The 144,179-nt window shown below is 38.0% G+C and overlaps 3 protein-coding genes across 4 annotated transcripts; all 3 read right to left on the bottom strand.

The window, feature by feature from the left end:
- Window positions 1-24,252: 24,252 nt before the first annotated feature.
- iars1 (isoleucyl-tRNA synthetase 1) lies at window positions 24,253-90,950 on the bottom strand. Of its 2 annotated transcripts, none has more exons than XM_059329158.1 (34): window positions 90,903-90,950; window positions 89,544-89,667; window positions 87,439-87,595; window positions 86,849-86,968; window positions 86,500-86,582; window positions 85,986-86,103; window positions 85,735-85,882; window positions 79,023-79,110; window positions 78,185-78,245; window positions 77,871-77,966; window positions 74,171-74,293; window positions 68,612-68,703; window positions 67,253-67,351; window positions 61,963-62,089; window positions 59,437-59,510; window positions 56,873-57,067; window positions 56,212-56,298; window positions 55,168-55,251; window positions 51,761-51,905; window positions 50,589-50,709; window positions 49,372-49,463; window positions 48,853-48,930; window positions 48,109-48,230; window positions 45,066-45,168; window positions 43,578-43,661; window positions 39,718-39,892; window positions 36,303-36,415; window positions 32,183-32,278; window positions 28,793-28,969; window positions 28,335-28,455; window positions 27,995-28,120; window positions 27,159-27,305; window positions 26,559-26,711; window positions 24,253-25,394 (listed from the first exon to the last, which is right to left on the bottom strand). In XM_059329158.1, the coding sequence occupies exons 2-34, from the start codon at window positions 89,660-89,662 to the stop codon at window positions 25,312-25,314; spliced, it is 3,807 nt and encodes a 1,268-aa protein (XP_059185141.1). In that variant the 5' UTR covers window positions 89,663-89,667; window positions 90,903-90,950; the 3' UTR covers window positions 24,253-25,311. The 2 variants fall into 2 exon arrangements, with proteins under 2 accessions (XP_059185141.1, XP_059185143.1); XM_059329160.1 differs by lacking the exon at window positions 90,903-90,950 and adding an exon at window positions 90,670-90,844.
- Window positions 72,150-73,286, bottom strand: LOC131968335 (desmin-like). Its single transcript, XM_059329165.1, has one exon. The coding sequence runs from the start codon at window positions 73,284-73,286 to the stop codon at window positions 72,150-72,152; it is 1,137 nt and encodes a 378-aa protein (XP_059185148.1).
- A 2,115-nt stretch (window positions 90,951-93,065) lies between the features above and the next one.
- On the bottom strand, window positions 93,066-95,346 carry rpl29 (ribosomal protein L29). Its single transcript, XM_059329169.1, has 4 exons — window positions 95,257-95,346; window positions 94,790-94,842; window positions 94,512-94,576; window positions 93,066-93,242 (listed from the first exon to the last, which is right to left on the bottom strand). The coding sequence occupies exons 2-4, from the start codon at window positions 94,824-94,826 to the stop codon at window positions 93,114-93,116; spliced, it is 231 nt and encodes a 76-aa protein (XP_059185152.1). The 5' UTR covers window positions 94,827-94,842; window positions 95,257-95,346; the 3' UTR covers window positions 93,066-93,113.
- Between the last annotated feature and the right edge of the window lie 48,833 nt (window positions 95,347-144,179).

Raw genomic sequence — 144,179 nt, 5'->3', positions numbered from 1 at the left:
TCATAATCATTAAATCCACTAATTTCTCTCTCCTTAAAAAATAGAGCCCCCTCCACTGTGGTGTCCTAGCAATATGATACTAGAAGAGAACAGCCTGCCAGAAAAACATCTCACAGGAGGAAGCTCATGTCCTGATGTCGGACAGCACGAAAGAGTATACACTGTAAAAAAAATCTATTTAATTTACGGTAAAATTCCGGCAGCTGTGGTTGCCAGAACTTCACTGTAAAAATTACAGTGAGCGTATGTAAATGTAAGTATCAGCAAAAGCTGTAATTTATACTGGATAATCCCATTACTTTTTGGATAATTGTTTCATCATGGTATTTCTCCATTAATTTGACATGAAAATGTTATATTTTTACAGCAAAACTGTGTGTTTTTACAGTTTATGACAGTAGAATTTAAAGTTTTATGCTATTCTTTGATTTACAGTAATTAAAACTATCTACTACGGTGATGTACAATGTTTAATTTTACGACCTATTTCTAATGCAATTTGACAGTGTTTTACTGTCATTTCTACAAACATTTTTTACAGTGTACAGTACCACAAATAAGCTGCCAAGGGCCAATGATGTGGAACTGACCTGGGAGGCCCAGCACATTAAGTAAATGTGTGTTACTTTGCAGGGCCGGGTTGGTCTTGTGCATGTTAACAAATCCTTCCTATATTTAGTTATAATTGAATTAATAGGTGTAGAAAATTAATAAAGCAAATACATCAAGAAAAAGGTAAACTAATTTATTTGACATTATTGACTTATTTTAAATGTCATCTCAGAATTTATTTTTGTGAAGCATAATTTTCCTCAGGGGTATGGCCTAATTCATTCACACTCAATATTCAAATTAAGTTAGGTCCCAATTAATTGCAGGGTGCATTTGGGAATATGGACCTGCAGTATCTCTGAAAGGCCTGTTCCTACCTCCAAACAGACTGTGCCACTTGGCTGCTACCACTGACATAAGTGTATTATAATGTCTTCTCTCCTGCCACACTGAAACTTTTGCATTTTAACAAAGAAATTTAATGAAACAATAACACTAAAAAAAACTTGACAGAAAAGCCTGTTCCTTCGGGTAAAGTTTCCTTATTCAGAAAAAGTAAGGCAGAGAAAGAGCAACATTGCATTTTATTTCTTTCAAAATGTCATGTTGTGAATTATTTGTAATCACTATTTACATCTCTTTACAATTAATTACTGCCACAAAAAACAACCCATCCAGTGGTTTACCCCGAGAGCTAAACTTGGAGGATTGTGCCAAAACTGGCAAGATTTACAGATTGGTAAACAAGAGAAATTAATGTGTTCTCAAGGTTTACATGCAGGTTTTGGGTAATTCGACAAAATGTAAAAGTTCCTCCTTATATAGTAAATCAGACTTAACTTTTACCACTTCCAAACAACAAACATCAAAGACAGATTACAGATTAAATCATATCAAAAAGTGAATGCAATTGTCATTATTTGATTAGATGTCTTAATTCCAAAATATAAGTACGAACAGAACTTTTGTTTTTTACTTAGTTATGAGTAACATTTTGTATAGTAGTATAGTTTACCACAGTAACTTTCCACTCCCAGAAACAGTAGTCAGATTATGTAACACAATTAGAACTAGATATTAGCCACATATTAAACTGGAGAAACTGGTTAACAAGAGCTAACAACCTCATTGTTAAAAAGGTTAGAGGCAATAGGAGATGCAATATAATGACTTATTTGAGTAACTTAGTCCCTACAGCGACTAGTTGAACTTCAGGCTGTTATTAAAGGGTAGAGCCGTATAGTAAAATGAACTGAAAGAAACAGGAATAGAAAGCCTTTTTTGTCATTGTATAACAATTTACAATGAAATTTGGAGGGCTGCTCCTCATTTGGTATCTTTAAGACACAAGACTAGTGCAATAAATACTTAAAGACAATAATATACTAAATGCAATATAACACAATAAAAAGGTAATTATTTAAAAATTAAAATATGTAAAGTATATAAAAATAACAACAATCTTGCTTTTTGTGTCTACATTGCCAACAAAACACGACTGTGCTGCTTGTCTTGAGTGTTATGGACGGCTATGTTCCTATTAACACTGAACATAAGATGTTAATGTTAGCCTTTGTTGTAAGCTAACACTAGTCCGCTAGGTATAAACACAGACCGCCTGGTCTCAATCACATCACAGTTAAACAAATCAAATCAAATTAATGACAAGTTTTAGTTGGTCTTGTTGGTAGTTTGTGGTTTCGAGGCTCTCAGAATTTCAAAGAAATGGTTGAAGGTAAAGCACTGGCTTCAAACTCAGCCTCAAACTGCCTTGGTCAAAAAGGGGTAAGTGTACACTGTTTTAACTCTCTAATTTGGTGCAGTTATAGAGGATATAATGACCAAACAGACACAGGCATTCACAGTTAAAAAGTTTAAAACATTCTGTAATTTTATGTAATCCAAATGTACTAAATGGCGTAATTAAGCACTTGGGTCAGATAAAAAGAGCCACTGCTGGGGGCAAATGGACAACGAATGCACAAATACAATGGAGGGACTTCTATGGTGGCCACTACTGAAGCTGGTATGTGAAAGTACACAAAGACACACTACATAATCATTAGTTTTGGTCCATTGAAGTACATGACATCCACCCAAACAAAAGAAAAAATCTGTTTTAAAAATCAAAAGGTGAAGGATAATCCTTTACTAAAAGAAGAGTAACAACATATTGTAAATGTTGACATGAAATTCCCTGCTTGTGCACATGAACATTTCAGAAATGTTTCTATTCCTCCTCTATTCTTCCCTAATGTAGTCCTTTTCTCCACCATCATACCATTCTTCCATTCTTTCTACATATCTCCTCTTTATCCTTCTAGTTGTAATCATTACAAGAGTCTAATTAACTAACCCAATGACTGAACTGAGTAACCCCACAAGCAGACTGGAGCAGCTGGCTATTTTAGGAAAAGTTTGCTGTTGAGGCAGTGTAGAGATACTATGCATAGAATGGACACAATCCCTTGGACAGCTTGCAGGGAGGACTATCTGTGCCCCTGTATTTCTGTAAAGTAGGAACTCTTTGTGAGCATGGGGCATGCAGGTAGCTCCTCACTATGCTCCGTCCAGCGATGTTCTTTGGTGAACTGAGTGCATGGGTTCATTGATTGTATCTCTCTCTTGGCACTATAATGGCCGTGGTACACTCGTCTCTGGACCCAGCATTAGCATGGTCAAGTTATTTCCTCTCAGGGGCTATTTCCACTGACCGAACAGGATTTTTCCGTTCACTCCTTCAAACTTGTGTAAGAAAACGGCAAGCTGTGTTTTTCCATTATTTCCTATACACTGCCTGGTGATACAGGGAGCACAGTATTTATGAATATAAAAAAACAAAAAACACTTAAGGCCATGAAGTGATGCTGCAAGCTCTGGAAAAATGCAGTAAGCGAGGATTGAGCTCAGAATGGTTTTGTCTAACTACTAATTCAAAGGTTATTAATGAACCTTAAAGCTCAGCTGTATCAGTATTACTGTATTTTCATATTATATCATATAAAGTCAATGACCATTCTAACTAGGCAACACTAACCCCTTATTTTTTTCTTGCCGAAATGTAGATAAATAAAAGTCTGAAAAGTGTGAAGTGGACCACGGGACAGGGGTGTCTATAAAACATCATCATTCATTTTACAAGATGACTGAATCACCCACACATGGAGAGAATAATAAAAATAAAATACTTGAAGCTGAGAAGAAGGTGGTACTGAGTGTAAGTGAGCAAGGAGAAAGAGAAAGAAAAGGATGGAGAAGAAAAAAATGCAGGTGGGAGTCAAGCAGCTTTTCCCCTGCAGTAAAGAATGATTTGCTGGGGGTGATTCTACACACACATCCATACACAAACACACACAAACACACCATCAACTGCAGGTAATTGATGTCATGAAAACTTGCCTGTCAGTCCACCAGAAAGTAGAACACCCCAACCCCACAGCTCACCCCATCATCGTCCTGCCCTCCACCCCCATCCCTTGGGTGTATTTGGTGCTGCACTTTTTTGAGCTTCCACAGTCTTAATACTACACAACTCTGCTGTGTCTCTTTATGACACTCAATAGGAAATTATAAGAATCTCACGAAAAGAAACCTGCTTTCCTACTGGTAGGGAATTAAAAGTATATAAAATGACATTCTACTGAATTAAAAACTGCATGTTAATGCTTAATAGTTCCCAGCCAGAATCCAAGAAAAATACAACACATACATAGCAGATGCAATTAATTACATTTTGATTAAAGGTAACTCCTGTTGCCGTTCAGGATCCCCCCTGCAGTATACCACTGGATTACAGTATAAAAACTGCAGTATGCCATTGGATAACAAAGCCTTTAAAAAGAACATATAGCCACATGATGTCTCTTTAAAGGCCACAGTAGAGCGCAGCAGGTGAGCTGTGTTGAACATTGTGCAGGCGCAAGCAATGAATTAAGTCACATATTGCCAATCACAATTGCAACAGCCTATATGAGGCTTGTGCCAAATATAACACCTTGGATACTGGGGAAGCATAAATAAAAAGGCATCTCTTCAGCCAAAATAAAGTCAGATTCAGCTCATCAGCATAAGCCAATGTATTCATACTTTCATCCAACGTAGACATGTATGCACATGTGTGTGTCTCTGTGGTGAGTGTGTGTTCAAGCCTCTCTCAGGAGACTTTCCAGTCCCTTCATGTTGTCACAGGGTTTGGCACTGGTCTTGTTTCTCCAGATGTTCCCACCATCCTGTCTCTCTCTCTCTTTTTCTCTCTTTCTATTTTTTTTAAAGTTCTCTCTCTGACTTTCCATTTTCAGGGATGAGAAACTCACTTCTAAACTTTCCATGTCTTGCTGTCTGCTTCCTCTGTCAAATGCAAGCACAGCCATGGCCCAAATCCCACCCCCTCTCTTCCCCTTGTAATTGATGAGTAAGAGAAATGTATTCCCTGCAGACAAATATGTGCCTAACTGTATCATTTCCTTATTTAAACACATGGCAAGCATGATGTGTTCATAGAAAGGAGAAAAAATGTCAAGAATAAGCATTAAAAAGACAGCAGCAATAAAATTAAAAAATCCATATTGCATATTTTTACACCAGTCTCAGAAATGCTTATTGCCAATACGCATTTGTGTTTTAAACAAAAGCTACTGAGGGTAAACTTGGTCCTTGTACAGGCACAAGACTTAGTACTCCATATATCAACCATGTCATACCATTCCAAATATTATTGCTCTGTACTCCATAAAGTAACTTACAAGTCATTTGCTTCTCATTGCTTTTGGACAACAAATAAAGAACTCAAACACTATTGAACCTCATGTTTCTTTCCACACCACAGCATAGAGCAGGGCTGATTATTGAGCCCATTGAGCCCTCAAAGGCAGTCTGATACATTGAGGCATACAGAAAAATCTACTGTTACCACAGTAGTTAACAGGAAATATCAAGTGGAACCACATTAAAGGATTACAAAAACTGAAGTACCTCACATGTCAAGTGTAGTGTAAACGCTTCCAACTAATCCCCTTTGTGCCTTTTCCATAGTGACAAAACCAGACTCTCAGATTCAACAGAAATGCCATTGTTTTAAAAGGATTTACTTACAGTGAAACAGCAGAGAGAGGAAAATGTGGTGCCGGTGCAAGGTACAGTTTCCCCAGATATCCCTTTTGGTGCTGATGATAGTTGTAGTAGCAGAGTGGCCTGTCCAAGACTAAATATAACCTAGAGGGCTTGTAGCAGGAGCACACAGCAGGCCGGATTGGGCTTTTTCTCGCCGCATGGACACTGTATGTGCCATAAGCCAACTCATTCTGAACGGCTGGAAAGCTGCACAGCACGGGAAAGTACAAGAACAAGAAGCTTCACACTAGGGCTCTGTCCCTAGAACAAATGAAGGGAGGTAGGGAGGGTGGAAGGGAGGGCGGGAGGGAGGGAGAGAGAGATGAAGGAAGAGAGAGGCAGAGGGAGGCAGGGAGGGACAGAGTTGGTGGCATGTATATATAGGACCTGCTAGCATGACCTCTGGTAATGGGAGCATAAACTGACACACACATAGCCAGAGCAGTCAGTCAATCTTGAAAAATAAATTATTAAAAAAAATTGGCAGTCATTAACTTTGCACTCAAATGGATTCTTCTTCTTCTGGAGGAGGTAAGTATATGCTTAGTTTGCATTATCTGTGGATTATTTAGTGTTTGTTATTGTTGTTTGTTTGCTTTTTATTTCTGACAAAAGTAAAATAAAATGCAAATATAAATCAGTCTGAATTGCACTTAGTCTCTAAATGCACAACTTCTTTTCTCATAGATTACAGTTAGCATTAAGCTCATTGCTTTGAAATGATCTTATTACCTATCATCCTTCTTTTTCCTGTTATGTAATGTTGACAAAGCAAACAAAGCATAGCTGCTACGGTATTACCAGCTCTTAACCTTCATCTGATGTAATTCTTTCTATTAACAGCATGGTGACATAACACGAAGTTGAGATAAAGAATCATAGAGAAGAAAAATATGAATGAAATGTGTGTCATTTCACCCCCAGGTTTTTGAGTGCTTAAAGGTATCATGCCTGAATATAATTTACTTTCCTTTCAAGATCCAAATTTTGGCAAAGGTGTGGTGCTGGCAAGTGAACAGTCCCACAGCCAAAGGCACACTTAGGTACAAATATCTCGTCAACCCACCCTACAATTCTTTATTATATATATAAATTAAGTTAAATGTGTAGAAAACAATCACAATATATTTGCAATCATATTAGAGATTTGAAAAAATAGAGCAATAGTGAGCAAAAGAGAGAGACAGCATACATATGAGAGGGTGGACAAGTGGAAAAGTAAAGTAGATTCCAATGCAGCTTCTCTCTAATTGAATTTTAAGCATTTTCCTTAAGGACAGTACTAGTTACAGACGATGCTGCACTCTTGGAGATAGCAGGGTGCCAACCTTCTCACAGCAGGGTGATGACTGTCCCTGCCAAAATGCGTTTCTTGCAATTTACATTTGGGAATGTGATGGGAATCAGTCCCATCTGTTAATTAGCACCCACTCTGACACCCTCTTCAGGCTGACACAGTAATGCTGGTCAAACTCGCATCAGCAGCCTATCTGAGTGTATCAACGTGCATCATGTGAAACAATGTCATATGCATGAAAAGGATAATAGAGGACCTTGCATCTATTATTTCTATATGCAATAGTACAATTTGTTAAACTATGTCAAATAATGATGAGAAGAAAAATAATTGACAGCAGTTAATTCTATTAATAATTGGTTCATCATTTAAGAGATTTGTATCATAAAACTATCACACAGGATCTCAAATTGAAGGATTTGCTTGTTTTTTTAATGATTTATTACAACTTAAACACAACTGATTACTACACAACTATGGTACACTTGCAGTACAGCAAGTCAATTAGAAATGAATGGCTTACTACCTCCTACAGTAGATTAAGCTGTTGTTGTAAGTGGCTGTACACGGAAGTGCATATTGATTACCTGCACACGGCTCTCAACTCGACGGCAACTGAACATGCAGCTGGCAGCTAACTGTCCTAAAGCCACTTTGGACAGTCCTAAAAAACAGCAACATTGTGGACAGAGCTCACAGTGTACCCTGAGGGGCTGTTATACTTCCACGATGATGCCATGGGTCAGGAAGGTGTTATCAGCAATAACCGCTGTATGGGAGCAATGCAGAGCAGCGGCGAATGGGATATGTGGCCAGACGACAACAATTTGTTTTTGTCAACAAAGAACAGAGAAGCTTGGATTAAAACATATAGAAGGAGGGTGAATTCATTCTCGGGTCAGAAGACCATTACTCCACCATTTTTCTACAAAGAAAATAGTTGTTTACTGCTACAGCTGTATACCAATGTTCTGAATGTCCTTTAAAATTTAAAGACATGCCTCAAGTTGTTATGCTTCAGTGTTTGGAGAAAGATGGTTGTGAATGGAGTATTTCAGGTTATACAAGGGTAAGGTAAATCACTGTGAGCTATATACCTGGAACATTACAGTCGTTTAGGCTCCCTTGAGCATCGCAGGTAAACCACAACGGTTCCCATGAGGAAGCCTAGTGGCCAGCAGTAGAAGAATGTTGTTGTGCTGTAGCTGAAGATGTATAGACACTCAAAAGGCTGGAAGCAGATCCTCAGGTGAAACTACATTTTATACGGCCTGGAGCGGGTCCCAGGCATTTGAAGGCCCAGAGAAAAGGAAGATGTGCACTGTAAAAAACCTTTGTAGAAATGACAGTAAAACACTGTCAAATTGCATCAGAAATAGGTTGTCAAATTAAACATTGTACATCACGGTAGTGAATACTTTTAATTACTGTAAATCAAAGAATATCATAAAACTTTAAATTCAACTGCCATAAACTGCAGAAAACACACAGTTTTAGTGTAAAAATATAAAATTTTGATGTAAAATTAATGGAGAAATACCATGATGACACAATTATCCTAAAAGTAATGGGATTATTCAGTATAAATTACAGTTTTTGCTGATATTTACATTTACATACGCTCACTGTATTTTTTACAGTGAAGTTCTGGCAACCAAAGCTGCCGGTATTTTATTGTAAATTAAACAGATTTTTTTTACAGTGTGGGCAGAGAACTATTTTGAGAGTGATTACTTTCATAATCAATTACAAATGACACCAAATGTTGATTTTTCATCTAATAAATCTCAACCCAGTTTTTCAGTTACAGTTGAGTGTGAGTCATGTTTGGCCCTTGGACGTAGTAGTCTGAGTCGTTAACTTCATCTCATCATACAACATACTAAGTCATCTCCATGAACACTGAGCAAACTACAACAAACATCCTTTGATGAAAACCATGAGATGTGGTTGAAAGCTTTGTAAAAAGTCAGTGTGGGGGCAATGTGTTAATAATTTATTAACTTGGAAAAAACCCAACACAGATTTATTCCGTAAAGTTATCTGTGTACTGAAACATTCTTCAATTCAAAGCAAAATAAAGTAAAATAAAAGTTTGTTTCTCTATTTGTTTTCTTTTTCTCTCCCTCTCTCTCTCTCTCTCTCCCTCCCTCTCAGAAAGTAATGAATCACTATCAACGAAAGAGAAAGTATTCGGCCTTGTAAACAACCAGCTGTGGGGGGAGCCACAAGGATAATCTTGTTAGACAATTCCCCCTGAACAATTGTGTGTGTGCATGAGCAAGAGTGTCATATTCTTTTACTTATGCACTGAGACTATTTTCAGCAACCTTGACACAATACACACTTGTCTCTGTGCGTGCACCCACAAATACACAACTACACACACACAAACAGTGCTTTAAATTCTAGCAGAAAAGAATGACACATGAGGCAGAGTGGAGGTCTTCCCATGCCCCTCCCTGCCCTTTCTGTTGGACTTGGACATCTCCCACAGGCTGAGCTGTAAATAGACAGTACCCCCAAAACCACCACACACACACACACACACACACACACACACACACACAGATACATTAACAAACACATATGCACGCACACACACAGAACTATACTTAGATGCCTAGTCTGGCTGCCTCTCCCTACAGTGAGATGGGGCACATCAGCTTGACTCCTTAAACAGAGGCGAAGCTACATCTTCCTTCTCCCTACAGGAAGATGACATTTGGAATAAACTTGAAATAGTACAAGTTAAGAAAGTTCTGAACACACTATACCAGGCTGCTTAGGTTTGATAAAGTACAGTAGCACAGAACATTTCACCACATGCAGGGCAGCTTCCAGCCTCGTTGGCAAGCTCATGGAACATCTGTAACCGTTAATGTCCAAACAGATCACAGTAATAGTTTATGATATGTCAGGAGGGGTCTAATAGCAAAACCACAGAACAGAAACAAGGTTTTATTGAACTATTTGTCAGACACTTCAAAGACCGCACAGTAAATCTACTGTGTTTAAACACTGCGATGCCAGCCTACAGTAAGGTACAGTAAATTAATGTAGTGTGGGATATTGCTCTTCAAGCGGGTGTAATTGTTAGCAGTGGCTGTAGACGAGGTATGGTGGAAAGATATGTACACACATACAAACACACTCACTCACACACACAGACACTGAGATGTATCGACATATGATGAGGTCCCTGCAGCCAAAAAGCACTCCAAAGTGTGTAATGCATTAGTTTGTCAGGGCATAACATCAGTGAAACTGAGACAGAAGTAAAGGAACATGTTCCCCACAGGAGATCAAGAGGCAGTGAAGAAAATAATTCATCTTTTCCAAGTTGGGGCATGAATGTTAAAGTAAACTGCTTAAAGTGCTACCCATCACCATGCATCTATTTACTGATAGTCCTGCAGCAGCCACTGCAGCCAATTACTTTTCAAGTGAACTTTAGTAGAAGTGAGGGAGAAGCTTGCAAAGACTGATTGACATCATTTGGTATTTGAGAAGACTGTGGGGCTTTAAAAACATTAAATCTTTAACAAGGGCACTGCAGACCAGTGTTTGCTGGTGCACTGTGACCTTGCAGGAAACGTTGGCTCTCAATGATGTAAACATCTAAATCTATTTATTTTTTATTGTATGTGTTTAAAAATTAACACAAGTATATTCAATAGAGTAAATAACAGCTCTGCATCAACTGGATACAGTGATCAAACAATAATGAACCACTGTAACTAAACCATTCTGTATTTGACTGAATTTTTGTGTAGTGATTGACGAAAAAATGTTTAGAGAGCTCTTCCTTAACTTTATAATAAAAGTAGCTCTTACTGTGTGTTACTAAATCTGAAAAACAGGTGTTAACTGTCACATGCAATGGCAACATTTTGAACATCCTCTCTCTGAAAGGTTACATACTGCCCAGTGCTGTCAGAGAATATTGGAATGGTAAAAGGTTTTGCAGTATTTTCTCTTTACTTAAGTGCATTTTTAAAAAAAGAAAAAATGACTAAGGATAAAGTATTGAGTTAAAATCCTCATCAGAATAACAATCAAGGAAATGTTGTCCTTTAACTACATATCCTCCCAGTTTCAGGGCACAGAAACTAACATGTTCAAAGAAACTTATAGTCATAATATTTAATATTTGGTTACAAATCTGCTTGAAGCCTACTTACAGACATCAGGCAACACTTGGCATCTTCCCTTGTGATGCTGTGCCAAACTTCACTTCACTTTTGGCAAATAAAACATTACCAGTTGGGTTAAGGTCAAGTGACTGAGTTGGCTGGTCAAAAATATTCTACCACAAAGGAATATATTCCTAAAATGGGGGTAAAGTGTAAAAAAAAAACAATAAACTAACAACATGAAAGTAATAATACAGTAATAATACAAAATAAATGAAAAAAACATGACATTATGAAAGCATGTGCACTAGAAGTTGATGCTAGCAGCATTTTGTTTTGACTGCCCTCACAAGAAAAGACAGCAGAATGTCCAAATCACAGAGATGAAAATACCTATTTTTGCAAATGTTATTTTTTATAAATGCTGAATTTCTTAAACTTTTTTGTTCTAAATGTTATCCGAAGAGACAATGCACAGGCTTGTATCTTACATGGATTTGTAGGTGCATTATTAATAAGAACTAGAATGATGGCTAATTGATGAAGAGTGGTGGAAACACAGACAAAGATAACAAGAGAAAGAGAACAAAGATACAAGTGAAACATGATCGCCATGGAGCACTGTGAGCACAGATGGATTTCCGAATCCCTTTCACTCTGCAGGAATCCTGTTGCACAGCTTTAGTGGTATTTAGAGAGTCTGTGTCACTTAGTAAGTATTGGCACATCAGCTGGGCTTAATGTGATTGACTGAAGAACCTATATGAGCATACCAGTGCTACATTAGCCTCTGCAAGCAGGATTTATTGTGCATTAATGCCAGATCATTATTAAAGTAGCAATGCATCAATATTTTAAAAGTGGTACTATCATGATGACTCCAATGCGCAAGAACAGCTTGTTCTGGAGGAATATGGGAAGAACGAGTCCAACACAAGGACAGCTTCAATGCCACAACAATTCCACACAATGACAAATGATTGTGACTCATTGTGACCTTACTGTTATACAGTATATTACTGTCAACATCAACACATACCCCCAGAGTAACATGTTGTTTCATTCTGGACAGCTGATTTTTTTTTTCAAGGTTATTCACACCTCCAGTTCAACTAAACAGCCTTTAATATGTTAACCCCATGACCTGCAGCATAACACTGACCAAAACCATTTCATACAGGTCTTTATTACCAACGTCAATGTCAACGCCGTATAAAATCCCATATAGCCATCTCAGTTCATGTTGCAGCTATGAATGACCTCTGTGTTCAGCTTCCAATAACAGCGTGAAGAGCTGTCCTGAACACAAGAACATGAAGCGAGGAGGAATTACCTCCATCTATAACAAACTGGATAGCAGACAGTTAATCCTCAAACCTTGCTGTCCAAATACCTTTAAGATTAAAAAATACCACGATGCCTGTGCAAAAGTGCGGAAAGATCCAGATGTTGGCATGGCAAACCAGTTCTTGGCCAACCATGCCAATGCTAAATCCACCGGATAAATGCACCGTCTTTGTATTTTACATTTTGATGACTCACCCTCCACCCCGTTGGCATGACATCCTGCATCCTATTTCTTACTGTCCACAGCTTGCAGACGTCCCACAGCAGGGGCTTTCCTTTTTTTCAGTGTGCTATACACACACATAAGGTTTACCCACATTAAAGAAGACAACTTTCAAAAACACATTGATACAAGACAGTTCATTAATGGGATCAAGATTCCAATCTGAACTCCTTATTTACTTAGCATCCCTGCAATTAAATGTAATTGCTGCCAGAATATTATAGCTGTTTATTTGTTAAAATTTTCAAGGCACCACTTGTTTCCAACTGTTAACTGTCCTCATCAGAAACTATTCATTCATGAATAAATAAACACTTATATCTTAGAGCCATACACCAAGGAGTGGTCAGCCCACATGGAATTACACAACAATTCCTCCAAAGTAAACAACAAAATAGGATTTGTAATTGCCCTCAGGAACAGGAAGAGCTTTATGTGATCTGGCACCCCTGTGGGTAAGGTTTGAATAGGTTCGGGCACCTAAAACTACTTGGGTAGAGGTTACATGTTTCAGGTTAGAGTATACTTGAATTGGTCCTTCGTAGAAATAGTTAAAATAATAACTTCCTGATTAGGTTTGGTCTCAGCAATGGTGGAGATAGTTAAAAGAAAGCCAACATTTGCTGCTTCTAGAAAACAGGAAACAAACAGTGATCTGCCAACATTTTGTTGACCCATCCTACCACATCGACTTCCTCTCTCTCTGTACTTTGTGGCTCTATAAGAACAATAGACGATTTCCTCTCTTGCTCCCTATGGACACAAGTCATAATTTGTACAGCTGATAGAGAGCATTTTTCTGAAACGACAAGTGTGGCTTACAAGATGCTACTTACTTTATATCAAATACAACCTTAACAAAATTAACATAAAATATTTTTTGTCAATTTGCTCATCTGCCTACCAGGCCAAATGTCCCATAATAACAATACATAATAGAATTATAATAGAATTTGAGCATTGGCATTATGATGGATTTACACCAAACATAAGGAACCATATTATTCTAAAAGAGAAAAAAAGACACTAAGAAGGATATACAGAATGGGTAAAAAATGTTTTTAAAAAGGGTAAGGGTTGAGTTCAAGTAGCAAGAAAAATTATGTCGGTTCCACATCTTGTCAGAGTACAATCAGTAGCAAATAAAGTAGATACATCGTCCAACATCATCTAAGAGGAACATATTTTATTCCTCTTTTCTGGGCCACATTTCTCTATCATATTCCAAAATAACAAAAAGCAGTTTGGATTGAGAATACTCTATTTTGAGTGATTAAATTCAATCCTGCCACTGACCATCTAGGAATTAGCTATCCCTTTCGCAAAAATGGCGTTCCAACATGCTTAAAAATCTCCCACTCTTTTTTAATGCCATACAGATATGCACAGTTAAATCAGGGGGAGTGCAACACAGAACAGCAAGTCAGCAGGAAGGAACTTAGGTGACCACTCAGGAGGTACCTGCTGCGCCTCATACATGGCAGGAATTTTAAGCTGAGGATGTAGAGTATGAAAAATCCTTTTTTTAAAAAACATATACAGAAACATATGTTACTAAGAGCATTTGAAGGTAACATATTGACCCATTTCTATTCTATTACACGTTTTCTACAAGTTTGTCACTTACATTGTTTCAATGCGCAATCCCTCAAAAAAGAAATCCTGCAAGTTCCTTTAGTCTCACTGACGGCTTTGTTGAGCAAAAGGTTTGACCTGAATGCACCTAATACAAACAGCCCACAGTAAGCTCTCTAATGTGCGGTTTACCCCAGAGTCTAGATTATTTAACTGCAAGTGCTGAAAGTCCACTTTTGCCAAGACTCAGAAATCAGCAAAGTTCACCCAGCATGGCCAACAATAACCTAATTAGACATTCCTTACATAATAAGGTAAACAGCAGCATAAAGCTGAAGTGGGTGATAAAAAATAATTTTAAAATATGTGGCTGTTCATTTAAGCGTATAGTACAATCTAGCTACAACTGGAACAATTAAACACACTGCACCTAACTGTTTGAAGGGCACTGTTGGCAAGCAGCGCCATCTTTCTCTTTCTAGATGGCTATTATCATAACAGCAGTTGTTTTACAGGTTGAACAGCCAAATATTTTAGAGGCAGTACTGTTAACATCAAAATGGTGAAACAAACACATAACAGTTGCTCGGCTTAGGTGTGTTGTTAATTAAAAAAATGTGTCCTTCACAGGAGAATGGCTGCATTCATCCAGTGAACACTGTGCCTCACTGTAAGTGAGAAAAATCCTGGCAACATTATTGACACAAATTCACCTAGTTAATATCAAATTTTACAAACACAGAGTAAGAGACGTCTTACCTTTTTAGTGCTATAAAGATTATTTTCTATAATATAAAGAGTAAGCTGATGTGTCCATGCACTATTATTATAAAAACCGAACACTAAAAAGACTTGGAAACAGATATGGAACAGCTGAGATCTCAAGTTTTTAATTGGCACATCTGGATAGCCAAAGCAATGATGCTTTTTATTACTGTGAGATTACACCATGAAAAACATGCATTCAATCAAGCCACTGAGTGAGATGGAGAGAGGAGGAGCACAGAGGAGAGAGAGAAAAGAGAGAAAACACATAAGAAACATAATCAGAGACTGGTTTTTCTTCCATCTGTCCAGAGATTCTGTGAGCACCATAATTCCTGCAATGGTGATTTTGATTGTTGCAGTGTGAATTGGTCATGGGTAAATCATCTGTAACACTGTGCTGTGATATGCATATGACAGGCAGATGGAACACTGAATCTGCAGCAGTAACTAATCGTCCTAAATAGCTGATTAGAATTCACGACTTGTATGCATTTAGTGTTTAATGTGTGGATGCTTGTGTAAACATTAAATTTATATATAACCATTTGTTCCCCCCAGATTTACCTTGATGCTGAATTGACTGCTTACTTTGGACATTTCTAAAGCAACTTCTAAATGCTATACTACCTCTATAAGACACCAATAATTGTCACACACAATAAGATGTCACCTCTTGCTATGTTGTAAATACAAACAGGGTAATTATGTGCACATTACTAATTGACAGTGTCAGAAAAGCAGTAGTAATGGAGCTACTGCTTGTGAAGCAGAGTAGTCTAATGAGGATGGTGGACTGCCTTTCTCACTCATACTTTGATATGTATTCCCTTTAACTAAAGGAAGACTGATTTTTTTTTTTTTTTTTTTACACACCAGGTCTTGTTTTCATTGTTTTGGTCAATACTCCTGCTGAGTATTAGAGGATTTTACTCAATAGTTCCACTGCTGGAATCTGGGAACATGGCAACACTGGTAGCCACAGCTTCACAATGGAGCCAAAAGTGATTTAAAGACATTTTTGGTGAGTGCAGGAACTGCAGTACTACACTGTGTCAGGTAACTATGCAGAACCTAGTTCACCTTTATTCTCAGTTGTTGTTGTTTTTTTTAAATGGTGTAAATCTCGTCATGTGGTTAAACAGGCTGCTTGTTTAAAAGCATCCAACAGTGGACACAGAGTTTCTGAGTCTTAAAATAGGAAACTAAAAAAGGTGGCAACATACCATCCTACCATAACTACCAGTACACTGTTAAAGTTAAACAGATTGGTGGTTGTCTATTATGACTTAAGACAGAGTGACTATGACAGGAATCAGAGCCATTTGCTAAGATGAGAAACAAAACAAATACCAGACACCCTAAAGTTGTATTTATATGTTGTATATGGGGCCTTAAGTGAAAAACTGCAATATGCTAAATCTCAACAAAACGTACAATCTACTGCAACTAGAAGAGGAGACCGTTTCCCTTCGAAACCATTTAAATCATATTTTGAGATTAATATATTATTTGTTAGCTGGCTCCTTTTACAGCAGGTACCTATAATGTGGAGTGCATCATTTTGATTTGCATTGGTTCACCTTGGACACTGAATGCCGCCAAGTGGAACAATTAACCTTGCACACGGCAAAAAAGACAAACACTGCCACAACTGGGGATGACAGTTACACCGATGTATAATAATCATAACGCCAGGGGCGCTTTAGATCCCAGTGGTGTGAAGTCGTAAACATAAGAACAGATTAATGTTTACTAAATGTATAACTTATCACTTCTGATTTAGAGTAAATAGAGTAACTGTCAGCAAAAAAGGCAGGTAAACATCCATTGTATCCCTGATTACATCTGCTGGTGTGGTTTACACCAGCTGTGCATCTCTATTACATTTGAGGCACGCAATTATGCATGCAATTTTCTGACAAAGAAATACCTGCGTCTTTTAAAAAAGCCAAAATGGTTGTTTCACAATGCACCTGTCAGTTGCCAAAAATAAATATTTCTAACTAGAACTTCAAGAAGGGACTGTATAAACCTGATACATGTAGCTGGAAATGAAACTATGTCCTTACTTAAAGAAACCTGCATATATATCATTATAATTTAACATTTTTATTTGTGCTTCACATTGGACAAATTTAGTGAAAACCTTTTGATATATCTAACCATCTTTTTTCAACTCTATGGTAAAATAGTGTTTTGTATTTATATTATGCTTCAGATTAAATATTCTTTTGAGTTGTGAGGATCCCACAAAAACCTTCAAAACAGCACTAACTGATGCTTAGCTCTGGGATTCAAATGCAATGATAACACATAATAGGCACAGACTGGGGCTACTTTGAGTCCTGCTGCTCTCAGTGGAAAGTATAAAGAACTGAAAATAGGTCGCCCTATTATATCATCGACCAATCATTATGTCTTCAAACCGCAAAATATGAAGAGAGAAGATGCACCATGTTGCATGTGCAGCATGCATCCACAAAAAAAACAGAAGTGGAAAATCAGAAAGTAATTGGCTGCATCCCCTGTTCCGCTGCATACCTGCGGCAGAAAGCACGTCTCTGTGGCAACTACAGCAGACTGAATGGGTAGCAACAGTGTGTCATTCCTGCATCTCACTACGGATGCCAGGGCATCTCCCATTATCATCCTACGACCATGACATGGACAAACTAAAAAAAAACACCTAGAATGTGAAGGATTACCTCCCACCTGCAACCCCCACTTACTTACTGAATATGTGGGTGATATTTTCCCAAATCGGAAGCGTGTCCTACCTGTTTCTGCTGTTCCAGGAGGAAGAGGAGGAGGAGGAGGAGGAGGAGGAGCAGGCACATCAGGATGAAGATAGATGCCGCATTTAGAAGATCAGGAGATAAGGGAGAGCGAGTTGTAGCGGGGACGCGCTGGTGCGCTCTCGTTCAGTCACGACGCACGTCCAGACACTTTGCGCTGACTTAGTTTTGGCGCAAAGCTTCTCCTATATGCGGGAGAGGAGCACTATTGCTGCGCTGTATCACCTGAATTGAATCCTCTTTTTTACCAGAGATGCAATTAAAGCAGGGTTAACCATGAAGTCGGTTATTATGGTGGCAAACAATAGCTCAAGTAAAAGCGTCCTGCACATTATCGTGAAGTCAGTTTAACCCTATAAAGCCAATTGTATCATATTTGATACACAAGTTTTTGAGACCCATACATCATCAGTGTGATATTTTTTTCCTGAAAAACCTGATGTATACATGTGTTGAAGAAAAAAAAACTGAGCAATAAATTGCACAAAAATACAAGATATAGCAAAATGTATATGCAGGTTCCACTGGTGGATCAGTCATTGCTGCGTGAAAACTTCATATCAGCAGATGTATGATGTTGTGTTATATGGAAAAAAATATTTTGCATGTTTGAGGAAAATGTTAAAAGAAAGTAAAGCCTTAAAAGGTTAAAAATGTTGGGTTTTATATGTTTTTGTTAGTTCAAGAAAAACAAACTGTGAGCAACAAATTGCACAAAAAGAACTGATGTATCAAATATGATACAAATTAAAATCATATATCCCTATTGTTTTTGGATTTTTTTTAAATTATCTGTCAGCAGGTTCAATAAACACTCCAGTTTAAAAAAAAAGAAGAATTTTCTGGCAATTATTTAATGGTTCAGGCTTTATAGGGTTAATAAACAAACTAACTAAAAACGTTGGTGTAACGTTATTGAATTCATATGGGTAGCTTTATTATGTATTAGCCCCCTATGTAACGCTTTAAAATATCGTTATTATATTCTTAATAATTCCCCTTTAAGACACAACAAACTGCTCACAAAAACATGCATTAGCGTTACCTTAAAGTTAGTGTTTATATTAATTCCACCTGTTTAAATTATCCTTTCACACGCCATTTAATAGGCTAACCGCCATAATAATGTTTTTTAAAGTAAAATAAACATGGTTGACCCAGTTTGTGTGTCATGTAAGCAAAATATAGTTTTAACATGGAAAACAACACTTGCCATTGTTTTAAAAAACATTTCAAAATACCTCATGAAGTGTCCTTTACCAGTGGACTGAATAATAGCCCAATGAAGATGACAACTTTCCAAAAATTGCGACTAGTCTTTCTTAAATATTAAAAATGACCACCGGAAAAGACATAATGAAATTGTCAACTGCCATAAAACATCAGAAGAAGAAACATGGGTTCCCTATATTTGAGCAAAATAGGCCATCTACATACAATACTATATTGTTAAAACAAAAGATAAAACATAGTGTTTAAAGCTCCGTTTCAGTATTTATATTTTTATGTTTTTTTTAATCTCAACATATTTGATTTTAATAAGTTTTAAGACTTATTACAAACATCATTAAATAAATAAACGTTCCTGTAGGCTATTTACCCACAAACATTATATTCGGAGACTGTGGAGAGGCCTTGAAGCAGCATTTAAGACCTTTATGTTAGGAAAAGAAATTACAGAAAACATAACATTAAACTGAAAAAAAAAATTATAATAAACCATGAAAACATTTTCAAGACTTACTGTATGCAGTACATTGGGTGAATTTGGACAAAAAAAAAGTCCTGACGTAATTGCTGGGAATATTGTTGGTTTTTTTTTAACATAAACATTTTTTTATAAGGATTCCTTTGGTTTTTTTTTTTTTTTTTAAACAATAGTGTACATAGTGTTTACATTTTAAAATTGAATAATAAACTATAGAGGAGTAGCACTTCTGTAACCTAGTGAAATGTATTCCTCTAACACTGGAATGCACAATTTACCACCAAGTCTCGAATGTGTATTATAAGAAAAGCTACAAGATATGTCATTTTTGGCATTAAGTCAGTTGCATCCAGTAATGGCAGGATTTCAGTTATGAAATCGTGTTTACATATGTGGCACAGGGGTCACGTTATGTGGGTCCCCGCTCATACAGACATTCTGGGCAAAATTAACATAATGGCCAAACAAGCTGTTAAAAGAGAAAACACACTGGGGATGTCAATATTGAACTTTTAAACCAGATGGATAGGGTACAGTGTAGCTTGTAGGGAAACAAAGCAAGAATTCAGAACGTATTTATTTTAATTTTAGTCAAGTTAATATAATAACAAGCAGGGGAAGAAAAAGGAGCTAATACTGACCTGCTAAAGACTTCCTTTTAACTTAACTTTGGAAATGTAGATGTATAGGTTTTCAAGACTTAAAGAAATCAAACAAAGTGGTAAACTGAGCTTGGTGTAATTTTACCTCCACGTCATTCTTTCTTTGAGTTTAAATATGAATATAAGATTCTTGCATGACATTGTGTATGTGGTCAATTCCTGTCAGTTCACAGCCCCCCTACAGCCCAAAATAACAAATATGCCCCTTTTTCACTCTCTCACCTATTGTGCTTGCCTGTTTGAGTTTGTATTTGCTGCTGTCATTCTGCAGTAGGCAACATGCAGGGTGCTGAAAATTGATTTACTGGCAGAGATTTAGATTTTTCCATTACGCAGCACACACACGTGTTGCCAGGGTGGCTTGGTTAGAAACAGCCCTTATTGTTGGCCTGTGTATTCCCTCAAAACACACCTGGGTATCGCTTTATATTAAGGTCCTTGTAATAAGCATTAATTAACAAGTAATAAGGCCCTTGTAAGTCCTTACAAGATGCTTATTAACATTATTGTGTGTTTATAAGCTTATATAAGTGTTAATAATGGCATTACAAACACCCATGACCCACCCATTATGTCTTTGCCATGCCTTTATTAATCTTATTTTGTTTGCTTATTGATATTAAAATATGCTTTATTGTTTATTGTTAAAAAGATCCCCATTAGCTGTCACCAGAAGTGGGACAAGCTAGTCTTCCTGGGGTCCACAAGACAAAACAAAAATCACTTAACAATTAAACATTGTAGACATTATTATATACGTCATCAGAAATCATTCAGAATAAGTTATTACATTCATATCTATTACATTAATTCTCACTTTCATACAGTAAATATGTTAATTCACTACTCACAAATTTAAATAGTGTATTCTCAAGTAATAATTAAAAGATACTTTACTATTCAGTTCACGTATATTCAGTGGGCAATTATTCCAATAACTGATAGCACGATAAATAACTGTTCTCTTTAAGGCATTTGATTTTGGACATGGTGACATCATCTGACCACCATTAGCTGACCTTGTCACATAAGAATGAACCTGATCACATCTGACAATTTGGTTATATAAGAAAACAGGTTGAAAAGAATAGACAGTGTTTCTAAAAAAAATTGTTGTATTGCACGCCAACCTGTACTCTACCATACTATTATAAGTTAACTATAAGTTAACTATGCTTTTTGCAACTACCGGATCTAAAGTGAGAACAATGCCTTATTACTTGTTAATGAATGGTTATTAAGGACCTTATTATAAAGCGTTACCCACACCTGTCTTTCTCCCTCTGCGGCAAAACTTTTGTTCTTTGCTGACAGTCACTGCAGCACACTGTAATGAGTTTTGTTGTCCATTATTAGAGTTAGATGACAGGGGTCATGTTCACTTCACCCATGCTGCATACTGTATTTCTGTGATGTCTACCAGCAGATGGGTCGCTGACCTGCTCCCGTACCCGGGCCGGGGTGTGCAGAGGCACAAATGGAGCAGCAGGAGCAGATGGGAGCGAGATGGATGAGAGGAGGATGAGACAAGAGCTGTGTGCTTAATATTTAACCAGTGAAGCAGCATGCTGCGCCGCCCAGAAGGGGGGCGGATAAAATCATCACACTGAAGTGACACTGATGTTAGAGATGTTGGAATTCACAGGTGGAAATTAAAAGTATACAACTCACTTTTTGACTCGGCACTTTTTCTTAAGTGTTATGGAGACTTTATAATCATACTCTATACTGTAGAAAAATGTCCAGATTACTGAAGACAAAGTATAATACGAGAGAAAAACTACAATTTGGCCATTTTGATGAGATATAAGATGACAAAAATGTGTGTACTGTTAGATATTTTGCCATTAATTTTATCGCTATTCCTTTAAAATGATGGGATTTATGAGGTAATTGTGGACAATGCTGCAAATCATTGAGCAAGACGGTATAATGGAAATATATATATTTGCATAAATGTGCTGTTCTTTTATTTAAGTTATTGGAATCACTGGATCAACCAAAACAGACTTCCTGTCTGGCTATTCCATACATGAACGCTGTAATAAATATATAAAAAAAGTAACTTTACCGTATTTTAATACCACAAAATAAACCATCCACCAAAAACTGATAGGATTTTGTAGTAACCATACTCTTAATACCAGAAAACGTTTTACTGCCAATGCATTTTTACCTCAATCTAAATCATTTTTTTTACTTATAAGTTTTAATACTTCCAGTTTTGGAGTATTTAAAGTATTGGTAACTATAATGAAGTATTTGAGTACTTCCTTTTATCTATATGTAATCTAAGTAATGTGTGTAAATATCACAGTGAAAGTGCTGTTACATTACACACAGACAAGCTGGTGCTTATGTGATGTATTCATGCTTAATTGGGTTTTTTTTAAGAGGAGAAGCAGTTTAATATGCTGTGCTGGTGCTGCCTGCAGTGAGCAAATGCTTATGATTATTATTTGGATAGTAGACGATTGATAGTGTATTTATGCGTTTAATTTGAATGCAAATTAGGAGTAAATTTATAGTATGGTGCTGTAAAGACCCAAGGAGAAGAGAGGTTCTGCAGCAGCGCCCCCAATTGAGAGTTATCTGAACTGCCAAGCAGTTCTCCCTCCGAGCCTCTTCATTAATCAACACACAGGTCTTTCACACACGCACACTACCACACTTACCACTATATTGGCTGCAGACAGTGGGAACCTGGTTTCAGACACAGATTAACACCATGCCTGTGGACGTCAGCACCCTATAAACATCCCCTGGGAAGCAAAGTCGGCCTAACACGACGTTTAATCCTCAACAGTCAAACCTCAAGGTCACCCATGTTAGCAGAGAAAATTGTAATATCAATAAAAAGATTGAGTCTAGTAACATTATTAACTGTCTTTTTTTAAAGGTATACTATGCAGGAAAATGATGTATAGACTCCCCATCTCGGGGAGATGGGGAATCTATACACCAAGAATTTTATTTTCTGTTATCTTTTTGCTGTGTTTGGGATGTTTTGGGCATGAACCTTTGGGCACGAAGCTATGAAAATAGCGGACACAGAGTCAAGAACTGCAAAGGGGGGAGGCAAACACCAAGTGGACAAAGCTTATTTGAAAACACTGTTGAGTCAGGAAGGAGGGGCCAAGTATGAATGTTATGTTTACAAACAGTAAACAGCAATGAACACATACTGTGTCTTTAAAGCTTTCAAAGGAAATACCACATCTCTAAATGTTTGTCTAAAGTCAAGTTTTTTTTAATACATTTTCATAGTTAAAAGCGACTCAATTCAAATAATGTTTGCAGTGAATTCTGTATTCAGACTAGAATTAAAAACTAGGACTTCATTAGACGTCCTTACAATAACAAATGGAGCTCGCAGAATGACCCAGTGGAAGATTAATTCCTTTTTCCTGTGGCCAGCTAGTTACTGGGTCAGCTACAGCTAGAACATATGTGATAGTAGCTTTTCATCACTTGAACCAGAAACTATGAAGAGTGCATGAAGTTACCAAAGTAGTGGAGACAGCACACCAGAAATGCAAATATAGTGAGGTGAAACACCAAGAGGACAAACCTGTTGTTAAGACGAGGAAGAGGGGCCAAGTTTGAATGTTGTGTGTATGTTTACAAACTGTGACAATTCCTGCATAGCATGCCTTTAAAGGGATAGTAAGACATTTTGGGGAATAGGTTTATATACTTGCTTAGAGTGAGATGAGAAAATTTAAATTTATCATCTCTGAAAACTGGGAAACAGTCACCCTGGCTTTGTACAGTCTTTATGCTAAGCTAAGTCTCTGCTAGCTATGCTAGCTCCATCATTGGAATTAATGGACAGATGTGATAGTGGTATCAACCAGCTCATCTAACTCTCTGCAAGAAAGCCAATAATAACCCAATTATTCCTTTAAATTCAGTTAGAGCTGCTAAAGGCATTTATTATTAATTCCTTAAACAAAGTACCATGAGTCGGTCAAAATGTCTCTCGCAACCAGATGAACAATGGCAAACATTTATCTGTAGTCAGTAACATACATGATGTGTCCCTTTTCTTGGCATAAAGAGGTTAACAGGGGAAAAATGTTTTAGTCACCTTTGATTTATTCCATTTGTCACTTAAAATAGTACATTATCCACGTGTTGCTCTTTTTATTAGAGAACCCTTTTGTCCTTAAGATACAGCAGCCCTAAAATCCATTTCACCTTTTAAATGCCTTTACAATTGTCAAAGGATTCACTGAACAGAGCAGGTTTATCTGTTAAATTCAAAATTGTGTGTAAGCACAATAGGCCAAATTGGTTCCCCGATTATGAGCCACAGCAGTAATTGCTCTGGACTAAGCTCACCTGAAATAAGCCTGGAAGAGAAGTGTCTTGCATAATTTTTTATCATTAGCATAATAAAGACGAAAACATTGAATGGTAATATTGACAGCTAGACAGGTTAGACAATTCCCTGGAATCTTTCTATTAAGAGACAATGAGACATGACTGAAAAATACTGAGGTAAACGTTCCTTTGGCATTTCTTTCTGGCTAGTTTGATGTAAGGCTTTCCTTCCATCAGACAATTCCCAGTTTCCATGACCAAACATCTAACCGGCGGGTCTATTCAGCTGTTCTGTACGAACAATCATTCTGTTCTTGAAGTGCATCCACTTTAGTGAAGAAATTATGCAAATCTCCTCTCTTGTCCAGTTTAAATATAGCTGAGCTACACACTGTGCTTTCTTAGAAAACTGCCACTTATAATTGGTGACAAATCAAAGACAGTAAGAGGGAAAGAAACTGCGTCAGGGAGAGCAGTTCTACAAGTCTTGGCTAAATATGATGATTAATTAGAGCTATTGTTACATCTTTGGATGCATTTAAACACACCAAAAGTGCCCTTAAACCATTGTGTCTGAAGTTGTCTGAATATATTTCATATATGACATAAGTGATTCTGACTCCATGGACAGTTGGGAACTTGACAGACGAGCCTGCTTTGCATCAGGATTTCCTAAGAAAGCATCTAAACAAATAACATAAATCCACTGTGCATCAAAGGGGCTATTGCTGGGATTTCACTGGTAAAAAAACTTCATTCGGGGAACCTGTGAGGCATCTGAGACAAATGTTCCTAAAGATGGCTTCTCTGGATTTATGCTTCGGCAGTTGTTGGAAGAACTCTCACAAACAGAGTTTTGGTGTCCAGAGATTTTACTGATGAATCAGCTGGCAGCTCTGAAAAACACACACAGAGACAATAAACAATGACAAAGTGTGTTTGTTTATATTTATTGCTAAAATTAGATGTGGAAAAGCATTTTTGCAACAACAAAAGATCACAGTTTTCAAAATACTTCCAAAGATCTTAAGCTGCTCAGATTGGGAGGATAGTTTATTCAAATGAGATAATTAAAAAAAAAAGATTTAAAAGATTGGAAGAGCGGAAAAGTTACTAATTATTGTCGGGCTTATAGTTGTTACTTGTAAAATTTGATTACATTGCACTGATGACATGTAACAAAAAAGTTATAATGTTGTATTTATATTATAAAGATCGCCAACATTTTTAATTTAAGCCAAAATATCTTTGAAAAGTGTCCTATATTTATGAAAACATAAAAGTAATTAATGGGGGCAGAAATATTGTTGCTTTACAGGATTAATTGTACAATATACTCACTATGTACTATATTGTCACTAGCATGTTTTGCATGTGGGTGGGTTTGTTTTTGTAAGTTGAAAACAAAGAAATGTTAGTCACAGACATTTTTCTTAGACAGGGATTAAAACATAAACCTGACCTGAAAATGTATTTTTGGTAACGCTTTATATTAAGGTCCTTGTAATAACCATTAATTAACAAGTAAAAAGGCCCTTGTAAGTCCTTACAAGATGCTTATTAACATTATTGTGTGTTTATAAGCCTATATAAGTGTTAATAATGGCATTATAATACAGCTAATAGCAGGCTATAAGAGATGTATAATAAGATAATAAAAGCCTCATGAGTATCTTATAATTCTTCATAATAGCATTACAAACACCCATAACCCACCCATTATGTCTTTGCCATGCCTTTATTAATCTTTTGTTTGCTTATTGATATTAAAATATACTTTATTGCTCATCTATTATAAGTTAACTATGCACTTGTTAACAGTTCATTATGCTTTTTGCAGCTAAAGGGATCTAAAGCGAGAACAATGCCTTATTACTTGTTAATTAATGGTTATTACAAGGACCTTAATATAAAGCGTTACCGTATTTTCTTATCTGTGACATATTAGAAGGCGTCTTTCAATCAGGTGCATCAACCAGAATTATTAGCCTTACATCAGTTTAAAAGTCTTCTGTGTGGACGCTAATGTTAGTATGATATCCACCATCTTTAGGTCTTACCTTGGGTGAGGTCCTGGTCCAGGTAGAGTTTGAGCCGTCTGCTGCGGAGGCCGAACACCTTGCCAGCCTCAGACAGCAGGCCTGAGTAGTCCAGCCCATTCTTACCCACTGGGTTGACCAGCAGGAGGGTGCCCACCTCTCCTGTCTGGCACTCTGGAGGAGACAGGAAGAGTGTTGGAGAAAAAATGAACCAGACAGTCTTCACTACCTTTACACATTAAGAGATGATTGGCTTGTTTGTTAAGCTTGTTCACAAGTCCTCTAAAGATAACAAGCCTAAAGCCTAAGCCATGGGAAAAGGGAAGAGATGTAGCGCAGGAATGATAGATCAAAAAGAGAGGAGAGGAGAGAGAGAGAGAGAAGTAGGTTGATCAATTGGTTGATGTAGGTTCAGAGGGTCAAGGTGAAAGGGTTTGAGAGTGAATGTCTTAAAGGATAAAGATGGATTAAGGTCCATTTCCTTCACTATAATTAGTAGTATAACACAAAATGAATGTAGTGTTGGAAAATAAGTAAGCACATCGTTCATGTAATATAATAAGAATATTTTCACATTTAGGGAAAAATGTGTGCATGTGTGTGTGTGTGAGAATTTCTCACCAGCTGGTTGTGCGTTGCAGAGCAGCAGGTTCACATAAGGACACAGGAGGGTGTCAGTGGTCGGGGTGGGGGCAGCGGAGGAAGAACCCGAAGTCACTGACAAAGTTTTACTGCTCAAAGCCTGAAGGTCCATTTTGCCTGTCAACTCTAACAAACAGACAAAAAAAGCAGAAAGAGCAGGTTCAGGATTTCATCTGAGCTACTGTGGAGCCCCTAGAGTCAAAGAATGTGCTGGTAAAAGATATATAAAAAGTAAAAATACATGTTTATTTGATTTTGTCAACTGATAAAGGAAAAGTATGAAGTGTCAAATTTTTTCACACTATTTAATTATTTAACAAAGTATTGTTACCTCATGTTTTCATCACAGTTTGTCTGTTTGTTAGGATAACAGAAAAACTACAGGCCTGATTTTCATGAAACTTGGTAGAAAAGTTTAACATGGGCCAAGGAAGAACATGTTACATTTTTGACCAGATCTGGGGTGAATAGACATTATTTTTTTACTTTTGTTAGAATTGTGAGGTACAGCATTTCTGCTGCATTCATGTGGTGCCAACTAGCACAAGAACAACATACAGAACAACAACTCAGAAAGTGGACCAAACTTTTGGTACGCATTTGGGACACAACTTGGGAAATGGGACCATCCAAGGAGCATGTTAATGCACCATTGGCCTTGGTGAAGTTTATTTATAATGTGTATACCTACTCACCGGTCACTTTATTAGGTACACCTATTCAACTGCTTGTTAAATCAAATATCTAATTAGCCAATCACCAGGCAGCAACTCAATGCATTTAGACATGTAAACCGTTTTCATCACAGTTCTCACCAGTCTCTCCGTTGAAGAATCTGAGCGGGTTGTTATTGGTTCCAAAGATGCTGCTGCACACTTTCTTCAGCTGGTCCAGGTCTAGTTTGTTATCCCCTTTGGGGTTTTCCAACAGCACCACCCCATCTGAACAAAGCCAGTCAGACAGGATTAGTAATGTAGCCAAACAGTTCAAAAAGTGAATACTGGTGCGGTATATATATATCCTATTATCAAGTTTAATCTCCCTCAAAATGTAAATAACCTAAGAGCGACTTCTACTGACAGTTTAACAGTTATACACATTGTTGTTTTCTGTCTGGAGAAACTGTCTTTCTTTTTCGGCCCTCCCGTGTGTTACCTTGTTCTTTGTTGTTGACCTTCACCCTGACATTCACATAGGTGCATGCTGGTCCATTTAGAGGAGCCCGAGGGGCTGAAGACCCCTTAACTATGGTTAACTCCAAGTCTGAGCCCTTCAGCTGCAACAGAGAAAAAAAAAGAAAGATTATGATGGAGCCAAAGATGGAAAGATGACTTTTTATGTTCTTCAAACTAAAAATAAAAGTGTGACTTTTATCTCAAACACATTCAGAGAGTGATAACATGGAAGTCATTAAGAGGAAACACTTCAGACATTAAAAGAACATTTTGGGCATAAAATCAGCCAACAAAGTATCACTCACATGTATGATTACACACATTGTCCGTTATCAGCATGTTTCATTAATATTAAAAGGCTGTGTTGCAAAAGACGCTTGTATCATCTAGTCTAATACAACAGTCTAGTAAATAATAATCCTGTCTGTTCTTTCATACCTGAGTCTTTTCCTCTATGATGACGCTGGCAGTCTTGGGGACAGGGAAGGGCACCAGTGGAGCCTTGGTGGTAGCCAGGATAAAGTCATTGTGAGCCTGGATGACAGAGCCCAAGTACTCCCCCTCTGGCTGGCAGCGGTAGTACACAGTTATCTCATCTGAAGGCACCAGGTGACCCTGCAAGACAGGCACTAAGTTTTAATATTCAAATGAAGAGCAAGAACAGCATTTTTAATTTAAATATAAGCCCATTTTTGCCAGTAGAAAAATAAAGAAATAAATAAAACTTTTTTTCGAAAGATACTAACAATATCATGACTTTTTCTCACCACATTGGCATAAATGGGCTTCCATAGCTGAAGACACCAGGTACAATAACTGAGTAAATATGCTAAAAACACAGCTTCAATAGCTCTTCAAACAATGATGCCCAATAATAGAAAAACCTTGTATCTGTTAAAAATAAATGACTGGAAAGAAGGACACAGAGAAGCGACAATTTTGCGACAAGTTATTCTCTTCAAAGCTTTTTCTCTATAAGAAAATGAAATCTGGAAGAAACAATTACCTAAAAAAAGGACGTAAGGGGGGATGGGATAAGGTAAATGGAAGGGCAGCCAAAAGAAGAGAGGGTGGGGATTAAAAAAAGAAAAAAACAGACAGTGTAGGAACAAATAAAGGCAGAAGGGAACAAGGGGAGATTTTTTATTGGATGAAAGCCCGTCTATTTTGGCATTGTGTGCCGACAGCTTCCTCTAACCTTGACACATTCAAACACATTGATCTCATCCTAATCTGCAGTGTGTAGCTGTGCACACGTGCACACAGCCATACACACACATATATATTGACTGTATAGTGCACACACACGCACACACTCCAATTGCAGTATGTGGCTCAAGGGCAGAGGAATAACGTTAGCTAGATACAGAAGAGCAGTCAATCAATGGAGGAAGGTTTATAGGCTTTTCCTGCCAAGTCAAGGTACTACTGACCCTAGCCTGAAGTAGCTAGCACAGTGTGTGTGTGTGTGTGTGTGTGTGTGTGTCATGTCAGAGATCTTGTGCTTGTGATCGGTCCAATAACAGAAAGGAAACACTGACCTCTGTTTCTCAATCCTGCATATGCAAACACACAAACACCCACGCAAACACTGATAAAGACCCACAGAAACTACTACCAAACATGTCAAAGAATTGTTAAAAATTAATTCCCATCCCCGGGGTGGAAAATTCCTAACAGATCTCAGTTTGAAATAACTGGAGGAATTTAGCCTGGCTGGGAGCCAGTGCACACCACTGCTATAGGGGGACGGAAAAAACTGTTTGTTGCTTGTGAAAACAAGGGGCTGTTGGCTAATCCGTCTTTACTCCCCAGACCACTTCAAAGCTCCAACATTAGAATCTGAAAGGGGCCAGACTGTAATTAAGCTTCCATTAAGCCTGCCTTATGATGGAGAAACTTCTAACTGTGACGCTGCAGTGGAAAGATTTCAAAACTGCCCTGACAAAATGAGCATGGGACATAAAGAGGAAGGGGGGAGCACGGGGTGATCAAAGGGAGGGAAATGTAACAAAATAACACAGCTAAATTTTCTGTGCTCGGTCTACATTGTACAGCTGCAACAAACTATTGTTTTCATTCCATTCAATTGAACAATTGATAGTTTGGTCTATAAAATGTCAAGCAAGAGTGTTAAAATGCCCATTACAGTTTCCTAGAGCACACCATGATGTCATAAAAATACTTTTTTGTACTACAAGATCCAGTATGGAGTCCCGAAACTTACAAATTGTAGTAAATTAACTTAAATCTTTAACTTATATTGATCAACACATGTGGGGAGGAAGTCAAAATTCAGTGTCTTTTTTTGGGTTTTTTTAAAGATTATTTTTTGGCATTTTTGCTTTATTGACAGTGATATATAGAAAGGGGGAGAAAGAGGGGAGGACATGCGGCAGAGGGACCTCAGGCCGGATTCGAACCCGGGTCCACAGCAGAAAGGACTCAGCCTTAATGGTAAGTGATCTACCAGTGTGAGCCACCGGGACGCCCCATTCAGTGTCATTTTTCAGATTTTTCTGTTTTTATGCAAGTGTTTCTGGTTGAAAATCTTGAAAATTCTTTCCTGGTTACTGTGGCTTGTTTTTTTTTTTCAAGCATCCCCCTGGCTGGTGTTCTTAGTGGAAAAACAATGTCAAACAGCTAGTAGCCAAAAAACAGATAATAAAAAGCACAGCGGTGATGCTGGTCTATCATACATTGCCAGTTACAGTGGTGATATGTTGTCAAGATATTGTTGCCACCGAGAAAAAAAAAACCCACGCACGTCATGAAAAAAAAAAAACAGCCGGGAGCGATTTTGATCATAAAGTGCAGGGATGAGGCGCTCCCCCGTGCCCTGCCACAACTTCTGCAGGAGAAAGACGCTATATGGACCTGAGGCTAGAGATCATGGACAACAACAGATACAAACAAGGGTAGTTAGAAGAAGTAGCTTTGACTGGAGATACTGTATTTTGTTGTGATTTTAGAGAGCATGCAGTGTCAAAGAACTCGTCCAGAAGAGGATCTGCAGGTTGATGTTGATGGGCTTATTATATTTTTTGGGGGGGTTTATTTAATTTTTTTTCGTTTATTTTGGTTGAAAGGACGCTACTCTTTATAGAAGTGATGTTTGCCTGGATTCATGATGTCCAGGATTACAATCAATGATACTGGTTAAAGCTCTATTGTTTTTTTTTTTTTTTTTTGTATTTTATTTGTTTTCTGATCAAATGCATTTGACCAATTATTCCTAAACATTTAATCCAAATGGCTATAATTCAATGGTTTGATTCTACAAACTGTCTTTTAAATTTGTGCTGCATTTTGTAATGAACTTTTGTGCTGCACTTTTCTAATGTATTTTGGAATGTATTTTTACTGTTAACGTTGTTGTAGGACTGTTGAGTATTACTTGTTGGAATGTGGACCCCAGGAAGACTAGCGAACTGCCACGGCACAAGCTAATGGGGATCCTTTAATAAAAACATAAAACATGTCATAATTATAAAAACACAGAATTTTGGGACCATTTCTCAGTCCTAACGTGCCACGTTCCTAAATGCCTTTTGTACCCAGTCAATTCCCTTCCTCCTGTTAAACTGTCATACATTACTCACCGTGCAACTGCCTTGAACTGTATTTTGTTCGTCACTACGGCTCCTTAAACTGCCTCAGCGGCATGTTTTGCTCACCCTGGAACAGCCCTGATTACATGCGTTGGTGAACTGTTTCTAATATGTCGTATTGTATTCATTAGACACTGGATTGTAAAATTCACTAGTAGCGTGTTATGTGTCACTCTAGTATCCAGAGCTAGTAGTGCTCCTGAAATAATTGTCCCACCTTCTTGCGTAGTTTCTGAATGCGGTTGATGACCTCTCGGGCAACGCCTTCATCCACCATGGACTGGTCCGGGGAGACATCCAGCAGGACCAGGACCTGAAGGACAGCAGACCCAGAGGACAGGAGGAGAGTTTTTAAGCCACTTATTAAACACAGACCTGATCACATCAACATTTAAAAAGTGGTCTTGTCCCATATATAAGCATTTTTATGGTAACGCTTTATGATAAGGTCCTTAATAACCATTAATTAACAAGTAATAAGGCATTGTTCTCGCTTTAGATCCGGTAGTTGCAAAAAGCATTGTTAACTTATAGTTAACTTATAATAGATGAGCAATAAAGTATATTTTAATATCAATAAGCAAACAAAATAAGATTAATAAAGGCATGGCAAAGACATAATGGGTGGGTCATGGGTGTTTGTAATGCCATTATTAACACTTATATAAGCTTATAAACACACAATAATGTTAATAAGCATCTTGTAAGGACTTACAAGGGCCTTATTACTTGATAATTAATGGTTATTACAAGGACCTTAATATAAAGCGTTACAGACTTTATTTATCCCGCAGTGGGGACATATGTCGTCACAGAAGCTCAAGATACAGACGGGAGGGTTTACAAAAATATAGAAAAAATAAAGATTAAAAAAAGAAGACATATACATACATAATATATATAAATTACATACACCCTATATACATTAAATACTTACATGGCTGCTATTGGCATTTATTTTATTGCACAGTGTTTGTTTGTGTATTTGTAGTATTTGGTTTTTCACAGATATTGCACATTTTGAGAAAAATAGATTATCAATGAATATATATATATATATATATATATGCAGAGGATATACACAGTATATTTTAAGGGGTATAATAACAGATATATAATATAGAAAAATATACAGAAGATATTAATATATACGTAAAAATATGTGATGCATTATATTTGAGTATAATATCAACTTTTCTTAAAGACATTAAGTTTTGATATTTGGGCAAAGAGAAATACAGATTAGTGAGACAAATTGTAAGAATAAATCCATATTTCTATTTTTTTTTTTTTTTTTTTTAAATCCATCAAATAAATACGTACAGTAGCAAATTCTAGGTTGGCACACTACACCTGAAAAAGCTTGTTGACTTCATTGCTGTAATGATGAAGGCATGAATTAAATATTTTCCCGTTACTGTAACAACAAACAGTGTGCTCCGACAACACTTTAATGTTGACAGGTTGCACTCTAATCACCCCACAGTTTTTAATATGTGTTTGACAGAGTAGTAGTAGAGAGTGACAGAATTTCACAGGACATGAAGATCTTAAGAGTGACTAGTCTGCTCCAGCCCCATGCTACAAACTATATGTTGCAAAGGCAGAGTAAAACCCTGGGAGCAACCTTTATAGGATTAATCTGCCTTATGTTATATGTATATATACATTCTGTTCAAACATATATATATTGTAAAAGTAATAAAAAAAGAAACAACAACCAACCAAGGAGCAATAATGACAATATTGTAGTCTGTGTGAGTCACTAAAGTGAAATGAGCGTCATGTTGTGAAAGGCTGACTTGCTGCCAGCCCCGAACACTTCAACATGGGAAGAAGGAGGGAAAGAGATGACAGGGTGACAGAGGAAAGTACACAAAAGCAAACAGAAACAGAATATGAGAGAGAGAAAAGAACAGAGACGCAGGCAGATGGGAGGTGGAGAGTCGGTGCGAGCGAGCGAGAGTAACAGAGAGAATTAAAAAGCCAGCTCAGTAAACTGGTATTAAGGTGCAGCCGTGTGGTGTGTATACGGTTGGAGGAGCACTGATTAGAGAGGGCCTGTGGGAAACGCATACATGCTGGTTTCCACTTAGCCATGAAATGATTTCATACATCACACTCACAGTAAAGACATATAAATGCATTTACAGTATATAGCAGCTTGGTGCAGGAGCAGCAGTGGAGAAGCGTTTATGATTTTTATACCAGGTTGCATTACACTTTGCAGCTCAATCTCTACAATAGTAATGCAGCAGTAAGGAGACAGGTGTATGCATTGTGTGTGTGTGTGTGTGTGTGTGTGTGTAATTCTGTACCTTTTTTCATGTGTGCTAAGTGTCTAAAATTGGGAAAATATTCATAACTCATTGTATTTAAAAAAGTGCATGAATGTTCAAGTTAATTTCACAAGTTATAAAAAAATATATGAGAAATAATCCATCATCTAACAGTGCGGCAAATTTAAGAAGAAACTGAAAAAAATTATTTTATAGTTAAGAGATTTACATGCATTCAATCTCAGAATCTATCTGTCATCGGTCTGACAGTGATTTAGTCTCTGGGGCAACAAACAATATTTCTCATGGTTTAGGTGTATCCAGCAGATACTTCCTATTCTGCTCGCTGGTCATCATTTACATTCAGAAAAATAACAATTTGAGATGTAAGAATTGAGTTAGAGTCGGCTTGTTGTACAAGTAGTCGGTTTAAGACGGATATATGAATGCAGCACAATAAAACAGATGATAGTAATAGTGGTTCTATATCTATAGCTCAGTTAAAAGCTATTAACATGCATTTAAAACATTAAACCAACTAAAAATCTAAGATAAAATTTATGTCTCTATTCATTCAAAATAATATGATCTGACCGCTGCCAAGTTAATGCAACAGCTGAACATTTTGGATAATAAGTTTATTCTCTTTCTTGCCAAGAGTTGGACGAGAAGAATGACACCACCTTCATGTCTGTACTCTGATGAATCTGAAGCTGCAGCCAGGAGATGATTAGCTCAGCAGAGCATTAAGACTGGACTATTTCTTGGCTGCTAGTAGTAACTTCCAGAAGTCTCCACTGACAACCTTGTGCTGACGAAGAGACTCGAGGAAGAAACAAGATATGAAGTTTGCTGTTTAATGAGCTTTAGAAGTGCTTATTGACAGATTGTGTTACCTTTTAGACAGAACCAAGCTCGCCGTTTCACGTTTTCAGTCTTTGTGCTAAGTTAAGCTAACTGGCTGCTGTCCAGTGCAGATAGAATTTATCCTTTATATCATCGAACTGGCACCAAGGAAGTAAAAAAGCGTACTTCAAAATGTCAACTATTGCTTTAATAAAAGGGTGTTTTCATCGTCTTTTAAAAGTTGGCACTTAGACATAAAAAACATACTATAGCCAACTAATTTCTGGTTAAACTCTCTCTAGACTCTTCCCATTTTCTGTACAAAGTTGAGCTGTTAAACAGAAACTGGCAATCCTACACATTTATTTCTAAAACTTTGTTGAGTTTACATTTGATCCAGCCATTAAAATGATCATATTTTTGATATTACACTCCTCGTAGAGGAGCCCATCTGTTCTTAAGCCTCCTGAAGGCAGTTCTGTCAGCAGGAGCCCCATACTGTCCTGCATCATCTATAAACTGTAGTATTTAAACAGACAGCCTATGTTTGTCTACAGAAAATCAAGAATTAGATGTTTTTTTTTAGGGCTGTCAGCGTTAACGCGTTAATCGAGATTAGATTAATGCAATCCATAACGCGTTAATTTTTTTTAATCGCATTTTAATCGCAAGTCTTTTGCTATTATTTATTTTTGAAGCAGAGTGACCTGATATATTGAATCTCTCAAAGTAAGCACTATGTTACTTTATTCATCTTAGTACTTGGGAGTTGTTTCCTGCCTCTAAGCCATGGTTTCATGACCACACTGTTGTAGCATTTTGCTTAAGCTGTATTTTTGTATTTTTTATTTTGAAATAGACAAGTGGTACTTTATTTGAAAAACTGTATTAAAAGTAGACAGTGTATTAAGTTCGTCTACATGGCACTTTTTTGAAAGAAAATACAAAAGGTCAAAAAGGAAATTCTTTCTTTGTGTTCATTTGATTCCCATTTAAGACACAATGGTAACAAATGATTTACATTATGGGCTTAAAACTGCCTTTAAATGCGAAATAACAGAATTTTAAACATGTAACTCAAAACGCGATTAATCGCGATTAACTATGGAAATTATGCGATTAAAAAAATGAATCATTTGACAGCCCTAGTTTTTTTCTATCCTTTTTCCCCCTGAGTAGTATAGGTATAAAAGGTATACATTGGGAGCATACCTGTGAATCAGAGTGTGCTTCGTACTGTGCTGCTGAGCCGGAGCTCTGGTCGAAGGTGTGCATGAGCCTCAGGTCCTCCTCATGGAGCTCATGGCCGTCCACCATGATGGATCCTTGGAATGAACCATGAAAATAAAGAGTTCAGAACCACAGCACTGAATCTAAAAATAAACATTGTCATATGGCAGCATACACAACATTCATCAATTCATAGAAAAAACATACAGAACATGCGGTACATATATGCTGTTCATGCAAAATTCAACACCCTGGAACCCTACTGTGTGTCTCAGCATCATCCCACCACATGTCTTATCGACTGTAAATTAAACAGCCCGTACAAAACACAGCAGGGAGCATGAGAAAATGAATCAAGCCATATTTAATATACACTCATTAAAAAGAGTTTGCTTGCATAAATATTAAGACTTTCCTCTTGGGTGGGATATTCATCTACTGGGGTATTGTAAAATTTACAAAGACAATCATGAATAATGTTCTAGGAAAAAATGACAGTGACATAAATAAAATGTCTGAGCTGTTTGGAGTACATTTTTGCCCGATCAGTCACATAATAACTAACCTGGATAATAACAATTCAACGATACAAGTAATAGGGTCGAGCTATTGTACGAATATACGAGCAATTGGCTAAGTAAATCGCTGTTTTGTTTTTTTCTCCGGGCCATTTTTTCCGTATTTTTTAATTTTTTTTTATTTTGCTTATTTAATGTTTTATAAGCGAGAGTTTCTGCTTGGCAGTCTGCACGAATATGTTTAAGGACGTTTCAGTTACTTTAATGTAAAATTATTAAAATACCACCAGGCTAAAGACAGAAAATGTATAATTTAAGAGAGGAGAAAAAAACCATTAATGCATTTGAAAATGAAGAATACTGATGCCCATTATTATTATTAAATTAATTCTGACAACAGACTTTAACACAAATGTGAAGCTAAACTAGTTAGTGCCCCACTATTCTCCCAATTAAATCTGGATAAAATGCCAACTGATGGTATGAAATGAGTCTTTATTTTGGCATTTGTCTGTTGAGAAGGATTCTAAAAATGGTTTTCAGATGCACCCAATCGTCTGTTAACTTGCTTTCAGGCTGAGGCTTTGTTTTTAATTAGCTGGGGTCTGGAGCAGTATTTGGTTGCATTTTTAGATTCCTTACATTGCAGTCTTCCTGGCCACATCCACATGAGATCATTTTAAACAATACAGTGAACCCAATCTAGTCAGGTTTATATCTCCATTTTGCCCGTGGCAGCAATTACCCACGTCTGTGTTCTGACTAAAAACCGTGACTGTGTTCTCCTCTCTTCTTCACTTCTCTACAGCCAGAGGCTGGGTGAAACAGTCACTCCGTTTCTCTCTAATCCTAGATTTCCATGCTTTGATTTTCTGTGTCCCTCCCAGCTTCTCTGCTCTTTTCCACCTTCTCTCTTAACCTCTTTTCTTGCACCCCATCAAAATGATGGGATCAAAAGGTACAGGTAAGAAATAATGAGTAATAGAACCAATGGCCATGAACACACAAACAGTTTTCAGCCAAATTGCCTCCCTTCCAGTCTAAAAAGGTTTTTGAGTCACAGATTCTGAGCTAGAAATTGCTCAAGAGGTTAAAAGTGGACTCTCGGCTGAGTGTAAGCTGTTAGCTTTTCCATGGATAAATTATTTCAGAGCCTGCTTCAGAGACAGTGGGGTGGTCGGATTTTGTTCCTCTGGGACAAAGCCAGGCTCGCCATTTCCTCCCGCTTCCAGTCTTTGTGCTAAGATAATCTTACTGCCTGTTAGCTGTAGCTTCATACTGGGTTGAAACATTTCTTTAAACAAAATGATGATGTATCATACAGATTAGCACTTTAATATATTTTTTTTCCTTTTAAAAAAAAATATTACATTTGAGAACTTTGAACAAATTGGGAAAGGTAGACATATGTAAAAGAGCAAATAGAAAAAAGAAAAAAATTTTCCACCATGGAGTTTCAAAATGAAATATAAGTAATACAAACTAATCATTAGACCCAATAAAACATAGTATAATGTTACAGTACAAAACAGCATTACAGGGTCATCCTTACAGTACTTCTGTCTGTTCCACATTAACATATTCAACCCACTTGGACCACAGTTTAACACATTTATCTTTCTGAAGGCGAAGGGAGAAGGTAATCCTCTCCATAAGATAAATGTCATTTACTGTACCGATCCACTCCTGCACCGTAGGTGGCTCAGGGAGCAACCAACGCCTTGTGAGTGCTTTTTTACCAGCAGTTATCAAAATACCAAATAAATATTCATCAGCTTGCCTGACCTGTAAATCTAAATTTCCTAAAAATAATATAGGAAACTGCATGGGTAGGTTAGTGTTAAATATGCCACTTAATACTTTATGAAGCTCTATCCAGAAGGATTTAACCATTGGGCACTCCCAAAAGACATGCCAGTGATTGGCTTCCTTGTGTCCACATTGTCTACAGCATGTAGCTTCCCCTCCGGCAAAATGTGCCTTTTGTTTTGGTGTAATGAAGAAACAGACCATACACTTCCAACAGATTAGCACTTTAAAAGCAGGTTTTGTCCACTCAAACTTCACATCTCGCCTGCGATCGCAGGAAAATATGACTTGGTTCAGATTCACATTTTCATCTGTGTGTTTCCTCTCTCCGTCATTTTTCCAACCATCCCTGACCACATCTATCTCTTTCCTTCCATCGCTCGTCCTCCTTCCAATTGGCTAGACTTCAAACATCCAAGTGATTGGAAATGTTAAGTTCCCACAGCCCAGCTGACCTCCAGTGCTTCCTCCCCCAGAGACTCTGAGGGCTCTCCTCGTCTTTCTATAATTGGAGAGACAAGATACCTTGCACAGCTTTGATCCGTACTCGGGCTCTGATTATAGTTTCAGAAGGGTTAGGGTTTGCATCCTGAGGATAAACTGGCCATCTGTCTGTGTCCCACTTCATTGTGAGGATTTTTAGTAGAGTTTTTGGTGAAATAAATATGATTTCAACACAGTATTCAGCAATCGTGTAGTTGTGTGTAAAACTCTCACACTAACCGGCTGCTCTCATAATAATGTTTGGTAAACAAAAAAATTGACTGATTATGTCTTTGGTATGTACAGTCATGGAAAATATATTAGACCACCCTTGTTTTCTCCTTGCTTTCTTGTTCATTTTAATGCCTCGTACAACTAAAGGTACATTTGTTTGGACAAATATAATGATAACAACAAAAATAGCTCATAAGAGTTTAATTTTAGATCTGATATCTAGCTATTTTCCATGGTTTTCTTGATAATAACCAAAATCATCATCAAGAAAACTGATTTTAAAGTTAAAAGTTCATAGATTTTATAGCCTTTTTTGCACACACACAACATCACAGCCATACACACAGCAATACCTGTCTTCTGGAAGGCCTCGAGCTGTTCGCTGCTGAGCTCCTTGATAGAAGCTGTGATAGCTTTGAAGGCTCCCTTTAGCCTCTTGCCCAGCACCATGTGGTCCGGCTCGGCTCTCAGACGGATACCGTACTTGTCCTTGTCTGTTGACAGTGTCAACTGTCGCACATTAAGCTCCTGGTGGATAAGAAAAAAGACAAAACCAATGTCTTAGAAAAGGTAAGTTGCTGTTTTATACAATCCAGATTTAAAAAAGTAAAAAAATACAATCAGAATTAAGAGTGTATATTTACAAAAAACAAATGTTATCAGTTTGAACATGAAATCTACTGTCTTTGTAAAGCTTTCAATGTAATTTGTTACAAAGAATTAGCAAATGATCACATTCTGTTATATATATATATATATATATATATATATACACAGTACAGGCCAAAAGTTTGGACACACCTTCTCATTCAATGCGTTTCCTTTATTTTCATGACTATTTACATTGTAAATTCATCAAAACTATTAATGAACACATGTGGAATTACGTACTTAACAAAAAAGTGTGAAATAACTGAAAACATGTCTTATATTCTAGTAAGCAAAGGGTGGTTACTTTGAGGAATCTAAAATACAAGACATGTTTTCAGTTATTTCACACTTTTTTGTTAAGTACATAATTCCACATGTGTTCATTCATAGTTTTGATGCCTTCAGTGAGAATCTACAATGTAAATAGTCATGAAAATAAAGAAAAACGCATTGAATGAGAAGGTGTGTGTCCAAACTTTAGGCCTGTACTGTGTGTGTGTGTGTGTGTGTGTGTGTGTGTGTGTGTGTGTATGTGTGTGTATGTGTGTGTATGTGTGTGTATGTGTGTATGTATGTATGTATATATATATATATATATATATATATATATATATATATATATATATATATATAAATAAATAAAAGAGAAAACATTTAACATAAGAGTTAAAAACTTTGAATACCCTGGGCAAGTGCTGCAAAGTGCAGATCAATAATTGATTACTTCAGAGTCATTCACTCGAAGAGTAAGTCAGCCATGAAATCTACCAGTAAGTCAGTCAGTGAGGCGCTCCTCCTATTCAGTCAAGACTTTTTATCCTTTCAATACAGTAAGTTTCATTCTTCAATCTAAATGGAGATAGAAATCTGTGATCCGGTCATACCCGGTGAAGCTATAGCGATACTATATTTAGCCACACTGACACACCCCCCGACCTGCCATGCACAGCTTCTTTCAGTCAATCACACTGAAAAGTGAGACTGAATTTTAGCTCAGTTGACTTAATGACAGAGAGCAAAGAAAAAAAAACTGCTTTAATGGAATCAGAAAGGCAGTGTGGGGTTTAAAATGGTAGCAAGAAGTTTTGCTTTCAGCAGAGCTTGGTTTGTGAAAATAGGATCGAGTATGTGCAAAAACAAAGACACTTTTTAAAGGTTGTGCACTTTTAAAAGTGTACAAAAAGAACCTTTAAAATGTGTTTTTGTTTGTGATGTTGGTGTATTACAGCTCATTGGATATTTCTGCTGAACATCTTCAACAGTGGAGTCATCAACAAGCTTCTTGGTCATGTAATGCTGACCAAAGCTAAAATTTAAACAGCCATTGACCATCAACAGCAATTCCCATTTTGTGTACTTTCCTCTAAATGTTGAAAGAATTTTTTACTTTTATGTTTTGCCTGAAGAAACAGAAAATAAAAACGCAATCAGCACCATCCAGGACTTACAGCTGCTTGGTGTTGGAGTTAAGACTCTAAAGTGATCAAAGCCATAAAATATACCAGAGCCAGTATTCACACAATGGTTTGCGCTATTCTATACAGAAAAGGTCGCTCTGAGGGGTCTGAAGTTAAGCTAAATGCTCCGTTACATCCTGTAGGAGTCCATTTAAAAAGTGTAATTGCTCCAGACACGTGCTGTAAAGAGACAATTAAAAAATGTAATTCACTCCAAGAGTAAGTCAGCCATGAAATCAACGAGTCAGTGAGCCAGCCGCGAACAACAGTAGGTGCCCAATCGGTGCACATTTAAGTTGTGGTAAAAGAAATTTAAATGGATTACAAACAATTACCAGTTAAATAACAATAATTACAAAATACCAATAAAGGAATCTAAGTAAAAGCAGCAGTGAAGAGGTGAATACAGATTTAATTGACTTTCAGATGCTCAGCTCGGCTGAAACTACATCAATACTAAGAGAGTTTGAAGGTTCTTCCCTGGGCTGCAGGATTTTAAACTGCTCTCAATTCTGATCAAATAAACCTTGTTTACTGGAGGGAAGCTAGAAGCCGGCAAGGTTAAATGTTTTCCTCACCAGAAATGAAACAGAATGAGAGATAAGAAGTGGCTCGAACTAAGACTAAGCTTGCAGGATCCAACAGAAGGTTGCACCAGAAGACCCTTTTCCCACGTAATCCTTAATCCCTATACGTCCTGTCAATTTTCCCGATCAACAGCATATGGGAACAAGATCTGTAATCAATTCTCCATCCAAGATGCATCAGCAATTTCTCAGCTTGGGACATAGAGAGACTTCACGTGGCTTTAGTGTGAACAAAAGCAGCAACACGTCCAGGTAAAGCATTGAAGGAAGTTAAAACATGAAGTAGTGTGGAGTCAGCTGTGGAACAGCACTGTCTCCTTGTGCTTTGTTGTTGGGAAATCAAAGACAAAAGAAGCAATGGCTTGCTGCACTAAAAGGCTATGACAATTAGTCTGTCTACTGTCTGAGTAGTCATTTCCAAGTCTCCCTGCACCTGAAAGGACCAGACAAACTACTGTATTTAATCTGCACTTTCCGGGACATAACGGTACATTGATGATTAAATGATGCTTACCGTCAGTGACTATATGGTTTGACTTTCATGGAGTGAAACACAAAAGATGTCTCAGTGGCAAAAGAAGATTACCTTACCTGGAGAGGTAAACTCGCAAGATGTGTTTACATGCATGTTTGTTTGCCTTAAAAATGCAACTGCCAGAAAAAAACACCAGTGTTTTCCCTCCAAGCATAAGATGTCAAATGCTTAATATTTAAGTGCAATTTTTGAGAACATTGCTCAAGAGTCCATTTTTTTTCCATTTTAATACTATTTTTTAGATTTCAAATCGGATGCATCAATATTCTTAATTAAAAGTTAATTGTTCTTTAAGCAACTAATAAACAGCATTTGCAGTATTATGCTAATATATTATTATTATTATTATTATTATTATTATTATTATACTAATATTATAAGAAGCTTCGTATGACAGTAATAAAATTTAACCTAATGATTTCTGGGTTAATATATTGTGCAACAAAAACTAGTTATTGTGACAGGTATAGTTGCTCTACATTTGAAACAAGAGCAGGAAAAGCATGAACTACAATGATGCATAGTGTGAAGTACACCCAAACAAACATTGACATTAATATTTTTTTGTTTTGTTGAAAGAAAGAAAAAAAAAAAACATATTGCTTGTGTGTTCACTGTACATTTGATGAAGGGTTTATGTGTGTGGCAACTGGAGTAGATCAAATGTGAAATAATTTTCCAAGGTGTCTGCTCCACACCTTTTTTTAAATGAACCAAGCACAGGAATTATAATCACAGCCAAAGATACAAACCATGTGTTAAGACTCTCTCTGTCTTTTGTACTTCCCCTCTATCAAGTCAAAGCACTGGCTTTGGAGTGTCAACAAGGTTCCTGGGGATGTTTCTCTTTAATGTAGAAATTTAATAGCACTGATCAAAGCACAGTAAACAGACAAAAAGAAATGAAGAAAATGCACCTCTTACCTTGAAGACAAGACAAATGATCACTTAACATAAAAGAGGAGTGTTTTTGGTTGACTTACTTCCAGGATGTATTTCTGCAGTGACTGGATGTCTTTCAGAGCCTCTGGGTCCTGGTGAATGACTATCACCTCCTTCAGTGGGTACTGAAATACACACCAACATTACAGTGGGTCAATAGTTCCAGCACCACAGAAATAAACACTAACAACCAGACCTAGTGCACACTAAAAAAGTATATACACTTCATAAGAAATCTAATGGAGCGCTATAGTTACTCCTGGTACGGAACAGATAATATAAGAGCCCGACTGATGCCGTTTTTTTGAAGCAGATACTAATATTGATAGTTGCAAGATACATCAATCTGAAAGATAATTTATTTATTTATTTATTTATTTATATATATATATATATATATATATATATACACACACACACACACACACACACACACACACACACAGATGTTAAGAACCCAACTGATACGGGACTTTTGAGATTCCAATACTGATTAACCAATATTGTGATATATATTTGAGTTGGAATGAAAACAGATCTTTGTTATGTGGAGCATGCATACTCTGCAAAAGTACTCAGAGACCTACTTTTTGAAACATAAAACTTAATTAAATAATATTTAACACTGTTATACCTTACTCCACAAACAATGTATTACAAATTAGCCAATTATTTAAATGGTAACTGAGAAAATAAATAATAAATAGTAATCTAAATCACTCAAAGCAAGATTTTCTTTATGATATATTATGTTAAGAGGTTTTCAAAACGGCACATATTGGACAGCACATACGGATACTGTTTATCTGTTTTTTGTATAATTTACAGTAGGTTATTGGTAGCAGCTGGTAGCTTGAAGAAGGCTAGAGTACTGGTACAGAAGCTAAGCAATGTACTGCTATGGACGGGGGCAAAACATATTTGAGACACCTTAAATAGGACCACCTTAAACAATCAACATCAGTTAAGATGTATGATATTTTTAGAAAATGTTCACTGCTTTAACTCTGCAGTCAGCCCTTTCCGACAGGAGACTGAAGCTGTTTTATCCATCTATGCTCTCCTCAAAGCCAACAGCCACGATTGGTTTGTTTGTTTGTGCTGTTGTGTGACTCTGGGATTTGAAAGGGTTGATTCAGATTTACGTTTTGCTGCTGCTCCTGTCCAAAGAAATGCATTGCTTAACTTCTGTACCAGTACTCCTGACCGCCATCTACTGTAGGGAATAAACTGACTATGGAAAAGTGCCTCATACTACCCCACTCTAAAAAATATCCAATATATATTACTTGATTTCTTTTTGAAGTTGTGAAGTGCTATTTGGTGTACAAACTGTCAAATAAACAAAAAAAAACAAACATGTCTCTGACCCTCTGACTCTGTGCTGCAATTTCTTGTTACTTAATCAGCCGACATTGCTACATCTGCAGTAATCCAATATCAGCCGATACATCTCCGTTTTCTAGAGTTTTAATTCACTTCGCTCCATTCAATCATACACTCCAGTAGAGATAAAGTTGATGATTCACCTTAACAGGCAGGGTCTTCCTGTCTCGGATCACTCGTCCCAGCTCAATCACAGATTGCATCTGAGAGACGGCGCTCTCAATGCGCTTGTCAATCACACTCTCCCTGAAAAATAGAAACACAAATAAAGAGAATCTAAGGATCAACACATCATCAATAGCATCACAATGTCATGGTATGAGCATCAGAATAAAGACTGTACGGCGTGAGGTCATACAGGAGAAATAAAGTTTTTATCTGGAAGTCTATACCTGGAGGTTGCCAGACTGAGCTACGTTTATATAATAAGTGGACGGAGGGGAATGAGGGGAACCTCTTTGAAAACAACCCATCGTCTTTGGAGAATCATTCTGTATTCTGTGAAATTCTCTATAATTTCAGGGCACTGTTTGGGGACGTAGGTGCATTTCCGCCACAACTCGCAGGCAGTGGTCGTCACATTCTGGTTTAGAAATTCAAATTGCTTGCTTCTATTGAGGAAAAATGAATAATAGAGCGTGGCAAGGTTAATTCCGCACATCTAAATAAAGACAGAACCACCAGAGCCAGAGTTTAACTCAGGAGCATCCACTAATAAGATACACGGAGACTTCCACCTCTGAAACCAAATTAGAGCTGCACAGCCACTGATAATCACGCATAATGGCGATATTAGCCCTAACTGTCTGCAGGAACACAGTCTCTGTGTGTGTGTGTGTGTGTGTGTCTGCACAATGTGTGTTCATTTACTATAGCAATCTGTTTCTCCATGTGTGCACACAACAGTGGAGTAAAATGAGAGAGGAGAGGACTCCAGGGACAGCCAATCATTTAATGAGCTGATTGAGGAGCAGCTCTTCCCGTCATCTGATTGGTGGCTGACCATTGTGAGGGGGGGTGAAGTGGTCCCATTCGACAGCAGGAAGGCAGGCGACTAATAAAGCAGCAGCAACTGAGTGCTGCCAAAGTGACAGGGGTGATTATATGAACCACTACACAAACTATTTTCCTTATGCTTAATCAAAAGGATATTTAATCACGTCAGAACTTTTTTTTGTAGTTAAAGATGATGCAATTAAGTTTGGGCAATTAGAAATCCCTCCCAGGCATTACAAACTGATCAGCCACCAAGGCAGACATTTTACTGAAGTAATTGAAGTGAAGGGAATAATATGATATTTTGTGAGCAATATCCATTTGCAGGGCTGACAGTAAAAGAAAGGACTTGTGCGTTTTTTTTCCCCCGACTAAACGTGCTCAAAGCTTTTGACTCTCTGAAGAAGGCATCCACAGTTTTACCATACAAATACAGAACAGGTTTAGGCTGCTTTTAGAGAAGATAGCAGTAAACCTGAGACAGACTGTGCACATGGATTTCAATGGCTTCCTCCAAATCAAATCATCTGGTTGTTGCTTGGAACTAACTTTTTTTTACCGCAATGGAAAACGCATCATCAGTGTTGAACTTTTCACCCAGAAACAAAGCACTCTGATCAGAAAATCTGCTCGGGAAACTACTCAAAAGCAAATCTTCATCTACAGAACCAATCAATATCATAGAATGAGACATAAATATTAGATGGAGAATTTGATCAGAGTGGCGGTGTATAAACTGACAACAGCGAGGACGAGGTAGCAGCGAACAGCAGGAATGAAGAGAAGAAGCGAAGACACAAAGAGAAAAGCTGTGAAGCCTGACAGTTATCCAGAAACTACTGTGAACTCTCAGACTCAAAAGCTTCTACTCTGAGAATTCAGAGTGTGATACTATTGGGGTAAAGTAAGGCCATGCACTCTGGCTGAAACTGATTAGGCTCTGGCTCAGCAGTGGATATCCTGTGAGAAAAGAGCTAACACAAGGGGGGGTTTGCTGTGTGAGCTGCAGGGAGACTGTGCAGCAAGAATGGCAGCTTTTAAACCAGAAGACCTCAGAAGTTTCTGTGCTTTCCCCGACATTTGATCTGCATAAAAGGCTCTATACAAAGTTTATTTTTATTCATATTATGATTATGACTGTGATGTGCCGCTCTAAATAATTGCTGCAGAGCCAATATATGACGGAAGGATCAATCACTGTCACCTAGTGTGCAGACAGATCCACAGACTGTAAAAAAGAAGTGGTCGTAGAAAGTAAAGTCAATGCGGAAATAGTTTAAACCTGCATTATTTCTAATAGCCAGCAGGGGGCGACTCCACTAGTTGGGAGAAGAAATCTGAAAGTATAACAGTCTACGAGGGAATGACCTTTCTCACTTGATTTCTGGTCTCATAAAAGATTTTCCTACTGAGTTTATGGTCTCAATTGCTATTTTCAAGTCTTTTTTAACACAGCAGGATGTTTAATTTTTAAATTACGGTCCAATTTAGAGTTAAATAGACAATAAAGCAGGGTACGATACAGTGCGTGATAACATTGTGATCCTTTATACAGTATATGGAAAGATCAGGGACTATATAAAAATATAAATATTAGGCATTTACTGAGTGTAATAGACTATTATTATTTATAATAATACTTAGAATATTTTTTCTCTCTCTAATACTGAATTTCAACTGCTGAGTCTGTCTTTACTGTATATACTGTTAAAGTGGACTTTTTTTTTTCCAATTCTTCTTGCTTAAATTGTTAATACTTGTTAATATTGCTTGTTTCTATATATAGTTATTTCATTGATGCCTCTTTCTATTTTTGCTATACACTTTGCTGCTGTAACACTGGAAATTTCGTTGTGGGGTTAATAAAAGAATATCTTATCTTGGTGAATTGGCGGCACAACATTTTTTTCCCTAAAGCTTTTTTTATCATTCATAAAAGTATAAAAACATCTGATGTTAGGTAGGTGTCTGGTATTTCAGGAGAGGCTTTCTGCCTGGCTCCGACCAGCTAGGATTTTTAAAAGATGTGGGCAGCAGTCAGGGGAAAACAGGGGACGCATGAAGCATCACAATCGCATCAGTTAATATGGATGGCGACAACTCTCAAGTCCTTTTTTTCCTCTTTAATGTAAGTAGCACGAAGCAGAAGATGTCCGTAAAATTTGAGCTTTATTGAAGGATTTTCCCAACCTGACTTGGGGCAGCATGAGATAGTGGATGCTGCTGCTGTCCTTCTCTTCGACAGAGGCTGGGTCGATGAGGTGACGCAGATTTTGGTACATCATCTCTGTAATGAAGGGTGTGAAGGGAGCCTGGAGGAAAGGAGAGAAGAAAGCAAGTCGACATGAGAGAGAAAAGGAAGAGAGGAAGATCATTAAATGCTCTGTACTGTAGTTAATTTACATTTTCCAACATAAAGGTCTAAAAGTCAGAAGCAGCTGCAAAATCAGCATACAAAACACATTTTTACTGATGCATTTTCCCTCTAATAGTGCAAAAGTTCAAAGAGACTTGTGCCAGAGTGAGGTTACTTCTAATGTAATTTTCCTGCATTTCAACCACGGCTAATTAATTTGTGTAGCTCACAGCTGATCTGTATTGATTTGGGTTAGACTAACTGGCTCTTAGCGTGCATCTCGCCTCACATGCAAACATCTTCAATGTGTTATAAATAAAAACTCCTACTGCTCATGCATAATTCATAGCCATGCAAGCGCACACACACATACACACACACACACACACACGCACACACACACACACACACACGCACGCACGCACACACACACACGCACGCACACACACGCACAAACACGCCATAGAAGCATTATTTCTTTGTGTCTCGCATACACAAAAGCAAAAAAACCTCACCACAAGAAATTTACCCCATACAATCTCTCTTGGTCTCACACACACAGCAACAGTATGACTCACCATCAGCCTGCACATGGAGAACAGAACACTGAAGAGGGTTTCCAGCGCCCACAGGCAGTCCTCAGTGCCACTCTCTCCCTACAAAAGTTCACACACACATCAACACAGTCAGTCCCCTTGGAACAGTGAAAAGATAAAAGTGCCCGAGCACACATCAGTGCATGTATCCCCAATTCACTTCATCCAAATGTTGACTAGGAGGGCTGCAAACTGATTGTTATAAAACGTCCGCAGATGGAGGCTATGATGCAGAGTAGCTTAAATCACTGTTTCCATTAACATGAATTATTTATGTGCTTAAAACAACAACAAAAAGATGCAGGACATAATGTAGCATCATCTAAATGTATACACTTCTGTATAGCTAGACTTTGACTCATCAGACCCTACTACTGCTCGTGATCATCACTCCTGGGACTACACTATAGATCCATAACATACATTTTAGCTGCAACTTGTATCTGCCTTACATAATAACATGAAGTCGAAGCGAGCACTGATTCAGAGCTGTTATCTCACCTTCAGTCGGCGTCTGTTGGTCCTCACATACCAGTTGGTGAGCATGTCCACAAACTTGACCAGGCGAGGCACGACGGTGTACAGGCGGTAAGCTGCAACAACAAAGTCCTGTCAGTTTATTTACGCTGTATATAGAAACAACATGAATAGGCTGTCAAATGGGATTCATTTTAAGATACTAGCATTGCTCATTTAAAACCTTCTCACAACAGGCTGATCTGCTTTGGCCTTCAGTATTCCTGCTTGCAGCTTCCTTGAGAGCCGCTCAACCAAACAACTTCATACTTACCCTGTGACTTCATGGGTCCTGAGCAAGGTTATAATAGTTTTGGATTCTTCATTAGTTTTAATTGTTGTGAATTTTTGTTTTAAAATTCAGTTAGTTTTTAGAGTGAGTTTGCTAGTTTTAGTTTAGTTTTTTTTTTTTTTTAAATGCTTAGTTTTAGTTTAGTTTTTATTAGTTTTAGTGTTAGTTTTAGTTTTTTTTGTAATGGGCTATACGTTGGGTGCCAGATTCAAAGAGGTCATAATAAATTTTGCGTTTATTTCCTTTGGTTTATCCATCTTAGCCCCAATAAGGTTATTAACTCTTACAGTTCTGGGTGTTTTGAATTTTGGTTGGAGTGTAGACATCCCAGTCTCAGTAAACATATTTACCATGTGTTGCATGTTCAAATAGAAACACTGAATTATGAATGAAAAAAGTTGACAAAAACGAAAACTAAGGACATTTTCACTATAATTTTAGTTAGTTTTAGTTAGTTTTGTAACCACACAATACAGTTTCAGTTAGTTATCGTTTTTTTTTAAAACTCTAGTTTTTATAACGAAAATGTTTTTTCAATTCTAGTTTTCGTTATTTCGTTAGTTTTCGTTAACTATAATAACCTTGGTCCTGAGCAATGCATACATTTATAGTTGCATCACCCAGCTAGGTAATAGGGAGCAGGCTATCTTGGGAACAAAAGTGTTCATTCCAAAAGTTACATCAATCTTGGTTGAAATGTTTTAGTTTGCTTCAATGTAACATCTCCCATCTCTCTTTCTTCATACATTCTTCAAGAGAGCCAGCATGTTGTTCAGTGGTGTAACAGTTAATAGGGGTGCCTTCTCAATACACTACACAGTGTCGACATGACGCATCTTTAGAGCCGCTGCCCATATCAATTGATGACACCAGTGTGGGTTTGTGTTTGTGGGGTGTGTGTCTGTCTCACCGGCCATCTCCGCCTTGAAGAACTGGATGAGGGACTGTGTGAAGGACTGGATCCATTTGTCCATGATGTTGTCACTCTGCTTCACCGTGTTTTCATTGTACAGGAACTGAATCTCATCCTCCTGAAAAACAAATACACAAGAACAAAACAGTTCAGGGAAGCAATAGCACAATTATAATTGATTTGGAGCAGCTTAAACCAGGCCTGATGCCAACCTGCACCACATATACACAAGAATATAAGCAAGAAAAGTAGAAGCTGGAGTTTGGACATGCACACAATTCAAATCTGATGCTAGTCACCTACAGACAAGGAAAATGGTCTAAAGCAGGTTTTACACATTTGCTATAGAGAGGCAAATAGTGTTTTTCTGTTGTTCTAGTTGCTCTGTGTGTGTGAGTTATGTTATTGGACATATCTTACATATAGATATTGATATAGCAATTAAATAGATGACTGCTTCTCCAAACAACTGTTACAGAAGCGCCCTTGTCTGATGGTCCATTAACTGAAATAACTTGATTCAGGCCATTGTCATTAAATGTATAGTCTTTTAAAACTAATATGTCGTGTTTTTCACAAATCATCATCAGGTATTTTATGCATTTTATTACAGATTATAGACAGAGATGACCGGGAACAAGAGGAGAGGGATATGGGGATGACATGCAGTAAAGGTCCTTGGCTGGATCAAACTGGATATGTTGTGGTTCATGGCAACATTTGGCATTTTACAGCCACAAATTTAATTTGAATCAACAGCCTGCAGGTGCATGTAGCTCAAACTGCAGCAGATGGTACTTTCTTTGTAAGTGGCATCATGAATATGTGTAAATTCATTCTGACTTCTTCTTAAAAAAATGTTCTCACAGGATAATAATTTAAATGTGCAGAGCAGAAGCAATCTGGAAAAAAAAAAAAAAAATCTTTGACCCTAATACCCAGCCATTAATTAATCAATCACATAGATCTTAGGGGGGAAAAATGACTGAACCTATTACTTCTTTATGTCATGTCACTAGCTACAAGTAATTTTCTTTCAATGATTTACAAATTAATAAATGGTTAACAAGAGAAATAAACTGCTGTACTATCAAGCAGGGCTTTTTTGACCAAAAGTTAAAGCATCATAGGAGTTGTGGAAGGAGTGACCTTTTTCTCCCGTTCATTACCTTCTGTAACCTTTGTACGTTCTGCACCAGGAAGCGGTAGGCATTATACCACGGCAGGAAGACATCCTTCAACACATCTCGCACACCCTCCTCTTTAAAGCGCAGGTTCTCTGCTCTCACGACAGGAGAGTTGATGAGGTACAGTCTACAAAGAGAGACAGTGAAGGAGTTGGTGAACAAGTACTTTACGTCAAGCAAAGAAAAGCATTCAAATAACATTAAAAACTCAATTAAAAGGCAGGGTTGATTATAAGAGAAAGCATACAGTGTGTATACAGGTAATACAACTCCAACTGCAAAAAAAGTTGAGACCGAATGGGTCACAGTGACCTTGACCTTTGACCTCCAAATTTTAATCAGTTCGTCCTTGAGTCCAACACTCAAAAAAATGATTCAAGCCCTTCTTAGATGTGACACATTAATGTATTGTTTGTCCAATGAAAATATATCAATTAAAATCAAATCAAAAGTAGTTTAAGAAGTGTAACCTAAAATGTATTAATTTACTCCCCTGTCCTTCCCTTCAACCCAAAAAGAATGACTTTAAGTTTTCCAATTCTATGTTTTTAGGTTGAACGAACACAATTTCTTTATTTTAGCTCTCCTTGACATAAATGAGTTGAGGTAACTCAATTTAAATACAATGCATACATGTTTTTAATTTGAGGTCGACCAAATGTAAAAAAGTCAGCTACATTAACTCAAATACATTATATTGCATCGATGCACTTGTTTTGAGTTTGGGCTACATATATTTGTTGGATGGAAATTCTGCCCACAATTGAATTGAGTTCATCCAATGAGTTATTTTTTTGAGTGAACTTGTGTGCTGAATTTGAATAAATTCCCTCAGGGCGTTCCTGGGGTATTATATGCGGGAAAATGGGAAGGATGGAGGGACACAAAAACGTAAGCCAAGGCATAAAAATGTGTCATTGCCATTGTAGTCAATCATTTTTGTTAGCTTACAAATTATATGTTTACATTTTCCGTCACTTTATTAAAGTTAAAAGGCAACATTGACAGGTTTTTCAAATCTACATACAGAATGTGCATAATTAATCACAGTCACCATTTGGAATGACATCTCATCAGTCTGTATGGACACTATGACATTTTCCAGTTGTGTAATTAAACCGAGGCTGATATATATTAAAAGAGGCGGTCTACATACTTTACAAATGAACTGGAGATTTTGGCAAGTTTAAGAATTTCTAAACTTTTGCAGTGCAACAAGTAATTATTGGTTTGTCATTCATAGAGAAATCAACACAGAGATGTACCAAGTGCCTATACAAGACAACCAGTATCTGGGTCAACAGGGGTATATTTCAATCTCTAATATATAGAGCCTTATACAGCTGCACTAATGGTTGTTTTCATTAGCGATTATTTTCTCGATTAACTCGATGTTTGGTCTATAAAATGTCAGAAAGTAGTGAAAAATTTCCATCTCGGTTTCTAAAAACCCAAGGTGATGTCTTTAAATTACTTGTTTAGTCCGTGCAAACCCCAAAGATATTCAGTTAAATATGATCTATATAAGATAAATCTGTATTTGAAAGGCAGACAAATGCAATTTCTGCCATTTTTGCATAAAGAATTACTTTAACATTTAATCAATTATCAAAAGGCTGGCTCTTTTCTGTTGATGGACAAATAATTTCAGCTCTGTTATGAACCATTTATGTTTGGGTGTGCCAGCTGTCAATAATGCCCCACTGAGCTCTGGTAAAAAAAACGAAACACCACATATCACACACAGCGTAATGACCAAGTAAACCTAATCATTTATTGAAACTGGATCTAAACAGCAAGCAAAAGAAGAAGAGAAGGTGTAAAGAAAGGTCATTAAACAGGTAAAACACACAGCATGCATGCAAAACAGGTGATAAACATCCTGTTCAAAACTGCCACAACAGTTTGAGGCAAAGAATACTCTTTTTATGGTCATTATTAAAACACCATTAAAAGAAAGCTGCGAGTCTGGCTGCATTTTCTTAACGCAAAGCTATTCAGCTGTCAAACCTCTCTGTATTGGATTAGCTTTACATATTAGTGTAAATGTCCACCTTGAATATGTTCTGCACAAATTCTCGCGCCAAAACCTAATTTTACCAACAGCATCTCAGTGCAAATTAATCTCTCCCCTTCATTAAAGCCAAATAAAGACACTGTTGACATGACAATGACAGAAATTCAGAATAATCCATATGGACATAATGTGTGTGTGTCAGGCAGCATCCCACTGGGTTAGACTGGTTAAAAAAAGGTTTTAATGACGATTCTGGAAGCAGGCTAACATGATGCAACTCTGTGCAATAGGCCCTGAGAGATTTTAATAGCAGGGACTATTAAAGATACATTTAATATAAAATGCAGAATAGACAGAACCATCAGTTGGTTAAATAGTTTTGGGCACCTTAAAATGAGCCAATATAAAGACAGAGGGTTGTCACTGAAAAACTTTTAACAATAGGCCCCTCATAGTCTATTATTCAGTCTGTCACTGGTTCAGTATCCATCTAATGTAACAGTATCAATAGGCAAAATTTAAACATACGATCATTGACGTCTTTTCATAGTTTTAAATATGCCCTGTCTTCTTATTTTGAGTTAAACTGCACTTGTTTCAGATAATATTATGTCATATTTATTTAATTTTTTTTTATTTTTAAAAATGCAATTTCAATTAACAATAATATTATGTTACTTCTTTCAGTTTTTCTAGGCTAATGTTATGGCCAACTTGTGGCCATTGAGAGGTTGTGATTATTCTTGTGTTCATTTTTTGTTTGTTGTGTTTGTGTTGATGCCTGTTGTCTTTGTTGTTGTATGTCTGTAAATTGTTGAGTGTTTTGTTTTGTAATGTACTTTAGGACCCCCTCGAAAACGAGAGGATTTCTCCTCGGTTTATCCTACTCAATAAAATTTCTGATATATAAAATGCTTATGGAGCTCACCATACCATATAATACCAGCTATACTGTGAGTAAAAGTTTATGGAACAAAAGAGACATACTGTAAATGGAAGCCATGAAGAGAAACAGACTTCGCCTTTCTCTCTTTATCTCTGCAGCTCTCTCTTAGTCAGTATATATGTGAGCATATGGCACAACTGCATAGTGCTTTATTCATTAGGCCATATGGCCATGGCAATCTCACTGCTCAGGGCGAAGGAGCGAATGTATGAGGAGAAACGTGTGTATGAATGTGTATGTACAGTATGCGTGAGTGTGTCTATACTGTTTGTAGGACGAAGAAGGAGCGTGGATAGCGATTCAAGCCTTTTAAAACCATCCCTGCTAATAGCATAAGGTAGGTTAACACACAGGACCCTGCCACCGGCACACAGGCATTCATGCTTCAGATACACACACTCATTCACATTCAAGCACAGAGCTGACCTGAGGGCATCGGCTCCATAGTGCTGCACTATCAGTCCTGGATCTGGGTAGTTCTTCTTGCGCTTGCTCATCTTCTGTCCATCGCTGCGGGAATGAGACAAGCAAAGGCATTAATGCACATACACATGCATGCGTGCACAAAAGTGCATGTTAGAAACCACGCACTTGGTATTCAAATTAGTCAAGTCTTTCCAGGTCAGCAGGCCTGTGCTGCAGTTAGACCCCGGGGCTGAGGACAAGTAGCCCTATTGTAGAGCAGCTCTAAGGGCTAAATGTTACAGCACACATACCACACTGATTATGAGAAGCAGCAGAAAAAATAAGGGAAGGATGGGCAGGTAAAGAAGGGAGAAGAAAAGGAATATAAAAATGGTAGAGGCAGACAAGAAAATTAAGAAACGTGTTTGAAACTGACAGGATACAATGAGCAATATCCTGTATTTTTCCTCGTGTTAACAAATCTCAAAAATGGATTCTGCTATTGACAGTTTCCCGATTTGAAAACTGGAATGTATTAGGAGACGCATTGTTGGTTTCAGACTTTACACTATACTTTTTTTCTACAGTCAATATGGTTGATATGCCAGAAGTCCCACCATGTAGAACTACCAAACATAGGTTTTAAAAAGGCCATATAATAGCATTTAAAGCACATCCAAGCTCAACTTCTAACAAACGTATTTTATTTTTAAAAAGTTGGCAGAATGAACTCTTCAAAGAAAAACTTTGCGAACTGAGCATACAGGCTACTGTAGACTTGCTATTGTCAATTAAATAAAGACATTAGTCTGCATTCCAAGCCCATCACATTAAATAAATTGAAAAAAATATAATGAGGATTTCATAATAATGAGAATACACATGACACTGGCAAAAAAAACCCACATCTGCCAGCTAACATCAAATCTGGTTGTTTTGATCTTTTTACAGCACTTGTTGACAATGAGAAAAACACACACCTGCCTGAATCTTCAGCAAAAAAACATTTTTATTTGCAGAGAAAGATGAGGAATAAGGGGTTTGTTAATGAACAAATGGACTCACCTGGCGAGCACCAATCCATTAACGATGACATTCTTGAAGGGTGGTTTGCCAAACAGCGCTGTGGACAGCACCAACAGGGTGTAGAACCTAAAACACAACACACACAAAAACACAGCACACAAAGTCAGGGTGACAACATTCCTTCTCTGAGGTAGGACTGAGGAAAAGTCTTATACCATTTTAATTTATCCACTTTATTCATTACATTACATTACATGTCATTTAGCAGACGCTTTTGTCCAAAGCGACTTACAATAAGTGCATTCAAGCTGATGGTACTAGACATAGACCATAGGAATCGAGTAAGTACATAACTTTAAGAGCTAACTGTCATGGCTAAAGGAGTGCTATATGTTAAAGAAGAAAAGAAGAGAAAAGAATAAGAGTTTTTTTTTTTTGTTTTTTTTTTTAAATATATCTGTTAGGTGACCATGACTTAACCGAGGTATTGTTGGAATTATTCAGACATAATTTACTCATCCATTCAATTCAAAGCTAAACATGATTCTTGTAGTAATACACTCTCGTCTTCCTGATTTTATCTGTGCCCATCCATTCATACTCGGCTCTTGTCAATTCCCTCGATGAAGAGGGAAGGTCTCTGTGTCACTATTCCTCAACTGTCAACCTCTTTCCATCTACCCATTAACCCGCAGCTTACCATCCCCTTGTCTGGTCAATGCCTTCGGCAATGAAGTCTGCCGGGAAAGTGTCCTCAAACTCCTTCCTGTTTTCGAAGGGGTAGTGGACTTGTGCGTAAGGCATGCTGCCGCTCTCGAACCAGCAGTCAAACACCTCCGTGACCCTCCGCAGCACGCCCTTACCACGCCGCGATGGGATGGTCAGATTGTCAATGCTGGACAGAGAAAGTGTGGAGAGAAGGAGGGAAAGGAAGAGAAAGGAGGCACAATTGTTGAGATAAATAGCAATAACAGTTCGACCGCTTCGGATTTATTTGGAGTTTTTATTACTGCCACATGGGAACTTTTTAAACATTTGTACACTATGTGAATCCACGGGTCTATAGGTTTTTTGGCTGCAGTCCAAAAAAACAATGATTTCATAAGCTTCCACCTCTGGGAACAAGGTTTAAGAACAGTGAACAGTGCTGCTAACGTTCTGCTGACACCCACTAGAATGAGCTCGGTTATTGCTTTGGGTTATAAGCTTTAGACACAAGGATATGGAATTATTTACTCCCTGTATCGACTCACAAAAGATTTAGCCCGTGAACAAAATCGTTGTTTCTTCAGTAAAGTTGCACATAAACCCAGCTGTAGATGTTGAAAAGTAGGCCTGTGTGAAGTGCCCACTAACTCAAAGTTCCCTTAAAACATTAACATCATATCTATATGTACAGAAAGTTGATTCACATTTACTTTCTTTTCCCCTCTGCTAATAATTCTAGAAATGTGTAGCAGATTTTTTACCACTTAGCTCTATAAACTGCAGATTACACCTTTAGTAATCTGCTGTTGGCCACTAAAGCTGCTGCGCTGCAGTACTCTGCTGCTCCTAAGAGCTCTGCTCCGGGCTCGATTGAGGAAAGGCAGAGTGTTAAGCAGGAATGTTCCAAAAAGAAGTGCACTGCTGAGTACATTTTGAGTAGTTTAATATATAATTTTTGTGGTGTGTTATGAAGATTTTGCTCAAATGTTCACAATGCGAGCAGAGCCATTAACTCTGGAAGCTGGGCACTTCACACCTTGTAATGTGATATTACAGTCTGTCCTTTTATGCCGCATTTCCACCATAAGGTACAGCACGACTCTACTCAACTCAACTCGCTCTTTTTTTGGTTTTCCATTAGAAAAAGTTGTGGGTAGTACCTGGTACTTTTTTGGCACTACCTCATTCGAATTTCAAGCGAGTTGAGCCGACAGTAGAGGGTGGTGTTATAACACTGCAGGCCGCTGATTGGTCGAGAGAACAGTCACTAATTCGACACGAGACATCCTGCACAAACCTGTGATTTTTAGATCATTAACCCATTGAAGCCTGGAAAGCATATACGTCATTTTGAGGTATTTGTATATGCTCTCAAATACTTTTTGAATTTCATTTCTATCTGCTACAGAGGCTGAAAAATCAATTATTTAGTAGAAGCATTCACACTTCTGTTAAATTTCCAGAAAAACTTCAGGTTTTAGGGGCTTAGGGGCCCAGAGGTTTTACAGGCGTTTCAGGCGTCAATGGGTTAATAGTGACTGCAATTGATTTACTTTAAAAATGGCAGCCTGCAAAACTACACTGCATAATAAGTGAAGTCAGCATGTGAGCGGATAGAGGCAAGGAAAAATGTCTGCCGTTTGCTCACAGAGCTGCTCATTCCTTCCGTTTCCCCATTTAAAAGATTTCACTCCCCTCCGCTTCAATCCTTCACCGCTCGTTCTAAGAACGAAGAAAAAAGCTGTTTTAATTTTATCTTAAACCCTCTCTTGGCATCCAAAAGAGTTGAGCAGCCAAAACCACGTTTTCGAAATAGAAAAGATGTATTTTTGGGCTGCGAGTGCAATCGGTGCCGGAGCAACACTGGTACGGGAGGAAAGACAACGCTCCAATTTTTAAAAATACACTCTGCACTCCATCCAAAATCGTTTCATGAGGAATCACCGTGGCGATCAGCTGAGAATCCCACCGACAGTGCAGCAGAGAGAAGAACCTGGTACCAAAACTGAGTCGGGTCGAACCATACAGTGGAAATGAGACATTAGTTGTTAAGAGATCCATACATCGTATGTATTTTGTAAAGTTCAAACCACTGCACACTCAAACATCTCACAAAACGCTACAGAGCTCATCAGTCACTCTTTAATTAGACAAGTTTCTGTTTAATCTTGAAGATGGCTAAATCACTTTCATCACATCCTTCCAGACCTGCACAAACATCCCGTAAACACACAACACGGGAGCAGGACGAGGGCGACCTCTTCCTCCCCCCATCAATTAAAGATGGCCAGCCCCATGAAGTGATTAAAGGTAATTAGCAGACGGAGAGCGGAAGAGTAAGGTGATCTGTGCTCCGCAGCGCACGTCTGGTTCAGACACACAGGTCACATTAGAGACAAATTCATACACACACATACAAGCACAGACACCACATCTTAAAAACGTATCATCTCATGTACAAACACACAGTGTGTGAATCTGAGGCTATCACACTATCACAGCAGACACATGCTCAGGTGTTTGGAGGATAATCTCTGTGTTTGATCAGTGACTCACCTCTCCCGATGCAGATCAGTTACTTTGACTCCAGTCAGTTCCTCCAGTTCAGCAATGGACCCGACACACACCACCTGACCCAACACACACACACAAAACACACAACAGTACAGCTTGAGTGAGCAAAGTCAAATAGCATTCCCAGTTATAGATTTCCTGAAGATGGAAATTAACAATTATTATTGAAATTATACTATTATTTAGTTGGAGCGAATGACCGATTTGATGAATGATGGTAATTTTGGAATAAATTGGGAACAAGTTATGGGAATTATCGTAGAATTCCAAATGTGAGATGAGGAAGGACCCTTGCTCTGCAGCCCTGTAAGAGCCCACTGTCACATTGTCACCTTGTTTCCATGTAAATTAACTTGAAAAAGATTATGAAATGAACATGATTTTTTGAAAAGAACAATTAATTGCAATAGTACAGAACAAAAAAGAAATTATACTATTATTAATCAATCAGTTGATTTAAGTTGAAACACTAACACTTAATACTAATAAATTAAATGTTTAAATTATCAAACAACAATAGCATTTGCTAGTCCGAGCTCAAATATGAGGATTTTTCTCTGTATTGTTTTGTTGACCTGGTGGCCCAACAAAACAAGCAATCTGAAGACATCACACTGGGCCTTTCCATTCCATTGTAGACATTTTTATAAACAATCTGTCAATTAGTGAGAAAATGATCAACATGGCAGCCCTTATCAAGATTACTGGCTGATGATAAAAATATGTAACAGACAACCACCTGTTATCTGATTTAAAAAACACCCAAATATTACTATCAGAGTTGGCCTCAAAAATCCATTTTTGATAGGGTTACACTTAACAATAAACAAGAAAAATTGGTTAGTTTGCCCAATGAAATGACAACCTTTAAGATACAAAGTACATGTTAATCAAATCATTTTCAAGGTGCTGGTAGGCAGATTGTTCCCCCCACTGTCCTTGAATAAAACTAAAGATTTTGGAGGGATTTTGAATGGATATATTACAAATCAAGCCTTTAAAATAGGGAAAACTGGCTTCAGTGCCACACGGTTTCAATGACTATCATTACTAAACCTTATAATTCTGATGTTAATTATCGAAATACAACATTTCCCTAAAGTAGGCCTACTTCAACACACTTCCTGAGTAAACTTTACCTTAGAAAGTATGGTAAAGTGTGTTATCTGGTCCCTTCAGAGAGTGAACCTGTAGGCTCTGCTCTAGTTTTACTACGGCACCAGGTAACATGGCCCAGATAAAGACTGATACACCACCGTCAGAAATAAAAGAAGACACAGTAAAAGAAAACATATCCAGAAAAGACGGGAACAAAGAGAGAGAGAGAGAGAGAGAGAGAGCAAAAAAAGGAACAATGCTGAGAGATAGAAATCGTTCTGCCACACACAGACACACACACACTCGTTTACAGCTTTAGTTTTGGGTGTGTGATTTGCTGCTAAAGGGGTGTGTCAAAGAGGCACCAGGGAGCGCGAGTGTTCTGGAAACAGTCACAATGCTATTTCCAGCAAGCAGGTCGCTGGCTGTCCCTCTTTCAGCCAGGGGACCAACACGTCATTATTCAAACGCTCAAACAACCCAATTCTGACATCTCTATTCAGTTCAGTCTACTTCACACAGTTGGCCGGGTTTTTGGCAACGAACATCCATAACCAGACGAACATTTATACAGTTTGGCTGCCTTCTCTACTGTCTGCTGTTTTTTTTTCTCCCCTCTTCCATTTATTTTTCTCCCCCGTTTTTCATCTCCTACCCCCCCTTCTCATGTATATCACTTCCTCATTTTCTTCACCGGCTAATTTATTCCGTCCCCTCTTCCTCCTCCCCTTATTTTCCGTGTCTTCCTTCCTCCCTCCCCGCCCGATCGCAGTTTGTCTCGAGGACCTTTGAAGTCGCCTGAACTGGCATGAAGAGAAACCAAACACATTTTGGTTCGTGTTTATTTGCTGTGTACATTAATGAATCATTCATGTGTTGAGTTTACGGAGGCACTCGGTAATGGTGCCTGAGGGGAGCTGACTGACTGCAGCACGGAGTCACGCTACACTCGCTGGTTCGACACCATGGTCACCTCGCTCTGCCCTGCCAGAAAGTCTCTCCTACACAAGCCTCCACACACAACAAAAGGGTCCAGATATGCTAAATTATGTGAGAGTCAAAAAGAGGTCAGCGAGAGAAATTTTCACTCTGCCAATTTTTGAGAGGAGTTGGATTTCTGTACCCTCGCAGCAGACCAATCCTCTTTTGGAGACACATAAGACATTTTTTCCCCCAAACTCATTTCTATGGTAAATAAAAGTGACGGAGAGTTCAACTTTTCAATTATGCCCTCTCATACTTAGCCCAGATTGATTTGTGAGCACTGCCAAACGCTGAGAAAAGAGTAACTGTCTTGGTATTTGGTCATGACACAGACTAATTGTTTGATCTCTGCAGAGCACAAAGACACATTAGAAGCATTAAGTACTCTATTAAAGTGCAACACGTGCGTAGTCGTGTTTTTCTGACCTCCTCAAAGTCGTCGCTGACCCAGAGCGGGATCGGCGTGCCCCAGTAGCGGTTCCTGGAAATCGCCCAGTCTCGTGCGTCTCTCAGCCAGTTCCCGAAACGCTTCTCACGCACGAACTCTGGAACCCTGCACAGACAGAGATTATTATGTTTATTAGGTTATTCTTCTCAGACATAAAACATGATGCAAACCACAAGGAGATTCAAACATGCATGGAGTCACAGCAACAACAAGAATATTGCAGTCAGACTCTAATTTAAACCTTATTGACAGCCATTTAAACCATCATTTAATCAGAGCTTCTGTATGATTCATCAAGTTGAGATTTTTTTAAATAGCTACCTTATAGAAAGCAAATTAACCCTCTGAGGCCTTCAACCTGTATATGTAGATTATATTTGATTCAAATTTTGTAAAAAAAAAATAATAACAATTGTTTGTTTTCTTAATAGTTTATGGCATTTTAGCTGTGCAACACCTCACATATGACACTTTTGAGTTCTCATTACATCATGCATGTGGTGCTTCCATAAAGATGCAGGACTTAAATATTGCAGTGAAAAATGAGGACACGTTGAGCAAAATGTTACAGTAGCAAAAAATAAAAAAGGGGGAAAAAAAGAGAAAAAAATGCCCTGAAACTGCTTCGGCTTCAGAGAGTTAATAGCCGTTTTACTGTCATACTATCCTTAGTGTGAAAATACAGAATAGAAACAGAAAACCAGTTGTGATGATATGACCCAGAATTACATCACATATTTTCTTACTTACCAGCACTATACATAACACTCATTTCTAATTATATAATGAATTAAACTAATGCCACTTGGACTCGGTTAAGTGGCATAAATAGATAAGCAGGCATAGATAGACAAACTAATTAAAATGATGAAATTATAAAAAAGTTTATTTAGGTTTCTGCCAAAATTGACACTTTTATTTTGAGATGATGAGCTGCCTAGCTTCTGTAGCTGGCAGGAGTGACAGTGTTTACTACAAATAAACTGAAACTAAAAAAATACTGAAGAAGCTCCTGCGCTCACAGTCGATTGTCAGAAGAATCCTTCTTATAGTTTATAAGTGGGTAATGTTTCCCAAATCAGATTGCAATCAGATTCAAATGCTGTATTATAACTTAGATTGCAACCTATGGCAAACAACAAAAAAGATTAAAAAGGTTAAAAGATTTTTTTAATCCCTTCAATAGCCATTTTATTAAATGTGGTGCCTTTTAAGACCTGCAGATACCCTGCTAATTTAATGTAATTTAATTTTCTCACAACAAGAGCACCCATTATCATAATGTTCATTACTATTCCTTATTCCTATTGGGCTGGCTTATTTTCTTCTTCATTCTCATTTTAGCCCTAAAAATAAACTGTGCTGCTCTCTTCATGAAGCTCAACTGAAAGGTTAACATTCCCTCCAAGGCATCTTCCTCCTCCGTACCCCTTTACTGCTCTGCCTTTTTCCTATTTTGCCTCAACCGATTTCTAGCTTTAATCCACTATCTCTCCATCTCTTCCTCTTCCTCTTATTTTTTCATTCCCCCTCTCTTGTTGTGCTGGGCCGCGTTGCCCAGGAGAACGGAGCGGGGGGGTATAAATCGTCACCAGGATCCACCCGCTAAGCAACGAGTTCATCAATTCCCATTTGTAGGAGGCATTTCTATTTAGGCCCCTAATATATCAATTTAATGATTTTTTTCCCACTGCTGTTGCTGCTCACCAGCCCCCCCCACTCCCACTCCTCCACCCCGCACCCACCCTCCCACTCCTGCTTCATGCTAAATGTGGAATTTAAAGTGTGCTGTCTTGAGCTCAAGACGCACAGAAGAGCCATTTAACATGTACAGGCTTCTATTATAAGTCAGAGACGCGAGGGACGGATACATGAGGGAGATGGAGGGACAGAGGTTGTGGTCAGGACCGATTGAGCAAGTGCATGATGGGAAAACTGTAAGGAGGATGGGAGATTGAGAGAAACAGGAGGTAGAAAAAAGAGAAACTGAAGAAGGAAAATGTGCAAGTAATCCGGGTTTGGACTGTCCAATAAGCCCCTCCTACTGAACAGTGATCGTCCAATCATAGCAACCGTACCTATTATATGCACGGAAGGTCTGTGAAGCCGTTATCCACATGTTAAGGAGGTATGTACGGTTTTTAAGTGACACTTCACAGGTCTGGTGGTTTGCAAATTCCTTTTTTCAACACTCTCAAGTGGTGGTTTGAATTGCGTGTGTTGTCTGCTCTATCATCAGCTGCAAATGTTAAAGCGGCTACAAGAAGCTTTCATTTTGTGTTGATTTTGGCGCCCCCTGTGGACAAAAGCAGTAGTGTTTCCACAAGCACGTCCGCCTTGTGTTCTGTGCATTTAATTTGGAGGCGAGTTAAAAAACGCAACTTATATTTTCAATACAATTTTTCTATTTAAAACACAGCTGTTTTGTTGTTTGCAGCGTGATATAATAGTGATGATAATGTATCTATTTGTGGTCATGTAAGATTAATAAACAGTTAACATTTATTAATTCATTATCCTTAACCGCTTATCCGCACCTGGGGGCTGGACAGGTCGCCAGACCAAGAATTACGCTCTCATTTGCCTCTACGGGCAATTTAGAATCACCAATTAAACCTAAGTGCATGTTTTTTCCACACGGAAGAGCTGCAGGCCGGAGTCGAACCAGCGACCCTCTTGCTGTGAGGCAAGAGTGCTAACCACTACACCACCGTGCAGCCATGTTGTCTATATTTATTTTTGTCTACATTTAATAAAATTGATGTAAAACGATGTCTTGCAACGTTCCATTCTCTGAGTGAGCGAACAAGGCTGAGTCGTGTTTTTGAGCATCCCCCATCACTGTCCCTTTTAGCCTTTTTTTGTTCTTTGGTTAATTCTTTCTCTCTTTGCCGATCCTGCCCCAACATCATCCAAGATTACAAAATATTAAATCAACTCTCCTTCTGCTTCCTTTAAAGTGCTTTAAACTTTTCCAGTCTGCGTGCTTCTGAAGCCACAGGCATAAAGAAAAACTAAATAGCCAGTCCTGTCATGATGGTCTCCTTTGCTATGTAGGTCATATAGAGGCATCAGTATTACATTCTGACTGTTATATAACCAGATAAAAACTTCTTGTAGTTGCTTTAATATGTCTGGTGAACAGTTTTGCATTTCAGCCTCAGGACTGGCTAGAAAAGAGGAGCCTACTTTTGTCTACCACTGTGTGAAATCAAGGACCTATTGTTTAAATAATAAAAAAATAATTTTAAAGTAGTTTAACAAAAAGCCGGGGTCGAATCAAAGATACAGCTATAAAGCCAAAGAAAAGAAAAACAAAAACAAGTCTGATTCCTGCCTAATCCAACTTTAGTCATTTTAGGACTCAACACCACATTTTCTTCTCACTTATGGCCAGAAACAAAATCAGGCGGCAGTGACCGAGCTTCCTGAACCTTGAGTCTCAAAAGAGACAAGCTCTCCCTGTGAGCCCTCATTAATTCGCTTCTTAATTTATTCAGACAGACAGACATCTGGAGAAATCAGTCTGAACTTACAATATACACTTAGCCTGAGTCTACCCACTGCACCATTTGAGGAAGGAGAGATAAAATGTAGAAATCAGTGAGAATAGTAGGTAGGTAGCACTTTGCTATCTGAAGTCTCTCATCAGCTAACATGAACTTTATGTAAAGGGAATGAGCTCTGCAAGGAGTTTACTTTTTTTAGATGCTGATTAGCTGGCAACCCTCACAGACAGAAAGCCAGCCAGACAGACAATCTTTGTGAGATAACAACTTAAGTATGAAAGTGGAGTCTAATCATAGAGAGCAAAAAATCTTAACAAAATCAAATAATTAAGGTTGGAGAATAAGCCTAATTAGAAAGCTGCATAAGTGCATAACCCTGCAGCCACAGAGACACAGGGGGAAATATGTGCGTATAGACGTTATGAATTATTTCCTCAAGGCTGGAGTATAACAGCCCAATCTATCATTAAAAAGTATAATGAATTTACAGTGATTCTTTAGACACACAGTCATTATAAATGTTTCATCATGTCAGCAAATATATATTATATTTCTCTCCATTCTACTCCTGAGCTGAAACGTTTAGTCGACTAGAAATGTGAGCAGCAATTATAATGATCGACTAAAAGTTTCAAGTGATTTTTTAAAAGTAAAATCTCCAAATATGCTGGTTTAAGGTTCTGGTTTTGCTGGTTTTCTTAGTTTTCTAATAATTTGCTGAGTTTTAGGGGTTTTTAAATGTTTGATGATTTACCTCAAGGTTTAATTTGATTTTGTACATTTAAAAACACTTACATTGACCACATTTTGCAATATTTAAAAAAAATTTTTTTTACCAATTGAGGCTCTTCTGGTTTCTTCTTTACACATTTTAACAGCACATAAAAAGATGAATATGTCTTGTCGACTGTCTTGATAAATAAATCGTGAAATTCCACCTTTTCTTTCTCCTGGCAATTATTGAATATTAAATTCATAAATAGCTGAAAAACTATCAATTATTATTGAATCAGCTGAAATGAAACATTTGTTGCGATATTTTTTGCTGTATCGTCCAGTCTTGATTGAAATATCTTTGAGTTTTCGTACTTTGATCAGAAAAAAAAGATCACCTTAGGCTCTGAGAACCTGTGATGATCATTTTTAGCTAAGATTTTATAGAAGATTAATGGAAAAATGTATTTAGTTGCTCTCTCCTACTAAAAAAAACAAAAACAACGTACTATTAATTACTTACACACACATGGTCGTCCTGTATCACATATAACACTTGTTTCCCTCAGATAAGGAATGAAGCCTTTAAAGTACTGTGTGCGTTTTTCGCCGGTCTCTGTACACGTGTCTGTGTGTCTTCACCTTCCTAGCGGCTAGTCATTCATCTCAGTTTGACAGTCCCATTACCAGAGGCAGCTACTGTGGCTCAGAAAAGAGCACTGGGAGCACCAGGGGTAATACCACTTAGCAAAGCCATCATGCTGACGCTTTTACTTTTGCTTCGAGTTTCTGCCTTTACAATTAGCATCATGCTAATGTTTTCTATACAACATCAGGAGGATTTTAAACCCTTTTTAATGACGAATAAGAACACTTGTTTAAACAATTTGCATTTTAAATCCATTATCTTCACATTTAAAATTGCTATGCCCAGTAATACATAAACTGCTGCTGCAGTATTTCGGACCACTTTACCCTCACTGCTGACAATTCACTGTCACTTAGCACCGAGCTAGCTACCACCTGTTACTGTTAAACAGCTTACCAGTAGCATTTGCCGTTGTTATCCAGTAGTTTGTCCACCATGTGCTCCACTCGAACAAACCAGCTTGGGACGGCTTTGTAGATGAGGGGCGTGTCAGACCTACAGGTACATAAACACATAGCATAAAACAGAGTAAATGAATATTGCTGCACAATATGTTCTAATAGTGTTGCACTTTTCCATCTCCACCATGTGGTTTAAGGAATATTCCTCTAAAGTTTAGTCTAAACTGTGTCTGAGTTCTACCTTACAGGTGCTGCATGGTTAATAACACAACTGTTTCACCTCTACAAGGTCTGTAGAGTCTCCTGTGTCTCCTTGTGGCTCCGAGAGCACTTCTCTGCATATTTACTGGGTTAATTAACCCTGCTCAGGTCAGCCTGCAGCTGCTCCTAGTGAGACACTGATTTAGTCTGCTCAAAAAGTTTTTGTGTGTGTGTGTGTGTGTGTGTGTGTGTGTGTGTGTGTGTGTGTGTTCTTGTACTTCCTACATAGGGTGAGGACATTTTTGCAAAGTGAGGACATTTCGGCCGGTCCTCACTTCTTTAAAGGCTTTTTTGAGATTTCAGACTTTGTTTTAAGGGTTAAAGGTTACATGATAATGATAATTAACTGAAACTGTATTGTGTGGTTACAAAACCAACAAAAATATAGTGAAAATGTCCTTCGTTTTCATCTTTGTCAACTTTTTTCATACATAATGAAGATGGATCAGACAAAGGAAATAAAGGAAACATTTACTGTGACCTCTTTTAATCTCCCACCCAACAAATACCCCATTACAAAAAATACTAAAACTAATAAAAACTAAACTAAAACATTTAAAAAAAAAAAAATTCACAACGAAATTAAAACTAAAACTAATGAAAACTAAAACTATTATAACCTTGGTAGGGAATTCACTGTTCCAATGAGGGTCCTCACAAAGATAGAAGAACAAGAATGTGTGTGTGTGTGTGTGTGTGTGTGTGTGTGTGTGGGCATGCGCCTGTTAGTTACGATGTGATAATGTGTGACTGTGAGGTTATTTGTGTCACCACGCTAACATGAAATGCTTTTGTGCAGATCACAAAACCTCTAATGACGTCCTGTGCTGATGCACAACGATTTTTAACAGTACATTATGTGTTCTAACACTGAACAGGGCTGCATTTAATAAAGTAAATAATATAATAATATAACAAATGTGATCTCCAACGCTGATGTGCAGCAGGTGGGGTTTTTCTATAATCGCTGTTTTAAGCATCCACAGTGGAAGACTCAGAGTGATCCGTTAGTTTAAGTGGGTTGTAAGGAGTCGCTCTAATGTGGCACAGAGGGAACATTCATTTAACAGTTTGAATTCTAAACATGCCTCACCTCCAGCAGAAGGGGTAACTATGTTTGAAGGTGCTGGCATTGACAAGGCGACCCTTCTCCTTCAGCAACTTGATGATATTCTTGTCCGCTTCCTATAAAAGAACACCAAAACAAAAGACATTTTCTTACAAAATGCAGTTTTAGAATTACACGATGCAAAAAGCTGTGCTCCTCTGTTCTTCACGGTTAAAGCTTCAATGGGGTTTGGTTACACCTGTGATAGGGTTGGATGACTGGAAAAATATATCAGCTATTGGCAATTTGCTGAACACATCACCGGTTGCTTAGGTTGTTTTTTTGTCATTTCATTTGACTAATTTAATGATCTGCCTCTGGAGAAACGGTAAGAGATGTTACTTGATAAATGATGCATTTCAACTAGACCAGAACAGTGGAAAGACTAATAAAGACCGTTTTGGTGAGTTTTATTGTCTTTCTGTCGGGTTCGAATGACGTTTATTTTACGAAGAGTTAACAAGGCAATGAAGCTATTCTTAGTTCAGTGAAAGAGAATAACTTTAATTAAGAAGGTGTACCGTTGTATTTTTCTGTTTACTAGATCAAATACAGTACAGGCCAAAAGTTTGGACACACCTTCTCATTCAATGAGTTTTTCTTTATTTTCATGACTATTGACCTTGTAAATTCATCAAAACTATTAATGAACACATGTGGAATTATGTACTTAACAAAAAAGTGTGAAATAACTGAAAACATGTCTTATATTCTAGTAAGCAAAGGGTGGTTACTTTGAGGAATCTCAAATACAAGACATGTTTTCAGTTATTTCACACTTTTTTTGTTAAGTACATAATTCCACATGTGTTTATTCATAGTTTTGATGCCTTCAGTGAGAATCTACAATGTAAATAGTCATGAAAATAAAGAAAAACGCATTGAATGAGATGGGTGTGTCCAAACTTTTGGCCTGTACTGTACATGGAAGAAAATTTCCTTTGTTGACATTCTGTGACATATTTATTAGACTATTGAAGCTACAGGAGCTTTTGGACTGTAGCAAACATATCTGCCACCTGAAACTAAGGGGTGGGGAGGCATGTTCTGACCCTGAAGTACATCATTTAATACATCCCTGATATACATTACTGCTGCCAAGTGAGTGGTTACGGCACTGGAGGTGAGAGGTGACAAAGTTATTTAAACATGAAAAAAATGAGGTGAAAATTTAGGGAAGATACTAAAAATCAAAGTGAAAAACTGATTATTGGAGTGCATTTGCAAGCCTTTTTTAAGAATTCTGGCTCCATTTCATGTCATCATTTTTCTTCTCACTTTCTATAAATGGAAACACTTTCAAGCTGTCCTTGCCACAAGTGGACCTTTTTTATTGGATCCTGCAGTTCTTTACAATCATGTCTTTTTTTTTCTCTTTATGCCGATTGCTCATGATAATTTTCACATAATACTAACGATATAAAGATAAATTCCACACCATGGTAAATCTACTGTGCATCACTGGCACATTGTTTCCCCAGCTGTAGCTAGAGCCAAGACAAAACATTACCATCATCCCATCAGCATTTTTTATTTTTAGTATTACATTTCCTCCCTCAGGTTGGAAAGCTCTAAATCCTTGAATGCGCTATAGCATTATGCTCCCCTTGAAGAAAAAACAAGGTAAATCTGCAGCCAAGGTCACGTTCTGCTTTTTCAGGTATGATAAATACCAAACAGGTTGGGAGTAATGGTCCGATTTGTCATCGCGTTTGTTGTTTATGGCAAAAACAAAATCAAATATGCAATCAGCCCTGTGCCTTATCGCACACTATTTTATATCCCACTTACCAAGCTCACAGTGCAATTCACAGGAAGCTCATAAATAGGACTTTCCAACAAGGTGTTCAGCAGACTGTTGGTCATGACCTCTTGTAGAGAGAGGGGTTCTAAACTTTCTCAGCCAGGAGTAAATTTTGTTATGCCCTGACCCACGCTCATTAAAACATGAAAGAACACCTGTGATGTGGAGATTTTTTTTGGAATTTCGCCTGCAACCAATCGAGAGAATTTCACCACCTGGCCAATTTAGTATAAACAAGTGTGACTCAATATATTTACTACATTACTCGCATGTATTTGTGTTTCTTTTAGAATCTCTTTGCAAGAAAGCATAATTAAATGGTCGGTTTCTCTTATGTTATCATTTCAACCAGCTAAACTACTGGATCCAGCCTACCTTGCAACCCAAGATTAAATTCACACTACATTTTATCCCTCAGTGACATAATTAGCACTCAGAATTTACTTACAGGATAAAGCAAAAAATGTAATACTAAAATAATTGTATTTAATTTGCCTGACTGAGAAAAATAACTCGCACATTTACTGTTATGTAGGTTAAATCGAGGACAAAAGTTGTAACAGAAAGAGACAGAATAGACCAGTAAGAAAAGCTACACCATTAAAGAGTACAACAAACAGGAGAAAGGGGGAAAAAAAGATCAATGCATTATTTTGTATGCACTCACTCAAATCTTTATTAAGTAACAGTTGGTCAACATTAGTGTAAATGGTCAATCGTTGTGCCAAATGTCAAACATTTAGAATAAGGAGATCAGGGGGTTCTGTAAAGACCAGTTTCAAACAGTGATGATATCTATTCTGCTTTGTTAAGCACAAGATGTGACACATCAGAGCAGGAAAACAGTTTTTTTTAAATCAAGGTTGGAGGTTGGATCCTAAATTTGCACAAAAGAGAAGCAGTGACGGCAGAAAGTGAGCAGATGTAGCAAAGGGAAGTGACAGTGGTGAGAGAGAAATAACAGCAGGTTGATCTGGCAGGAAGAAATGGTAAGGGTGTTGTAGGAAATGGAGTAAAGGAAAATGGTTGAACTAAAGAGACCCAAGGGTCATAAAACAGGAGCCAGGGGGTACTGGAGGTGACAAGGTAGACCTGGTTAGGAAAAAGAGGGACTGGAGGGTTGTTTTGAAGTTGTAAAAGTTGAAGTGTAAAGGACTGGGAGGAATTGGGAGGCAAGCAGACATGACAAGCAACGTGAGAATAATGGGGTCAGGGTGTGACATGGATAAGAAGGGCTGGGTATCAAACATCAATACTTCTTCAGTACAGAGTGAAATGTGTGAGATTGTCCAAATATTGTCAAGTACAGAAAGCTGGCATCAAATGTGGTCAGATTGGAAATATTGTATACTTACTTTTTATATCAGATACTTCCTGATTTGAATCAAAGTGTTGGACTCTAGGTCAGCAAAAAGAAATTTTAGCCAATTTTAGAATATTCCATCTCTTATCAATGAGCATGTGTTTGGCCAACATTTTACATTTGATACCGTACTCGTTTGTTAGATTAAAAACACACAGGAGTCTAATTTGCACGAGTATCAAACCATTTCAAACAATACCCAGCCCTTCAGGAGTCAGGAGTGTGAAACAGGGGAAGAATGGGTAAGATAAGGAAGAATCCTCTAAACAAGTATGAGCTGTTCTCTCCACTCCTCGATGCTCTGCTGCTCTTCTCTGTTGCTGCTTTGGACCTGCTGCTCCTCTCATCCCAGATATTTAGGCATCTTTGGCAATTCCAAGCCTACTCTCCTCCCCTTCCAGCAGCTTCCTGTAGGTGGCGATCTCCGCATCCAGCTTGAGCTTAATGTGCAGCAGTTCCTGGTAGTCTTGGAGATACTTTGTCATCTCCAGTTTGGTTTCGCAGAGCTGGGTCTCCAACTGAGCAATGACACCCTCGAGGCCCCCCACTTTATCCATGTGGGCCATCTCCATGTCCTCCAGCTGCTGCTCCAGGGCCGAGTTGCGAGCCTTCAGACCGTCGATCTGATTCTGCAGCTCTGTCACTTGGTTATGGAAGGTCGTGATTTCGTCTTTCATGCTTTTCATTTGCTCTTCATGTTTGCCGGCGTGCTGCTTGAGGGTGTCAAACTTGCCCTTGTACCATTTCTCTGCCTCTTGGACGTTGCGGGCAGCGACAGATTCTATCTCTGCGCGCATGTTGCGCAGATAAGCAGCCAGGTCAGGACGATCGCCATCCATCTCTGCAGTAATCTTTGAGTCTTCAATCTGCTTCATGAGGTCAGCCACCTCTTCATCATGCAGCTTCTTGAGGAACTCTATCTCAGCCACCAGTTGCTCGATACGCTTCTCCAGCTCGGCCTTCTGCAGCGTGGCATTGTCGACATCCTGGCGAAACTCCGTCAGGATCATCTCTGCCTCCTCCTTGAGGGCCAGCTCCTCCTCCAGCTTTAGTCTCCACACTTCAACCTCTTCTTCAATGTAGCCTCGTTCGATATCAGCTGCTCCCTTCTCGTTAGTCAGGGCCTCTATCAGCTCCCGCACCTCTTTAAACTTGAGCTCGTATTCTTCTCCGATGCCTGTGGGGCCTCCCTTGTAGCGTCCCTGCAGCGCAGCCAGCTCAGCTTGAAGGGAAGCATTCCTCTGCTCCAGTGCTTGCACCTTCTCTATGTATCCTGCAAACTTGACATTGAGTTCCTGCATCTCCTCTTTCTCGTTGGCATGTTGCTGGTGGATCTCTGTGCCCAGCTCGACGGCAGTGCTGCGGTAACCGGCGCGTCCGCGGCTGTCGTATGAGGATCCACGGCAGCGGGAAGGTGACGGGCTCTGGACCCGAACTCTGCCGCTGGAGCCGCTGACCTGCAGGCTCTTCTGGGTGTAGGACGCGGCTCTCATGTTGCGTAAAATCCTGGGTTTGTTTTTCAGTTAACAGAGGAACAGATGGCTCTCTCGGCTTCTCTTTGGCTAGCCCACGCCGCGACTGATGCTCCCTCAGATCACCTCGGAGTTTTATGCGGCGATAAAGAATGTCTCAGACAGCCATGAAACTCGCGCTCGGTTTTAACATATTTCAAAAGTGGATTATGACAAACTTTCAGAGAACTGTGGCTGCATGCTCTTTATTAGCTAACGCTGTACTGTTACCGACCAGGCGGGTCGACTCCACTCCCTGGCCTTTACGCCAGGATGTGAAATAGTGATCAGATCATGTATGACTGCTATTTTTCACTCACTATCCACTTAGGACAGTAATGAAGTTGGGTGTGACTGGGAGGGCACCCGGTGCACTGGTAAACAGTGACGATGTGCTTTGGCTGCAAGCTTTTCTACACAACTTTGTGAAACTGCTCTGACGCTGATTCCCTTAACTCTCTCCACATCAATGAACAAGTCGTGCACTACAGAATAATTTAAACTTACATCTGGTAAACAGGATGAATATTTCATATTCTCATCTCGGTTACCACCTAACATAATTAGAAAAAGCATCAAACCTATGACCAAAAAGAAAAGGGCACGTTTCGATGCAACTGTTCAGAATGAAAGAGGAAAGATCATTATGGAAATATGAATTCTCCAGATATAAACAGAGAAAATGAAGAGGAACAGGAGAGCGGGTGCCCAGAAAGCGGTAAATGAAATGATAGATTAAAACCAGCTATCAATATCGTTGAGAGTTTTATCCCATATATATCATACCAGTGGGTCTTACCAGGGCTGGAAAACCCTGAAATGTCTCCTAACCTAATCTACATGTAAATGTCTGACGTGTCACTCACTTTGACATACTGTCCCGCAAAGTCAGTGACCTCTGAAGTGAAGCAGCCCGAGGAGTCCACAGGGCAGATCGGAGCCTGGTCCCTCTGGATGATCTTGTATTCGGTGCACACCCTGTAATCATCCTACAGAGAGTAGAACACAGTTTAAAGGGTTTAGTGAGTGGCTGTAATTGTATTATTCAATTCTATATTTAATCCCAATGTAATGTAATTTGCTGCAATGAAGTGGAAATGATTGGTCAAGTAATCGTTAATCAATAGAACATTAATCGGAATATTTGATAATCTGTTCACTTGTGGGATAAATTAAAAAAAAAAGCAGTTGAATTCTCAGCTTTGGATTTAGGAAATTATGGTGAAAACTTTTGGCTGTTTTCTAAAATTTTATAGTTTAATTGATTTTTTTAACCAAAGTAACAGTCAGATAAATGAATCAATAATGAAAATATGCAGCCCTACTACAGCCTACTACTAAGTCTGTTTAAGTTACATTATCTTGATTAGGGCTGCAACTAATCATCATTTTCATTATTATCATGTCCATTATTTACTTAATTGTTTGGTCTCTTAAATTCCAGTCTCTCAAAGTATTTAAATGTCTTGTTTTCTCAGTCCAAAACCCCAAAATACTCAGTCAATGACATAAAACAGAAAAAAGGAAGACAATCTTGATGTTTAAGAGGCTGAATACAGCATTCTCTGCCATTTTTACATGATAAATTACTATAATGAATAATCGATTATGAAAAAACAACCAATTAGTTGACGAATCAATGCAGCTCTGCTACCACCTCAACGCAATGACCCATTCTTCTCAAGCAAAACTAGTCATTTGTATTAATAATATTCCCCAAATAGATTAAGCTCTATATGGAAAGTAAATCACTATCTAACCCCTTCGGCAGCCAGTTTCACTAGTTTAAAGATATGTTATGACTTCATATTAAATTCCTTGCTGAGCTGGATACTTTTTGCAGTGTTGAAAGAAGCACTACAGGCATGTGACAGCTATGCATGAAAGATCTGAGCACTGTCCAGCTGTAAATGTATTTTGTATTCAAACACCCTGTCAAGATCCAAGATGGATGGCTCAGGGGGTCATTTCACATCCAGTCATTACAACATAAAATTTGAAAAATGTATTTTGGCAGCGCGTTTCTTCTCACTGTTTATCTTCAGAGGAAATTCATTTGTGCAACAGATTTTCACCAACCAATCAATGTGAATGTGATCACTAAATAACAGAACTGTTAACCAAATAAAAAAAACAAACATTTAAATGCAAATGTATGTGGGATGTTGATGTGAAGGGTTTACTTTACAGCCCTGTAGGGACCAAGCTGCAGTTAAATAACCACAGTGTGCAGAAGAGGAAGCCAAGACAGAGCAATGCTGAGTGTATCCACAGCTGGCTACAGCCACAGGGGCATCCATCTGCCCCTGACAAGGGCATCTAACCTATTAGCAATGACCCGATACCTCTGATGTCACTGCAAGATCGGCCTCTACGCTGTAGGAATACATTGATACTGAAGCAATTAATACAAATGTTTCATATAATTGTCTTTAATAATCATATAATTGAGCTTTTGTTCTATTTATTCTAGGTCACATTCCATTATTAAGTTGACGTAACTGCAAAGTATCTTAATTACCCAAAACATAAAAGGTGACTAAAATAGAGACCATATTTTAATATTCGGCAGCCAAAAGCTAATGTGGTGTTGCCAACCTGGCAACCGCTCTTAAAAGTAAGTGTTGAGGCCTGAATATTGATGGTTATTATAAAGTGTTACCAAAACATTCAAGACCAGTGGATCCCGATTAGACTTGATTGACAAATTTTGAACCACCAAATGTATAAATGATTAATAAAAAACATATTGAATTAAATCATTTGTTAGTGTCAAAAACATATTTTGTTTCGAGTGAGTGTTTGTCCTTCTGTAGAGTGATGTACAGTACAGGCCAAAAGTTTGGACACACCTTCTCATTCAATGCGTTTCCTTTATTTTCATGACTATTTACATTGTAGATTCATCAAAACTATTAATGAACACATGTGGAATTATGTACTTAACAAAAAAGTGTGAAATAACTGAAAACATGTCTTATATTCTAGTAAGCAAAGGGTGGCTACTTTGAGGAATCTAAAATACAAGACATGTTTTCAGTTATTTCACACTTTTTTGTTAAGTACATAATTCCATATGTGTTCATTCATAGTTTTGATGCCTTCAGTGAGAATCTACAATGTAAATAGTCATGAAAATAAAGAAAACGCATTGAATGAGAAGGTGTGTGTCCAAACTTTTGGCCTGTACTGTATGAACCAAAACTTGCAATGCTAAAAGGTAAAAAAAAACAAAAAACACAAGCAATGGGGTAAACTTGTTGACCACTTTCGCAACAAAAATCCCTCTGCAAATTCAAAGAACATAAGCAAAGACAGAAATAGAGCATAATTGAATTGAGTAATATAGGTTAAGGCAATGCTTCTAGAGGGACATGAAAGACTAAACTTTTTTAACATCGTATGGCAGCGTGACCTGGTTTTCCTCCAGAGCATGCTCCATATGAGCATCTGCAGGACTGGATAAACAAGCTCACCAGAAGCAACGTTTTCAAAAGTACATTTCTCAACTTCATTCGAAAATCACTCGAGGAAGTGAAGTACATTATAATTAAAAAGGAGGAGGATGAGCATGACAAGAGGCAGGTGGAGCCCCGTGACAGTGACAGAAGGGAGCAGGATCAACGGCAAAGGCTGCACACAGACAGACACTCAGCCACCACAGTACACTGTTTATCTGTGCAAATTTAAATTCTGAAGAAGCTTCATGTATATCTCACCCTCTGTTTGGTCTCCGACTTGTTTTAAACTTTAAAAATCTTGACTGGTACGGGTCTTGATTGAGAATCTTGATAAAAAAGGCTTTAGGTTTGAAACTAACGACTATTTTCATTATTGATTAACAGAAAAGATAATCAATCAGTTAGGCTATAAAGATAGTCAGTTTAATACGATAGAAAACAGAGAAAAGCAGGAAATCTCCATATTTGAGAGTCTGAAAACAGCATTTCTGCTTTTAAAAAATATTTTAGTTATTTGTTCAACAATGAACTGATTATGTAAATAGCTGGCAATAATTTCTATCAAGCAACAGATTATCAATTATTCAACTAATCATGGCATCTATACAAGGCTTATGCCCAAGACCAGGGTTGTAAATCAGTCCCAGCCACCAGCCAAATGCTGGTAAAATATGCAAGTGGCTGCTAGATGTCCCTTCTCACCAGCCACAGAAACAATGGTAATCTATTTAGTGGCTGGCAGACTTTGGAATCCACCAGCTGACAAAGAAAGTTAATTTCCAACCCTGCTAAGACTCTGATAAACTGTCAAAGTACATCCATTATTCATTGTTATCTGACTGTTCTGGAAATGTATCACAATGTTTTTAAAACACTTGTTAGTATGTGCCAATTCCCCACTTCTGTTAACAGTTTTCATATCAAACTATCACACACGTTACAGTAATACTGCTGACAAAAATACGCGATTAACTGTTTACAACTAAACAGTATAAAATGTCAGCGAACGGTAAAAGCACAGACTAAAAATTATTAATCAGTCTGACTTGATACTTGAAACTAAAAGATTAATGTCTTGCACAAAGCAATTGAACAGCAGACTCACAGCTCCAAAGTAAGGTGCCTGGTGGACCACTCCTGTGCCCTCTTCCTCCTTGACGTAGTTATCCGTCACCACCTGGAACGCTCCTTTCTCCCCACACTGAAGTGAAACAAGGACGAGGAGAATTAGATGAAGGAAGCCCAAGAAATAGAGCCACAGATAGTGACAGCGATAGTGATGGAGGGAGATTCAGAGAACGTAAACTGCGATGCCAATTTGTGGTCGGACAGGTAATTAAAGGGAGTCGCAGGTCTGTCTTCATTCTGTGGCAAACACTGCATAAACCTGTGGAACAACCAGGGAAAAAAACTACTAACCTTGGCAAAGTATGGGAAGAGAGGCTTGTATTTTTTCCCTTTCAGCGTCTTGCCGGGAAATCTAAAAACACATAAAACACATATAAGTCCTTGTTTCATTCACTGTAATTCACCTTGCTTTAACCCATTGAAGCCTGGAAAGCGGATACGTCGTTTTGTAGTATTTGTATAAGTTCTCAAATACCTTTTTGTATTTCATTTCTATCTGCTACAGAGGCTGAAAAATCTATTATTTAGTAGAAGGGTTGACACTTCTGTTGAATTATTTGGGTTGTTTTAAAATCGCCCAGAGGTTTTACAGGCGTTTTAGGCGTCAATGGGTTAATTAACTTACTCATAAGTCTCTAAAACATGTGCTCTGACTGACTAGCTGCTAATATAGCCTAACTCTCAGATTGGCGGAGGTTGATGCAGGCTGACAAGAAGACAGCAGACGCTACTCACGACTGACAACTCCTCTGCATAAAAAAAAAAAACAACTATGTATAAATCAGTCCTTGTGATCGTGTTCTGATTCATTCACTTAAACATGACAATTAACTTTGGTCTTTGTTGACATGAGCTAATAACTAAACAATGACTTTGGGCAAACAGATTTCTGACCCACTTGCCTGACCAGGGAAATTAAAAAGAAAAAACATTGACGTTGAATCCTGAGTCTAAAACCTCATGCTCTGAAACTTTTTTTCTGACACATTTAGCAAGATAAATAAACCATTGACATCAGGATCCAAGATTGGAACTTGCAAAATGTATGCAACTGTGACTTTCAGGTATTAGTCATTTGCACTCTTGATGTTTGTTTATGTGACTATTGGGAGCACTTTTTAGTACTTACTTGTCCAGGAGTGTGTACTCGCTTTCCGACTTAAACAGAGCTCCAAGCCTAGCCTCCATCAAAATGTAGACCTTCTCTGTGGCGTTATCTGAGAGATGAACAGAAAACACAGAAGCCAAAGATTAGTGCCACTTATTCAGTATCCGACCAAATGTGAAATATGATCACAGTCTCCCCATCTGTTCCTGACTTATGGTGTGAAATAAAAAGGGCCAGAAAAGTGCTTTTGCAGAACATTATAAATGAACTTTGACCTTTTGGATACAAAAACGTATAACGTCATCATTTTATCCCTTAAGAGATTTGTGTGAAATTGTGTCATAATTAGCATATGAATTCCAGAGCTGTGGCCAAAAAACGTGGGCGTTTGTGCCAAATTTGAAGAAATTCCTTCAAGGTGTTCCTGAGATATCGCATTCATGAGAAAGGGGTGGACTGACGGACAAAGTGAAAACATAATGCCTCTGGCCACGGCTGGTGCTGGCTTGGAGGCATAAAAAAAACATAAAAAGATATAAACACAGAAGTGTCAGGGGACGGAAATGGCAAAAGAAAAGATTAGAATATATGCTGAGGGGCATTAAAGGGAAGCTACAGTGGCAACAAAAGAGGTTTACTAAACCTTCTGTGTCGTACTGTCGATGGCTATAAACACAAAGGCGACAACAACAGAGAGCATTATCCAGCTGCAACATTTATGACAGTCTAACAAGGTAAATATTAATCATAATAAATCATCACATCACTGTGGCAAAGCTGACAAACATTAACACAGAAAATCTCAGCAGGTATTATCCCCTTTTTCCTTTTTGTACAGCTTTCAACTCACAGTGACAGAAACTCGCAGTTTTTTATAGTCAGCTAAATAGCCCCTGCAGAATGATTCATGCTTATTGAACTGAAGTTAACGCATCATACACAGCAACTCATTAAACATGGTTAAAATCCAGGTATTGAATAGCCATGCTTCATGCAAGTGTGAAGTCCTGCCTTATGATCATACAGTGAGACATAAAGTCAAGGTCATGTGGCTTCAACCAACCAAGCAAACTGGGCTTATTGGAAAAGGTTGCCACCTCATGCAGGACAACTGCGTGACATTTTGGGAAAGTGAACGCCACTGGAAAACTGGCCAAATGTGGATTTTTTTTATTTTTTTTAGAAAAATAAGAGAGGAGCTGTTACAAACAGCAGGGACAACAGTTGTGAAGAGGGCAAGAACCAAACGGCCTGAGACAGTGAGACACAAAAAGAGCGAGAAGGGGGCAGCATCAATAAAAGATGCTTCTTCCCCTCAGTGGTGTGACAAATGACTGCACAGCTCAGACCTGCTGTTGCTGCTGCTGCTGCTGCTGACAGCCCTCAACTCTAACGGCTACAAAGGCAGCAAGGTAAAGAGACAGACAAAAAGACAGAAAATAAGAACAACGAAGGACAAAAACAGGTGGATGTAGAGGCAAAGAGAGCGATAAGAAAATGAGGGGTGGAGGGGGAGAGAGAGACAGAGAGAGAGAGAGAGAGAGAGAGAGAGAGAGAGAGAGAGAGAGAGAGAGAGAGAGAGAGAGAGAGAGAGAGAGAGAGAGAGAGAGAGAGAGAGAGAGAGAGAGAGAGAGAGAGAGAGGGAGAGAGAGAGAGAGAGAGGACAGGAGATAAGAAGAGAGACTGAGCTGATACAAAAAAAGAAAAAAAAAATCATTGGTATTCCAAGGCGGTCTCCCATGCAGCACAGGCAGTGCAGTGCAGGTGGCAGACTGTGCTTCAACAGTGCCCCCTGCAGGATCAAAGACACTATGACACAGTGGTATAAATCTAGGTCATCCTTTTAAAATCCCACCAGTTTCTCTCACAGGGAACCAAAAACTACAGCAGAGGGTTACAGAAAAACACAAGCCACCTCCCTGGAGTATTTTCTTTTTTATATTTGAACAAGGACAACACGTTTTTAAATGACCCGATTTCAGGTTCATCCACATTTCTCACACAAAAATGTAGGTGACACACATGAAATAATAAAACTGTTGGTTTATGTTACAGCGGCAGGTCTTTTTCACTGGCACAGGTGTAAATTATGATAAAAGTAATACTAATATTAATGTCTGAATTCCATTTAGCTGCTTCAGTTTATGTTCAGTCATAATGTTGTGTATGCTGCCTTTGTTAGTTAATTGTGTCTTAGAGTGATTTCCTACTATGACAAGTCAAAATGACAGTGGAAAGATATGATATGACTTTTTAAAATAGCCTTTTCCTACTGTAAACTAAAAATGTAATTACAACAAACTATAATTCAAACCTTTTTCAAGCATGTTCAAGGTGCATTTTTAAACTTTTCCAGCATCAAACAGAAGTTGTAAATTATTAAAGTATTAACACTACATACTGCATATACATTATACTGATTATTTCACTTCTTCACCACATCAAATTAGATGTTACTGTGTTGTAAAGAACCAGAACTATTACAAACTTTTACATTTATTACATACGAATACAGCAAAGTTTCATGTTTCAAAATGTTGCACCTGTTTGTAAGTAGAGTTAGCATTCGAAATAACCTAATTTGAAGCAGTTTCAAGCACTTTTCAAACCATGAAAATGCCACATCAAAATTCAAGTGAAAGTGTTCGAGGACGTTAAGTGCCCATAGGAACCTGCAGTACACATCAGGCTGGTTGATGAATACTTCCTTTTTTTCCCTTTTTAGTCTGTGACAGAAGTCTGAATCTAAAGTTTTTAGATCCCAAGGACAAATCTTAAAATTCTTTAATTTATTTAAAAAGCTGGAAAAAAAAAAGAAGAAAAAAAAATCACAGATTTATAATGATATTAAACTGGGAAAAACCAACAGACGCTGATATTTCCCCATTGTGGGATTAATAAAGTAATCTTCTTCTTCTTCTATTTTAGGATTTGCAAATGTTTTGTGTAAAACAACTTAAGCAATCAGCTAATGAACCTATAATTTCAGCCATTATACACACAAAGTTTCCAGTTTATTAGGCACACCTTGCTAAAAACAAATTTAGTCTAACACACCAAGAACTGCAACTTAAAATAACAGATATATTGTTTGTCTAAAAATACTTAAAATGCCAATTCCACTAGACAAAGTCACGTCTCCAAATGTCTCGTTTTGCCCTTCTAATTAACGCAGCTCCAACTACAATATATTTTCAAAAAAAATTGATTTAAATACGTTTTTTGTGTATTAAAAGTCCTGTCAATTTCAGAAAGATAACATGCTTTAGATTAAATTTGGGTCACAGATTGTGCCTGTAGAAACTCATCTAAATATGGGATAGTGCCAATGGCAAAAAAATTACTTTTTATTGCAACGTGTATATAGAAACTATTAGCAAAGTTCACAAAGTTCATAGAGTTCAACTGTATTCAATTGTCTTGTGTTCAAATCTGACAAAGTGCACATAGACAACTACGTAAAATTACTCTGAGGACAGATAATGTTTCTAATGAGCCAATATGAACATCAGTTATGCGTTAAAATCAAATTAGTTCTCATGAATATGAAACATCTGCTTAGCTACTGGAACTTTGTTTTTTATCTGTAACAGAGAGTTCCCTGTCATACAACTAAAAACAGCCTTATTTAATCAGCTAACACTTAGCCACAGGCTAGAAACTCCACCAACACATTATAGTAGAAATCCCTTCCTCTGGGTGCAAATGTGCCAAGGCAGCACTCCTCCTCTGTTAATTTGTTTTTGTTTGTTCTTTCTTAATAAAAAACACCCGTCAGCTGATACCGTGGTCAAAAACAATCAACCCACAAGGGAAACAAGATTTCAGTCAGAAAACTTTGCCCGGAGGCTACAGCGTTTAAGCAACATCGTTCAACAAAACTATCAATCCTGGTAATTCAAGTAATTCGCAACACAAACATGTTTGTTGGCAGGATGTTTCCCTTTTCCCCCTAGAATGACTTGAGGAAAGTACAAACGACAGCAACAAAATAATGGTGTTTCTTGACAATAATCAGACAGTATCCTCGCCACAGGATAACAAATTCTACTTGTACAAAAACATTTAAGACCAACATGCTCCACAGAGAAGCATTCGGTCCGACTCAGCACTGCAGGGGTTCTTTATTACAGCCTGGACGACCAAACACTAATTTTCAAAAACCTAAGCTTTGCTCCAATATCATGCCACACACCAGGAGCAGACACTAGGCAGGTTTTCAATATGTACACTACCGGTCAAAAGTTTTAGAACACCCCAATTTTTCCAGTTTTTTATTGAAATTCAAGCAGTTCAAGTCAAATGAACAGCTTGAAAGGGTACGAAGGTAAGTGGTGAACTGCCAGAGGTAAATAAAAAAAGGTAAGCTTAACCAAAACTGAAAAATAATGTACATTTCAGAATTATACAAGTAGGCCTTTTTTTCAGGGAACAAGAAATGGGTTAACAACTTAACTCTATGGAATCTTGGGCTATTTTGTCCATTTTTGAATTCTTTTCATGTCTTTGTTAGTCATTTTGTGTCTTTTTTTGGTCATTTTATGTCTTTTTTTAGTCATTTTGTGTCTTTTTTGTCATTTTGTGTCTTTTTTTGGTCATTTTGTGTCTTTTTTTAGTCCTTTAGTCCAACATAAAATGTGATTTTGAATCTTTTTTTTTACTTTCAAAACACTATCATGCTCAATAAAGAATTTTAAATGTTGCAAATGTGCATTTATTTCAGAGTACACTGAGACATTAAACTACATCATTTTCATTTTCACCATCAAGTTGGTGTGTTCTAAAACTTTTGCCCAGTAGTGTAGTTTGTTAGCAGTAGAAAAGTGTCAAAATAAATAAATTCACAACAGTCATACTTGCAAAACTTCATCTTTGAGGGTCATTTTCACGGACACTTCTCTCAGTAATCAAAGACAAACTACTCACAGCTGGAAAAAAAAACAAAAAACTAATTGTGCATGTTGGCGAAAGAGCGAGAAAAATGACAGAAAACAACAAATAAGTATTAGTTATGTTTCTATTAGGGTTGGGCAATGTCTACCAAACTGGCATATGATGATGTCACCAGTAAAATATCACAATCAACGACATCATCAGCTGAAGTCACCCAATCTGATCAAATCATATGGACACAAACCCCACTACAGGGGCTATATCCACCATTAAGAATCACCATCAGGTGATTAATAATCTCACCAGAAATGAGTGCATTACATAGATGGTAAAAATAAGTATGTTCTTTAATGTTTGAATTAGTTTGAATTAATCTTAATCTCTCCTACTTGAGATCCGTTGGTGTGCACCTTTGCACTTGTGAAATCAGTCTGTGCTCCATTAAATAAATCAGATTGTTACTTTTTAAATCACTTAATAAATGCAACTGCAATTTCCGTAAACACACACCCTGGGGAGGTGTGAATGGGGGCAGGGCTTTTAATAATGTCTCTTTGTTAAAATAGCAGTAGACATGTTTGTTTTTTGCTTTAACTTATTAATCAACTTACTCATTATGAAATAAATGTTGATTGCACAATATAATGGCTGTAGAGTAATGACACCACTGGTGTTTGGACTGGTTCCCTATCAGGGGCTCACTGTGATATTCTGTCTGACACCAGATCCAATCTCCTGGGAGAAGGCTTGATTTACAGCCCAAAAAGAATAGAGTCAACCATTTTGTAACCAAAACAGGAAGAGAATAATCGCTTTTGTTTTCTCCACTAGCCAGTTTCTCCAGTCAAGGATTATGAGTTGCACCGGTATTTCCAAAGGTAATAAAATAATAACACAGGGGCCAAGAGCAAACTCAACTCAACAGCACATCACAGCTTCACTTCCTTTCATTCTTACATTTCACACTAAAAGCCAGAGACATATACACTGCATCACTGCTAACAGAGAGCACTTCACTAAGAGGCAGCTTAACAAAATGGTTATCTCCAGGTAGAAGGTGGAACAACCGCTGTCATAGGGACAGATATAAAAAATCTTTCCTTCCACATGCCATCACACTGTACAATAACAAATAATAACCTGGTTCATTACATACTGTATATGCACTTTGTGTTCTTTATGCACACTGTTCATTGCACCTTATTTGTTTCATAGCACCAACATTTTTATACTGTATATTCATATTTATTCTGCACTGGAATTCTATTCTACTCCTTCTTTAGACACTTTACATTTTATTGTATTTTTATTGTACTTTTATATTTTATTGCTTGAAGTATGCCTAGGTTGTTCTTTTTATTTAATTGTGTTGTCATTGTCTCTGTGTGTAATGCTGCTGCTACACTGTAATTTCCCAGCTTGGGATAAATAAAGCCTGTCTGTCTATCTATCTATCTATCTAGCTCTCTATCTATCTATCTATCTGTGGAAGCTCAACCTGGCAAAAGGAAAAGAGCCCCGTTGATGGAGGAGGCAATGAAGGCGAAGAAGGAGAGATATAAAACAGAGGTTACAAAAACAGCGAACCTCAGACAAACATTCACTCTATGGTGAGAGCTCCGGACATTCTTTCTCCTAGATCAGTGAGTAATAAACACTGCCTACTCCCACATATTACCAGGTGTTTTGCTCTGCCTTCATCATAGCACTGAAATAGGAGTTTAGTTTAAATTTGAGTTATTACAGTTGTTAGTACTTGCAAAAACAGCATACTAAAAAGATGGAATATATGGTAGTATGGAACTGGGACACAGCACTTGTGTCAAGCTTCGTCTCTCACCTTTGACCTTGACGTACATGAACTCCGCGTTCACACAGAGGGCCAGGTTGCTAGGCAGTGTCCAGGGTGTGGTCGTCCAGGCGATCAAAGCCACATTTTCATCTCCAACAATTGGGAAGCTGACGATCACGGATGGGTCCTGAACGTCCTGGAGACAAAAGTGAAACAGGGTTTAAGTCAGTTTAATAATTACAAAGAAAAGAGTAAATGTTATGACTAGTTCTGTCATGGGGGTTGTGATCTGCACCAACCTTGTAGTTCTGGTGGGACTCAAAGTTGGACAGGGGGGTGTTGCAGGCAGTGGAGAAAGGCATGACTTTGACACCGCGGTACACCAGCCCCTTGTCGTAGAGCTGATTGAACACCCACCTGGAAGAATAGAAGACACATGAAAAGATGTAAAGAAAGACGGACAGACAAACTGCTCACAAGAGAGCAGACACCAGACACAGATTAAGTCTTGTTTGTATTGAAGTTTTTTAATTATACCTTTTTTTTCTAAGTAGATTTGGTTTTTCATTATAATCGGTCTACCCCTGTGACCCAAGTGTTTAAGCATGAAAAAAAAAAAAACTTAATTTCCTATGGGATGATAAACAACATTACGTACACTTTTATATCAAAAGAAATCTCTAATAATGACTAAATGTAATTAGTTTATCAAATAGTTCCTATATTTAATTCCTTTTTGTACAAGTAAAATACAAATTATGTATCTTTATGCCAAAACTTCTGCATAGAAGATGGTAAAATCAGCAGTCATACCAGACAGTCTCCATGAACCACGGGTAGAGAGTCTTGTAGTCATTGTCAAAGTCAATCCACCTTCCCATCCGCCTCACTGAAGTCTAGGGATTAAAATTAAATATGCACATTGCAAATCAAAAGAACATAATGATCATGTGCCAACATTATGCAGTGAATCTCTATTATTATCATTACCTCAGTCCTTATACAGGCTCATCTAAAACCTCCCATACAAAAACACATATTTGGATTGTGAAATAAAGCTGTGGTGCAAATTTGATTGACACAAAACAAAAAAATAAACAACCTGATCGCTCAAATATGGTTGCAAAGTTCTCGCACATATTTTTCTTTACTGTATGCTCACCTCCCACTCGTTGGAGTATCTCATGACAATGTTTCTGCACTGCTTGTTGTACTCAGCAATGCCCATCTTGGCCACGTCTTCAGGCCCTTTGATCCCCAAAGTCTTATCTATCTCATACTCCTACAAAAACACACAGTACATGAGACAGATAAATAAAAGCCATGGATATACAGTACAGGCCAAAAGTTTGGACACACCTTCTCATTCAATGCGTTTCCTTTATTTTCATGACTATTGACATTGTAAATTCATCAAAACTATTAATGAACACATGTGGAATTATGTACTTAACAAAAAAGTGTGAAATAACTGAAAACATATCTTATATTCTAGTAAGCAAAGGGTGGTTACTTTGAGGAATCTAAAATACAAGACATGTTTTCAGTTATTTCACACTTTTTTTGTTAAGTACATAATTCCATATGTGTTTATTCATAGTTTTGATGCCTTCAGTGAGAATCTACAATGTAAATAGTCATGAAAATAAAGAAAAACACATTGAATGAGATGGGTGTGTCCAAACTTTTGGCCTGTACTGTATCTGTAAATATATGCAGAACATAACAAAATTCTGAATATCAGATTCTTACCACAGGTAGGCCGTGACAGTCCCAGCCAAAGCGCCGGTCTACATGGAAGCCGCTCTGGTGGGCGAAGCGGGTAACAACATCCTTGATGGTGCCGGCCAGGATGTGCCCATAGTGGGGCAGACCCGTGGCAAAAGGAGGGCCATCGTAGAAGGTGTACCTGGTTGGAAAATGAGGGATGATGACAAGATGATGCCTCGAAACACCTTCAAAATGTGTAAAGTAAACACACAACATTAAAGAGCCAGTATGAAAGATTTAGGGGCTGACATAGAATATAATATTAACTACTATGTTTGCATTAGTGTATAATCAACTGAAAGTAAGAACCGTGTTTTCATTAGCTTAGGATGAAGCCTTCAAATCCGCGTAGGAGGAGCAGCGGAGCGCCTTCTCTCACAGGCTGCTCCAGCTCCGCTGTCATAGATCAAAGATACAAAAAATCTTTCCTGCCACATGCCATCACACTGTACAATACCAAATAATAGTCTGGTTCATTACATACTGTCGCTATGCACTTAATGTGTTTTTTATGCACACTGTTCATTGCACCTTATTTGTTTCATAGCACCAACATTTTTATTTTTATACTGTATATTCATATTTATTCTGCACTGGAATTCTATTCTACTCCTTAATACATAATCCTTCTTTAGACACTTTATTGTTTATTGTATTTTTATATTTTATTGCTTGAAGTATGCCTAGGTTGTTCTTTTTATTTAATTGTGTTGTCATTGTCTCTGTGTGTAATGCTGCTGCTACACTGTAATTTCCCAGCTTGGGATGAATACTGTCTGTCTGTCTATCCATCTATCTATCTATCTATCTATCTATCTCTCTATCTATCTCTCTATCTATCAGTCCATCATCTTGCATTGCCATGTTTCTACAGTAGCTCAGAACAGACAAACCAAACACTGGCTCTTTTGGGTTTTTTCGTAACCTCAAGACCAATGAAGGTTTTCTACACAGTTGGAAAAAAGGCTGTATTCAGTTGGTTGTAATCTGCAACTTTACTGCTAGGTAACACTAAATGCTACAGACGGGACCTTTAAATCTGCTTAAAGGACTGTTCCATTGCACAAGTGTATTCGTAGTTGCTTGATACAAAAAACAAACTATAACAAACACAGAGGATGCAAAAACAAAAATAATATAGTTTTACAACTACAACTTCAGCCAGGTGCTGATAACTCACCAATATTTTGTTTGTGTTTATGGTCATTTCAGAGAGGGTAAGTTGGTCGTGTCATTAAACAAATATCCTGTTTAATCTCTATAGTGGTGGAGAGGGTCTGCCAAAGTTCCTCTTAACTACTGCAAATGTGCTTTGTTTAGTAAATGTCATCATGACATTCAATATTTTGTTGGCTAAAAAGGGAAATCTAAATCATTTTGATTGTTAGAAATCCTGCCATTTTAACCTAATTAAGAGATATGAGCTGAGATTTCAAAATGTTTCCACTATTACTGAATTTCTTCACATCTTTTTCCCATTTATTGTGGTGAAATAACCTTATTAAAACAACAAATTTTCCTTTTATTTAACGTTTAATGTTTTTGCTCACACACAAACACATGAGCGTTTTGCTATTAACTTATTAGATTATAACTTATGATTAAATGGATTATAAGGCCCCATTGTTTCGTACTACATGTTTTCATATGATGGACATGTACTGATACTCACGAAGATCATATTCTTAAAGTATATAAATGGAGTCAAACAATAACTGGTTAGCCAGGAAATACAACTTACCTTGGCAGCGCAACCGCTAGAATGACAATCCCTAATAACGATGTTTAACGCCTGCCAGCATTACAAGACACAGCAAGATGACAGTGTTGCTGCTCCAAACCATGTTTTTGGTGTTCAGTATAATGTCTCATCAAAAAGATCAGAATATGTTTTTTATCAGTCACACTAATGTGACAGTGAGTCTTTAGATAAAGGTTTTCAATTGTATAGTTTTACAAAATAAAACAAATGCATTCCAAACTAAGAAATTTTCATTGCATCTGTCTTGAGTAAAAGATTATTTAACAAACTTACAAACTTATCTAAGGCAAGTTAATCATTCTAAGCAAGAAATTGTTTGATTTACTTGGGCCTGTTCTTGGACTGTTTGAGGCACTCCTGGAAGCAGTTCTTTGTTTTCCAGAACTGCAGGATCTTCTCCTCCTCAGACGGAAAGTTGACGGACTCAGAGACCGGCTCCACCATGTTGTCTGCCAAAATACAGATAACAAAGAGTACCTTAATAGACTTGTGAAGCAGGAAGACACAGAAATAAATCACCGTGTACATGTGACAAAGAGACAAACTTCTAAGTTTTGACAATTTAATCAATTACTCCAACTTCACATGTAGTTTTCAAAGTCTCCTTGATTTAACATTACGAAACTTCACTTGCCACGAACGAACATGTTCAGTGTATTTCAGAAGATAATTGTACAATTAGGCACTGCAAGTGTCCCTGCAAGTGCATTTTTAATTAAAGCCACAACCCTCTAAAATGTACTATCTGCCAGCTTCACGCAGATCTTAAAATATTTGCTTCAACAGTCACGTCCTAGTTAAAACTAGTCAGTATTTGTGCAATTGATTTAATGGTCTAAATGTGTTGTGTTCGGTTTGTTTCTTTTTGTATTGTTTTTTTTTTTTATTATAATATGCTCAGATTTAAACATTTTAAACTGCAGTGTGGAATTTTAATAATCATTTTAACTTTTAATGTTTAATCTTAAACCGCAGTGCAAATAACCCTTATAAATAAACAACTGAAAAATAGAAATTAGTTTAAAAAATCCCCAAATACATATATATATTTTTTATTATTATATGATGTTGAAAAAAAGTATTGACCAGTAAAATATCCAATATTGGCCTAAATACAAACAGCTGGATCAAGACTGACTGAATCAAACATTCACACTCTCACATTAACCCACAATGCTATGCATTGTTTGTGACAAGTTATGAAATTAAACCTATATTATATGCAAATATTAAAACGTGTCTTCCTCAGTGAATGTCTCCACCCTCTTCAGATCCTTTTAGTCTTATTAATAGCTGTCTTGTCCAAAACCTGTCAGTGCTCGATAGTTTGTCAACTGAACATGCAGTTCTTTTTAACATTTTTTGAGGCTGAAGTCACGACAGTATAGTAAATTATTTCCACGTCGAACATGCAACCACATAAACTATGCCCAGACTGTTTTAGTTCGTACAATAAGTCACTTTTCAACAGCAGTCAGTTCACAAGAATGACGCCTCCTTGTTGTTAGCTAGCAGGCTAAGCTAGCCGGTGAAAGCTTCAGTTAGTTAGCTTGTAGCTAAACGGACAGTAAAGTTTGTTAAAGGCAGCGTTTAGACGCTCACAAATACTGTCAGCTATACAGTGAAAAGTGACTGCAATCAAAGCTTTATGCTGTGTATACTGAGTTTGAATGGTAATACTCACATGTTGTCTGCCCCCGGCTGCCAGGACAGAGACAAGAAATGATGCAAGCTGGAGTCAGCGTGAGCGGAAGTGACGACACAACGCAAAACGATTTATTTTTATGGATATAGATAGTAAATGTTAGATTGTATGAATTATATATTGCTTGTAAATATTGCTTTCTTTTATTGTTATTAGTTTTTCTTTTCTTTTAAAATGAATAATATAATTATAATAATTTATTGTAAATATTGCTTTCCTTATCTTGTTATCTTTTTTTCTGATGCTTGCTTTGGCAATACATACATTGTTACGTCATGCCAATAAAGCCAATTGAATTGAATTGAATTGAATAGTAACTGTGTCTTCTGTGATGTGGAGGAATTTATTGCTCATGCATTTTGTGAATGTAATGTTGTGCAGGATTTTTGGATGGACTTGACAAATCATTTATCTAACTTTCTTAGTGTCTCATACCTATTCACCAAAAAATATTTTCTTTGTTATTTTACTCACTGTAACAAATCTGTTGAATTTGTAACCAATATCTTAATTCTCTCTTGTAAGTTCTTTGTACACAAACACAGATTTCTCAAAGCTAAGCGAAAGTTTAAGATGTTTCTACTTGAACTCAACTATCTTCTTAAGTCTCTCAGAATTGTAAAGGACAAAAAAAGAACTATTTCTTCAATATTATGACAGTCTGATGAATGTCCATAATTTCTAATAACTATATGATTTATTTTTATTTTTATCATTATCAGTGAATGCACAGACTTTATGTACTTCGTACTCTCTGCGTGACCAATGTATGTACTTCATTTTCTTTTTTTATTATTTTAATTTAGGGTTAGGTTGATTGTAATGTTCCTTAATTGTCAATAAAGACACAAAAATAAAATAAAACCTAAATCTGCGTAACAAACAGAATAAAATAAATAACAATTATTTAAACTTTATTCTTTAGATTTTGGAAAGATAATTGTGGATAAAAATATATATTTTTACAGTTAACTGTTGAAATGATGGAAGCACTTGCAATTGACAAGGTAGTACCAAATTTAGACCATGCTTTGGCGTTTCATTTTCACTTATGATTTCATGAACCTTTTTTTTTTTTTTTTTACAAAATGAAGAGAAACAACAAAACTTTAATATGCATAACTAACAGAAAAAAATAAATCATATTGATACTAACTTTATTCCTCTACATTTTGGAAGTCGGTGTTGCATTAGATTTATTTGACAGCTTTAGTTACTACTTATCTTGCACATTAACTTACTTTATATGAAAATATAAATCAACTAATGAATTATCAATACACTACACAGCAGAACACATTTAAGTAACAAAGCAGGAATCAAATTAAATACAAAAGAATAAAATGCAGACATCCGCATGCCCAACAAAATAAAAACATATACCTATTTTTATTATCTTTTTTGCAGTTTTATCTTTTGCAAACTGCTCCTTTTTTAAAAAACAATATGGTACTCTGCCAAGGAAGCTTTTTCAAACCTGCTTTTCAACATGGCATCTCCTTTGTCTTAGGCTCGCCTTGTCTTACATGTCTTACATTTTTCCGTGAAGGATTGTTTGAGGACCAAAGAAGTGAAAAAGATTAATTCAAATGACTCAGTGTAATTATGCAAAGTTGGGACAGAAATCCCAAGCAAAGCTGAAAGTGGACACTTTTTTTTGGACCAATTGTGGAGCATGTAATTAACCAGTTGATATGTTTACAATAGTAAGGTTTTCCAAAAGCAGCATATCACACTATATTTTTTAGCCAGAAACTAACACCTAACATAAGATTTAAATTGTTCATTTCCAGAACACAATGCCAAAAACACTCAATTAGAATCTTTTTTTTTTTTTTAAAGGGTTTTTGCCTTTGAGGTAATACACAAACTGAAAAATGTGAGCAGGCAAATGTGACATTACAATGGTCCTCATCCAGAATCGAACTGTGGATGTTGCTGTTACATGGTGGTCCTCAACAGCTGAGCTATCAGATGCACTGTGATTACCTCGCATTTCAATCCTCAATCAACTATTTTGTATTTTTGATTAACAAAAACCTTGAACAAAATCACCTTGTAGGAAGCAAAGCAGCCTAAGAAGTTCTTATCAAGCCATTATCAGACTTAGGAAGTTGCAATAAAAAGGGAAAAAAACTGATGTTTGTTTGTTAACAAAGCATAACTTTATTATGATGATGGACACACAGTCTATGGCGCACTGACAGGGGCGGCGGCGGCAGCTGCTGCAGTTTTAGCTTGTTGTGCCTTCTGTGCCTTCACGCCCTTCTTGTTGTGCTTCTTGGCAAAGCGCATGTTCCTCAGGAACTTAGGGTCCACCTGAAACAAAGGAAGAAAAACAGTGAATTTAACAGGTGGGACTCAAATGTGACAACACAAAGCAAAACACACAAGTGCTCAGGCTGGAAAAATGGACACAGAACACTTGTTTATCTGACGAGTGTAGTTCCTTATCAAAATGTCTGCTATAACTAAAAGCAAAAACAGCAAGACGGTAAAACACCTATTACACTACCTGGCCTGAACTAAAATTTCAACAGTAACAACCTCATAATAAAAGCAGCGTTATTTACCAGGATTTCCTGTGAGGGACGTTGTCAAGATTATAATGTTAAAGATCAGCTACGTGACTCAGTAAAGGGGTCCTTGAGAGATGTGCTTAAGTTTTTACTTCTAAAAACAATGCTGCAACATCAGCTCAGCAAAACTGGATTTCAACTTTGATGACATCCAACTACAATACCTGCCCACCACATATACTCTGGGGGAAAAAATCAGTCCACTTCCCCATATTACAATGAACAGCATATTAACAGGAAGACTAACTCCAACAATGCTTTTAACATTTTAAATTCTTGTCCATTTTTCTGCTACAAATTTAGCATCAACATTTTCAACAAAAATTGTGATCATGCAACTCTAAACATTTTGTCCTAAAGCCTGCCATGAAACTAATTCCCTTTAACTATTTACATTAACGGAAAAGCGGTTAATGGTAATGAATGAATGAATATTTACATTAAGACAATGTGATGACTTTTTTGGTTCAACAGCAGTGTGAACAGCCCTTTATCTAAAGAATTCTAAAATTACCTCAAAATAAACTAATAGAACTTATACTGGAAATCTGGGGACACATGGAACTAAGGATCTTCCTCTCACTCAACACATTTACCCACATTCTGGTAGCCAGGTCATTAACCGCTTCTTACAGCAATTAAATGCCAAACAGGTAACTCTCCAAGGAAACATATTACTGGCTGCATGCACTACATTCAAAATACATTATAAACAAACTCAGACTCAAACAGGTACAGCTCCCTCCACCAGCCTGTCCTGGCTGGACCATCAGTCTAAATGCTCCAACACAAACAGACAGTTATTCCTAAAACTAGTAAGCCATGGAAACCAAAATAAAATCAAGATCATGCACACACTGCATTTGCAGTTAGCAATTTATACCCACATGAGCAAACACGTTGTCTGATTTCCGGCACAGCTGATTTCTCAAGAGTAGCCTGGTTCTGGTTTACATGCATGCAAACATTTGCAAAAACACGATTATGGCAAAACTGTAATCATACGTACCCCCTTCAGTGACTCATAACGCTGAGACCTAGGCTTCTTGATCCCATTCCTGTGGTGTTTACGAGCTGTTCAGACAAGTGGACAAACAATTAACACAAGCCAGTTAATACATTAGTCCCATTCACTCCTGCAAAGTACATTTGAGTCTATGTATAGAAAGCAAAAGGTTATAAAGAAGCTATAAACTGATAAAGATATTTGACAGTGCCATTTGGGCAACAGCTTACAATTTTTAAATTTAGCTCAATGAATTAACTTCACACTGTAGATATACTTACACTGGTTGTGGGTCGTGTGATTCTTGGACTTGGCCATTTCGACACTGGTTTATCTGAAGGAAGGAGAATTAGACGTTAAACTAGATTTAGCATCGCTATTATATGCATGCTAGCGTTTGAGCTAACCGATGGAAAGCGTTATACTATGTAAACAGGGTCGCGTTTGTTTTATCGATATGAACGTACATATCACACAGAAAAACAGACTATTACACGTGAACTAAGCATTTTAGAGCGGTGTGTTGTAGGGCTGCCTGTTAGCTAGCTGCTATGCTTCAGGCAGCGTTAGCACTTTTAAAACGTAAAATTCAACCGTTAATGAGGGTCACATCTAAATCATACTGCGGTGGAAACATGAACAGTAAAGTGCTTTATCACAATCGGCAACTGTTTTGGTTTGGGAATGTAAAATACACGAAGATTGATTAAGATTATAAAAGTCCACATAGCTGAGGAAAACTGTATACCTGCCACACGAACAGACGAACAACCGGAAGAGAAAGAAAACCGAACCCGGCAGAGGAGAAGAAGAAGAGAGTGGATTCAGTGTAATCTGTTATAATGACACCGCCACCTATCGGAGAGCTCTGGTATGACAGGTGAGATCCCACAGCTGGCCACATGATGTCACCCTCTGTCCATGTGACACCCAGAGGTGGAAGAAATGTCTTGCCCCCTCAAATCTAATTTTTAGAAGTTGAGAAAGCACATTTTAATATACTCATAAAATTAATATACATTAGAATTTGACAAAATTATCTGCAGTAGCGGAAAATTCGCCGAAAAAGGGACACTTGATACACGGTTGTTGGTTGAAATCTGGATGAAGGATGTTTTATTTTATTTTATTCATTTATTTTATTTTTATTTTTTCAGTTAAATTGCACAGAAGTATAGCAGAAGAAAGTGTGTTGCACACAAAGACAATAAATAAGACATAAAAAAACAGGAGTTCCGGTGTAGTGTAGTGCAAAAAAAAGAGGAGGTTGGAGGATGTAAATTGTGTGTGTGTGTGTGTGTGTGTGTGTATGTGTGTACTTAATTAAAAGTACTAATAATTAAATAATCTGATACAGTTAAAAGTCTTGCAACCTCAGCCTGATTTACCTTATTTTATTAATTGTGAATATTATTTCTTATATAACTGTTTACCTTCCTTTCCTTTTCCTCAACCCTTGCTTTTTTAAGGCCTGAAAGCTTTGTTCCATCGGATAAAATAAAATAAAAACACCAGAAGGTCTTAATAAGTATATACAGCCAATAAAATACAGCCTTTTTGTTCACTAATATCCTTTATCTCTCTTCCATTCTGGCTCCTTATACACAGCTACCAGACCATGCTCTATTTCAGCAGTGCACTGTATTATCTTCTAATTATTCCCAGTTGAATAGGGTTTGTGGTTACACATAAGACTTAAAGGGTTTCATATTTTGTTCTATTATATGAACTGCTCCTCTTAATATCTCAACAGCTGTGTAATAGTCACCTCTTGACTCCAGCTGATTACATGCGGTTTAGAAAAAAATGTAGCATGTTGATATTTGAAGATTTGCCTTTTGGAACAAGAAACAGTAGATTTTTTCCATCAGCAAGAAATCAGTTTATGGGACCTGATGTTAGCACTGAAGTCCAGTTTGGCCTCCAAGATTCATTAATTGAGTGTCTCTTCTAGACAGTGAAGATTGATGTTTGGCTTCTGAATGCAGTTTGAGGTCATTTTAAATGGGGAAATTCCACGACATGATGTGAATTAAAACATAAATCAACATTGTTACCAGGTAGCTGTTGACACACCTCCTTTTTAAGTGACCACACACCACATTCAGAACATTAATATAGTAGTAAACAACTATTTACTATGCATATACTTCTATTCCGCCACATTTTAGAAGGTAATATTGTTCATTTTATTGCACTACATGTTTGGCCTGTGACATCTTGGCCCTCGAGTCTGACTTGAGCCCAAGTCATGTAACTTGAGTCCACACCTCTGTTATTTAGTGTTGCATGACATAACATGATAGAGTCAGTCAGAGCCAGCCCAAGCCTCCATGGGGCCCTAAGCAAAATTCAATTTCGGGGCCCTCTATTTCTGCCAATAATATTGATTGTTGATCATTCACACACCTACTACAAACTCATTGCGGCTCTGGCAGTGTTGTTTACATTATCCTATTGTCAGCCTGATATGTCTTCACACATTTAAGGGGGTGTCCCAGTTAATTACATAAATAATACCAATGCAATAATGATACAAATGATACCAATGAATGAATGATGTCCAGGGTGTCACATGTGTTTTTTAATCTAAAAATGTATCACCTTCAACTATAGAGTGACTTGGGGTTGATTTACACAACAATCCAAATGGTAAAGCATTATTTTTTACTGTAAAAGTGTCATCTGGTTTATTATTTTTGAAAAACGTGAAAACATTCCTTTATCTTGGCATTGTTGACATAAAACTGTATTTTTGTTAAATAATATATCTTTGATCATATAGAAAGTGTCACTCATGCATGCAAAATATTAAACAAAATATGTACATATTTTGTAAATTGCTCTTGGGGGCCCCCTAGTGGCCACGGGGCCCTAAGCAGTCGCTTAGTTCGCTTATGCCTTGGGCCGGCTCTGCAGTCAGTTGTTCTCTAATATTTAGACAAAATTATGATGCCTTTCCATTATAAAATAGCCTTTTTTCACTTCCCTGTGTTTGTATGCATGATAAAATAGAACCACCAGTGTACAAGAAGACCACAGTTGAAGGTTTCACTTTGGATTCGTTGCTAAAAACCTGAATGAAGACTGGTGCAGATGATGTGAGATTTCCTGTCAAAGGTTCTGATTTAAATGTCATTCTTGATGCTTTTGATGAACTGACTGCCTGTTTTAGTCACAACATAGCAGTCAGAGATGATGGTGAGATGAAGGACAGCCAACATTTATAGACATATTCACAGAGATTACTGCTGCTGACCCTCCACTGTGTTGCGATGGATGGGAAATGATGCACGGCCATGTGACTGAGCTTACATCTCTCACACACACACACATTTGATCGTACACTATGAGAACCAAGGAATTTTTCTAAAACATCAACAACAACTTTCCCCCTTCCTTTTCCTCAGTTTCTCCTCTGATTCTCAGCTGAAGTTGGGTGAATCCCTGCTCAAGCAGAAGAAATCATGCAGCAGCATCCTATATTTAGACCCCTGTTTGATCATACGAGCCTCTCCGCTCCACTCTGCAGCACTCGGCTCTGCTCAGTCAATTACAGATTTGGGTACATGTGTTATTTCATACTTTCTCCTTGATCTGATAGACAGCCAAGAGAGCACTGCTTTCCATTTCCTGTGAGATTCTTCACAGTCAGTAATTTTGTTTCTGTGGGAGTGTGAGTTTTAACTGCAAAATGTAAATATCTCTGTGAATATTTTATCAGTAATCTAACATGAATTTCACAATCATTATAAATCTCCCCAAGCAGGAAAATGAATGAGAAAAGTCCTCCAACAAACTATTAAAATAAACTTCTTTTTGAATGTGGAATCGTTTCATTGTTGCCCCCCGGTGGTTGTTTAGGGAAAAACAACTGAAAACTTGTAATACTTACCGTTGATGCTCACAGAATTTCCACTAGAGCTGTTCATTCCCTCTGCTACCCCACTCAAAGCCGCTCCACTCAATATTACTCAGTGCTCAACTCAGATTTCACCCCGCTCCACTTAAATCGTTCACTGCTCGCTCCACACACAAAAAAGAAAAACGTTTGTGAACTCCATTGTCAAGCTCGCCAACTGCTGTTTTTTTGACAGAAAATAGTGTGGGTGAAACCGGTGGACTCAGGGAGTCTAAAGGGCAATGGTGATTTTTTAATTTATATTAAAGGGGGCATACAGTGCAGAACCTAGACTGTTCTGCCCTGAAATACGATCCCATAGGACGTTTGTACAAGCAACAAAAAACAACCTATATTTACGTTTGAGACTGTCCTGCCCCACCCTCTCGTAGCCTTAGAAATTATGAATTATGGTGTGGTGGAGTATTGAGTACGGAAGTTGCAATGGGGTGGGTGAGAGGAGATGTGGATGGGTTAAACAATCCTCAGACAATTACAGAGGAGAACGGCGTTTGTGTCTGGTGTGAAAACAAAAGTAAACAATTTGACTTAAACTTCACTTAACTTCCGTGGTTTTGTTGGCTAAATTCAAAGAAACTGCAAGCTTACATGTATGTATACTGACGTGGGCTATTTTTTTTAAGATCTGCATCAGCGAAATGCGCCAATGGGTAGTTTTTGGTGGTATTGACAGACGACCTATTCTGTCGTTTAAGTTGGTGTTCCTGTTGGAGGGCCAGCAAGTTTTCAACCTGGTCTCACAGAAATCCGTGAAATAGCCACGGATTTCGCTTAACTCAAAATCCGTGGAATAGCCACGGAATCGCTCAAATTTCCGTGAAACTGACACGGATTTCGCTACAATGCAAGTTAATGACAGTCATATCCCGTGGCTATTGGTTTGTTCCAAGTCACGTGACTTTCAAGGTCCCAGCGGTCAGAACAAAAAACATGCCGGACAGTTCTCTCATTTTTAGTGAAAAATCAATATTTTGACTTAGTTTCTGCATAAAAATGGATTTTGATCACATTTCTAGCGAGAAATATATGTTTTATTTTCTAAATATTCACTCAGTGAATGTACATAATCACTTTGTGGTGAAGATCTCGCCAGAAAAATATGACTGTCATTAACTTGCATTGTAGCGAAATCCGTGTCAGTTTCATGGAAATTTGAGCGATTCCGTGGCTATTCCACGGATTTTGAGTTAAGCGAAATCCATGGCTATTTCACGGATTTCTGTGAGACCATGTTGCAAGTTTTCTATAGCAGCCTATATGGCACTGCATTGTGTTCCTAACTTTAAGGTTACCCTGGAGAGCATGTTACAAAGTCTTATCTACCATGGGGACATGCAAAAGAGCACTTTTGTGGTGGGTTTTTTTTTTCATCAGGGCAGTTGCCCCCCCCCCGGCTCCGCCCGTGTGGGTGTCCAATACACAGATGTGTTCTGAGACACTGAGCCAGATGGAGTGTGAGATAAGACAATGCATGCTAAGGCAATCCACCTCACGCTCCATTCAAGATCCTCACGCTTGTGCTCCCAGCTCACATTTTCACTATGATTTTCCGTTATATAATAGTCTATCTATCTGTCTGTCTGTCTGTCTGTCTGTCTATGTAATTTCCACTTTGTACACACATCTACACACACACACACACACACACACACACACACACACACACACTTTCAGTTCTCCAAAGACCAACACTAATTCAGTTACAGAATATGAGGGTCTTGTGTGCTGTCTAGCCTGATCTCAGATATTGCATCTCTGAGATTTTGATTGTAAGCAATTTTCCACGAGGAAAAAAGAATCACTTCACATGCATATCCATTATGTTTATTAAACATTTTCCGATATTGCTTCCCTGATATTGCATTGTGTACTTCATATCACAGAGTTCATTTACTTTCACATCTGCATTTGATGCCATTGTCAGTTTGCTGTAATTATGTTTTTCTTGAGTAGAGAGGTTAAAAGCCTCTGAAGTGAAATGTGTGTCTATAGTACAAATTGCAAAACCTGGTTGATAACCTGCAGGTGCATGTCACTTGCTCAAAATGGATCGCAGTAAAAGTCCTGACACCATGTTTATGAACAAGATGGTCAAATGTCTCTGTCATGTTTTCATTATGACAGTTTACTCTGTAAATGTTTTCTAATGCAAAAAAGTCAGATCTTGGTGACACTAACTGAAAATGCTCAATACAGCACTATACTATTTGCACAGCCATTTGAAAACTACAGTAAAGTTACACATTACTGTATTTAGTGAGGTAACTGAGTACAAGACACTGAATATGGAAGTTTCACATTTTTACTGCATATGCTCTTTGCAATTTTATTTTGTTCGCAGCATTGTGCAATAGAAAAAATACACATAAACATAAGAATATAAAGTCCCTTTGGGAAGAGCTGTACACAACTGTAAACAATATTGCAGTACATAATGGAACTGAACATACAACATACATATTACTGTAAATCATTCATGCACATCCAAATGTTCCTCTCTGTCTGGCCACATAGTTTCATCTATATCACAGCCAATATCATCATTGCAATGCAGCGAGGAAAATATCTCCTTGAGTGGCAAATCCACCCTCTGCAGGACTCACTATGTCCTGCTTGGTTCATATATGCTTGTAAGTGTTTATGGGTTTATGGGATTCAGCTCTGAGGGATTGTATAGAAGTGGCTTATCAATGGTTCAACTAATGCTTCACACAGCCCTTCTCATCAGGGAAAGCTGAGGTTCAGCTGAGAGAAATTGTTCAATTTAGGAGACATTTTCAGGATTTATTTTTTTTAATTTATTAAATTTGCTTGACAGATTTTGACTACTAGTTCAACATTTTTGTATGTGATGACTAAAGCAATGAAATGAGGACTATTGGTTTTATATGGAATGACTATTCAGCATTCACAAGTATAGTTAATTTTGACTGACATGACATAAGCAAATGATAATGTTATTAAACAGCGTTGTATGAAAGCAATTGATGCATGACCAAAAGCATTTGCAATTTGTTGTAAGGAATGAGAAACTGATACTATGATGTGCACAAATGACTATATTTTGTGGAGGTTGAACTTACTGTTGTGCAAATGTTAATAGTGATGTGAGAAATGCACCAAAGCCACTGAGGAAAACTGTAATCAATCCCTGTGAGAGAGCAGAGACATCTCATGCTGCTGAGCTTTGTTTCTGTATCTGCCATCCTCTTGATGTCATTGTTTCTTTCTCTTTCACCTTATTATTTGTTTCCCTCAATGCAATTATAATGTGTCTCTACTGCTATCCAGCTGTGGGAGTGCCTGTACTTTATTGATTTATCTTTTTAGTTGATATTTATTTGTACAATAAAACAAAAGGAAGCAAGTTCAGCAGGTGAGATATAAAAAAGGCTAATAGATTAAAAGAAAACTCACCTTAATAAGAAATAATTACAACAAATACAAAAAATGCAAATGTATTCCACAAAAGTAAACAAATAAGCAAAGAATAAAAAAAACGTCACAAGGTAAACAACATTAATCATACAATCTTGCAAATATAATGCAATTCAACAGTTCCATCAAATACTAATTAATACTTCAACTCCACTACTAATATACATATATATGTATATTAGTATATATGTATATATATATATATATATATATATATACACACACATATATATATGTATGTATATGTATATGTATATACATATATATATATATATACAGTACAGGCCAAAAGTTTGGACACACACCTTCTCATTCAATGCGTTTTTCTTTATTTTCATGACTATTTACATTGTAGATTCTCACTGAAGGCATCAAAACTATGAATGAACACATATGGAATTATGTACTTAACAAAAAAAGTGTGAAATAACTGAAAACATGTCTTGTATTTTAGATTCCTCAAAGTAGCCACCCTTTGCTTACTAGAATATAAGACATATACGTTTTTTTTTATTTTATAAGTTTTATAATATAAGAATAAAATAAAATAAAGTAGACATTAAGCGCAGCAGATAACAGCATCTCCTTGTTTCTGAGAGAGAACTACATTAACATTTATTTTAATTAACATGAATAAAATAAAATAAAAATAAAAACAATGTTAGTACTTCCCTGGTGTTGGCTGAGTGAAATAACAGAGTATAATTTAAAAAAAAGTCTGCCTTGTGAGTGCAGGCATCGACCATTGTCGATGATCTCAAAATGGCATCATTCTACCACTTTTCTCTCCGTCTGCCTCATTCATGACCCACCTACTTACTCCTGCTCTCTTTTGCTTCAACTCAAACTCTTTTGCTCTTTTCTCACTCTCTCTTACAGTTTTACCCCTGAACTCCCTCTGTTGCTCCCCACCCACTTTCATTTCCTTTTCATCTGTGAGAGGAAATCTTGTCTTTGAGCAGCACAGAGTCAATCCCTCAAGGACTCACTTCACCTCAACACAGGAAGAGGCTGATTATTACGTCTCAGGATTTTGGAGGCATTATATGGAGGCACATCCAGACATAATGAAAGACCCGTTAAGTGTCGCATACACTGGTGCAAATGAATATAATAAGTAAGGTGGGGAGAAAACACCAGGATATTGAAAATTTGAAGAGACGCAGGGGTTATGGATATGTAATGTGTTTTGTCTTTGTTTTCTAATTAGGAGCTGCAGTTTTACAAGCCCATGAAGCAATGGTTAGTGTTTCTGTACGACATTGTTTACTGTAAAGTGGCTGGTGGCACATGTTAATGTTAGCGCTTAGCTATTAGTAATTAGCCGATAGCAACATTAGCTGTTTGTTAAGTTGTCGTTAAGCTAGCGGCTAATAATAAAATACTAAAGTTAATATGGGCACGAGGCAGCAAACGTTAACAGTCCTGCCCGTTTGTAACCTTAGAAAGGAACACCTACATAAGTTAATTTTACTCTTTTTTTTATCTGACTTGCTTACTTACCTTTAGTGGTTATTTGAACCTGGTCTCACAGGAATCCGTGAAATAGCCACGGATTGCTTAACTCAAAATCTGTGGAATAGCCACGGAATCACTCAAATTTCTGTGAAACTGACACGGATTTAGCAACAATGCAAGTTAATGACAGTGATATCCCGTGGCTATTCCATGGATATTTTTTCCTATTGGTTTGTTCCAAGTCACGTGACTTTTAAGGTCCCGGCAGTCAGAACAAAAAACATGGTGGACAGTTTTCTCATTTTTAGTGAAAAAAATCAATATTTTGACTTAGTTTCTGCATAAAAATGGAATTTGATCCAATTTCTAGCGAGAAATATGTTTTATTTTCTAAATATTCACTCAGTGAATGTACATAATCACTTTGTATGTTGGAATAGCCACGGGATATGACTGTCATTAACTTGCATTGTAGCGAAATCCGTGTCAGTTTCACGGAAATTTGAGTGATTCCGTGGCTATTCCACGGATTTTGAGTTAAGCAAATCCGTGGCTATTTCACGGATTCCTATGAGACCAGGTTGGGTTATTTATTGGTCTTACACTACCTCAGACATATCAAATATTTTTCTATCATAATTTTAACCATTGTTTTGGGTACTTTATCTAGCAGAAATGTTTGTAACCTATGATCTGTTAAAGGACTTTCAGAAAGTTCAAATTCAGATGATAAAGCCGGCTTTGACGGTTTCTCTCTAGGCTAAACTGTGTTTCAGTCCCTGGTTCTGGTGGAATCACAAGCCCCGTATCACAACTTTGTCCGTGAAGTCAGGAAATGAAAATAGGTGAGAAGATAACACATACCTGCAAACCCAGACTTTGACCCAGGAGATGGGTGTTCATGTCCAGTTTGAAAGTAAAAGCCAAGGTTGTTGAGTATCAAGTATTTTCCTGGGTATCAGTATCAAGCTTGACATTCTAGTATGGCGACAACCCTACATGCTACTAAGGCTGAGTCACTGTCGCAGCGGACCCAATCCCACCAGAGGTCCCTTTGCTGCATGTCTTCCATTCTCTCTCTCACTAACAAATAAAGCATGAAAAATAAAATTAAAAAAAACCCAAAAACCTTTAAAAACAGCTAGAATAAATATTTCTCAGTTACCAATGAATCAAGTGAACCCACAGAGAATATCGCCTGAGTCTTCTCAGCTCTGCAGAACATTTTAACATCCTTCTTTTGGCTCATTGTTTCATGTTTTTCTGGCTGCACCTTTACTCTTTTGGTTCACACCCACTGCTCTCATTAGTGTTGTTTCTGGCAGCTAAAGAACTATATATTTACCTCAGGAGTTAAAAAGGAGATGAATTAAAAATGTAATAAAAGCATAGCTAAAAGGAGAGTTAATTTTGGTCTTGCAGTTCTCCAGATGGTCAGAGACACGACTAGGATGCACATTATACAGATCTTAATAGATGTTTCCTTACTTTGAAGATATATTTGGATCATAGACTGTATGATTTGGATAGCAGCGTTCACTTAACCTGGTTTCAGCCCTCTGATTTTCTGCTATCATCTTTGTTGTTCAGCAATGCAAATAGCTTTGAATCCCTGAAAACTGACGGCTATTTTCCTCCCACAGCTACATCTATGAAGAATAATGACAGAAAACTGGCATCAGAAATGGTGACAAGTGTGTATTAGGTGTGCAGCTTGTTGTAAATCGACCCACATGAAGTGAATAACAAAACATTTCTCATCACAGTAGGTCAGAAGACTCATCAAAACAGATGTAGAAGTAGAATATCTCATCACAGCCTTCTCAAAAAGCAGAAGTGACAACATAAACACGGCCTTCCTGAGCAGCTTCTGGAGTATTCCTGTTGAGCAACAAAGTGAATCACTGATTGCTCAAGTTTAGCTGCCCAGCAGGAGTGCATTTGCAGTGCCCTCACTTTTGTTAGCTTGCAGTGCAGTCCAATGATTGTGCCCCATAAGGGAAAATCACTGGTACATCAGACTTGTAAAGGTCCTCCACTCCCCTGTCAAGCTGACACTGACATTTATTCACTGAGTGATTCTCCTGCTGTGTGTTTTGTCCTGCATGTGCATCATGCATCATGTCCTGTTTGAGATTTCTGTTCCTCTGAACGGCAGCGTGGGCAACAATCAACCGTGCATAATAATTCTCTGCACTGTCTGTCTATCCGTCTTTTTATTCATTCTGTCCCTGACTCCTCGTTTGCTTTACTGCACTGAGTTCATTCATCATGGGCGAAGGATGGAGAATGAAAGGCAGAATGAACGAATGAGAGAGCAGAGGAGGGAAGCAGAGTGAGAGCATTGGTGCAGGGAGACAACAAGTGGGCGGGATTGGCTGAGATCGAGCTTTCCCAATGGTTTATAGGAGAGGATGATAATTTGAATGAAGGCCATGAAGGATATGAAAGACTGTCTGTCTGTCTGTCTGTCTATCAAATAAATGTGTTGAAAATGTCAGAGGTATAGAGAAAACGTGTTGCAAAGTCGTCTTGTTATATTTGAGAACAAACAATGCAGCATTGATTCCACCCAATCCACCCCCAGAAAATATTTGCCACACTGAAAATGAAGTTTGAATTATTACTTTTTGGCCACTTGGAGGTGCAAGAAACAAGTTCTAACACAACACTGACATATACATTGAAAAGATTGATGTGATGAATGTTAGCAAGTATTTTCCCATATACACTTAGCCTTTTTGTTTTTAACAATATAGTACTTGATACAGTGAGGAATATAAGCATTTTTAAGCATTTTTCTATTTTTTTTTTCAACAAAAAAGTCTTCAAAAGAAATATTTGTATTTGTCAGTAACTATTTGTAAACTTGGCTCCTCTCCCAGGTCAATGCAAGCAAAAGCAAAACTCAGATTCAGAACATTTGCTTATGTATGAGTCTATACATTATATTTAAGGAAAATCCAAAGGAGAGTGCAATTCTGACAATTAATTTCAGCTTTTGATTCTACAGAAACATTTACCACCCACTCTGACTGTTGTATCTTCTACTCTGTCGTGCCAAAAATGTGTTCATATTTATGTTTTAACCACAGAAAAACATACATTTTTATGTATTTACACATTTACTTGCTGCAGCTCTTACCTTGACCTTCCACATCAGTCTTGCTGTTTGACTTTGTACATCATACTTGACTTTCTGGCTCCATTTGTTGCTTCTGGCAACATGAAACAAGAGAAGTCAGTCCAGATTATAGTAAACAGTCAGTCAGGACACAAGACAGATGCAAAGGACACTTATACAATATAAAAGTATTGCAACAGCACAAACAGAATCACTGAAATCAAACAGAAGAGGTTTTCAGAGTAATCAGCAAGATGCAGATACAAAGATGGAAAACATGTTAATTTGATGTTCCTCTGGGAATCTTTTTATACTTTGCTTGGGTGTATGTTAATTTTCCAGCACAACAATGTTGATACACAACTTAAAATAGAAATGAAACCTGTTGCAATCAAAGCAAAATCTCTACACAGACAACAATGTTTGAATGAAAAGTGAATGAAAAGATGAATGACTTGAGACCCTGTACAAAGATCTCATTTGTCAGATATCTAAATGTTTTAAAAAAATCTAGCCTGAATTATTCCCTGAAAGTGATATCTGTATTATTAGAAACACACAGAGGATCAGGCTTTTCCTCGTCTTAAACGACCTAGAAGAACTGAGACATGCTGTTATTTCTTCCAGTATTAATTACTGAAATGTACTCGTCCCCGCTCCGCTCTGAATCAAACTAATTTGAAACTCAGCAGCAACAAAATGAATGTGAGCCAGTAAATATGATTGCATTATCTTGTTCTCTTTTCACTTGCACATTGTGAATGCACATATTGATTATAAAGTTCTGTTTCTAACTACCGACGCATTACACTGTTTCATCTCACAAGAACATGTCACTGATTCACCTGCAGCTCTGCATTTTAAAAATTCTCATGCTTGTTAAAATCAGGGGGTTACCAGACACGGCCTTTTTATTTGAAAGTCTTGGAGGGAAACTCAAAGTACATGTAATTCAGAGAATGTCCATTGGCTGCACATGGCTCTCTATATGGTGGTGGCTGAGTTGGTGACTAGCAGCTAATGGTGCTAACAATGGGGACAGTTTAACCTGAGGGCAAACTGGCTGGTGGCTCTTACAGTCCGCACCGACTTCATGGGTCAGGAAGTCCTTATCAGAGATAACCATCGTAAGGCCAGTCGGGGCAGGAGGGCTGGGTTGTGGATTGGGATGTAACAATACATTGTGAAACAACACAAATATGTGACACTTGAAATTGGTGGAAAAACATTGCAGCAGCAGGATGGACCATACGGTTTAACCCAGCTCTACGGAATCAGCACAATAATGGCTAGAACTGATCAACTCAAAAATGTCTTTTGTGCAGTATAACACAGTTATAATGACATAAATCATAAAAAGAGAAAAAACGCAAGTTTCAACAAACAGTTTCATCAAACAGTTTAGTTTCAATTGTTAGAGTTCGTTTTTCCCGGTCTGATTGAAGCCAAAAGAACCACATCATCTGCAAAAAGTAGAGATGAAATTCTAAGGTCACCAAACCTCCAGTCCATGAAAACCAAGAACAGAATTGGAGACAAGGGGCAACCCTGGCGGAGGCCAACACCCACTGGGAACGTGTTTGACGTTGTGCCGAGTATGCTGACACAGCTCTCACTTTGGTTATATAGGGAGCGGATAGCTCATAGCAACAAGCCCGGTACCCCATATTCCTGCAGTACCCCGCACAAGACTCCATGAGGGACACGGTCGTAAGCCTTCTCAAAGTCCACAAACTTGATGCTTCCAACGGGCAGTCCACAAACCAATGGGTGACGTCACGGTGACTACGTCCATTATTTATATACAGTCTATAGTCTGGACATCACATTTGAAATACAAAGGGGACCTTGAAGTAGTGGCAGGAAAGGTGGAGGGAGACTGGCATCTCAAGTGGCTGAGACCAGATTTATTTTAACAGTGATTCCACGGTAATCGGAACACACCCTCCGGTCCCCCTTTTTAAAAATGGGAACCACCACCCCGGTCTGCCACTCCACTGGCACTGTCCCAGGCCTCAACGCAACACTGAAGAGGCGTGTCAACCATGACAACCCAACAGTGTCCAGAGCCTTCAGCATCTCAGGGAGAATCTCATCCAACCCTGGCGCCTTGCTGCTGGGCAGCTTTTACCTTTACATCGGCGACTTCTACCAAGGATACTGATGAGTCTTCCCCTGAGTCTTCAGACTCTGCTTCCTCCACAAAGGACGTGTTCGTCAGATCTGTGGCCGCATGTTCTGGATAATCGGGTGAAGTGGGCCATGGGCCATGTTCAAAGCCTCAATTGTTGAAGCGGCTGGTAGGAGCTGTGGTCTGAAGTTGTGGGGGCAACCCAAGAACCCGCTGGTGGACACCAGCGGTGAGGGAGAACGTCAAGCTGAAGAAGGAGGCCTTTCGGTCTTGGCTGGCTGGGGGGTCTCCAGAAGCAGCAGACAGGTACCGTTCGGGCAATAGGGCTGCAGCTGTGGCAGTCGCTGTAGCAAAAACTCTCGTATGGGAGGAATTCGGGGAGGCCATGGAGGAGGACTTTCTGTCGGCCTCAAAGAGGTTCTGGAAAAGCGTCTGGGGGAGGAGACCTGCTGACCCGACCTGGGGATGTCGTCAGACAGTGGAAAGAGCACTTTGAGGAACTCCTTAATCCAGCTTTACTCCCTCCGAGCCCATAACCTTGAAAATATCTACAAATGTGTTTGTGTTCTATGAATCCGTCTCTGTGTTACATCTGCTTTCCCTTGGGAATGTGCAGAGAGTGTTAATCATGTGTGTGTGCTCTGTTTTATTCAGTTTGTGTTTTAAGCAGCATTTACTAATGGTCATAATGCAGATCATTGCTACATTTTTATTGATCCCTAACACAATACATGAACAACGTGTTTGTGACTGTATACTGTAACACATCATACGAAGCCGTTCATGTAGACTATTGTTAAAAGTATCAATTTAATGAGACCGGCACGATTATTTTTATTTTAAGTGATACTGTTCACAACAATACCCAACCCTAAAAATGATAGACCATAAACTGAGGCAAACAAATTGTATTAATCACATTCTGTTGGCTCACACTCGCTCACATTCACACAGTACACACACATTTATTGCACATACAGTCCACACATATACGTGTTTTCACAACACACCTACGCACACACACTCAGCATTGGGTATTTCTGAACAAAGTGTTGTTGGGTAGCCGGTTATACAATATGTGTCTCAGGGACAGCCAGTCTTACTCTGACCTGCTTTATGTCTCAGTGGGAAGGTGGGAGGAGACGGCCTCACTAACCGGCACGACTCACTATTGTCTGTCCAGAGCGAGAGAGAGAGAGAGAGAGAGAGAGAGAGAGAGGAAGATTAAAAGTTATTCTCTCTGCCACTGGGCATTTCTGCTGAATTATACTGAAGAGGTATAAAAACAAACACAAAATGAACCACTGCAGAAAAAAAACACTGAGGGGGCGTTGTGATGTAAGGTGCAGTTGATATGAAAAGGTTTTGATTTTGATGCTCTTGAAAAAGGTTATGATGTTGACTAGAGCTGGACAGATGTATCGGTTGACTGATATCAGATCAAAGACATATCAGTAACAGTGTATGTGCTGTACAATATGTGCTGTTATGAAAACTTTTTTTCATAATTTATGATGCATAAAATGTTGCTTGGCGTGATTAAGAAACTGTGTTAGCTATTCGTTTTTTTTAATTCAAAAAAGTGCAGTAATGATATTTATTTAGCTATTTATTTTATTCCTATTTATTCATTGTTTTCTCAGTTATCATTTATAGAATTGGCTGACAATAAAATACATTGTTTGTATAAAGTATAAAATTGTATAGCAATGTTAAATATTATTCAAGATGTTTTTTTGTTTGAGAAAGTAGCTCTCTGCGTTCCATTGCAGAGTGGTGAAAAATCCGGCCAAGCAACATTTTCTGCACAATATATCTTATAAAAAAGTTTTCATCACGTCACATATCGGACAGCATACAAACAGATTCCGATATGCCTTACTGTGTGTTCAGACCGGATGCGTATCGAATTTTCACGTTGCGTTACTCGCGCGAGTTGATCGCGCGAGTAGTTGAATTTACTCGCATCACTCGCGCGAGTAAATAACTTGCGAATTTTCACCCAAGACACTATTTAGCGCCAAATAATTCCCTCCATTTCATTCTGTCATCAACCATGACAAGCATAGCATCCCTGTACCTGCTCTGGAAGTCCGAGATACGTCGGAAAACACGCCGTCGTGTCTGGGTGAGTGACATCATCCGGAGGCGCACTCAGCACGGAGAGTTTCCGGTGTTCCGGTTGCGGTAGGAGGGTGATGATGTGTCAAAAAGCTCGGGAAGCCCACAGACCGCAACAATAAGTTTCTCCTCCATTTTTCCGGAATAGGCGGGTTCCCAGGATGCATGACGTCACTGTCGTCCAGAATCTCAACGCTGATAGGCTGTCCCGACACAGCGTCACACGAATATTTCGCCAAAGTTGAATTTATTGAACTCACGCGAATTCGCGTTGTTTCATTCGCGCGGCGACATTCGCGTCAATCGCGGCATTCGCGTCGCGCGAAACCCGCGATTCGCGGCGCCGGCAAAAATTTGCGTCTATTGACCTTCGTGGACATTTCTGTCCACGCACACAAAAAATGCTATTCATTTACCATACGTCAATATTTTTTTCTACATTATTTTCGATAAATCTCTATTTTCAGACGTGTTCAAAACTACCAAACATTCACTCAGTTTAATTTCAGCTTTATATTATTATTATTATTATTATTATTATTTAATGAAACTTTTTGTAGCGAGAGCAGTGTTCAGATGTTCAGCTGTGATATTGTGCAGCTTTTCTGTTTCAGATCACAGTGTGCATGCATATTGTATGCGCTTTTTGCACTTTTATGGTTTGATGTTCACCTGAATTTCATTGCACAGGCACTTCCAATAAAGATGAATCTAATCTAATTGATTCATTCACTATTTCGTACATAGTAAACACTCACTTGACTCCAACTGATACTTATGAATCATCATACATTTGCTGCAGGTGTTGTTTTGAAATCACCCCCAGGTGCTGATATTGATTTGTACTGTGGTGTGCTTTTATGAAATTTTGTACTTGAATGGGTGATGTGTGAAGTAGTTATTGCTGTAGGCTATTTTATATTTTTCTATTCTTGAAATGTTTTTCTTTATTGTTTTACTATTTATTCTGTTTGTTTTGAGACATGTCTATGGTTAAACCAAAGAGGAATTTCCACTCAGTGGATAATAAAGTTTTCGTATTCGTATATGAATACAAAAGCACAAGTTTTATCCAACATAGTCTGCATGTATTTGAAGTTTAAAGTGCTTATTGTACTTGTGGGGTGGGGGTCAGAGTATCTGTGTGGTGATCTCCATCTTTGACCTCATATTCTGTCGTCACACCTGCATGTTGATCCTGTTTCCTGTCCGTTGGCACCAGAACAATGAAGAAATAAAATAATAACTTTCTAGCCAATCACAGCACATCAATTTGAGCAATATACACACTCTGCTTTTATAACTATCATTTCACAACCTGTCAGATTATATAAAGCCTTCATTGCTACACCAGTTCTGTCAATCAGTCATCACACCTCTTAGGTAACAGATACATTTTGTCACCTGTGATGTGTGAGAGTTAATTTCCAACGTGGACTCTTGACTCTCACGGTGGCTAAATACGCACGTACATAGCCCAGCAATTATCAAGTCATATTTTCAAACTGTAAATAAAGTGTGAATACAAACATTTGCTTATGCACAGAGCCACACGATGACACTGTAATAAATACACACGTATAAGCCACAATTAACAGAGAAATTGTGTCAGAAGCAAAGCATGTGTGACACTTTAACACCAATTTACACTTGGCCCACGTCCCAAACTCTTCCATATAATAAACCCTCAGGGACTGGCTGACCCTGAGTTGAAATAACACAGTTCCTGAAACTTCACACTGTTGCTGTTGCACCTGATGTAAAATATAAAGTATTGCCTTTATTTTTTCATTATAATTTCATAAAAACTACCACAGGTCACTTTTGTTGTATTAGAAACATTGGGTTATCTCAAGAAAACACATTTACTTTCATATATATTTATAACAGCATATACAAAAGAACAATAACAAAACAATATCAATAAGCATATTAAGCAAGAGAGGCTGAAATGCTCATCACAGGTCTGTTTGTTCAGAAGGAAAAAAATGAAATCAATAAACTTTACTGATTACCTTTTAAATGTAAGTAATTAGTTACAAAACAATAAGTTAATGTCATTTGAGAAAAACAGACGGATAGAAATATAAATATAAACCCAATAAATTAACAAACAAAACTCCAATTTAATAACTAAGACTAAGGCTCATGTTGTGATTTAGTTTTATTATTTTTATGGATTAAAGACACTTTATGTTTATTTGGAAAATATTTCTGAGGAAAATGTGTGAACACTTACATTGAAAGGATGATATCTTACTTGATTCCTGTGGTCTAAGTCTAGCACCTTCAGGTTGAATGCACTTATTGTCAGCTAAATGACATGTAATGTAATGTAAAAAAACTGATATACTAGTCAGTGTAGGTATAGGTTTTACTTAAGTAAAGTAAATGTCATAAGTATACAACTGAGAATCACCACAGTTTAAAAGTACACTTAAATGCAGCTTAACCCTTATGCCCTCTTTGGGCATTTTGTCCATTTTCCTCATTTTTTTTCTTTTCTTATTTTCGATAAATCTCTATTTTCAGACGTGTTCAAAACTACCAAACATTCACTCAGTTTAATTTCAGCTTTATATTATTATTATTATTATTTAATGACACTTTTTGTAGCGAGTGCAGTGTTCAGATGTTCAGCTGTGATATTGTGCAGCTTTTCTGTTTCAGATTACAGTGTGTTCTATATTTGCCATTGTTATGGCAAGTGAAGATGTTTTCCCAAAGTATGTTGATGGTCATGTCTACATGTTTTTTTGACCATCAATAATCTTTTTCCAGTAAAGAGAAAAAAAAGGACACAGCGTCTCTAACAAGGACAGGCTCCTCAGAGAGCTGAAACAAGTATTTATATATTGATGGGCTTGTTTGGCTCTGGGTCTGATCTGCTTCTTTTGTTCAGGCCGGGACAAAACCACTCGCAAGGCTCTCTCGCACATCTGCTCTGTATTTTTGTGATTTTAAAACCCTTTTTCTGAGGTTCTACTTACTGGACCACTTATTTTTCTTCTTACTGGTAATTTGTTCAAACCTTTATTCAACATTAGTTTGTGTTTTTGTGTGTTTGGACAATAAGAAAGACCAACATTTTGTCAAACCTAAAAATAAAAATAAAAATACTGCACAGGATCGTTATTTAAACTTACATGCAGCCCACTTTTAAAAGTGCAATAACTGCATTTATAGCTGCTATGACTGATACACAAGACACTTACCGAACACACAATCTTGTGGCAGTCTCCAGTTCTGGAAAGTGACGCGTAAGGACCTTAACCCCTAAACCAGGCATCCATAAAGGGCCATGCTGCTGCAGATTTTTGTTCCAATCAATCAAGAACACACCTGATTGGACTGATCAGCTGTTTGAACCCTGAGATCAGTTGATTACATGACTTGTGCCTGTTGTGCTTCTGCTGGGTTGGAAGGAAAACCTGCAGCCACATGGCCCTTTCTGGAATAGTTTGGACATGCCTGCAGGCCTAAACGATCCAATGGCGGCCTCAGCTGACTTTTCACTTTCGGAGGCTGTAGCTGGTTCAATATGGACGCTACAGTCAAGATACTGCTATCATGTGAAACCAGAGGGAATCCATTGTAACAGTGCCATGAAATCATGACATGTCAAGGAGAGGGCTAAATAATTCCTGCAATGATGGCCATTTTTACATCGGTCCCCTAACCTCTGACCTCAAGAAGTCTAAATAAAAATGAGTTTCATGGGTATCCACAAGTCTTATTTTGGCCTATTGTATTTGAATATTTCTGCATAAACAGTCTTGGAATGACCTGCTCCTCCTTCACCCTCTGGTTCCAATATAGTCACGTCTGGCTCCAAAAAAACAAGATGGTGACAATCGAAAGTCCCCAACCAATGGGTGGCTTCACACTGACTGCATTTCTTTTATTCAGTCTGTGCACACATATCAAGTACAGTTTTTATATTTGATTTTAAACTGTATCTTATTTGTCCAGATTTTTACTAATCTATCTCCTATAGTTTAATTAACTCCCCTCTGGAAGGGTTATCGGGACAGGTATGGTGGATACAACTCCAGTCACTTTTATGATTTTTATTATCTCAACATACACAATAAGCATCCACACACTGGGTAGCTGTTACACTATGATAGCCTACCGCTAGTTAGCTTATTAGTGGCCATGTTAATTAGAAAAGTAAACAGTGACGTTGATTAGGTTGTAAACCTGTAATGCAAACATAAGCACACAACCCAGAATTAATGAATGAAATTATACACTCATTCATATGATATTTAAACATCAACCATGCTAATCTGCAGCTACTCACCAACAAGGCGTACCAGTCCTGACTAGTAAGTAAATGAAACCAAAACCAAAAAGTGAGACACCTGCTGGAAAGTTCTACATTAGATCCTCACTTAATTGGTGACATTTTTTACTATTTACTATTGATATATGTTTATATGCTAACTTTTATTTATATATATTATATGATTATATTATAACTTATACATGGTCGCTCATAAAGTAGGAATAAAATATTTTTTTACTTTTTTCTGTGAAATGATTGTGACTTGTGTATATCTTGTGTATATCTTCTCAAAACTTTATTAATCAATCTCTTCCAAACGTATCACAATGAAAATAAAACTACAAATTAACAAGAGGATTGTGTCTGAAAACTAAACTATTCCAACTTTTATATCAAACCTGAATCCTGTGTATAAACCATCTTAGATCTTCAATCTATGAAAGATTGCTTGATTTAAAGAAAATCGTGCTATTCTGCTGGCGGAAACTGCAATCCATTCATAGTTAAAGCTATGTAGCACAGTTCAGCTTTTTTGTGTGTGGATGTTGCAGAGCATCAACATGGTGTCAAAAAGGGCAACAAGATTTGACTTCACAATGAAACATTTAGCACCCTGACTCTTTCTGATATCTTCTTGCTTTTCACTCTCTCTTCGTTTCCAGAGCAGGGATAAATCTGCTGTCAAGGTGTGTGTAATTACAGTGGAAGCTCTTGGTAGTTGGCCAGTACATGTCCACACACACACACACACACACACACACACCTACACACACGATGCAGAGGGAGAGCGGTGCTTAGTTACAGCTGGAAACCTGCTGCTGTCTGTGTGATGGGGGAAAAGTAGGTCTCTCATCTTGTTAATCACACATGCAGTTTGCTGCTAGATGAAGGTGTTGATTAAACACGTTGGGAAGAGAAAGAGAGAGCTGCAGCTCCGCCTGAGGATTTTTATGGTGAGGGATTTTTAAGGTCAGTCCAAAATCTTTGTGCAAACACTCTCTGCTGATCAGATTTTGTGATTTCCTGTTGGGTTTTTTTTCTTGTGATGGAAAGTATTTTTGTACTCATGGGGTGTTAAAAAATGTTATCCTTGGACATAAGCGTCTTTTAACATAATATGATTTTACTGATTTGGTTTGCTAAAACAAAATATATGAAAATAGAGTGATGTCTGCAAAAACAAGTTGTTTTTCCCAAGTACTCCAACAGCACATGAATGCAGCACAAAATGCTCCAAATTTTTACAAAAGTGAAACATATTTTTTGTATCTGTGCCGTGATTCAGGTTGCTCTGAAATGGTTCCACCCAGTTTCATAAAATATCAGACCAGTAGTTTTTCCGTTTTTCTCTCATTACGCAGAAAATGCAGTATAATGGCCAAAACTCTGAAAATTAAGTCCAAATAAAGTTAATTTTAAGCATAAAATCCCTCTTGAAGAGTTGAGATACCCATTTATACCCACTCACCAACTACCGGTTGGGTGCATTAATGGTTGCAGTATTACGCACTGCAGAAAGATCTACAGCGGGCACAAGATGTACAGTATTTACTCTAACGTGGACATGAGCAGTCACCATTAATAATAAATCTATATAAATATGGAGATCTGTTATATGTTATGTGTGGGATTCCAGTATAACAGATATATGCACTATAAGTTCCGGTTTAGTTTATCCCTCTCTTGCACTCAATGTATACTAGTAACATACAGTTATGTAGACTTTAATAACTTTAAAATGACCATCCCTTATCCTAATCTGATCTGTAAAGATAGTAACAAATATCACTGTTTCTGGGAAATCTGAGAATTCCAGCATCTGGTTTGTATCTGCTGCTATGGGAAACAGAACAAACTATTAGAGAAACAGGGACTCGATCCATAACATTTTTATCCAATTTTAGGTCCCACAGCCTCAAATTTAATCCTTAAGGGCTGTCTTGTTTTCCTTGCAGGGTGATGTGGACAGATTTCCAATAGAAAACACCGGTGCGGCTGGGTGTGATCAGGACAGGAGTGGGAGGATGCATCTGTAGGAGTTTGAGCTGCGATGATCGGAAATCCTGCAGGAGTGGGTGAAAAAAGCACTCTGTGGTTCTAGTTGTTGATTTTATTCCCTCACTTGATTCATTGTTGCAGTAACCTCTAACCCTTCTTAATAACATCTCATTTTTTTTCGCCGAAGAGGATCTGTAACAAAGCTGACAACAAGCCCTCTAAAATGTTTTCTCACATGCAGGTGGAGAAGTTGAAGAAAATCCTGACATCGTGAGATCTTTTTTTTCCCTCTGCACTGTCGCTGCCTCATGTGTTCCTGAGCAGAGGCCATGTGACAGCAGAGCCAAGCAGGCAGCGGAGAGCAACTGCAATACATAGGAGCATGCACGCACAATTACGCATGCATTCATGCACACGCTAATGCATCTCTCCATGCATGAAAGAGTAAATGCTTTATTAGCACACACTCCTACAGATTGTGTATGTGCATGTACAGATAAAAATTATGCGCGTGCACCAGAAGAAACAACAACATATTGAGAGAGTGTACACAGGCATGCATGCACACACTCCCTCTGTCTATCTCTGTTGTCTCTTTCACTCACTGAAGGCCAGTGATGTGTGAAACTGAGATGTGCAGCATTAATGAATGAATAGCTCTCAGCAATGAGTGTGTGCGTGCGCTTGCATATGTGTGTGTAAGTCTTCAATATAGTGGAATTAATACTCCCTTTGATCCTCTCTTGCAGATCACTCAGTGCTGTGGATGGTTATGCATAAATGTGTGTGTGTGTGTGTGTGTGTGTGTGTGTGTGTGTGTGTGTGTGAGAGAGAGAGAAAGACAGAAAGAGTGCAAGAAGAGGGGGTGTTAGCAAATCCCTCTCATTCAGCACAGAGCTACTGTTTGATATATCATTCAACTAAAAAACGAGTCTTGGTGGAGGAAAGGGAGGGGTGAGGGGAACAAGGCAGAGAAGTGAAGCTGACAGAGATGAAGCGAGGCGGTATGAGCAAATTTGGAAGAAAAAGATATAAGAGAGCAAAATAAAAAATGGAGGAAAGGGAGAGAGAGAGAGAGAGAGAGAGAGAGAGAGAGAGAGAGAGAGAGAGAGAGAGGGAGGAAAGAGGCCAAATGCAAAAGATAATTAGAATCTAGGATCTACATTTCCTCTCCATTGATTAACTATGAATGGAGCTCGGCAGTACAGCTCAGCAAGTCAAATGCAGGGCACTCACTCTGTCTATGTGCGTGTGTGATTGTGTGTGTGCGTGCGTGTGTGTGTGTGTGTGTGTGTGTGTGTGTGTGTGTGTGTGTGTGCCTCGGTCTGTACCTAAACACACAAGCGTGGTGGAGCAGAATCTCTGGCTGTGTCCAAACACCCTGAGTCAAACACAGTGATCTGTGAAAAGTCCCATGATCGGTTCTGCCTTGAGGAGCACACACTTCAGTAGTCAGTGCTCTGGCAGAAGCTGAGCTCATATTAAGAAAGAGAAGAGGGAGGAAGAAAAGAAGAAAACAAACCTTGGGTTTTGCGAATGAGGGTTTGCAGCCCACCAATGTCTTTTGCTGTCTACAGGCAGGAAATAAAGTACAAAAGCATTAGCGTTGCCATTTGTTATTGTTTTAATGTGGGACTAATATATGGGATGCACTAATTTAGCACCATTCAGGTCCTTTCAGTGTATCACTCACACCTGTTACATTTCTTTCTTACTTTAAGGCCAGACACTACAGGCAGAAACATCATTTTTTCATGCACTGGTCAATTTTGAGGTTTTGGGACATTTTCCTCCCATAACATGATTTATTTCAGAATAGTGGAATGAAAACATCCAGAATAAACATTTAGGTGAATATCTTACGGTATTTGACCAATTTGCATCTGTAGATTTCTCCCAAATTCACTAAAAGTTATTGTTCTATTGCAATGGACTGCAAACGTAGAACTTAGAAACCTCGTTATCACAGGCATCATTAGAAAGCTCCCACTCTCCTGCACAATATTATGTGTTCTACATGTTCTATATTGTTGTTGCTATGAATTTGATTCAACACTTTGTCTTCAAATAGTCATTTTCATTAAGAATGTTTAAAAACTTTAAAGGCCGTTTTTAAAAATGTGTTTTCACCAACAGACACCAAACTCACCCGTTTTATTCCTAGCTATATTCTGACGGTTTACACTGAGCGTGGTCTATATATCATTCATATCCTGATTTTATAACATGTTGTTTTCAAAAACATGACAAACATTCATTTTTTCATAGCCTTTGACAGTATTTTCTGATAAAAGGAGACATCCCAATTTACTTCTGTCCAAAATGTTTAATCTAATACATCAAATAAAATAAAATAATAATTTTGAGATTTGCTTCATGCAATGGTCAGAGTTATGTCCTGGAAATATATGACAATTAGCGCATATTTATTGAGTTCACACCTCATTTGCATATCTAAACATTTCAGAAAACTTGTAATGCAAAAAAAAATCCTCTCTTAATCTAAATAAACTGTTTCATCGTGACATCTATGAGTTAAAAAAATCACCCTATTTACTCATAGTGTCTCCCCTTAACCCATTGAAGCCTGGAAAGCGGATACGTCGTTTTGTAGTATTTGTATAAGCTCTCAAATACTTTTTGAATTTAATTTCTATCTGCTACAGAGGCTGAAAAATCTATTATTTAGTAGAAGCGTTGACACTTCTGTTGAATTTCCAGAAAAACTTCAGGTTTTAGGGGCTTATTTTAAATTCGTCCAGAGGTTTTACAGGCAGTTTTAGGCATCAATGGGTTAATGTCCTCAAAAGGCTTAACGTCAACTGCTCGTGACACAGACTCACAGACAGACTCACGTTTTTTAGCCACTTTATGGGTCTAAAAATGTGTTTTTCAGAAGGCACATAAATATATTTTGTTATATGTTTATTTTGTTATAATTAAAATTGAAGACGAGTGTAATGCTTTTTGAAAGTGAAACCCAGCCTGTTGTTTTTGTCAGGGCTGTTCTGTGTGCTTCAGATCCCATGAGAGCCCGCTCCATAACTCTGACTCTGTGCCAAGGCCTCCACAAACTATCGATCCTCTGGTGCACTTTAGATGTAACCCAACTCCCGGCCCCCATCAATCCTCTCAGCCCCCTCCGCATCCCGCTGCAGCATCCAAAACTGCCTCCTAGGGTACTGGGTCTAACTGGAAATTATTGATCCTGGCATGGTCCATCTGATTATGATGTGTTTTATGATTCTCTGGATGGGAGCTTTATTGTTTTAGTGGCTGCGTCTGGTTTCTGGTGATGGACTCGGTGAGGTCAGCGTGAGGGGGGGAGGAGAGGAGAAAGTGAGGAGAAAAACAGAGAGAACAATAGAGAAAGAGAGAGATAGAGTGATGTGTTAGAGGGGAGAGTTTAATCGATACTCTAAAGCATGACATCATCGTTAAGCCAGTCTGGAGGGACATCAGGCGCTCTGCCAGGAACCGACAACAACCAAACCCCGGCCATGAATCATTAATGTCATCCGCTCATCCGTCCCTCTGCGTTGGTTCAGTCCAGTCTGATGTTACAGGCCGGGGCACCTTCAAGCCAAGCAACGTGTTTGTCAACAACAACAACATTTCAAATGCTGGTGTTGTTGTGTTGGACTAAATGACTCGAGGCGGCGAGGTTACTGAGTGGACATTTCAAAGCAAAAGTTGTTAAAGTTGTAAAACGAAGACATTTAACAAATATGCAAAATATTCACTGATAATATATTTCATTAGTTTTCCCTGTCATATCCACTCATAGCAAGCAGCATTAGTAAACTCTTCTGTGCTTATATTTAGGTACGTTCAGGGACATTCACAGCAGTTTCAGTGCACAGTTTGTGTCGATATAAGATGCATTCATGTGCAGTTTTTTAGTGTAGGTCACCCATATTTGGCCCAAAACACAATAATTGTGTTTCCACCAATACATTTTAAAAGCATTTCGAAGATCCGCATGAAAAAAGCTTGATGGAAACACCAAAGTTTGCTGAAAATGTACGAAAATACACATAAAAGTTTTTTACGTTTGATTCAGGTTTTTTTGTGTGTGTGTTTTTTTAATAGTTAATGCTCTAAACAGGAGATGGACAGATTTTTCGGAATAAGTTCTGACGTATTTAACTCACATGACTGATCAGCTGTTTCTACTCTGCCGGTAAAGATAGCTGACATGAAAGCACAATAATAAGTTGCCAAATTGAATCCAATTCCTGAAGACTTCTCTAAAATTTGTCTGATTAGCAAACCTCTTTTTTGTTGCTGTTTTTTCTCTCTACTTCTGCTGTTTCCTGAAGGATTAGCCTACAGCGATACATTACACTGCCATCTTCTGCCCAAAATGAGTTTATGCAGCTTTGTTTATTCGTTCTGAACCAGTTTTTGGAAATGTCCCTAATTTTCTTTAATGCAACATTAAAAAAAATCCCTTCAAAATCTGCCTTGAATTTAATGGACACATGGCTAATAACTGTAGAAGTGCACATTAAACAAAAGAAAATGTAATGGAAGCATACAAATATTCTGTGGGTTGTGTTCAGTGCATATAGGATAAGTCTAAATCTAAATCTATAAATTATCATCTACAAAATCATTTTTTCTCAATAATTGGAAAATACAACATGTATCAACAACATATTTTTCATATGACTCAACTTTTTAGGGGAAAAAATCCATCTACACACCAGCCACATGTTAAATTAAGCAAACCTATTAGAGAGTGAACAGGAGACGTCCTCTATGGGCTGACCTCCAGACGCTACAGAATGACTTGTCTAGAGGTCATTTATAAAAAACATAACATGGTGTGTGTGTGTGTGTCCAAGCGGTAGACCACACACAACAGAAGATATTTGACACACACACATGCACACACAGAGAGACAAGAGAAAGGGAGAGTCTGTGAATGGGCAGAGGAAGAGGTTAGTTAGTATTCCTGCTGTCTGGAGGTGAATTGGTCTCCTATAGATTATTAATGAAGCAGGGGGAGCCCTTTGTAACCCGGTACGCTCACCCATTTTAACTTTAATGATCCTGGCACATCCGAACGGCTGTATATCCTTACTGACAGAGGTGGACAGACAGCCAGTCAAAATACAGCAGATACAAAGAGATAAAACATATTATATTACCTGAAACACTTTCTTAATCTGAGTGACAATATCCTTAAGTTGTTTATTTATGGTTTTATAAGGAACTTTATACTGAGCAAAAGTAAATTAACAAGATAAAAAGCATAAACAGCACTTTAACAACATGACATTAAAACAAAAATACTACAGATCACATACAAAAATGGAAACATTGGGCAATCACAGAACCCGTCAGTTCATCTGATGATGATTTGGCTTCTTATTACCTGAGTCAAATCTGTCTCTTTATTGCCTTAGTGAAACTGGCTACTTGAAAATGTTGTATAACAGGCAGGGGTGGAAAAAGTATTCAAATCCCTTCCTTAAGTAAAAGTACTAATACCACACTATGAAATTACTCCACTACAAGTATAAGTCCTGCATTCAAAATTTACAGAAATTAAAGTACAAAAGTATCAGCAGCAAAATGTATTTAAAGTATGAAAAGTAAAAGTACTTGTTATGTAGAATGGACCCACTCAGACTGTATTTTCTACTGTTGTTAAGGTAGGACTCATTTTAACTATTTATTATACTATTATTCCTAAATATACAGTGGTTTCTAAAGTTTTAATCTTATTTTTGTTTTAATTGTAAATACTTTTTTAGATTCATCCTTGTTTATATTATAAATTGTCAATACGTTATTATTCTTTTTTTTTTTACCACTTTATTTGATAATACCTTTCTTACATTTCTAGTTTATACTGCTTTATTTATTTATTGTTTTTTGTTGTCCACTTAGCTGCTGTAACACTGGAAATCCCCCCATTGTGGGGCTAATAAAGGACATCTTAATATTAATCTTAATCTTCATGTTAAATATTGACCTGGAAAGTAACTAAAGCTGGCAGTTAAATGCAGTGGTGTAAAAAGTACAATATTTGCCTCTAAAATTTAGTGTAATAGAAGTATAAAGTTACAGAAATGTAAACAAGTGAAGTACAAGTTCCTCAAAATTGTGCTTAAGTACAGAACTACATGTGCTTCCAGTACTACAGGAAGTCTAAAAAGAAACGCTTTATATTAAGGTCCTTATAATAACCATTAATTAACAAGTAATAAGGCCCTTGTAAGTCCTTACAAGATGCTTATTAACATTATTGTGTGTTTATAAGCTTATATAAGTGTTAATAATGGCATTACAAACACCCATGACCCACCCATTATGTCTTTGCCATGCCTTTATTAATCTTATTTTGTTTGCTTATTGATATTAAAATATACTTTATTGCTCATCTATTATAAGTTAACTATAAGTTAACTATGCTTTTTGCAACTACCGGATCTAAAGCGAGAACAATGCCTTATTACTTGTTAATCAATGGTTATTAAGGACCTTATTATAAAGCGTTACCTAGTTTATTTCTAATGTTCCTCAGTTGGATAATAAACACACTAGTCAAAAACCTGAGGCCTTGTTAAGAAGTCTTAGTTACTAAAGGTATGTTCACCTTCGGGACCAACCTGCCCGGGGCACGAATAGCGACACATGAGCTGTGAGGGAGAGCAGATGTTGGAGACTGTTATCTTTTTACATGTGTGATCAAAGGATTCCCACAGTAGCTGCTGGAGTATTTAATGAAAGCACCCTCGAATCTCCTCTCCACAGGCTTCACAGAGAGGTGAGATGTTACCGTGAATCCATAAAAGTTAATCTCCGCCACACGTATGCAAATGCCTAAACACATAAGCACATGTTTATACGCGCAAACAAATGTGTACATGCATAGAGGCACTTATAGTCTCACACATAAACACACTAACCACCACTAGTTATTGCTGTGCCCCAGTTTCCATAGTGACAGGGTGACAGAATATTGAGCTCAATGTGTGCGTGTGTGTTTTGTCACACTTTACCCTCTCCCAGATCGTGTTGAGTGTTGATTTGTGAGGATTTCATCAGTGCTTCACCACAGTACTGATGTGAGTGTGTGTGTGTATGTGTGTGTGTGTGTGTGTGTGTGTGCAGACTCAAATGTGTGTGAGTCAGTGTCGCGGTGTGTCTTTGCTTGTGTAAGTTACCGTGTGTGTGCGTGTGTGTCATTGTGTGTGTGTGTGTGTGGTTCATAAAACAGAGGAAACACTTGAGCTCGTCTGTCAGCACTCCAACCAGAAATAGGCCTTATGAACACCTACTCACCAGATAAGGGCCTCTTTTCCATTGAGCCCCAGACTGAAAATCACTCTGACCGCTCTGACTCAAAAAATTACTCATTTTCTCCCCCTGAATCAACCAGCTGAGAGCTGACTTTTGCAAATTGTGGTCGACTTTTTGACTTGAGAAAATGCTAAAGTAGGTGATTTATGTATGTCTGAAACGTGGAGGCAGACGTTTGTTCCGCAGTGAGCAACCTTTAAAAGTACTATTGTGTCAGACTGAACCTTTATGGGCGCTTTCACAAGCCAAAGTTTATTCAAAGGTAATTCTGTTACGGTTAAATCTTTGTTTGTTTGGTCACTTGTGAAGGCTCCAGTTGTAACTACCAGTCCAAGCCATCTTGCAAGACTTGTGTCGGTCCATTTCCTATCAAACCATAGTGCAGTTCGATTGCATTGTGAACATAATCCGACTCTATTACAGGAAACCAAAACACAGCAGATCGTGGGCTACCTGGAGGGTATTTTGTGAGATGTGAGCGACAGATGCAACGTGACTGGGAGAGATTTCGTGAATGACTTGGACTTCTGCTGAAGTTTGGCGTTTGCTTGACATCTGGGCGGAAGAACACAGAAATACATTTTTACAGACTGCTCTCCCCTCAAAAACATCAATATAGGGTGTGTCAGATATGACTCATATTCACATTTTAGACTGTCGCCTGCCATCTTGCTGATGTGGTAATAGTGATTGATAGTGATGCGCAGTTTAAATGGTGGGAGGGTCAAACAAACAGCAGGCTTTCACCCAGGAGAACGGTTCTTGAACAAAAGTGACGACCTTTAACGTAACTTTTTAATGTAAATTCTGTGGCTTACGTCACCCTTGTTACTACTTCACTTCCAGCATTTACGTACATTCATCACATTTTTAAACTGTCTTTTATAAACATCTAAGCAGGAAGTTTTTTGCCCTCATCCTAGGTCAGTGGTTTTGTAGCATAAATTCACCGAAACTGCAACCACAACCGTGAACTGTGTATGTCTAATTTTTAGAGCGATATGTGAACCGTGAGCCGCGAAATGTGTCGTTAGGGGTGGTACTGACAAACGGTCTATTCTGTCGTTCAGGTTGGAGATCTTGTTGCATTTTCATCAATGCCAGTAAGTGCAGAATGAATCAGAGGCTACAGTAGGAAAAACATGAACTGAGAGTGTTTCAGTGAGAGTGTTTGGAACTTGAAATCAAAGCTGCCAAATGGAATATAGCCATCGTTCATTTAATTATTTACACATGTGCTTTTCTATCTGTCGTGATGTTTTCCGTGAAAAAAGGTGTGTGATGAGTTGACGCTACTGTCCAATCAGTTCAAGAGAGGGATTGTCATCTCATTCAGCCAGTTTCTAACCTTCATTATATCACTGATGGCAAAATACTATATTGCCATTTTCTCTATGTGGCTATACGCTGATACTGCAGGCTATTGGTGGATGTGAACCTCAGGGAACGAAGAAAATGTGGAAAAAACTAGAGGGCAGAGAGGGAATTTTCATAGAAGACATTTTGACATGTCAGTAAGAAAAGCACAGGTGTAAATAATAAAATGAATGATGGCTGAATTATTTTCCGTTTGACCCTAAGTAGTACATCCTTTGCTCTCTCCGTAACCCGAGACGCCCATCACTGCTTTAACAGGAAGCTCGGAGGTTAGCATGTTGGATGTTAATGGTCATAGCATCTATTTTCAGGGCGAGTGCCGCAACCTGAGATGACCAGCAGCTGTGTGGACCCGGACTGGGCCACTCGCCCTGAGCACAGGACAGGAAGGCAGATTGGACACTGTGGTTTAGGTGTCAGTACTTGTGTGTGTTGCGTGTGTCTGCTGGGGCAGGAAGCGGACGTGGACACCCGAGTCGTCTGATATGCGGGGAATCTGTCACCTCCGATCACATGGTGGAATCTGTCACACCAGGCCAAGGACAGGCCAAGACTTTCCCACAGTCAAAGCATTAGTCAGAGAGCGAGACAGACAGACGGAGGGAGAGTCACTTCTGTCACTTTGGCCAAAAACACAAGGGCAGAGCAACACTTCCTATTACAAAGGAGCACGTAAGAAGACACAAAGGCCCAGTTGTTTACCGAAAACAAAACTAAGAAATACTTAGAAATCAGTCTCTGTACAACAGAGTTAAATTTTCACTTTGGGGACAAACTGACAGCTATAAAGAACAGCAAAACCAGCAACATATCTTGGCCCAGACACACCACCGACTGTTGCTTCATACCGACTGTACCACTCCCTGAAAACACTGATGCTGTCTAATGAGTAAGTGAGTGATGAAACATGATAATTATTACCTTCAAAATGGGGCATTGCAAAATCATGTGGAGGCAGAGAGCCAAGGAGAGATGTTTAATAATGTGAACGGACCAGTCCACTGTAAATAAAATAAAAAAAAAATTAAAAAAATCCAATTGTGTTGACTCGAAGACCATGTTTAGACTTGGTTTTAAAATTTGTCCTGGCGATCTCAAATGGACAGATGAGCCACATCGTTGCTTACACCTGTGTGTATCACGCATCGCCAAAGATGTCCAGCTGACCACTTATATTCAGATTTCATTACTCCCCATGCACATTTATTACACTGGATAATAACAACACTCAAGTTTGTTCACTGATTTTGACTCGATTGTTTCTCGGGCTAGCTTAGAAGATGTTGGATAAATGACGTCAGTCATTCAATATATTCATTTATCCTGAACGGCATGCCATAATATATATATATATATATATATATATATATATATATATATATATATATATATATATATATATATATATATATATATATATATCAGCGGCTTAATAACACGTTGATGAATCTGACGTAGGGTCTTCTTAGAAATCTTCTTAAGGACTTAAGAAAGAATCTAAGAAGATTCTTAAGAAGATATTGGTGAATGAGGCCCATTGACAGCAATGTCAGCTGAACTGTTGAAAGAGGAGAAAACAAATATATTCTGTTGAGGGACATTGTGTGATACAGTCATAAGATCCAGGGCAGCTAATAATGCTCCTTGGGGTGAGATTCTGCTGTTTCCAAGGCTGAGAATGATACAGACTGCTGAGGTTGTTAACAACAATTCATCTTTCTTTCCTTATATTTAACATAGTATCATAGTTGTGTTTTAAGTCTATAGTGTAAACTGTAGATAATGTTGTGTAGTTGTTCTGAATTGTTGTAGTTACAGCTCAAATGTTATTGGGTTTTTTTTTTTTTTTTAATCTTCCAATCATGATCTGTTTTCAGCTCAGAGAGCACACCATGTGTCACTGTGTGGCTTGTTAACTGATGGAGCGAGAGGGCAGGTTTGACTTGACCCTGGCTGTCACATGCTGTCGCTATGACAGCGAGGCAGAGACAATCTCAAAACCATCAACCCTCTGAGAGAGAGAGAGAGAGAACAGAGACTTGTTGTGTTGAATCATTATCAAAAAGCCGGACCATTCAACATGCATTATAAAGTGTGAAATGTGTGGGTGCCAATGGGAAAAGCAGCACGGCTCCTCAGCTACAGTGGATTTTTTATTTCATTAATTCATTTATTTATTCCACCAGTTTGTCTGTTAATGAAAGGTAATCAGGGACATTTTGTGGACACATTATGTCAATGTTACAGCATGTTTCTTTTCTACTATTTTTTTTAAAGTGATGATAATAAAACAGCCTGAAAACAGCCAGTTACAGTTTATGTCTCAACAAATAAAACAAGCTTGTTCAAGGGTAATTTTTAGTGTAGGTAGGTCATTGATGGATTACTAAACGATAGCACAGAAAATTACAATTTAAAAAATGGACCAAAACATAAACAAAATGATCACAACTAGACACAAAATGGCAAAAAAAAACCTCCCCACAAAATGACTGCAAAGAGCTGCAAAACGATAAAAAGACGCAAAAAAAGACTACAAAGCTACATAAAATTACCCAAAAATAAGATACAAAATGACTACAGAGATTCAAACAATTACCATAAACTGACCAAAAAAGACACAAAATTACCACATAGACACAAAATGACAAAAAGATCATTAAAAAATAGAGAAAATGACTACAAAGAGCTGCAAAACAACAACAAAAAAAACACAAAATCACTACAAAATGCCATAAAATTACCCTAAATAAGATGCAAAATGACTACAAAGAGTCAAACAATTACCACAAAACGACCGAAAAAAGACACACAATTACTAAAAAACAAACAAAGAGACCCAGTACTACAAAAAGATGCTAACACCAAACAGAGGGCAAAACCACCACAAAGTCTGTGTTTCTTCCTCCAACTCCAGAAAAGTTGGGATGTTGTCTATGTTGTCTTTGGATTGGATTTTAGATTTTGAATTGTACAAAGACAGCATATGTAATCTTCAGCCTGATAAACTTTTGTTTTGTGAATATGGACTCTGAATTTTGAATTTGAAGAATTTTGTTTTTATTTACGTTTTACACAGTGTTCCAACTTTTTTTTTTAATCAGGTGCTCAACTGTCCATGTTTCAGAAAAATGAAACCTGTGATGGTGATGGTGGTAACTAAACACCGACTGCAACCTTTGGGGGATTAAAATGTAATGATGTCTAACTGTGACCTTTCATCACAGGTTATGGCATCAGTGTGGACATGAGTGGATATCAAAAAAAGCATTTTTTTTCGATTAGAGATGAAAGTCGCCAGAATCTTGCAAGAAAAAAGTACCAAATTTAAGGCAATTTGACTTTTGTGTCACAAACAGTTTTTCTTTCTGATCACGTTCATTATCTTTTGACCCTACTCATCAATATTGGAGTTCACGACCCCGGGTTAGTGTGTTTTCAGACTCATCTTTCTCATGATGAGGAGATGCATTCCTCTTGGTATTTCCAGCAGCTATATTTAGCAGGTGTAATTTACTGAGCAAGTACTTACAGAGCAGGAATCCCTCTTCTACTTACAGGGATTCCACTTTGTGTGATGATAAAAACTAATCTGTGTGTGTGTGTGTGTGTGTGTGTGTGTGTGTGTGTGTGTGTGTGTGTGTGTGTGTGTGTGTGTGTGTGATATGCTGTGCTGTAAAGCTCAGATTCATGTTTGCCATTAAGTAGCAATGACACAGAGCCTGGGCCGTGACACGACCACAGGATTTGTAGATCATTAGTAGCCCAACACACATGCACACACACGCACACACACACACACACACACACGCACGTATGCATCCACCGTGCACGCACACACACTCACATGCAGTCCTGTGTCTCCTGCAGGAAGTGACTTGTTGACATCCTGATTCTGAATGCTGCATCTTTAGCTCTCCCCACAGATAAAGGACACTAATGAGGTGAGACAGACAGAAGCAACGAGTTAAAGAGAGGGACGCCAGATGAAAAGAAAAAAGGAAAGAAAAAAGGGGAAAAAAAAAAATCATTAGCCACATGAAAGCAAAAGAAGACGTTGCATGAATTAGCCAGAGAGACAATTAAACGTGAATGAAACAAGAACACCCTGTGAACACATAATGAGATTACAATGTGGAAAGAACATTCATGATTATTTTGAATCCACCAGAGAGCCCACGTCCCCGATGATACCCAGACCTGACTATTCTTTGATAATAAAGCACTTGACATGCAGTTCGCACATGTTTTCTTAGTCAGAACAACAATCGCAGAGTTTGTTAAGACAGTAGTGGCAGTGATACCCACTTATCATTCCTTATTCATAAAACTTAAAAAATAATGAACTCTTCTCTACTCTACACCGCTTCTAGCGATTTGAATAACGTTTCTTATTGTAAGGTTATGTTTTTCACAAAAAAAAAAGAAAATGTTGTAGCGATTAAATCACTCTAAATAGTTATTTATTTAACAGCTATAGAGCATGTTTTGGTCATGAAGCTGGCAGAATGCTGAACAGTTTTATTTACAATATATAAAAAAAGGGCATGTGCTGAAGTTCTTCCATAGGGCAACACAGGATATCTCAGTAACTGCAGACCCAGGAACGAGAGGGGCAAAAACAACCATGAGGAAAATGTTCTGAGTGAGAGCCTGCACTGCAAAAAAGAAAAGTTGGGTGAACTCAAAATTTCAAGGCAACAAACTTTGATTAAATTTTAAGTTGGACAATTAAATTAAATATTTTAAGTTTCGTTTTTGAGTTTGCTCAACTTGTAACTGTAACACCGCTATGAAATGTCAGCTAATGTTGCGACCATATTTTTGATTTAGCATTGATACGCTAATGGCTACTCTTGTAGCTGTAACAAGCAGCGCCGCTAGCATCAGTTAGCCGCTAGCATCAGTTAGCCGCTAGCTTTCGCTAATGACTGAATTTCACCGATTTCCCGCATTTCACAACAAAGAAATAATTAAATAGAAATAAAGAAATAGTTAGCAGAACTATTGTCCCTTGTTGTGAACCCCAACTTAAAGATATAAGTAACAACAACTCACCAACTTGTTTTTGAGCAGACAACTGGCTTCCTTTGTTGTGCTAACTTACATTATTGCCCTAAATGTCAATAATTTAAATCACTGTTTTAGGCCAAAAAATATTGGCTTTTTTTGTAGTGTGAGTTACCAGTAGGCAGACAAACAAACAAAGTGAGTGGAGAAACCAGCTCTAAACAGCTGAGCAGATTGATGATGCCGATCAGGTGTGTCTGCAGCAAGAGCGGGAAACAGAGAAAACCACTCCCCTCCATCATTCCTGTAGGGAAGTAGATAAGAGGGAGGGGAGAACACACACAAAACCCAAAAAGCAGGCAGAAAAACCCTTCAAACCATCACAACATCTGTACACAAGTGTGCAAAGATCACTAATTCTGTGTGTTCAGGCACTTACTGCACCTATTTTAATTAAAAAAAAAAGATAAATCAGGTCGAGGTGTATAAATCTGCACACAGCATGCAGAAACGAGTTGGACTCCAGTGTCTAGTGGGGTATTTTATCTTATTTTTTATGTATGACCCGGTACAAGTGGGTATTTTTTGCAATAAACTAACATTTTTGCTGACAATTGACTTTTTTCAAAAATAATATGTATATTTTAAAAAAATATTTTTGTATTAATAAATATTAAATATTATATTAAACACTTTTTTTAATATATTCTCTCAAACTGCTTATTCTAACGAGATTTTTCCCGGGGAGCTTCCCCAAAGCTGTCATTAATATAGAGATAATTTATCCCCAAAACTGGATCCTACACTTCCCATATTACGATAAAATAAGATATGACTTTATTATCCCACAGTGGGGAAATTTAGTTGTCACAGCTGCTCAAGATACATACACATAGATATAGAAGACAGAATAAAGAATATAAAAAATAAGACATATACATACATTATATACATACATTTCTCCTATTTGGCCTTTATTATTAATATATATCTTTTGTGTTTGTTTGTTTTCCTGAAAGTACTTTGCATTTTTACAGATATTGCACATTTGAGAGAATATATTTTAGTTGTTAAATAGGTTGAATAGGTTGTTGCATGTCGTAATATGAGCATCAATGAATAAATATATTTAAATATATAAGTGGTATATGACATATATAATATAGAAATAATTCAACTTTGTACAGACCTTTTAAACCTCACACCTCCTGTAGTGACGGCTTTCTGTTTCGGTCGAGCCAAATAATTAAAAAAAAAGGCATCACTTGAATGTAACTGGTAAGAGTTGAAGTGACTTTAACATGTAGAATTGGTGGAATGTCCCTTTAAATGGAGTTAATCTGCTTCATTCATAAAGGACTGTCATATGGAGACTTAGTTAAATCTCTGTCTAAGAGCCATCTACATATTGAATGACTTTTCTGGCGAGTGCAGTTGAGAGAGCGATGGTTATGTAATACTATGTTTCTGTCTTTTCATCAGAGCTTCTATTTTAAAACGGCACTATGAATAAACAGCCTTCAGTGAGTCTTCCTGAAGGACAGGGCTCTCGATCAGCCTTTCTGTCAGTGTATTTGTCACTCTGAGCTGTTGTGACCAGATAGACAGTAAACCTAAAGCTAGATGTATTTGAGTTTAAGTGCAGAATAGGCAGAGAACAGGTTTATCTCTCATCTGGAGAGCAGATTTTGCACAAATGTGGAGATTTCAAGGTTTTTTTGCTGTTAGTGAAGAGGCTATCAGAGCTTCAGGGTAATGCATTTATTCAACAAGCATGAAACTCAACATCCTGGATGTGAATTAATTCAAAATGAGAGGAGTACACAACAACACTGAAATGTAGAATTTGAATAATTAGTGGAAATTGTACGAATATGCATTTCTGACATTCTTGTGTGAAGTCTACCCTAAAGGGAATCCTGCAGCATTATGTAACACAACTCAATGTAGTTCAAGTCTGCATGCAAACAACAGGGCATGTACTTTAAATAAATTTAGGCAAGGAGAGGAATGCTTCCAGCACATCAGGGAGAGGTGATTATTGGAGGATTAAAGAGGAGCTTCTTAAATCTTTATTCACTCAGGGAACAGTGAACTCTATTCAACCCAGACATCCGGAGCTACCCTGGTTAATTCAGCTCTCTCAAACTGTCAGTGCTCTTTGGAAAAGCTGGGCGATAATTGTCTTGCTTAAGCACTAGACATTAAAGGAAGAGCTCCACAATTTGGTGAATAATTTGCTTTCTTGCCAAGAATTCACGGATCTGAAAAACAGTGGATATAACAATGGGCCTCATTCAGCAGGCAACAGACCAACAAATGCCCTATTATTAGGGACCGAGCACTGAAGGTGCGAGGACCCTATTGTAATTGGTCTGTCTATTATAACGGCAAATGAATCGCCTTTTTGAGGCCTTTATCATATTCAAAAACTCACCAAACTCGGTACAAAATTCAATGGTGTCGAAAATTTACTTATTTTATTGCTTTTGGCAATGGGCGTGGCAAAATGACCTACTCGCGCCCCCTAGAATTCAGCCCCTTACACAGGTTTGTCGTATATACACGAAATTTGGTACATATGTGTATCATGGGAATACGCACCAAAAAGTCTCAAGAAGCCATACCCAAAAACGTACAGGAAGTCAGCCATCTTGGATCAAATACGGAATTTTCGCCATTTTCAGGACGCATACTTTAACAAACTCCTCCTACAGATTTTACCCGATCAACTTCAAACTTGGTCAGTCCCATCATAAGGCCTTTGGGATCAAAACTTATTGAAAGCTTTACCGACGGTCACACTATGTGGGCGTGGCATGGCGGCAAAATATGGCGTCTCGCCATAAAACACGAGATCGTTATAACTTTTCCACTCTTTGTCTGATCTGATCCAAACTTCTCATGCTTCATCAGAGTCCAGCCCTTAACACTTCTACATAACAATATTTCATAAAGACCCGCCCCTTATGCTTTATCCACGCCCCCTTTCATAAAATGACCACGTTGCATACTTTACCAAATTCCTCAAACAGATTTCATCCCATTGACTTCAAACTTGGCCAGTACCATTACAAGGCCTTGGGGAACACAACTTATCAAGACCTTTACTGACCTTCACTCTATGTGGGCGTGGCATGGCGGCAAAATATGGCGTCTCGCCATCTAACACCAGACTGGATAACTTGACCATACATTGTCCAATCTGTCCCAAATTTCACACACGTGATTAGGATCCAGCCCGAAACACACCCACATGTCAATATTGACACACAGTCATAGCGCCCCCTGCTGTCAACAGGAAGTCACATGTTTTACACCTACCCAAAGCACAGTGGTAGGAGACGCGCCATTTGGTACGCATAGAGAAGATCTCAAGAGCATGCTTACCAAGATAGGATAAACTTATCACAAACGCAAGGAAACATAAACGCAAGAATATCATATGATAAAATTTAAATTATTGTATGTTTTTATAATAATGATGTTTGTATATTTTTTGTGTATTCCTGTAGCACCTGTACTGATGCTCTGGATATGTATTTTACAATGCATTGATTTCAATACTGCTGAAGTACAGATTTTTTTCAGAGGCATCTCTCCAGTTCTTGGGCCTGTGCCAGAAAAGCCTGTTTGCACACACCGCAACACCTGCCCTTATTCAATGTTTAGGCGGAGTTACTTATGATTAAGTGGGATTCATCTTTCAGCACATCTGGTATATCAGAACTGTCAGCTAAGACAAATTTAAGTGAAGTGCTGCAGCTCGAGGCTCATTGGCTGTTAATTAAAAAGTGACTGAAAAACAAAGAGGATTGAGTTTTTATGTAAAATAACAAATAAATAAAACCAGATACTTTACTGTATTATTATACTGTAGTCCTTCACCTCTATGGAATCGATAATCGTGGCTAGAAGTGGGAACACCTGAAAAATGTATTTCGTACAAAATAGTTAAAATGCCATGCATCCAAAGGAACCCAGAATGTGTACATTGTATAATAGTTTAACTCTATGGAGTCTTATAGGGCTATTTTGTCCATTTTTTAATCCTTTTGATGTCTTTACGTGTCTTTGTAAGTCATTTTGTGTCTTTTTTGGTCATTTGTGTCTTTTTGTGTCTTTTTTGTGTCTTTTTTTGTGTCTTTTTTTGTTAATTTTGTGTCTGTTGTCGTGTCTTTTTTAGTTATTTTGTGCCTTATTTGTCATTTTGTGTATTTTTTTGTCATTTTTATGTCTTCTGTGGATCTATCTATCCTTACATTCCTATATGCAAACAAAAATAAATAAATAAATACATGAACAACCAATAACCATCATAACCAATCAGTGAGTTTTAAAGCACCTCTGCATCCCTCTACCGAGTGAAAATTTAAGCATTGCTTCAACTCCACACTCTGTCTACAGCAAGATCAAAGAACAGTTTCTGATGCAGAATCACACACCACTTGAGCAAAAAGAGAGTCATTTGTTGCTCAAGGACTCTTCAGCAGGGAGCATTCTAACCGTGAAGAGGGGACCGAATCACTGCGCCACCCTGCTGACCACTTCTATAATCAGGGCACAGTGTGGTGTGCATGGTGTCTGCTCAGACGATCTGGGTTCAGTGCGGCGCAGTGCAACTGAGGTCAGTGAGAGAGTTTGCGGAGGCTGATTATGCAAGTTGATAGATAATCTAATGGGGTCAGATAAGACTCTGGCTAGAGTCCACAGCATGATGATAAGAGCTCACCACTGCTACCGCCGCATGCTACTACGCTAATAAGGAAGACACATTAATACGAGACTTTTCCACTTGTATCTCTGGCAGCTGTGCAGAGTTTTAATTCACACACACACACACACACACACACACACACTGTAATCACTTGTGCTGGTTTCTGTCAGCGGTTCAGCCGGTCCTGCTGAGCTCTGCAACAATTCCACTTCCTTCCTGTTCCCAGGGTTACCATGGTAACAGCAAAGGAGAAGTGTGTTATCATCAGATGGATCGGGCCACGAAAAAATTATTTTTATCTCCACTTCCCCATCTCTCCCTGCCTCCATATAACCAGGGGACTGAGTGTCCTCACAGGTTTCACGCTGCAGTTGGAGTCTGCAGCCGTTTCAAAGGATGTGAGAGGAGAAATCGGAAGCTTGCTGCAGAAACATGTAAATATTTATTAGAGCTTCTGATGCGCACAAAGGCACAGATAGGAAGACAACGTGTTTGAAGCCCAGTTTTAAATGTTTCTCAGATGAACGTCTCAGCTGAAAAGCAACATCCGCACTCCACATACACCCACCTGCTTCTGTTCTCACTGAATGTGAGGCTGGAAATAATGCCCAGCAGGTTATTTATTCCTGCTGAGTTTGTTAAAAAAAAAATCCCGGCGCCCAGTTGTGTTCGATTTTTTGAGCCTATGAACTATGCATTTGTCAGCCATTGTAATGATTCAGATCTTTATCATTGGGCTCAGTGCCACAGAGAGAAAGTACTGAAAGATGGACTCAGACTCAGATTATAGAGCAGATTCGGTCATTATCACACTATTGAATGGGCGTTTATCAGCAGTTATTAGCCTATAAGTATGGGAGAGTAGTACGCCCTGTAGGTTGTTATCAGCTCATTCAATGGGCTGCACTATAAAAAGAAAAACATTATTTATTGTACAGATAATTAAATAAATAATTAAATAATTAAATAAATAGATAGATAGATAGATAGATAGATAGATAGATAGATAGATAGATAGATAGATAGATAGATAGACAGATAGATAGATAGATAGATAGATAGATAGATAGATAGATAGATAGATAAATAATATATGTATAATACAGATATTTACTATATATTATCGTTATATTATAGATCGTTATATATATATATATTATATATATTATATATTTTTTTTTTCCTTAATATGACAGTAAGTGTTTTTGTCAGATTTTTTACGATTTTTTGTTTTTTACGGTGCAGCCCATTTTTTCTTTAGTTTTTTTTATATTCAATTTGTTTTACTGTAAAAAAAAAAACAGTAGAGTTGCCTCAATTTTTACATTAATCAATATAAATTGTATTTGATTTATATTTCTTAGTTTTTATAACTGTAATTTAACATTCAAGACCATTAAGCAATTGAATAATACAATTTCAAAAATCTAAAATATCCCATTCTTTTTATTAACAGATCTCAACTTACATTGTATGGTTAATATTTGTTATAAAAGTAATAGAAGTTACGTCACTTAACTTCAGTGTGTCAAATTTTACGTAGCCAACTTAACTTTATCACTATCCGTAGTTATGTCATACCTGTGACTACTTAACTTTTGGCATTTACGTGCATTTATTTAACTTTTTAAACAATGTTTTATAATGCCTTTTTTGTTCTTTAACCTGATGAAACTGAAAGTGAAATGTAACAAAACAGCAATCAGCCATTGAATGGACTGATAACAACCTACTTGACCAACTAGAAGGTGGAGTAGGGCCGTAGTTGACGATACTTATGGGATGATGATAAACGCCCATTCAGAAAAAGAAGCCATAACTGCATTTAATGCTCAAATAGATGGAACAACAACCATTAAAAAATAACAGGAGTTTGCACTTAGAGAGTTTGTTGGAGGCAGAAACGTTTATCCAGTGCATCCACGGCTCATAACTATGTTCTATTAATTAGAGTGCATTACTTTTTGTAGCTATGCTCAAACAAAAATCCCCAGAAGCTCTGTTGTTTCTTTCTCCACCATTATATACCCAGCCTGGGTATACCCATACTGCCTTGCACGCTCAATTTAATTTTTTTCGGACTGCGTGAGGGTCTGGTGCCCATGGTCGATTCTTAGCCATTTTAGGGATCCAATCACGGAACGGGGAGGGACGGCAAGAGGATGATGCATACTATTCGACAGACGGACGCTTGTAGTTTTGTAGTTTTCTTACAGATCCAACACAGCTACAGCAGACTCGAAGCTCTCTTTGGATCTAGCTGTAGACAGTGTTCTAGATAGTTCAGAGCCAACGTTTATTTTTAAAAAAGAACAACGTTTGACTTTACACTCCTTTATCACCACCAAAAAGTATGTTTTAGCCTTGCTTTCGCTAGGATTTGGCAAAAGCCTAATCTACCAACTAGCCCCGCTACCGCTCGCTGCTGTAACGCCGGTGATCTCGCTAAGAGCCGGGGGACAGCGGAGCCCCCAGAGACCTGCAGCAGCTCGCCTATTGACCATAAAATCAGTGGATGTGTGTTTCTTGCAGAAAGCGAGAACTGGAGAAGCAAAGCAGCAAGCTACAAGCTCTCTCACAGACACACACACACAGACACACACACACACACACACACACACACACACACACACACCAACACTGCCGGTAGACTGTGAGCTGAAACTATAGAGCAGCCAGAGTCAGAACATGCTGCAGAAAAACGTTGCAGAAGCAGAATTGAGCATTTTAGTCCCAAAGTAGGGATGGGCTAGTCCGGCTATGTAAACATCAGTCATGTTCATGCTCAATGCTTCCTCGAATTGCTGTCGCTCTATATACGTCATCTGGTATAACTGATACGAATGGCTAAGAGCTACGTACAAACGCTTTTGATAGACATTCGTAGCGCCCAATAAACGGCTCTGTAGGATCGTAAACCACGCCTCCTCTACGGAGAAATGAATGGCTGGTAACCAGACTACAGCTCATTTGTGATATAGTCTGGCATTAGCCAGGCTAGTGAATTTGTTGAATGACAACAGATTTGAACACAGTTTAGCTAATCCTAGCCCAAGAAATGGAACAATCTGATTCATAACAAAGCCTTTATCCTCCAGCAAACATGCAACAGAAGAAGTGTGATATAATGGAAAGCTTAATCATTAAAACCGCCCTCCTTGAAACTCTGATGGATCCTCGTGGTCTGATGTTAGCGCAGCGTACAAATGCATCCGTTACTTCAGAGGAGAAGCTCATCCTCATGCAGAGGCTCATCCCTGTGAGTGTCTTGTGCTCTTCTCACATCCAGTAATAATTTCTAATCTAACCGTTTGTCTCGGTGGAGCAGTCGGGGTGAAAGAGGAGCGCTGAGGTGGTCTAACACCAGCAAGGTGCTCCCAAGACAATCAGGCAATTTAAAGGAGTCAACGTGCTAATGGTGTCCTAATCCCACTCCGGGGAGCACACCGCAGCGTTTCATTCATCATTCATGAATGCCAGAGAAGAGAGCATGTCTGATCACTGATTATTTCATGGGGGCCTATTATCTGTTGGCTGAAAAATGACTGCATATATCTTGTTGCTACTGGATTGAATAGATATGAATGGACGAATACAGTGAGACATGTTTAAAAGGGGTTGACACCTTTGTTTGTGATACCAGCAGGAAAATAAACTCTGGATGCTTTTATTTTGAATTTTCGCCATATAAAAAAACCCAATATCACCATAAACTAACAAATTGCAGTCCTATTTTTCTTGTAATTTGAACCAGAAGTAAGACTTCAATTTTCTTTTATGAATCTTGACAAAACTTGTGAGGTTGAAGCCAAATAAAATAAAGGCTATTATCAGAACTTTGATAAGAGGGCTTGCAGAAAATATTTTATTGTGAGGGGATATTGTTGGATTTTTATTGCCTCCACCAAGGAGATTATGTTTTTCATGCGGTCTGTCTGTTTGTCTGTCTGTCAGCAGGATTACAGAACAACTACTGGCCCAGTTTTCAATAAACTTAGTGAAAGGTTGTAGCATGATTCAATTGATATCTAGCTATTTTTCATGTTTTTTTTCATTATCAAGCAAACTAACCAGCTCTAAATTTAAACTCTTATCAGCTATTTTTGTTGTTATCATTATATTTTTTTTAAACAAATGTACCTTTTGTTGTACCAGGCATTAAAATGAACAAGAAATTGAAGAAAACAAGGGTGGTCTAATCATTTTTTCCATGACTGTATATAGGGTATTTCGGCTGCATTCACGTGGTATCAGAAAGATTAATTTGCCTTTGATATTTCATGACTCACCTGTACCTTTTTCGTTCTCACGCAAATAGTTGAAACCTATCAACGTGTCGTTTAACCCTTTATCAGGCGAAGAACTATATTTGGTAACTTCAGTGGATATCAAAATGGGGTTGAGAAAAAAGTAGCAAATTTACTAGATTAAAGTGGCAAATCTACAAGAAAAAAAGTCGCAGATTTAAGAGATTTAAAGTGTCAAATCTCGAAGAAAAAAATGTGCAGATTTAAGAGATTTAAAGTGACAAATCTGCGCGAAAAAAGTCGCAGATTTACGAGATTTAAAGTGGTGAATCTGCGAGAAAAAAGTTGCTTCTTTCTCGTAAATCTGTGACTTTTTTCCACTGATTTTTTTTGGATATCCGCTGAAGTTACCAAATACGGTTCTTCGCCTGATAAAGGGTTAAAAGTTCCAAGCTATAAATACATCTTCTTTGTTCGGTCCATGCTGTTTCCACATTTCAACGTAAAGGTAATGAACACCAAGACCAAAAGAACGACACTAGTGTGTGTCTGGGCAGATCGTTCCTTCTCTTCACTTTACCGCTAATCAGCCTTCACAGCGGAGACACATCAACAGATCAGGCTCCACCAGCTCCTCTCTCAGTCAGATCACCACAGTGGTATAACCCTCTGGTGATTTTTTCTGAGTCTGCCTATTTCTATTTTTGACTGGGTTTAAAGGTTCATCTCCAGCTCTGTTGCCTCATCCGGCTCCTCTTCAATCTGTTTTTCCCGGCTGCCCTGCTCTCTGTGGGGACTCTGTATCAGCCCATTAAAGCGCCCCGCCTGCTCAGTTTTACTGAACATTTCAAATTTTTCGTCTGCCCTGTTCTGTGTTTGAGTTGAAAGTCTCGTTGCTGCAAATTTCTTCTTAGACTCAAGGATGAACTGATTCGGGTCAAAGTCGATGTGACCTTGCATCTGTCCCATTCTTGTGAACATGATATCTCAGGAACGCCCTGAGGGAATTTCTTGAACTTAAAGATGAACTGATTAGAGTTTGGAGGTCAAAAGTCGTGGTCACTGAACTGAGACGTCATGTCTGTCCTGGTTTGTCAACATGATATCTCAAAAATGAATATCTTCAAACTTGGCACAAGCCTTTCCTTACACTCGCAGATTAACCCATTGAAGCCGGGAAAGCATTACCGCATTTCTACCATTGAAACCAGGAGCGCTGTTGCGTTACTCTACCATTAAGGCCGGGACAGCGGATATGTCATTTTGTAGTATTTGTATTTTTTTCCACCTATTTTCGGTCTCTTGGCCAATGAAATGCATCAGAATCATGATCAGAATACATGTGGGAGTGTCGCAATGCAACATTGGACTTTTCCAGAACTTTGAAGCTTTCAAATACTTTTTGAATTTCATTTCTATCTGCTACAGAGGCTGAAAAATCTTCTGTTGAATTTCCAGAAATACTTCAGGTTTTAGGGGGTTCTTTCAAAATCGCCCATAGGTTTTCCAGGCATTTTAGGCCTTAATGGGTTAACTGAATGCAGTTTTGGAGGTCAAAGGTCAAGGTCGCTGTGACATCATAATTTTTTTTTATAAAAAACTGTTTTCTGGACATTATTCAACACAGTAACATAAGGGGAGACATTTGGCCTGAATTGGTGTCATTAATCTTGGCTGCCCACTTTGAAACTGTGGTGATTGTATAGATCTAAAGATCTGCTGGGTTGAAGATCTGTGTAAATGAACCAATTGAAGCTATCATCCAAGTTTGACACTTTGTCTACTGTCATGGCTACATGAGTCTGTATAGACATGTGTGTAAACTGTAACTTTGCTGGTTGCTGGAGGCAGAGGCAGCGTATGGATTGGAAAAGTTAGAACGATTCTAAGGGCCCATGACTGACCGGGGCTCTCACCGGGTACTCCGGCTTCCTCTCACAGTCCAAAAACATGCAGCTTAGGTTTAATTGGTGACTCTAAACTCCCCATAGATGTGAATGAGAGCATGATTTTCTGTCTCTATGTGTCAGCCCTGTGATAGTCTGGAGACCCGTCCAGGTTGAACCCCACCTCTCGCCTATTGTCAGCTGGGACTGGCACCAGCCCCCAGGAGTGCAGATAAGGATAATGAATGAATGAATGAATAATTAACCTGTCACTTTAAGAGAATATTCTCTTCAAAGTGTGTTAAAATAAACAATTTCTTCATCTTTACACAGCCTTTCATTCTGACAGCCTTTGTAAATAATGTTTTATTATTAAAAAAGATGAATTCTTTTCAATGATAAGAACAGCACATTTTAAATTAGTTTTGCCTCAAATTGTATATTTGATTGTATGCAGAATGCTGCATCCTTGTCTGCCCAGTGTAATTTTTTTAGGGTTGGTTTGCAGTGGTGAAGTGGTGGGGCCCAGTGTGATATTTTTTCACGGGGACCTGGGTGGAGGCATACAACCACAAGGTGGTAATTCTAGTTATATGATCATAATCCTAAAACGTTTCCCAGACATTGTCTCTACAGTCTGGACTGTGGCCTGACCGGCTGCCGTGTGTTAATCACCTGTTTTGTTACTCTTTAACTTGTGAACGGATGTGCGGCGCACTTTATTGGCCTAGTGAACGCCTCAACCCGTCTGGGGTCATGTTACAGCGGCTGGGCGAGAAGTGGTGGTGGTGAGGGAGGAACAAGAAATGGATATGAAGAGAAGAAACAGAGGAAGACAGGTGGAGAAAAGGACAGGATAGAGAAAATGAAAGAGGATTAAGATATAATGAGGGGGAGAGGAAATGAGGAGTTAAATGAGCTGAACATTTTGTGTAATCGAAAGGAAGACAGAGGGGGAGAAATGAAAGAGCCTGTATGACTTCACCCTTATCACACTGTGTGCCAGACTTCACACTGAATCACATATTTCACTGCTGGAATTTGAAAAAAGGTTTCAGTGAGGGAAAGAGACTTGATAAGCCAGTTGTGAGACTGGAAACCAAAACAAACGAGACATTATTTATAGTTATTTCAGCCCCCAAAAAGGCAATATGATTGCTTGAATGAAACACCTGCACACTGACTCCAAAACATAAAAATGCACTGAAGTAAATCACCCAAGTCAGATTTATTCTTATATTTAGCCTACACACACAGTAATTACAGGTTGACAGGCTCTGTGATGAAAGGTGTGTAAACATGTCAAAGTAATTAACGATTGAAGAAGACAGTACAAAGGCAGTAGATAAAAGAAAAAGTTGTACTTACATTGGAAAATGTACATTGTATGCATCACATTTTACATACACAAGCACGTGTGTATCTTACACAAGTGTCATTTACACACTGGAAACATGTCCCTGCCACTTTTTCAAATGGTTAATTTTGTCCCCATTGCTTTTTTAAATCATAATTTGTTAAAAGTTTTCTGAAAAATAGCTTGCATCAATTCATATTAAGCAACAAATGGGAAGTTAAAAATGTTAAGTTAAAAAGGCTTATGAAAAATGATATGCTAAAAAAGTATAGCTCGCAAGCTGGATGAGGACATTCTTGTAACTGCCTTCAGTGTTTTGATTTGTTTGTTGTTGTTTTTTTGTTTGTTTGTTTTCTTTGAGTAATTCGAGTAATAAATTCTCAGATCTAAGTTGTTTGATATACTATGGTTGACTAATAAGAAAATAATGAATGCATGTATATGTATAGGGCTTTATAAACGGTATGTGTGTAAATGTTTTTATGTTTATGTACATCTGTTTAATGGTGCCTATGTGAGTATGTTTATGAATATGTATATGCATCTAGCCTATGCTGTTGTAGTTTATGTTGTTTTGGGGGTTTTTCGGTTCGAAAAGAAGAATTAATAAAAAATAAATTAAAAAAAAGATTAATTTGCACAATAAGAAAATTGGCAATGCAATGTAAATATAGAAGAAACATTATCTACTCTGACCTCATACCAATCCCCCATTACATTATCTAAAATCACATATGATGAAGCAACACATTCTCCTCAGATACTAGCTGTCTCCCAAAGTCAAGGAAGGATCCTCAAATGTCTGTCTGTGGAGGATACTACGTCATCGACATCTGCCAAACGACTGTTCCCGTGTCAAGGATCCTTAGATCAGACAGAGTCCTTCTTTCAGGGAATTTCCAAGGATGCATGTGTGTATCTGTGCTCCTTGTGCACACACAATGTTTTGCACACAATCTTATCCTTCTTTGGGTTTTTTGGTTAGCTGCCACCTACTGGACTTGAGTGTGGAGCAGTAGAAAAGCCTTTGTGCCCAATGGTCTTCCAGGACTTTTAAAAGATGCCATAACCACATCCATGTTCCTGCTTTTGGAATTGTAGTGCTGAATTGAATTTAGGACCTTCCAATTACACAATGCCGCACACCTGCACACTCGCAGGCCTGTTCCATTTGTGTTATACCAACGATTGTGAGGAGTTTTTCCTTGCCTCTTTAGGACCCCACTCACAAGGACCTGTCCTATCAAGAAAGCATCCTTGACTTTGGGAGACAGCAA

Source organism: Centropristis striata, chromosome 3 (genome assembly GCF_030273125.1).
Source record: "Centropristis striata isolate RG_2023a ecotype Rhode Island chromosome 3, C.striata_1.0, whole genome shotgun sequence".
Classification (NCBI taxonomy): domain Eukaryota; kingdom Metazoa; phylum Chordata; class Actinopteri; order Perciformes; family Serranidae; genus Centropristis; species Centropristis striata.
Note: the sequence above shows the minus strand (reverse complement) of the source record. Positions and strands in the feature narration are given on the sequence as shown.

Excerpts from the sequence above, each read along its gene's own strand:
- iars1 (XM_059329158.1), bottom strand. The coding sequence starts at position 89,662 with ATGGTGGAGCCGGTCTCTGAGTCCGTCAACTTTCCGTCTGAGGAGGAG. Across the intron at positions 79,111-85,734 it reads CATGTACGTCAAGGTCAAAG|ATAACGCCACAGAGAAGGTC; the intron begins GTGAGAGACGAA and ends TTCATCTCTCAG. Across the intron at positions 49,464-50,588 it reads CTTCAAGGCGGAGATGGCCG|CTTACCGCCTGTACACCGTC; the intron begins GTGAGACAGACA and ends TTGTTGTTGCAG.
- rpl29 (XM_059329169.1), bottom strand. The coding sequence starts at position 94,826 with ATGGCCAAGTCCAAGAATCACACGACCCACAACCAGT. Across the intron at positions 94,577-94,789 it reads TCACACGACCCACAACCAGT|CTCGTAAACACCACAGGAAT; the intron begins GTAAGTATATCT and ends TTGTCTGAACAG. Across the intron at positions 93,243-94,511 it reads GTTATGAGTCACTGAAGGGG|GTGGACCCTAAGTTCCTGAG; the intron begins GTACGTATGATT and ends CCTTTGTTTCAG.
- LOC131968335 (XM_059329165.1), bottom strand. The coding sequence starts at position 73,286 with ATGAGAGCCGCGTCCTACACCCAGAAGAGCCTGCAGGTCAGCGGCTCC.